Here is a 136,461-nt window from a genome sequence, read left to right on the forward strand (position 1 = left end):
TGGTGGTAAATCATTCGTGTGCACTTCCTGAAAAGAACAGTCCTGTTTGCTTATCTACTTAGATTGTGAAATCGGTGAGTTCACCATTTCGGATGAGAAATTCCTTGCAGCAGCGGATGGAAGTGGCTGGGTCAACACAGACATTTTCACCCCAGGTGCCTTACATCTGAGAACACTAGATTAGCTCTCCGCGCGTGGTCACAAGGGTTAGAATCCCGAGCGTGCGGTCCCCGGGCTAGGTCCCCGCGGGTTTCACAGGGTCTGGGAGACCCGGGATGGAGGAGGGTGTGCGGGGATGGGGGTGCGCTTTTGGTGACCACCTGACAGCTCCAGCCCGCGATCTGCGTATGCCACCGTCCACCCAGGCAAACTTGCGCGTGGCTGTCTGGGCCCTTCCCAGTCTGCCCTTCCACCCGTTTCCCCCACGTTCTTCCCCTCACCCCTGCCCACCCTGTAGTCACAGAACGGGATTCCTGGTCCCTCTCTTTGCAGGATGCGCCCTTTTGGCCTCTCGGCATCCTCTTTACGGCCAACGATGGGTCCTGGGCATCCTCTGGGACTGACCCTGGAAAGCATGTGGTCCCATTCTGCGCTGAGACCCACACCCCGCGGAAAGGCAGCCCCACCCAGCCCTGGACCAGCTGGCCAGACCCAGGGTCAGACAGCGCAGCCTTATTGTCCTGTCACCGGGGCGCAGGGAGGCTGGCCTCCGGGCGGGAGAGCGAAGGATGCCCGGGCTTCCGGCCCGCCTCGCCGCCGCTGCGCCAATCCCTGTCCGCTGCTGCCCGGGCGCGCCCGGGGACCAGGGAGATGCGCTCCGGCTGAGGGAATTCGGGCCTGGGCGGGAACGGAGAGCCGGCGGGGCTCCCTGGGACCCCCCAGGAGGGGCCACGAGCCCCCCACAGGGTCACGTGGCCCGCCGCTCGCCCGGGGGCGGGTCACGTGACGCCAGCGCGCCGTTGCCCGGGCAGCCGCTGCGGCGGCCGGCGGGGGCGGGACAGCCGGCGGGGCGCGGCGGGGCGGGGCGGGGCGGAGGGGACCCCGCGGGGCCGGCGGAAGGAGGCGGGGGCCGCGCTCTGCGCCCTGCCGGGCCACGGGGCCACAGGGCTGAGCCGGAGCCGCGCCGGAGCCGAGCCGGGCAGGACGGGCAGAGCAGCGCGGTGAGTGCGCGTCCTGGGGGTCTGGAGGAGGCAGCCGGGTCCTCGCCCGTCCGCGGGGCCGGATCGCACCAGCGGAGGGACGGGCTCTCCCCTGGGCGGGCTCGCCATGGGGTGGGTGGCGGCCAGGTGACCCTAACGCCGCGGGACCCCGGGCGGGTTGCGGCGCCGAAAGACAGGGAAGTCGGGGGCGCGGGCCGAGTCCGGTCTGGCGGCGTCTGGGGCCCTGGGGGCAGGACGGAGATGCAGATGCAAATGGACCTTCTGGGAGACCCTGTGGGCACTGCTGGGCCTCCGTCCCCCACAGGTATGACAAAGACAGAGAGAATGAGACACAGATGTGTCTGCGCTCGCTCATCATTGCTCACGCCCCAGGTGCTGAAAGGAAGTTAAGATGGGCAAACCCCAAACCCACCCCCTGGGTGTGTTTCAAACAGGCCTGCTAATGTAGAGAGAGACCCAGTTAAGGTACCAAACCTCCTTTTCTGACTTCCCTTATAAAGAAAGACCCTTCCAGGTTTCACCAGGAGAGCATCCTTTGGAGCCCCTGACACCTGACTGAAATGTCAGGCTCCAGCTTGCTCCTCCTTACCCCCTACCCCAGTTGAGTGTGAGGACCAAACTCTGTCTCTCCCCCCACCCCCCGCGGGGGGGGGGGCAGGGGACCCCTGGTGTAAGGAGGACAGTGGGGCTGGCAGAGATAGGGTGGATTTGAATCAGGTCTGGCTGCGCCTTTGCAGGAAGTGGCTTCTCTGTCTTCAGGTCCCAGGCTCCCAGCAGACAGCCCTTCCTTCCCACCCCTGCCTCTCGGAGGGTGGTCCCAGGGCTGCTGGGACTGACCGCTCCCAGGAGGCCACCACCTCCACTCTGGAACTTGAGCCCAGCCCCTGCCCACGGATGGCCCCAGAACTTCCCTCTTCTTCACCCCGTACTTACCTCTGTGTTTTTGGAGGTTGCCAGGCCCTCCTGCCATTTCATTTGGCACACAGATCAGGCTGATTCCAGATTGTTTCCCTTATTGGCTTCTTCCGTGAGCCATACTGTGTCCCGCCAGAGAAAGCCCAGCAGTCACACTGCCTGCGCTGCCCTGAGCTCCAGTACTCCTGCATCCTGCCCCTCCCCCATTTCCTTGACACACACCCCTGCCCCCACTCTGCAGCCATCTTCCTGCCATGTTCCCTGCCTCTCAGAGCCCTCCCATGTGGGTAGCATTTTGTCTTTGAGGGAGAGTCCCTCTTTGCCAACACTGCCTTCACTACCTATGTCCTCATCCCCTATCCTTGCTCCCTAGAAGGGACCTTCTCCCTGCCCAAAGCTGAGGCAGCCAGCACCTCCTCTGCTTCCTAGGCCCTCTCACCCCCTCCCCTAAAGCATTTAGCTTGCTGAAACTGGTTTGGCTCAGTGGTAGAGCATCGGTCTGTGGACTGAAAGGTCTCAGGTTCGATTCCGGTCAAGGGCATGTACGTTGGTTGCGGGCACATCCCCAGTAGAGGGTGTGCAAGAGGCAGCTGGTAGATGTTTCTCTCTCATCGACGTTTCTAGCTCTCTATCTCTCTCCCTTCCTCTCCGTAAAAAATCAATAAAATATATTAAAAAAAAAAAAAAAAAAAGCATTTAGCTCATCCACTGAGAATCACCCCTTATCTTGTTCCCATCTGGACACAGGAACTCACAGGGTTCTTGCCTTTTTCATCTCTGATGAAAATGTCAAGTGCTGTCTTACTTTAGGGCCCAGTAAACATCTCCGATGCAGGATGTTGGATGGAGAGACGGATACTCGGAGGGGGGCAAAGGTTGTGCCTTCTACACCTCCACATGCAGCACACTGTCTTTATCCCTTCTGTTACATGTAGAAAAATGGAAGGAAAAGTGCATTTCCAGATGATGCCATCCTAAATTATTTGGAGCTAGCCAAGGGATTGGTTCGTAAGCAGCGTCCTCTGGATTCTCCCCCGAGGGAAGGGACCTTCCAGTTACTAAAGGACTTGAAAGTAGTGCTGCTGGCTGCAGACGCGGGCAAGGGGGCCTCGATGCTTCCAGGAAGGCATTCCTAGTGTTGACATCTCTGGCAGGAATAGAAGAGCACAGAACCGTTCCCCAGGGTCCTATTGGCCAGTAAAAGGCGGTCTCCACAGCCGGGCAGTGAGCAAAGAGGAAGGCACCCCAAAACAGCTCTTCCAACTCCCTGGGCCTTCCCACGGAACCCTCTTAGAGATTGGCATGGGTCAGGTGTGGGGCATTTTCTCAGATGCTGACATTTGGTAAACAGCCCTGACTCCCCCACCCCCATCCCCAGCCATGCTCCCTGGGATCCAGAAACCCTTATCTGTTTCTAATCGCCTTACGAAGGCTTTTCATGAGGCCTATCAGGGCCTAAATGCCCAAGGTAATATCTGATGCTCACTGAGCTGTGAGGCGCCTGTGCCCTTGAAACTTTCCCTGCAGATTAATTAGACTGATCCCAACCTGCTGCCAAACGGCCAGCCCCTTGGACCACAGGAGACCACCAATCCCTATTTGGATTAGTGGAGATTTGGGTTTAAATTCACAAATCTTGACAGATCAGTCCTTCTGATCTTCATTTATGTAATTGTCACACCAGATTTCTTCCTGGGTTGACTCCAGGGGTCTGTCTCCATTTTCCATCCTATATAATAATAATATGCAAATTGTCCCCTCCACTGGGAGTTCAACAAGGAGTTCACCTGGGAGCTCCACCACCGGGCAGGGGCCCCACCTGTGCACCAGTTCGTGCACTGGACCTCTAGTGTCTTTATGAAACCCTGGAGGCCCAGTGCACGAATTCTTGCTCCGGTGGGTCTGGCCGCCTGGCCCCAATCAGGGTGGATTGGGCTGGACCTATCAGGAGGAGGAGATGGCGGGAGATTGGCCAGCCGGCCTGCCTTGATTGGGGCCAATCAGGGCCAGGCTGGGTGGGTAGAGGGGCCATCCCTGATTGGGATTGAGGGACCAATTAGGGGCGTGGCCAGCCATAGGGAGGGGCCATGGGTGGCTGGCTGGCAGGGCCCTGCCCCTGATCAGGTGAGGGGGCCTATCTGGGGTGGAGCCAGGCAAGGGGAGGGGCTGCATGAGGTTGACAGGGTGACCAACTCCCTATTGGGGAGGTGGTGATCAGGAGTGGGCCAGGCAGGGGGAGGGGCTGCAGGCTGATCAGGTGGTGGGGGCCTATCAGGGGCAGGGCCAACCAGGGGGAGGGGCTGCAGGGGGTTGGGTGGCCAGCCCTGCCCCCTGTTCAGGTGAGGGCTGCTATCAGGAGTGGGGCGGCCAGGGGGAAGTTGGTTGGGTGTTTGGCCTGCCAGCCCCACCCTGGGAGAGTCCGATAGTGGGCAGTACTTATTAAAGGACATTTTTGAGAACAGTAACTGGGAACAATGGGAAAAAGCAGGTTTGAGCAGAAGAATAAGTAAAGCTGCAATGCTGGCCAGGGATCAGCCTCAGCAAACCATATAGAGAGCACTTGGGTCAATGGGAAAAAAAGAGACATATGTATCTCATTGGCTGGTTCTCTGGCCACAGTGGGCGTCATAGCAACTGGTTGTTATGGCGTTACTGTTGCTGGCTTTTTATATATATACATTCAGTTGGGTTTAATTTTTTGTTTTGTTAAATGTTTCCATTGCAGCCTGGATGTGTCTGTACTTTAGATAAATAAACCAAGTATTTTGGGGCGAATTAACATTAAGTTGGAACTGCCAGTTTGGACATTTGGAGTATGGGCTTGGCGAAGGAGCCAGTGAGCCATCTGTGGGATTGACTAACCTCTCTGAATCCTGCCCAGGCAGAATGCTAGGCAGCTCCTCCAGCCTCCGTTGCCCTCCTACAGCTGGTCTCCCAGCAGCCACATGGGCAGCCAGCTGGCTGCTGTGGGACGGGGTCCTGTGGGGAGCGCCCCTCCTCGGGTGAAATGGGGCACAGCCAGAAAGGGGGCTGCCTTTTTGCCCAGCATGCAATGCACGTTTACATCATTCCTGACCTGCTCTGTATATAGCAGAGCAGCTCCTTCGCTTTGATCTATTGAAAGTCAGGCCCCCACAGGAGGGTTTATAAAAAAAGAAAAAGAAAATTTAAGTTGGATTTATAGCAGCTACTTGGAAAAGTGTAGTTCACGTTGACACCTGGACATTGAAAAGCAGTTGAGTCTACAGGTCCTGTATCTTGTCAAGAGCCCTGTAGGGTGGGGATGTCCTCATTTGAAGATGATGGTCAGCAAGGTCAGGTGTTATGTTCAACATCACACAGTTGGGTCAAATCCAGACTTGGTAACTTGAGGTCCTTGGATCTTTCTAAATGCTACAGCTCCTTACTCCCTAAAGATTGGTGCAACTTGGAGGATGTTGTTAGGTGCTCTTGGCCAACCTTGGAATTCCATTCACCCAGAGCCACACTCAACTGGAACCCTTCTGAGCTCGGGATGGCGGGAACAATGTTGAACACTGTCGTGGCTCTTGGAAATGCACTCCTGAGTCGCCTCTCCTACAAACGGTCCACCTGTGGGGACTGCATCAGAGACCAGGGCCCCCACTCACACGCCACTGGCCCCCATGGCGCCAGTGCCGGGCCCCCAGAGAAGACAAACTGGGGGTTCCAGGCCCCAGAAACCCTTTGGGATTCCTGAGTGTGTGCCTCTTTTGCCCCCAGCCTGGCTCCCATGATGAGTGCTGAGCTCAATGTGCCTGTGGACCCCTCCACCCCCGCCTGCCCTGAGCCTGGCCACAAGGGCATGGATTACCGGGACTGGGTCCGCCGCAGCTACCTGGAACTGGTCACCTCCAACCACCACTCCGTGCAGGCCCTCTCCTGGAGGAAGCTCTACCTGAGCAGGGCCAAGCTGAAAGCCTCCAGCCGCACCTCTGCTCTCCTCTCAGGCTTTGCCATGGTGAGTGCAAACACGTGGTGGGAACGTAGCTTGCAAAATGGGCTCTGGCACTCCCACTGGGCCCTACTGGCAGCCAGGGTGGACCGTTAGGAAGTTCCCCCACATCCCATCTCCTCCAAGGTGACTGACTGCTCTGTCAACCAGAGGGGCTGCTGGGGCACACAGGCGAGTTCCCAAGCCTCAGCCACGGAAAGAGCCACCCTCACATTCACATAGTATTTGCCTGGCAAGGAAGTTAGGGTGGTAATTAAAATAGCTTTAGAATACAGATTTCCTGGAGAAAAGTACCCACATCTGCCCATCTCAGGGGCCACCCAAGAGTTTGGAAATCTCCAGGACTCGAGCAGGAACTGTGGACTGGTTTGGGTTTATGCAGTGTAGCCCAATTGCGGTGCAGATGCCCCCAAATGTGGCCTCCTGGGTGACTAATCAGAGCCTCTGGCCTCACTCCCAGCTGCCCTCCTGTGGCTTTCCTTCTGAGTCATCCCCAAGACAATCCAGGACAAGAGTCCATCTCAGGCAAAACTGAGGGCACTGTTGACTCCAAAGCCTCAACCCAATCCCTTTAGGAACTGTCCTGAGGATGCAGGTGTAGGAGTCAGACTGCTGGGCTGTGGCAGCCTCTCTGGTGTATGTTCAGAGGTCCTAGTGGGCCGGAAGCAGGGGGTTTATTTTTTATGTAAAGACAGTTGTTTTTTCTCTGTAGTCCAGAAACTCAGTTGTCAAATTGGTAGTGCAGGAAATAAAAAGCTGTCAGAGTGAGCCACTGTGGTCATTGCTCTGACGAGGGCATGCTTGGGTTGGTCATCAGCAGGGCCACCTTTGGAAAAATGACACCCTACACAGTCAGGGCATGACTTCATACAGGGTGAGGCAGAGGTCACCAAACCGAGAGGCAGTCAATTTGGGTTTAGGTCTACTTTAAAGCAAAGCTTCTTTAGGTCTTGTGTTTTTGTTTTCTTTTCTTTTTTTTCTTTTTTTTAATATATTTTATTGTTTTTGTACAGAGAGGAAGGGAGAGAGATAGAGAGCTAGAAACATCGATGAGAGAGAGTCATCGATCAGCTGCCTCTTGCACACCCCCCACTGGGGACATGCCCGCAACCAAGGTACATGCCCTTGACCAGAATCGAACCCGGGTCCCTTCAGTCCCCAAGCCGACGCTCTATCCATTGAGCCAAACCGGTTTCGGCATGTTTTCTTAACCATAATTACAAAAGTGTGCAATTACATGGTGCACAACTTAGGCTCAGAGTGATTTTCTTTCTGTGGTTTCCATCACATTAAAAAGACCAGGTTTACGGCACTATCAGGTCAGGGCACGATCCCCAGTAGGGGCAGTGCAGGAGACAACCGATCATTGCTTCTCTCATTTTTTTTTAAATATATATTTTTTATTGATTTCAGAGAGGAAGGGAGAGGGGGAGAGAGATAGAAACATCAATGATGAGGGAGAATCACTGATCAACTGACTCCTGTATGTCCCCCACTGGGGACTGAGCCTGCAACCCAGGCATGTGCCCTTGACTGGAATCAAACCTTTCAGTCCACAGGTCGACACTCTAACCACTGAGCCAAACCAGGTAGGGCTCATTATTGATGTTTCTATCCCTCCCTCTTCCTTTCTCTGAATTCAATTTAAAATATATATATATAAAGATGGAATTTTCTCAAGCTTAATTTTAAAGAATGTGTGTGAGAAGTTTAAACATCACTATTAAAATTAGAACTTATTTTTTTTGTGGTGCCACAGAAGAAGTACAGTATTGCATTACATTTTGCTCACCTATACTTATTTAACTTTGCTAAATGAACTCCGGGAAGTATTGCACAACATAATGCAGAGAGTGAGTTTCCTTTCTGTGTGGGGCTTGGGTCTGGGAAATTACGTCCTGTCTGCAGCTGTCTTTTTAGACCCTGGCTTTCCAAACATTTGGATTTCCAAACTTAGGAAATCCTGTTTTCCAGCCAACAAAATGCTCATCCAAGTTAAACCACTCATTCAGAATTTGAAACTAGCCCTTGAATAAGTTATCAAACAGTGGCTTCTGGAGGAGGAGTTTGAGATGCACTGGCAGCCTTCAAAGGTATGAAGTGCTCTCAGGATGAGAATGGTGGGCCCAGAGTGCTCTCACTGCTTGGCAGCGGCGGTCAGGCTTCCCAGTAGTAATTCATTCTTCAGCGTTTATGGAGTATCTGCTGTGCACCAGCAAGTGCTTCATTAAGCAGCTTGGGGATGCATTTTAGAAGCCACACAGTGCCCTTGCCTTCTCTTTTAGAAAATCCTTCTCAGGGAGGCTGCCCCACCGAACATGCACTGAGATTCCGCCATAGCAGTGACACAGCAAGGAGCCAAGTCAAGAGCAGATTAAAGACCAGTAAATCAGATAGCTATTCAGACTGCGGTGCAGCTTGGGAGAAAGAAGTGACCAATACAGATCCTCAGATAGCATGCTGGCATGGCCAAATAAGGGCAGGGACATGGACAAATGAAAATAGGCAGTGTGCTAGGTGGAGTCCTCTCGTTATACTATGTATTCCCTAATTAGAATTGCAAAACAATAAGTACTTACACCCAACCTTAAGCTTATTTCTTCATGTTTGTTTTTTTTTAAATATATTTTATTGATTTTTGTACAGAGAGGAAGGGAGAGAGATAGAGAGTTAGAAACATCGATGAGAGAGAGTCATTGATCAGCTGCCTCCTGCACACCCCCCACCGGGGATATGCCCGCAACCAAGGTACATGCCCTTGACCGGAATCGAACCCGGGTCCCTTTAGTCCCCAAGCCGACGCTCTATCTATCCATTAAGCCAAACCGGTCTTGGCTATTTCTTAATGTTTATTCTAACACAGAGAACCCGTGATCTGAAACCTCTTTGCATAAACAAAATGAAAAATGGCCTTTTGGCTTTTTCTCCTCTTGAGGCAGAATGCAACTGCTTCCTTGTAGGCCTCTGTTTCTTATCTCGGTGCCCTCTGTGGTTTACATCCTTTTGTTGGGCCAGAGCCTACCCAGGCCACAGGGGCACTGAGAAAAGACACCCTTCAACTCCTGCCATGGGCTACTATCTTTTTGGAGCAGTATTTATTGCTGGGTTCCTGTTCAGGTACGGTCCACTGGGCCTGCTGTATCGTCTTTTTAACTACCAAATGTTCCATCTCCACTGCAAAGATGAAGTGCTCACTCTAAGAGGTGGTAGTTTCTAGAAGTTGTGACATCCTTCTTGTTAATTTAACATATATTTTATTTATTTCAGGGTGGGAGAGGGAAAGATAGAAACATCAAAGATGAGAATCATTGATCCGCTGCTGCTTGTACACCTACTGGGGATTGAGCCCATAACCCAGCCCAGTCAGGTATGGGTTCTGACTGAGAATTGAATTGTGACCCTCTGGTTCATAGGTCGATGCTCAACTGCTGAGCCATACCAGCTGGGCTCTTGTTAATTTTTAAAAACAGGGATGACTCAGATCTAGGAGGCAAACACAGTGGGTGGAAAAATCTCCCTCTGGCTTCTCTTATTGCCCCACCCCACCCCCTTTCTTGTTTGATATCTTACTGTCAGGCACCTGGGAGAAGGGCCTTGGTGAGTCCCAGAGCCCTTTTACTGACCTGGACTAAATCCTCCCCTGGGGAGGTCCCAGTGCTGAGTGCTGGGAGGGGGGTGTTAGGGTGCTGTGCCTCGGAGGGAGCTATTCTGAAAGGATGGGGTCTGACCTGGCAGAGGCAGAGGCAGAGGCAGGAGTGTTGCTCAGTCTGTAGTTTGAAAGCCACATAGGGCCTGGGGTGAGCATGTACTACCTCAGTGGTCGGCAAACTCATTAGTCAACAGAGCCAAACATCAACAGTACAAAGATTGAAATTTCTTTTTTGAGAGCCAAATTTTTTAAACTTAAACTTCTTTTGATGCCACTTCTTCAAAATAGACTCTTTCAGGCCGTGGTATTTTGTGGAAGAGCCACACTCAAGGGGCCAAAGAGCCACATGTGGCTCACAAGCCACAGTTTGCCGACCACTATACTACCTAAGTGGCTATAATCATTCTGTGCTACAGAGATAAGCTGGGCTTCTTCTGGTTCCCTCTGTGTCTGTTTTTCCCCCTTTCATTTAAAAAATAATTTTTATCATTTATTACATGTATAGAGTTTAGAAATTAAATACAGTTGACCCTTGAACATGGGTTTGAACGCACAAGTCCACTTACACATGGTGGGTGCGCCCAGCACTCCCATGCTGCTCAAGGGCAGCTGTACTGTCACAATCCCAGCAGACCCGCCGTATTCTCCGCTCCGAGGCCGCCTCCTGCAGCTTTCTGTCCGCACGGTTCCAAATGGCATTTGGAGACTGCTGTTCTTTATCCGTTTGGACGTTACCCATTGGCATCCTGTGACTAGATGATTCAGCTCACTCTCCCAGCCCACCCTCCTCCCCACAGCTGCCCCTCCTCGCATGGCCCTCATGTCCTGGCCGTTAGACATACATGCAGTTTCTCTCTGGCTTTTGGTGCCAGCTGAGAGATGCACCCTGTGGTCTGTGTGAGGCCGGCTGGGTTTGCAGCTCTGAGTCTGGGCACCATCAGGAACCTGTGTGTGTGTGGTTTTTTTTAACCCTTTAAAAGGTCCATTTTTATTTTTTAAAACAACAGGGTTTTGCCGAGACTGGTCTGGCTCAATGGATGGAGCGTCGGCTTGGGGACTGAAGGGTCCCGGGTTCGATTCCGGTCAAGGGCATGTGCCTTGGTTGCGGGCATATCCCCAGTGGGGGATGTGCAAGAGGCAGCTGATCGATGACTCTCTCTCATCGATGTTTCTAACTCTCTGTCTCTCTCCTTCCTCTCTGTACAAAATCAATAAAATATATTTAAAAAAAAAAAACAAAAAAAAACACACAAAAAAACAGGGTTTTGTTTTTTTTGCAGCTAAGCCACACTGCAGCCTGGCTCTGATAGCATAGCAAAGCCCATGGTCCCGGGGAAGGGTGGCCTCTGCCCTGGCTCACAGCTTGGCACCTCAAATACACCGGACATTCCATGTCTGGGAAGGCACCTGGGGGGTGACTTGCACCACATGGTGCTTCTTTAGTCTCTTCTGTACTTTCAGGTTTTCTCTCAGTGAGATCCTCTTTAGCTAATCAGAAAAAAAGGCAAATTCAAAATAGCTGAGCAGCGAAGAGGGTGTCCTGTGCTCTGCAAGGGCCTGGCAGGTGCCTGCCCAGCCCAGCAGCATCCGCTCTGCCTTGCAGGTGGCCATGGTGGAGGTGCAGCTGGAGACGCAGTACCAGTACCCGCCACCCCTGCTCATCGCCTTCAGCGCCTGCACCACGGTGCTGGTGGCCGTGCACCTCTTCGCCCTGCTCATCAGCACCTGCATCCTGCCCAACGTGGAGGCCGTGAGCAACATCCACAACCTCAACTCCATCAGCGAGTCGCCGCACGAGCGCATGCACCCCTACATCGAGCTGGCCTGGGGCTTCTCCACCGTGCTCGGCATCCTGCTCTTCCTGGCCGAGGTCGTGCTGCTCTGCTGGATCAAGTTCCTGCCCGTGGATGCACGCCACCAGCCGGGCCCCGCACCCGGCCCCGGAGGCCACACCGGCTGGCAGGCCGCCCTCGTGTCCACCATCATCATGGTGCCCGTGGGTCTCATCTTCGTGGTCTTCACCATCCACTTCTACCGCTCGCTGGTGCGCCACAAGACCGAGCGGCACAACCGCGAGATCGAGGAGCTGCACAAGCTCAAGGTGCAGCTGGATGGGCACGAGCGCGGCCTGCAGGTGGTGTGAGCGCGCCTCCCGGGGCCGGGAGCCAGCAGCGATGGCCTGCTTCTGAGGGAATTTTAAAGACGGAAATCGCCACGGGGCTGCCTAGACACTGCCAGATAGTTCAACACCAAAGTTTTACTCCTGTCTTAATGCCGTAAGACCTGGCTCATTTCCCCTCAGAAAATGGAAGTCCTTAAAGGAGAGACTGGTTTCTGTTGCTAAGCGCTTAGGGCAAAGGAAGGCTGAGCCTTGGCCCTGGGGCCTCAGGCAGGGCTCCAGCGCTGCGGTCATCCCAGAGATGTGGGAGGAGGGCCAGCAGGGCCGGGAGCCTGGCGGAGGCCTGGGAGAGTCAGGGTAGGTAGGGAATTGTGGCAATTAGATGGGCACAGGATTACTGCTGGGCCTGGTGCTTCCCTCCCCCGCTCTGCAGGGGGTTGGGTGGCCTGGCTTGAGGGTAAGGCAGCAGCCTGGGGCACATGTCAGCCCAGCAGGTATGGGTACTCCGGGAGGCGGCGGACTTGTCAGGGCCCGGGGGAGACTTCCATGAGTGGAGGCCTGGCAGAGTTGGGGAAGCATGTCTGGGGCAGCCTACTCGAGGAGGCCGTTAACTAAGGGGGACTCCAAAGCACACTGGGCTCACATTCTTTCTTCCCAGCCAGCCTAGAGCCCTGGCCGCATTGACCCAGCGAGGCTACCAGGGTGGAAGAGCCCGCAGAGCAGAGGCCTACATCTCTTGGCCACAGAATGCCCCCTGAGCCTGACCCTCCAGGCTCTGGACCCAGAAGGCCAGGGGCATTTGCTCAGGTGGCAGAACCTGCCCATCTCCCTGCTGCCCATGGTGCCTGGCAGCAGAGGGGTGCTTGGGGGACTTCCTGTCTAGACAAGGCTGTTGGCCTGGTCTGCTCGAGGGGTGGTAGCACCAAGGGCCAGCGTGGGTCCTACACTGCCCTGCAGGCCAAACATGGGTCTTGCTCAAGAGATGGAACAAATGCAGAGAATGCACAACCCCACATATGCTTCCTCTGGGCCCCCGGCCTCTGAGCCACGGCCGGCGCGTTTACTGCCGTGCGCAGCATGGGATCTGGTTGCCCTAGCGCGTGTTCTTTGGCTGTTCACGTACAGGCTGCAGCTCAGCTTACGTGTGAGCATGCTCTACCCCACGCTGCTTCTGAAAACCACCTTTACCACATTGGCTGGCAGCCACCTGGAGAAGCAGGCCATTTCCTCATTGGACTTCATGCTCTGATGGCATTTCTACCAACAGCCTAATATCTCTGTGGGATCTGGGTGGCCTGGTGAGAACATAAACCTCAACCTGTAACTCTGAAATGCTGACTGGTGACACTTACAGGGAGCCTGGACATGGCGTCCCTCCAGGCCAGAGAAGCGCCCTGGCGTCTTCTAAAGGGCCTGTCCCTCGTACCGTCTGCAGACATCCGTCATGACTTGCTTGCTCTCTAGTGCATGTTTCCTCTTTCCCATAGCCTTGTTGAAAAGGCTTAATTGGTTTAATGTGTTTGCTTTGCAAAAGAATGTCAGCATCACTGCAAGACAGCCACTTAGTGACCTGGCAGTGACAAAACTAGCGGGCTCTTCCTCACAGCTGGGAGCAGGCAGCAGCTTACTCTGGCCTGAGCCTTTCGCGGGGTGGTGCTGAGCTCACTCCTGCTGCCACTTTCCTGGGCTGTTTGGTCCACTGCCCCAAGTGTGCCAGGTGCACCGAGTCCCATGTTCCCCGGACTAGAAAGCACACCCCCAGTGCCAGGGGGGGCCCATTATGCCTGACCTATGGGCAGAGCTTTTGGCCTGACCACAAAGTCAGACATGAGGTGCGCAATGACAGTGCCACATGTATAGGAAAGGTGCCACGTACCACGTTACAACAGTGGGAGGGTGACGTTCCTATGACTTCCTGTTCGCATCCAGAGTGCTTTCCCAGCTCCAGCCTTTCTAGAGACTGAGGCAGAGTCTCTGTGGGAACGGAGATCACAGTGAGTCTGGGGACTGGTGATGGGCGGGGTGGGGAAGGACACCCTCAGGGGAGCTGCGGAGCTTGTCTGGAGATGGAGGATAAGCTGCTCATTGGAGCCGCAGGAACTGCTCTGCAGGGCAGTGTAGGGGAGGGGCTGGCAAATTACAGGCTAGAAATTGGGATTCCGGAGGTTTAAGGAGATTGAGGACTGTTCCAGCACAGGCCTCTCCGTGGTGAGGCGCCATGGGCCGCCCGGGGCCAGCGTGGGCTTGCCCCATTTCCCTCTGAGCAGAGCCTTCCTGGTGCTCATAAAACAAAGGCCTGCAAATACTTGAGGCCAGTTCCAAAGTGGAACACAGTCTCCATTTAGTACCTGACCAGAAGCATCAACGTGGAAGTGTTTCTATTTTAGAAACGGGGGGCAGAACACATTTTAGTGTCTTCTAGGAAGGTCTGTGGAGGATAAAGCCAGAAGCCGCGGCCGGGTTCATCTGTAGTCGTCCTCTGTCGTGTGCTCATTAGTTCATTATGCATGACACTGTGTGGGTCATGTACGGTGTACAAACCAAGTCCTGGATATGGATTTTTTAAAGTTTCCCTGGATTGAACTGAATAAACAAGCTATACACTGCTCACTGTTCTGTGTGGAATGCCATGATAGCTGCTGGTCCTTCCCTGGCGTCTGCTGCATCCTGGGTCCTTAAGCCCCTCCCGCCTCCTTTGGCGATCACCGGCCAGTGTCCTAATAGGCTTCCCAGGTCAGAGACTTCTCTGGAACAGACAGACAGGGGGCTTGGGTGTTTCTCCTCCCTTCCTTTCCAGAAACACTGCAAGGGCAGCCCCAAGTACAGCCGAGTGCCAGCAGAGCCATTGAGCCAGCACCAGCGCCAGCCAGTGAGCCACCTGTGCTATCCTGGGGGTTGAAGAGAACTTCCCCCTACTTTTTAGCATCATTACATGGGGCAGGGTGGGTTGGACTATGAGGAAAACCTGGGAACTTCCTTACGAGTGCCACCAGGCCGAGGGAGGGCTCTGCATCATTCTGTCCAGCGGACAGGGTCAGCCTGAAGTCCTTCAGAAGAGCCACTGCGGTGCTGGTCCCTCTGGCTTCCTCCCACCCCAGGAGCCTGTGGCTCTGGGCCGAGGCAGGTGTCCACTGGGCAGCAGTAACGCAGAGCCCTCCCTTGGCCTGGTGGCAGGTGGCACTCGCAAGGAAGCTCCCAGATTTTCTGTTTTGTAATAGTTGCCCAATGAGGTAGATGCTCTTCTAGGAAAGATTTTCTGTCTGCTATTAATTTTCTGGTAGTTTAAGCCAGACCTAGAAATTAGGTGTGCAAAGCAGATGACACGTTCTGCCAGTACAGGGGCCAGACTGTCTCTGCAGCCCCGAGGGAGGACCCCTTAGTCCCTGAGGCACCAAAGGCCTGGGCTCAGGACAGAGCTCAGGGCCAGCAAACTGACTGCAGACATTTCCCCAGCAAGCCTGGCAAGCCCGTGGCCAGGCCCACTTACCGTTCAGCTGATCTGCTGAGAGAAGACTCATTCTTGACTCAGATGCTTCCAAAAAGTTGAGGGGTAGCATCCACAGTGCTCTGGACAGAGCCCAGCAGGGTAAGGTGAGACAGGACTGAGCCTAGATTGCACTCGAGGCCCATTTAAAACTGCAGACTTGTACAGGCAGTTTCTGCACAAGTCTCAGCAGAATAACCGAGGGTCCTCGCTAGACTGAGCTCAGCCCCTTTAGGACCAGCCTGGGCCCCACTACCCAACCCTGCGAACAGGAACCAGCACCAAGTTTCCCCAACAGTGCAGGCTAAGGAATGTCAGTAGCCTCTCCCAACTTACTCTGGAAGAGGGCACTGTAGGAACCCCCCTTGGACTGGATGCTTCCATGCTAGAATTTTCCCACAGACTCTTACCTTCTAGTCTGAGACTGCAAGAGCGTTAGCACAGACAGGCATCTGGTGCTGAAGGAAAGCACGAACAGCTCCCTAAAATACGGGGGTGAAGCAGACGTGCCCCAGGCTGTGGCTGCTGGGCTCAGTCCTTCAGAAACACAGGGCAGCAGGTACAGTGGTGCCCAGGAGCGGTTCTGGAGGAAGCACCCCAGCCTGGCCAGACCCCAGCCCAACCCCATGGGCAGTGGGCGGCTTAGGTGAGACAGTGAGCACCTGGGGCCTGAAGGTCTTCACATGGCAGCTTCAAGGACAGACTTAACTCGAATCACCGACTTTACTACGTGATGAAGCATTCCCTAACATGCTCTGCGGGATTGGAGTGAGGGCCAAATGTTAAACACCTGACAAGCATTAGGAGGTTGCAGGAGAAACAGGCTTCTCCACTGAGTGACTCCCCAGCCTAAACAGATCTCTGCCTGACAGGCGTTGGAGTGCAACATTTCCCAAACATCCATTCCCACCCATATTGGCAGAGCACCTTGCGGACTCCATCCAGGGGTGGGATGCTCTAAGGCCCAGCCTCTCAGGGCAGAGGCTCCCCACTGGGCGCCATGGAGCAGCCCACCATGCTTGCAGGCCTGCTCAGATGCAGCAAGATCGGTTCCAGCTGGACTTGTATCTACTAGTAAGTGCTCTGTGTTAGGTCTGCAAGGGCTGGCATGGAGATTACAGACCTGGGAAGAAGCTGTCCTTCACCCGCCTACTGAGTGAGCTGACTCAGGAAGCAGCAGGTAAGCACCTAAGCTCACCGACCCCACTCAGTAGCCACTAGGAGCCCACACAGCCTGTCCACTGGGTCTTCACAGCATTCTCCAGTCCAAGCCAGCAGCTATGACACCACTTCATTGGCAGTGCAGTGGCCAGTGCCTCCCCCATCCTTCCTGCTCTCAAAAGCTCCTGAGTGACCATGAAGACCAGGGCCCACCATGAAACTTTCCAGGCTGTGAGGGGGCACTGGTCCTTCAAGGCGGGCTCCCAGCACGTGGCGGGTGAGCTGTGTCTATTTTGTCACATAAGCAACAGGGGAGAGGGCTGGCCATGCAGACTCAGGGAACACTGCCATCTCCCTCCACCTCCACAGCTGGCATGCCCAGCCACGGGGGCAGCCACCCATCCACGTGAGCACACAGCACAAGCACCAGCCAGAGAGCCACCTGTTCTATCCTGGGATTGAAGAAAACTTCCCCCTACTTTTTAACATCATTACATGGGGCGGAGGTGGGTTGGGCTGAGAAAAACCTGGGAGCTTCCTTGCAAGTGCCACCAGGCCGAGGGAGGGCTCTGCATTATTGCTGTCCAGTTGGACACCAGCCCACCCCTGTATTTAGGTAGCTGTTCCTGCTTTCCTATATGTGGGCTAAATCTCTCAGATTTCCCTGTCCTTGCTGCATCCTGCACCCCAAGTCTGGGTCAAGCAAACTATCACCAGCTCTGAAATCTGAATGTCAGTTGACATTCGGTTAATAGCCTCAGATCTTCTACCAATTCCACTCTGTGATCTGGCATGCCACCCAAACGGAGGGACTGCAGGGAGGGGCACCAGGAAACCTCGCTGAGACAAATGGATAAAGGAGAAAATGGTTTTAAGTGATTCCAAAGTTTTTAAAACTCAAATGATGCCTCTTCCCTCAAACTGTGACAACTGAACCCATACAAGTGGCCACAGTGCAGCTCAAAGGGGACTGACCTGAGACACATCCCCATCAAAACCAGGTCCCGGCAGGGCTTGCGCTGCCATGCGTCAGGGTGTCCGCAGTCTTCTCTGAAAACCTAACGAGCTGGGAAGGAAGACCCTTGTGCTGGGCTCCCCTCAGTCCTGGCAAAGGGTCAAGTCTGGAGCTGGAACCTGGGCCAGGCCATGCCAGCTCCTGTCCCCAGGAAGGCGGCTCACATGGGTCTCCCCCGAAAGGAGAGAGAGATGTGCAGGAGCTCCTGCCCAAGTTCTTGCTGCCTCCCACCAGGACGGAATTCGGCCGACAGCTCCCTGAAGGTGGCACACACGCGGCGGGCCTCGACGTGTCTGCGGTGGATGGCATGCTTCCACTGGTGCCGTGCGGCTCCGGTGAGCACAAGCAGAGAGCGGCGGGGCAAGGGGATGGCCACCTCCACCTCCTGGCACAGGACGGACCTACTAGGGGCCATCACACCTTCCAAAGCTTCTGGGAAGCCGGAGGGGGCCAGGCAGAGCAGCAGGCTGCCGGGCGCCTCCCGGGACATGGACAGCACGGTGGGGGACAGGAGGCTGAGGCTCACCAGCCGCTCCCCCCACAGCCAGGTGTCATCCACATGGGGGTCGATGGCTGAGCCCCGCTCTGGGCAGTAGTCCAGGTTGCACTGCTCCACGGGCCAGAAGTCCTCCAGGACGGGGTAGAGGCCCATTCTCTGCACTATCTCCCGGCTGAAGCTGGGGAGGCCTTGGAAGCCAGCGGTCTTGAGCTTTTGTTTCCGAAAGTTGACTTTGGGACCATAGTCCTAAAATATGAGGACAAAAAGGAAGTAGAGAAATGTCTGAGTTTACAGAAATGTGATCACACACTAGGTCTAAAGAATTCAATCACAGTGACCAAGAAAAGAAAATTTTCTGACTTCGTGGGTCTGACATCCCAGTAGGAAGAGGCCAACACCACAAAGGTATACATGAACTGGAAACATCAGATGGCTGTAAATGCTAAGGGAACTAATAATGCAAGGATACGAAGTGTTAGGGATGTCTTAGCCCAGATACCCGAGAAAGCAGAGCCAGAGACAAAAGGCCCCTGTGCAGGTAGTGCATCCAGGATGTGATACCGAGAAGTTGAGACTTGGGAGGAATGAGCAGCAGGGGAGGGATGGCTAATCAAGACACCATTATTAAGGTGGGAACTCCGGTGTTCAGAACCACAGGAAGAACAATGATCATGTGACATGGCAGTTCTACCTGGTCCACACAGAACCTAGCACAGCAGCACTATTCACAATGGCCAAAAGTAGAAACAACCCAAGTGTTTACCAGCAGATGAATGGACAGACTGATGGGAGTATATCCATACAATGGAAGAGTTTAGTCATAAGAAGCAGTAAAGCATGGGTATATGCTGCAAAATGATGAACCCTAAAAACATTAAGCTAAGTGAAGACACCAGACACTAAAGGTCACATATTGTATAATCCCATTTACTAGTACATGAAACATCCAGAATAGCCAAACCCACAGAGACAGAGAAAGTAGATTAGTGGTTGCCAGGGGACAGGGGAATGGGAGGGACTGCTAATGAGTATGGGCTTCCTTTGGGGAGATAAAAATATTCCAGAGCTAGTTAGTGGTAATGATTACACTACCTTGCCATTGTGACTATACTAAAAACAGATCCACTGAATTGTACATTTCAGTTTTTATGTATTTTTATTGATTTCAGAGAGGAAAGGAGAAGGGCAGAAAGAGAGAGAGAGAGAAACAGAAACATCAATGATGAGAATCATTGATCAGCTGCTCCTGCACAACCCAACAGGATTGAACCCACAGCCCGGCCATATGCCCTTGACCAGAACTGAACTCAGTAACCTTCAGTCCACAGGCCGACACTCTATCCACTGATCCAACCTGGCTAAAGCAGAACTGTACATTTTAAATGGGTGAATTTTATGGTATGTGGCTTCTATCTAAAAAAAGAAAGGAACGGTCTAGAATAGGGGTGTCGAACTCAATCAGAGAAGGGGCCAAAATCTAAAATCCAGCCGAGACCGGTTTAGCTCAATGGATAGAGCATCTGCTTGGGGACTGAAGGGACCCGGGTTCGATTCCGGTCAAGGGCATGTGCCTTGGTTGTGGGCATATCCCCAGTGGGGGGTGTGCAGGAGGCAGCTGATCGATGACTCTCTCTCATCGATGTTTCTAACTCTCTATCTCTCTATCTCTCTCCCTTCCTCTCTGTACAAAATCAATAAAATATATTTAAAAAATAAATAAATAAATAAATAAATAAATAAAAAAGGAAAGGAACGGTCTAGAATACGCCTCAGACTTTTGCTTGAGTATGAAAGAGGGGAATGTTTATTTGTCCACTCCTGCCCTCCTCGGTCCCCCTCCAGTGGAGGGTGGCTCCATCTGGTGGAACTGCTACTTCCAGGTTGGCATGTCTCAGAGTCCCCGGCGAGCAGCTCCGGTAGGGCATCGCCAGGAGCAGCAGGCAGAGCCTGGCATGGGAGTGCAGCGGCAGGGCTCGAGGGGATGGAGCCTCTGAGGAAGCTGGAGCGACTGCTATGCCTGACACCCCAGAGCAGCAGTGAAAACAAAGAGGCTGACTAACTTCCAGAGCATTGTGAGGACTTCTGTGTAAGATGGGGGGCCCAGAGGTTTGTATCAAGGTGGTGGCAGGATCTGATGAGGCATTACTGGAGTTACTTTCCTCTCTATTGAAAACTGACTGAAGAGGGGTCAGGGCTGCCCCAGGAACCCTCTGAAGAAATCCTGGGAAGGGAAGGGGGCTGGGATGTCTGTGTTGGCAGTGGTGGGGAGGGTGTTCTCAGATTCAGATAGGTTTTGAAGAAAGAATGAACTGACAGGAATTAATGAGAAAGAGAAACCTGGAGAGACCCACGATTCCAGCCTGCACAGGGGGAAGATGGAATGAGCCATGATGGGGACACTGCAGGGAGCCATGTGTGGGCAAACAGCCAAAGCTCAGGTTAGGGTCTGACAAACAGAAACTTGGGCTGGAGATATGAACGTGGAGTCCAAAACATAGCGGCGGTGTGTAGGGCCATGACTCATTAAGATCAGCAAGGGGATGTCGGGAACAGGAAGAAAAGAGGCCCAAGAACTGAGCCCTGAGAACCAGTTGCTGGGTTCAGAGCATGGAGGTGACGGATGGAAGCAGTTTTTGAGTGGGTTAAGCAGGAATGGGAGGAGAGGAATCAAAAACAGTGAGTACCAATGGATACAAAATCTGGGGAGGGTGGGTATGTATGGGAGGGGGGGCAATGGTAAAATATGTACACAGATAATAATTTAATTTAAAAAAAAACACAAAACAGTGAGAACAACAAATCTGTTGCAGAGAAGTGGAGCTTACTGGGAGCTGGGGGGAGCCAGTTGAGGCAAACTTCGTCTTGGGGAGAGAGGGGAGCAATGCTGAACAAGGACTTCGAGGAGGAAGGACCCCCACACAGCTGGAGGGGCCTTGGGGAAGCCCTGGGCACCGGTGAGAAGAGAACCGCACCGCGCTGGCAGGCGGGTGTGCAGACATGTCTGTTTCCTCGGAGAGGCAAGGCCATCAATGGGAGGGAAAGAGGTTTGGAAGGACAGCAGCAAAGTGAAGACCTGCGGGAGGTACGTATGACTGCAGGAGCAGGAAGGCCAGAGCCGGGGAGACCTGACAGCAGGCTGCACATGGGTATGAGGGAGAAGGAAGCTGGACTTGACTAGGGCTGTAGATGAGCAGAAAGAGTATGATGAAGCAAATACAAAAAGTTGAGGGACACCCAAGGAAGTAACTACCGTGTTTCCCAGAAAATAAGACATCCTCCGAAAATAAGACCTAGCGCATGGAAAGATAAGACATCTCCTGAAAATAAGACCTAGCGCAACTTTGGGAGAAAAAATTAATATAAGACACTGTCTTATTTTCCGGGAAACAGGGTATAACTGGCTGTAGTACAGAGTAAGGAGAGATGATGGGAGGAGAAAAGTGAAAAGGTTGTTGGATGCCTGCCTGATGTGGTTCAGTGGTTGAAATCAACCTGTGAAAAGGAGATCATAGTTCAATTCCTGGTCAGGGCACATGCCCAGATTGGGGGCTTGATCCCCAGTAGGTGAGCAGAAGGCAGCAATCGATGATTCTCTCATCATTGATGTTTCTCTCCCTCTCCCTTCCTCCCTGAAATCAATAAAAATATATTTTAAAAAACAAAACCAACAGGTGGCCGGATGGATGGTTCACAGGTTCTGGTGGGGGCAAGGATTACTGGAGATGAGGAACAGGAGTGACCCAGACAGAGAGGAGTGGGCCTGAAGAAGAGGGGGCTGAGGTCCCAAAGAGGAGGTCTGGGACCTGGAGGCCCAAAAATACATGAAACTGGCGGGAAGAGAACTTAGAGACAGGAAAGCACTGGCACCTTTCAAGGAACCCTCCCTGACAGCAGTGACCAGCACGAGGCCAGCTGGCGGAGAGCAGAAAGAGCTGGGGTCCATCTTCCTTATAGTCCTGGCTCACGGCATTCTCCTGGGAAGGCAGGCTGGCCAAGTAAGCTGGGTATATACCTGATATGGCTTATGAGGAGGGCCCTGAGCAGGAGGAGAGTCAAAGGGCCCAGCAAAGTGGCTATCCTCTCTGACAGGCCGACCCTCCTTCCTAGCTCTGGGGCCAACCTACCTGCTTCCTCCGTCCGGACTGTGAGAGTTTCCAGGGCTCACGGTCCATCAGCTGCACCATCTCAGCTTCTTCTTCTCGGGTCACGAAGTCCTCTATCAGTGTCACGCCAGGGAAGGGGAAGGCCCAGCCTTCAAAGTCAGACTCCTCAGCCCCCACAGCCCAGCCAGTGTCCGAATAGTAAACGAAACGATGTGTTTTCTACAAAAGAAAGACAGGGTCTTGGAGCCACTGGAGCTGTGCCCTCCCAAAGGGCCTCTGGGGAGCAGCCCCTGCCCAGTGAGTCATCCTCCCCTGAAGCCACTTTGGAAGGCAGCTAGAGTCTAGAGGGAGAGCAAACCCCTGCCTCAGGGTGCCTCCTGGGGAAGACCCTCTCTCTTTCCTCATCCATAAAAGGAAAGAGAATCTGCATAACCATTTGGTTGTTGTCGTTGTTCTCCATTTTACAGATGAGGTAACCAAGGTTCAACAAAGCTAAGGAACTAGCCAGAGGCTGGGGATCAGCCTGTGAGTCCAGTTTCTGGGTCATTGTAGGGTATCTTCTGTCCTCAGCCTTGTGGAGAATTAAAGGAGAAGATGGTGTGAAAAGACCAGGAGTTTGAAATATGCTATCCCTAATGCTGGGGTCCTGGGGCTGTCCAGGGGTGAGCAGCACATGCTGGAAGTCCAGAGGGGAGAAGCCCTCTATAGTCCAGGTGGGGATGTCTTTGGGCTCTGCCCTCTTTTGTGGCAGCCAGAGGCACTGCCAGAATTTCCCTTCAAAAAAGAACAGAACTGCCGGACCGGTTTGGCTCAGTGGATAGAGCATCGGCCTGCGGACTGAAGGGTCCCGGGTTCGATTCCGGTCTAGGGCATGTACCTTGGTTGCAGGCACACCAGTAGGGGCTGTGCAAGGGGCAGCTGATCGATGATTCTCTCTCATCGATGTTTCTAACTCTCTATCCCTCTCTCTTCCCTCTCTGTGAAAAATCAATTTATATATATATATATATATATATATATATATATATATATATATATATAATGTTTATAGTAAATGGAATTAACTTGTTATCCTCTATTGAATGGCTACAAAAAAAAAAAAAAAAAAAGGAACAGAACTTGCCAGCCATCGAGAGGACAGCTGGGCTGACAATCTCTTATGGTAGTACCTCCGGGACCTGCCTCGGTTTTGAGCAGAGGCCATCTTCATGCTGTGCAGCTTCCAGCCAGTGACCCAGCACGGACCTGGCCATTTCTGCCCAACATGGGCTTCCTCTAATGGACAGTCTTTGCTCTGGAGCTCCCCACAGGGTTGACTGTGCCACGCCAGCACAGCCAAGGATTCGGTGAGCCTGAGGGCCAGCGAAGGATGAGGAAAAGACAGACCAAAAGAATAAGCTGGGTTTAGGTGGATCTTCCTGTGCCTGGCTGAGGCCACAGAATAGATCCAGACTGCAAGCTGAGCCTTTATTTTATAGTCTGAGGTAAACAAGATAGTGGTCACCATAGTTACAATGTTCTTGTTTCACCTTGTTTTGGCAGCACTTGCTGCATCTCCCACAGCCCATTAGCTAACCAGGTAGGATCTAGGGCACATGTGTCAAACACAAGGCCCGCGGGCCAAATCCGTCCCGCCAGGCCTTGCAATGTGGCCCGCACCGCGCTGTCATCACTGCACTCCGCTGCGTTTCCATCACAATGACAGTTTATGACTGTTCAGTAAACCATTCGGCCAGCGATTTAGGCTGGATTTTAGATTTTGGCCCCTTCTCTGATTGAGTTCGACACCCCTAATCTAGGGAGTGTATAAGGTCAAGCTTAATTATGCTAAGAGATCTGTTCCCTCTAAACTGGGACTTGTTGGCGGCTTTGCCAGCGGGTCAGTCCGAGGCTTAATCCTATAACGGATCCCTACAGTTGACCATGATTTTATCAGATTTACATGGCAGTCTGAGGTCCTCCCTAACCAATCAATTCTGCCTCCTCCCCTTTTATGTTCCATAGGCATTGCTACCACACCATCTTTTATAAAATATATTTTATTGATTTTGTACAGAGAGGAAGGGAGAGAGATAGAGCTAGAAACATCGATGAGACAGTCATCAATCACCTGCCTCTTGCACACCCCCTACTGGGGATGTGCCCGCAACCAAGGTACATGCCCTTGACCGGAATCGAACCCGGGACCTTTCAGTCCCCAAGCCGATGCTCTATCCATTGAGCCAAACCGGTTTCGGCTACCACACCATCTTGAACCACCATGTCCTCTGTCTCTGGTGCCTCATATGGGACATGTTAAAAGTGGAAGCCATCAGCAGAAACCAGTTTGGCTCAGTGGATAGAGTGTCAGCCTGTGGACTGGAGGGTTCCAGGTTCGATTCCGTCGGGGGCACATCCCCAGAGGGGGGTGTGCAGGAGGCAGCTGATTGATGTTTCTCTCTCATCGATGTTTCTAACTCTCTGTCCCTCTCTCTTCTTCTCTGAGAAAAATCAATAATATATATATATATGTATATATATATATATATATATATATATATATATATATATATATATATATTTTTTTTTTTTTTTAAGTGGGAGCCATCCTAGACATCTTGCTCATCCCCCAGTCATCATGTTGGGAAGATGTTACCCCCAGAGTGTCAGTCCCAGACATAGTTCAGACCTATGGTGCTATTTAAAAAAAATTTTGTGGTAATCTTATCTAATAAAAGAGTAATATGCAAATTGGCCATACCTTTGCTACACCCACCAGCCATGCCCATCAGCCAATCAGAGCAAGTATGCAAATTAACCCCAACCAAGATGGCTGCGGCCACAGAGAGCAGGAAGGGGAGGCTTGGGTTTCCCCAGTGATGGAGGAAGCCAAGCTTTCTGCCTGCCCTAGCTGGCGTAGGCCTCCACTCAGGTCTACAAAGTTTCAGTTACAGAAGGTAAACAAATCCAAACTGAAATGGCGGCAGTCATGGAGCAAGCAGAAGGCTTGGTTCCACTTCAGGCTACAAAGTTTCAATTGTAGAGGTAAATAAATTCCAGATACCAGGGCCTCCTCTTGGATAGCCAGGGGACATGGCTGGCCTGCAAACCACCATAGGCCCCTTGCCCAGGCTGCCCATGCCCCAAGGGAACCCCCACCCTGATCCGGGACACCCTTCAGCGCAAACCAGCTGGCCACCACCCATGCACCAGGCCTCTATCCTATTTAATAAAAGAGTAATATGCAGATTGACCATCACTCCAACACAAGATCAAGATAGCTGTCCCCATGTGGTCAAAGATCCTGTCTCCATGTGGACACAGGATGGCCACCACAAGATGGCCAGCAGGGGAGGGAAGTTGGGAGGGACCAGGCCTGCAAGGGAGGGCAGTTAGGGGTGACCAGGCCTGCAGGGGAGGGCAGTTAGGGGTGACCAAGCCTGCAGAGGAGGGCAGTTAGGGGCAAACAAGCTGGCAGGGGAGCAGTTAGACATCAATCAAGCTGGCATAGGAGTGGTTAGGGGGTGATCAGGCTGGCAGGCAGCAGCAATTAGGGGCAATCATGAAGGCAGGCAGGTGAGCAGTTGGGAGCCAGCAGTCCTCAATTATGAGAAGGATGGGGCCTAAACGGGTAGTCGGACATCCCTCAAGGGGTCCCAGATTGGAGAGCGTGCAGGGTGGGCTGAGGGACACCCCCCCCCCCCTGCATGAATTTTGTGCACTGGGTCTCTAGTATATAAATAACAAAATTTACCATCTTTAATAATTTTTTCAGTGTACAATTCAGTGTGTTAAGTACATTCACTGTTGTGTGATCAATCTCCAGAACTTTTTCACCTTGCAAAACTAAAATCACGTAACAGCCAAAACCGGTTTGGCTCAATGGATAGAGTGTTGGTCTGCGGACTGAAAGGTCGCAGGTTCGATTCCGGTCAAGGGCATGTACCTTGGTTGCGGGCATATCCCCAGTAGGGGGTGTGCAAGAGGCAGCTGATCGATGACTCTCTCTCATCGATGTTTCTAACTCTGTCTCTCTCCCTTCCTCTCTGTAAAAAATCAATAAAATGTATTTTAAAAAATAAATAAAATCACGTAAACATTAAACAACTCCCCTTTTTCCTTTCCCCAGTCCCTGGCTACCACCATTTTAGTTTCTGTCTATGATTTTGGCTACTCTAACTAATGTACTAAGTGGAATCATATGGCATTTGTCCTTTTGTGACTGGCTTATTTCACTTAGCATAATGTTTTCACGGTTCATCCATATTGTAACATATATCAGCATCCTTTTTAAAGCTGAACAACATTCTATTGTATGTGTGTATTCTTCTTTGTTTATCCATTTATCCAGCAATGACACCAGTTGCTTCCACCACGGGCATCCAAATATTTCTTCGATACCCTGCTTTCAACTCTTGTGGGTATATCCCCAGAATTGTTGGGTCATATGGTAATTCAACTTTTAATTTTCTGAGAAACCTTCATACTGTTCTCTACAAGATCTTTCACCAGGGACACTGCAGCTTCTTCACTGGCTTCCCAGCCTCAATACTTTCCTATGAGGACCCAGTGAGAGAAATTAGCTTGAAATGCAGGCAGACGGGGCAGGGGTCCAATGGAAAACAAAGGCAGGTAAAACATCGGCAGGGGCAGGCACGGCAAGCCTAACCACAGGAACCAACCACGCTGAAATAACAGAATGCTTCTGGACACAGCGGAAGCATGGGAAACCAAGGGAGGGCCTGCAGCACCAAGGTATACTGTCACATAGAAACAGGGAAAGTTCAGGTCCGTTGCTGGGCAAGAACAATGAGGTGAGGACATGGGTAGTGATAGAGCAGGCTTGTAGCAAATATATACCCTGGACTACAAGGCTCTGGGGGCAGCCCATTATTGTCCCTACCCACGCCCCCAACCCCTCCGTGCAGGGAGTCTGAATCTGCTTGTAATAAATTTTCCACACTTCTGCTTACATCTTCTGGCCCCTGGAACTCATTCTTCTGTGTGGGGAGACACGACCCCAGGAAAAAACCCTCAGCTCACCCTTGTGGTCATCGCCAGGATTGTTCTACAATTCACATGTAACTTCCTTTAAAACCCTTCAGGGCTCTCCAAGACGCCCAGGACAAGTCCAGCCCGGCCAGCGGCCACACACGGGGCCCTCTGTGGTCAGGCCCCTCGGACCTCACCTTCCCCACCTGAAGCATCACCCACCTACCAAGCACACGCCTCTGCCCCAGGCCCATAGTCAATCAAGCAGTTTCCCCAGGTGGAAAGCCCTATCAACCAACTTAAATACCTCCAGGCCCAGTTCAAAAGCTGAGTCCTTTTTCGTTAATTAACTGGAATTAATTTCCTCCTTGCTCATTTCCATCCAAGGCCTTATGGGCACTTTTGCCCTGGTTTTCGGCAACCTCTACTCTTTCCATATCGTTTCCCCGCGGGCCCGTGAAACTCCCAGGCCCCGACGAGAGGGGTGGGGTGGGGAAGGGATAGGGGTTTGCGGTCAGACTCCCGCCAGGTCCCAGAGGTGAGCTGTGGTCGGACTGCACCCACGTCCCAATCCCTTCCCCGCTCCTCAAAGCCTGCGTCTCCTCGCCCCAACATCCCACTGCGAGGACCCCTAACAAGGTTTGATCCGGGACGGTCAGTCGGGGCCTCAGTTTCCCCCTATGAAGGATAAAGTTGTAGGCGTCTCCTCTCCCAGCCTTTTTACCTGTGGGGAGTGCTGCCAGGGTGGGTCCCCTCCCCGCTGCCGCTCGCAGATTAGACAGGTCCGGATACCCTTACAGCCGCATTCCCGAAGTACTTCGGGGGCCGCCACCACCGCAGCCGCCATTGTAGCGTCCCGGCGGCCAGGGCGCAGGCGCGGGGTTGCAGGGGCCGCTGGGACTTGTAGTCCATACTCGGGGCACGAGGCCCGCGGAGCCGCTTCCTTCCGGTCATCTCCGGTGAGGGGCTCGCGCGGCGCCACCTCCTGGGCTCCTCAGCTGCGGGCGCCAGCAGCCGCCTCCGGAGTCGCGGGCTCCGCCGAACGCAGCCGCCGCCTATACTGCCAGCGCCGACCGCGCCTCCTCGCCATGGGCCCCCTCAACCCGCGCCTCCTGATGGACCGGGGGCAACCCAAGAGCCGCCGACTGGGGAGGATCCGGAGCCTGGAGTAAGAGGCGGGCCGGGGGCGCCGGGGGGTTCGGAAGCGAGGCCCGGACCCTTACGGGCCCCGTTATCACCATGTCGGTTGGGCGGGGGCCAGCTGCCATCCTCTTGTGAGGAGATGGGCCGGGGGGCCCGAGGGGCCTCACCCCTGAAGAGGGTCCGGGTCGCTAAGAACAGTCTTGCAGAAAGGGAATTGAAAACCTGTTGAGATAATTACACAGGGCCTGGGGAACAGAGAGGAGTCCCTTACAGAGGCTCAGGAAAAGCATCCTGGAGGGGGCCAGCTGCCCCAAGTTTTAAAATATTTCAATAGTTAAAAGATTTTAAAAAATGGGTTGTTGGAGGGAGGCTGTGTGTACACGGCAAATGCCAGGTGACAAAGCCTTCAGAGGCTGCCATCGGTGCGGGGCTGGAGGCTTGCCTGCCCTGAGCACACACCGTCTGCTCTCCACCCCAGCCTGTCAGGACTGGAGCTGCACTCAGAGCACTTGGACCCCAAGCTCCTGAGCCGCCTGAAGCAGCTGCAGGAGCTGGACCTCTCCAACAACCAACTGGAGGTGCTGCCGGACAACCTGGGCCTGTCCCACCTGCGCGTCCTCCACTGCTGCAACAACCAGCTGGGGGATGTCACTGCCTTGTGCCAGTTCCCGCAGCTTGAGGAGCTCAGCCTGGAGGGCAACCCCTTCCTGACAGTGAGTGGCTTCGCCCAGAGGCCCCAAGCCTGGGCCAGCACCCTGTTGTTGGGCTTGGGTCAGCAGCCCTCAAGCCATTCTTCCCTCATTCCCCAGGTCAACGACAACCTGAAAGTCTCCTTTCTCCTGCCCAAGCTGCGCAAGGTCAATGGCAAAGATGCTTCCTCCACTTCCTCTCAGGTGGAGAACCTGAACCGGGAGCTGACCATCAGAGTAAGGGGACTGAGAGGTGTCTCGGGGCTTGGGGGCGGTTGGCAGCCTTGAGGATCGAGCGACAGGCTTGGACATTTGTAGGACACTGAGGGGGGTTACAGGGGCCCTTAGTCCCTAGCCTGACATACTCTGAACCTCGTTGTGGTGCTTGGCCTCTTGTCCTTGGGTGGTGTCTTGCCCTCTAGGTGGGCAGGGCCCGGCGGGGGCAGGGGGAAGGGGTTGGATGGGGGGAGGGGAAGCTGAGAGATTTCCCCAGTAACTTGCCCCTGGACAGACCACTTTCTCCCTCTGCAGCAGTGTGTGTTGCTTAGATTGTGTAACATGTAGCTAGTAAGCCTGTGGTTTACGGAGGCTTCCAGGAGGCAGTGAGGTTGAAATACCTGAGGCCCTGAGATTGGGGGTAGAGGGGTCATGGAGGGTCCGGGGATGAGCTGGGCCTGGATCTGGTCTCTCTTGTACCAGGTGACAGCTCACTGGGAGAAGTTCATGGCCTCACTGAGCCCTGAAGAGGAGGCTGAGAAGGTCCGGGCGGACTTCGTGAGGTCTGCTGTCAGGGATGTGCACTACGGGCCCGAGTCCCTCAGCGAGTTCACTCGGTGGCGGGTATGTCCTCACCCCCTTATTCAGAGTCTGTTCTCCCAGCTCCTTGCTGGCTCCCATGTCCTGGGCTGCCCTGGAGGCCTCTGACCATGAGGCACTGTGGGCAGCGGGGCAGGTCAGGAAAGGCACCGTTCTCAGCTAGAAAGGCTCTTTCCCAGCTCAGGAGGCACAGGCTCCCTCTGACTGGGTGTCTGAGGAAGGGCTGAGGGGCTGAGCCCAGCTTCTCGATGCCCTGGCTCCACCAGGTACGGATGATCTCTGAGGAGCTGGTGGCCTCTGGTGGGACCCAGGTCCATGAGGCAAACATCCCAGAGAAGTCCCCCAAAGCCACAGCTGTCCAGGAGCCCCGGGTGAGTATGGTTCTTTGTGGCTCCCGGGGCTATGAGGGCCTGCCGTGGCCTGCCTTCCCAGGGAGGCTCCAGGGAAGCAGGGAGTTCTGGAAATGAGCCAGGAGACAGCCTCCAATGCCCCAGCTAATTCCCTCTGACCCTGGGCCACTCCTTATCTCCTACACCCATGGGAGGGTGCGGCCCAGCCTGTGACAGAAAGACAGACCTGGGTAGATGGTCACCAGGCCCTGAGCCACCCTTCCCCCACACAGGCCAGGCCAGGGGCCTGCAAACGGCCAGGTGATGCCCCACTCAACCTTTCTCCCTACAAGCGGGTGTGCACCTCCCCATCGGCTCAGGTGGAGGGCCGCCCCATGGGCTCCGATGGCAGCCAGGTAAGTCAGAGCAAGGTGGCAGGGAGTGTGTGGCTGGGAGCAAGGACTGGGGCAGCTATAACCCCCTTCTGCCCCCACAGCCTGCCCTGAAGCTGGAGCCCCTGCACTTCCTGCAGTGCCACAGCAAGAACAACAGCCCCGAGGACCTGAAAACCCAGCTCTGGGCCTGCGCCTTCGAGCCGGCCTGCGAGGAGGGTACATCCTTGGTGGGCAGGCAGGGCAAGGGCCACAGGGAACAAACAAAACAAGCTTTCTGGGTGGGGGTGTGAGAATGCCACTCGGAGTGGGGCTGCCTGGGCCATGGGGGAATTAGGATAGACAGAGCTTCAAAAATGCCAAGGCCAGGAGGAGGGAACTGCAGGGGATAACTTCACAGATGTTTTTACTAGGCTGACCTGACCCCTCAAAACAGGGCATTCAGGGTCCACATCCCAGTCTGTGGCCACGTGTGGCGGAGAAGCTGTGTGTGTGATAGACTGCCAGACGGGCATCGTTCTACACAAGTACAAGGCACCTGGCGAGGTGAGTGCCAGGGCCCTGCTCCTGCAGGGCAGCGGGCAGAGCCCTGGGAGCAGAAGTGCCACCTATTCACCAGGTGACTTTTTCTTTGATGCTGGGCCTGTTTCCCAGATTTGATCCTGCATGCGTGTGCACACATGTAGCTCTGCCCCTTGGTGACTGCTCCACTCCCCCACCCCCCAGGAGTTCTTCTCCGTGGCCTGGACAGCCCTGACAGTGGTCACACAGGCAGGCCACAAGAAGCGCTGGAACGTGCTGGCGGCTGCAGGCCTCCGGGGCCAGGTCCGGCTGCTGCACGTGCGAGCTGGCTTCTGCTGTGGGGTCATCCGGGCCCATAAGAAGGCCATCGCCACCCTCTGCTTCAGCCCCACCCACGAGACCCACCTCTTCAGTAAGACCTCCCCATACCTCCAGGGCTCCCCCATCACCCCTGCCCTGCAGCCCAGTGCCTCAGTGCCCCCCGTGGCTGGCAGTCCCATTCCAGGCTGCCAAGGTTGGCTCCACTCATGATAGAAGCAATGGGGCTTTGTGGACAACTGAGTGGGCTTCAGGTCCTGGCTTTTCCCCCAACCTGTTCTGTGGCCTTTCAAGCTTTCTGACAACCTGGGCCACTCCGACCTGGGCTCAGTTGTGGTGAGAGTAATGTGTGAGCAGAGGCCTACAAAAGATGGCCGCCTGGTGTGGCCCACGTTAGGTTAGAGTAAGACAGGGCTTGTAGGCCATGGCCCGCCCTCCCTGCTTCAGAGGGGCAGGCCTTGGAACCACACTCAGCCTTGGAAGCAGCCTGCAGGAGGAAGCTGGGCCTCCTCAGAGCCACTTCTCCCTGTCCCCTCCTCAGCGGCCTCCTACGACAAGCGGATCATCCTCTGGGACATTGGGGTTCCCAATGAAGATTACACTTTCCAGGCCAGGTGATGACTGTGCAGAGCTGGTGTGAGGAGGGCTGGCTGCCAGGCTGGTGGACATCTGGACCAGTGGCCTGATGCTTTCCCTCTCGCCCACCGGCAGCCAGCTGCTCACACTGGATACCACCTCCACACCCCTGCGCCTCTGCCCCGTTGCCTCCTGCCCAGATGCCTATCTGCTGGCTGGCTGTGAGGGTGGCTGCTGTTGCTGGGATGTGCGACTGGACCAGCCTCAAAAGAGAAGGTGAGCTGGATGGGGTGCCTTGAAAGCCAAGCCTCAGAGCTGGGGCAGCTGCCAGTTCAGATGTCTGGCCCCAGGCACATCTGCCAGAGGCGATACCCAAACCATGCATGCTGCCCTGGGCAGCCAAAGGCTGTCTTCACAGAGCTGGCCTGTCCCCACCTTCTGCTGGTTTTCATGAGCAGCCACTTCACTTGAGTAAAGGTCTTTGTGACTCTTTCCTTCCCTGGTGTTTGGCTATGGGACTTGGTTGGGTTAGTTCCCTTTCTGAGCTGGGATCACTTCACCTGCAACCTCACTGCCACCCGTCCTGCCACTTCCCAGCAATGTGACCTTCCTGCCCTAGCATAATTTGCTCGTCTGTAAAGTTGGGACAGGAACTTGCATCCTAGGGTTATTGGGAGGACAAGGGAGACGGTGTCTGGGCAGAGATGAAGCCCTAGAAAGAAGGGCCAGGTTGAGGCTTGTGGCTCATCCGTGCCAACTGAAAGGCCCCAGACAGTGCTCAGCATGGAGTCCCAGCCCTCCTGGGGCCCATAAGCCTACTAGGAGATGCATTAAACAAAGGTGGCAAATTAAAAGCCTATGAAGTATGATGTCAACTATGAAGGAAAGAGAATCAGGTGCTTTGAGAGGGGAATAGGAAGGCCAAGGGGACTCTGAAGAGGTGACCAGTGGCAGATGGGTAAGTTTTCAGACTCATCCTCTCCACATGAGCCCTATGACTCAGATGGGAAGGAGGGGAAGTGCCTACACAAGAGGAATAATGTAAAGGGCCAGTTGTAGGGAGAGCTGGTTCATTAGGGAGGCCTGGTCACAGTAAAACCAGAGGAAATGGTGCGAGATAAGGTGGTACAGTTGCTGGGCCAGGCTACACTGGGTTTGTTGGCCATAAGATTTTGAATTTAATTTTAAGTGCAATGAATAGCCTGGAAAGAATTTTAGGATTAGGCGGCAGGCGTGAAGTAGGGGAAGCCTCAGTAGACTGAGGCAGTTGTTTAGCCAGTGTGGGTGGTGGCCCTGTGCCACATCTGGGAGTGAAGCCCCAGGCCAGCCTCTTCCCTCCTCCCCTGTCCATTCACATCTGCCTGGCCTTAGTACATGGCTGCCTTTCTTGCTTCCAGGTGTCCTCTTCAGGAACCTGCATCTGCTGGGTGGCCTTTCTAGGCAATGTGACCCTACACACTCTCAGCTTAGAATTATTCAGCCACTCCCCATCCTCTGGGTCACGGCAAACCCCTCCCCAGTCTCTCCCTTCCCAGAAGCACTGCCTCTCTCCAGAACTCTCCCTGGCCGTACCACCCCCCTCCTGGAAGAACCAGGCCCTCATGTCACCTGTGACTCAGTAGACTCACTTCCAGGGTGAAGCTTAACCTGTCCAGGACTCAGAACAGATAGTCCTGGTTGCATCTTCTGACCTCCATGCTGGGCAGGGTCCAGAGTAGGGGCCAATGGATGGTTCTCAGTGAATGCATGAGAAATTGTATATGCAAGGAAATTACCAGCATCTCCTCTGGTCCCACAGGGTGTGTGAAGTGGAGTTCATCTTCTCTGAGGGCTCCCAGGCATCTGGCCAGAGTGTGGACGGGCTGGCGTTTGTGAATGAAGATGTCGTGGGTGAGAGCCCTGCTTGGGAGTCTGGCCTCCTGGGACCCAGCGAGGCCTGATAAGGCCTTCATGGGTTGCTTCTCCCTGGGTTGGGGTTTGGGTCTGAGAACTTCTGAGGGGTCCCCACTGTGGAACAAGAAATGCCTGGAGAGGGCGCCTCGGCAGAGTTCTCCCTTATTCCTCACAGCCTCCAAGGGGAGCGGTGGCCTGGGCACCATCTGCCTGTGGAGCTGGAGCCAGACCTGGGTGAGCCGGGGCAGCCAGTCCACAGTGGCAGTGGTGGTCCTGGCTCGTCTGCAGTGGTCACCAACCGAGCTGGCCTACTTCTCACTCAGCACCTGTCCTGGTGAGCCCACCACACACTCCACCCTGCTTTCCACCCACGGAGCTCTGCCCCGCCTTAGTTCCCATTTCTGTGTCCTGGCAGACAAGGGCATTGTGCTCTGTGGGGATGAGGAGGGCAGCGTGTGGATCTACGATGTCAGGCACCTCCTGATGCAGCAGCCTCCACTGCCGGCAGCCCCGCAGGCCCCCACACAGGTATGCAGCTTGCTCCTCTCTCTCCCTGCTGGGATGGTGCGGCCTGTGGGCTGGCATCTAGGAGGAACCCAGCCCCTCTCTCTCCCCCTACCAGATCCTTAAGTGGCCCCAACCCCGGGCCCTCGGCCAGACAGTGACCAGGACCATGGTGAACACAGTGGTGGCCAACCCCACCTTTACCTACCTCACCGCCCTGACGGACTCCAACATTGTAGCCATCTGGGAGAGATCCTAGCTTCCAGCAGGAGCTCCTGCCTCTACTGCAAAGTATCAGGGATACAACTTAACTTATTTGACTTTTGGGGCTAAATGGGATGGAGATCTATTAATATTTTTATTATATTAAACTCTATTGTTTAAGAGAAGCCTGGGAGAAGTGTTTGTGGGCCCCTTCTGGCGTTGCTACTTTGAGTAAGACAGGCTGACCTGCAGCTGGGGCTTTTACAGTAGAGACTTACGGAAGTACATGGGTTTGAGCAGTTTCCTTCTACTCAAGACTGCCTCCCTACAGCACCCCAGGCTCCCAGGCGGCTCAGAACGCATTTGTTCCTCCACCTCAGACAGAAATACGGATCTCTGGGCCAGTCCACTCTGCAGTGGCCCGAGTAGCCTTGAGACAGGTCATCTACCTCCACTGAGCCCGACAATCTATTTGCTGTTAAGTCACCTCTGCTTCAGCTCACCCCGCGTTTTCTCCAACCACATTTATTAGGAAGATAAAACAGAATCTATGTACAGGACACAGCAATGTCAGGGGTGAGGGGATCTCTGGGCTATTTCCAAGGAGGCCACAGCTGGGAGAAGCTGCTCTCTTCCATTTAGTGCCTGGAAAGGGGCCCGGTGCAGGGCAGGAACTGGCCAAGCAAGACTGCTTCCAGTCCACTATTCAATTCCTTCTTGCTTGTCTTTGATGGCCACCTGAGGGAAAGGAAAGGCAGTCCACTTAGCTGGAATGGCAGGTCAGGGTGTTGGAAATTCAGCCCTAGCACCTCTAACCAAGGTCTGCCAGGAAACTGCTTGCATGGCTCCAGAGTGCAGCACAAACTGGGGAAAAAAGGCAGTAAGCCAGGCCCTGAACAGCTCCAGGGAACTGGGCAGCCAGTAACCCTAGGGACTCTCTGAGCCTGCCCACCAGCCCCTTCACTCATCCTGCTGCCTAGGATGGGAGTCAGGTGGAGCTGAGATGCTTTCTGGTATGTAAGCTGAATCTTTCCCGAAATTGTCTAGACTTTGAAATTCCCTGCCTGTACACAGCTGTGACCCCATCTTAGGATGAGCTGCCCTTTAGATAGACATGCCCTGGACACAGACAGGCCTTACCAACCACGGAGCAGCCAGCACAGAGAACAGACTTGGAGGAGCAGCACTAAGGGACAGTCGGCCCCTTGCTTCCGTAGAGTCCAGAATGCAGACAGCAGGCCCCAGGCAGGCCTCAACTCCATAACCTTTTCCACACTTCCTGGAGGCCATGCTCTGTCATCACCTCCACCCCTTCCCCCCAGATAAAAGGAAACAACTCAGGGGTCAATCCTGAGTCAAATGTGGGCATGAGAACCCACATTCCTGGTACATATAGGATAGCGTCCAGACCAAGCCACCCCACTCCTGACCGGCTGGCTCCTCACCCGGAATCGCTCTTCCAGCAGGGAGAGCTCACTGATGAGGTCTGTGATGGCATTGGTGAAGGCCTCCTGGGGGCTGTAGTCTGGTGTGGTCTGCACACGGATGATGATCTTGTGCTCCAAGGGGTGGGGAACTTTGTAGCCAGCAAACAGCACCTGTGGGTCCTTCAACAGCTGACTGAGAAACAGGGATGAAGAGTGAGGAGGCTGAGCCTAGTGCCCTTGGAGCGCTGGCCCCTTGGAGCTACCGGGCTTCTAGACGGGGTCTTCTCATTGGGCCGAGGCCCGTGAGCAAATGCAGCTGGCAGCTGACACCAGGTGTTCCTTGCCCTTAACTTTGTTGTATGTTTTTTTTCCCACCCAAAACAAAACAGATATTTTGGAGAAGATATACCATATGGAACTCCTCCCACACACACCATCTCCCATATCCATGAGGATCAGAACCTTAGCTGGTAAACAAGGTTTCCAATAACCTTCTCCCGGCTTAGGGGAAGTCAGACCCTGCAATGTGCAGAAAGAGACTAGCTTAGGCAGTAAAATTCCAGCCAATGGAAAAAAGCCCCATTCCCAGTTCAAAAGCATCTGACAGCAAATAAAGGCGCAGGGAGAGAAGGCCCCAGACTCTGAGCAGTTAGGGAAATGGATGTCCTTTAGGCAACAGGTTAGCAGCTGCTGTCCACCCCGCTGCGGTCTGTTCTGTGAGGTGGTGAGGTGAAGCGGGTGTTTTTGCTGGGCACACGGGGTTTTCTCCAGAGCAGCTCAGCCAAGTGTGGGCACCAGGGGGAGCCCTTGCACAGCTGAGGACAATCATACAGCGGAGGAGCAGCAGGCCCCCTCAGGAGCCTGGGTGCACCACTGGCTGGGTTCAGGGTGAGAGTCATCCAGAATATAGGCAACACCACCCTCTACTTCCCCCAGGAGGCCAGGCAGGCCCAGCCCCGTCTCAAACACACAAACCTGGGAAGGCCTCCTACACTGATGGTACTTTTCAGTGAAATGACAAGTCCCCGGGCCAGAACATCAATCACACTATTAACCACCTATCTGGCCAGGACTTCACTGGTGTAAACAAACACCCATCAACCAGGATAAAATGCTCACGAGGGGTACAGGGTAACCACTGGTCCCGTCTCTTACCTCTTCCCCTTATTTTACTGTTACAATCTTAGGATGCAGCTGTCACTGAGGTCATTGTCACAAATGGGCAGGGAGGGTAGGAGCTAACCTCCACTACTTCTCAGTGGTCATTAGCACAAAACCACAAGGAGACCTAGTTTTCTGTGGCTCCCTGCATATTCACTTACTTTAGTCAGTAAATGAGCCAATGCAGAGAAATGTGGCTTTGTGAACAGGTATCAGTCAGTGTCATTTTGAAGAAAAGGCACTGGAATGAGTAAACTAGCAGAGCAAGCAACCGAGACTCATGCAGCTCAGAGAGACAGAAAATCTTTTGGCCCTGGCAGTTGTGTGCAGTGGTTAGAGTATTGGCCCGTGCACTGAAAGGTCAAGGGTTGGATTCCCAGTCAAGGGCGCATATCTCAGTTGCAGGTTCCATCCCCAGCCACGTCTGGGCATGTGTAGAAGGCAACCAATCAATGTGTCTCTCTCCCTCTCTCTTACTCCCTCCGCCCACCCCCCTTCCATTCTATTTAAAATAAAGGAAAAAATACCAGGTGAGGATTAACAAAAGAAAAGAAAAAAAGGAAAAAAAATCTTCTGGAACTTGTACTTTGCCTCAAAGAACATTAAACATAGGGCGGGAGGGGGAGACATAGCCCCTGAGAGCCCTTGACTTGGAACTTACGATTTAATAATGTTTCCTAGTGTGTGATCTTCTTTGTTGATGGTGAACAAACAGGCATTGGGTACTTTGGTGTCCTTGTTAATGGTGATCCTAGGAAGAGACAGAGGCTGGACATTTTAGGATATTAGTAGTATTCCTGGCCTCTACCCACTAAATGCCGGTAGTACCCCTTTGTGACAACAAAAATGTTTGCAGACATTGCCAAAGTCCCCTGGGGGGCAAAATGATCCCAGATGAGAACCTGCTCTGAAGGAAGAATGAAGTGGCTGGCAAGGGCTAGTTCATAAAGCCCTGCACACCAGGTGAAGAGAAATTTGAAAAGCCAAGTTTCTCTTAGCCTGAACTAAGCACTTTATATAAATTACTTCATTTACTCTCCCCCCCCCCCCCCCCCCCCCCCCCCCCCCCCCGGATTTACTTCCTGTGATTTAATACCGTAATAAGCCCAATTTCCAGAAAAGGAAAGCAGGCTTCAGGCCGATTAAGTTACTTGAGTCACTTGCTCAAAGACACACCACACAGGCCTTAAGTGGGGGGTGCAGGAGCCAAGCCCAAGCTCTGTGACCACTACCCTACGTTTCCCTTCGCCCCGCAAGCAATGGGGAGCCTGAAGGTTTTCCACGGGCGGATGGAGATCGGATAGGAGGCTAGGAAACATGACTCTGGATGCAGCAAGGCGAATAATGGTGGCGACTCAGGAGACGCGGGAGAAGGCTGCCAGAGCAGGCACTCTGGGTCCAAAACAGACCCGCCACTCCCCGAGTGCCCCGCAGCTGCTTTCCTCTGAGCCTCGGTGCGCTCATCTGCGCAGGGGAGACTCGCCGCCTCGAAGGGCTATCTGGCGTTTGGTAGACACAGGAGCGAGATGCTTGGAGAGCGGACGCCCAAGCAAAAGCTGCTTTCCAACCCCGCCCCCCGCCCCCATCTCTCCCCTAAGAGGAGGGCAGAGGAAGCCCCGGGATCTGCAGAAGCTGGCCACAGGCAGCTGAGCGCCCGATCCCGGCCCTCCACGCCCCGGCTGGCCCCGTCTCCCTCCCTCACTCACTTCTTCTCGCCTTCGAACAACAAAAACGACTCGAAGGCAGGAGGGGCGTTCATCCTAGCGCCGCAGCCGCCTCCAAAGCCTCCGCGGCCCCACCACAGCCTCCAGAGCACTTGAACGAAACCTCTTCCGGGTCAGCGGCTGTACCTCTTCCGGAGTTGGCCGACGGTGCCGAGCCCGTGTGAAGACCGGCTCACTGCCCCCTGGCGGACCGGAGGACCTTGCGCAGGCGCCGGAACCCAAGGGCCGAATGGCGGGAGGCTAGTGGCTCTGCGCCCGCCTGGGTTTGCTTCTTCGCGCGTCCGGAGAGCTGGGAGCTACTCTGCGTATGGCGATGTCCTTGTCTAGCCTGAGGGGCAACCCTGAGCCCGACCTCTCTGCTCCCCACACCCCTTGATCCGTCTTTGGAAATGTGCCCTCAGACTACACAGCAAGAGGCCTCTGGATGAATGGAGCTCTGGGTTATGGGTGGGTGTGGCCGGAGGGGGCGGAAGAAGCCTCAGGGGCTCGCGAGCGTCCATCCCTGGAACCTGACGGCTGTGTATGGATTAGCCCCCTGCCAGCGCTGCCTCGGCAGATTGCTACAAGACCCGTGGCTATGTTGTAACTGGTTTGCCAAGTGGCCTTGTGACCGAGTGAGCTTGTTGTTAGGGGTACAGTTGGTGAGGGCTGAGCAGGCGGCAGGTATGTATGTAGGTGTGGGAGGCTCTGGGAGGGATAAGTGCATCTGTCCCTGTTTTGATTGGTTGATATTCTGTAGACTACAGCTTAGTATAAAGGCCTGCCTGCGCTGTTTGAAGCAACAGAGACTGGAGTCTATGTTAGCTACTAGAGCCCTAACAGCTTCCCAGCTGTTTCTCTAGGTCTGGGCAGCAGCCAAGAAGCCCCAGAGGAAATCTGAGCTTCCACAGCCATTTTTTTGTGAAGGGCCATTTCCTACTTGAGCCTCGAGCCCTGGGGCGAGGCCCCACCAGCACCCTGACTCTCCAATTCAAGCTGGTGGGCACCTTTGTACCTGCTGAGAAATAGAAAGCAGTTAAGGTAATGGTGCCCTGAGGTTGTAACCCTCTCCTCTGAGTCATCCTGGCAAAGTTTGGGCCAAGGATGCTACCTTTGTCAGGGCTGCAGGGGCCTGGATGTATCAAGACTGGCTGCCCTTAACTGAGCTAGGGTGGGGAGAGGAGTGCCAGCCAGCAGGGGCTTCACCCTCCTTGCCCTGTGGAAGTATGCCCTGTGTTGGGGAGTTCTGCTCACACTTGCCCTTTGATTCCCAAATCAGCACGAGACCCCCGGCTCCAAAAGCTGAGACTCAATTTTGGTGTGACCCAAGAGGAGGCTAGCGACCATCCCCATCTTCTGATAAGACAGGCCTGCTCGGCACAATTCTGAAAGAGGCTGCTGGGACTAGGGGTGTAAGAAACGTTATCCAACCTCAGAAATAGGCAAAGGGAGCGTGTTCGGTCAATGTCGTACTGCAGCATCATTGAACAGGCCTGGCCAAGGGTTATTTAATGTCTAGGGCACAGAGCCTATGAGGGCTTGCAGATCAGATCAGGCCTGTCACCTGTTTTTATAAGTCAAGTTTAATTGGACTAAGCTAAGCCCCTTTGTTTACTCATTGTCTGTGGCTACTTTTGTGCTCTGAGAATAATTGTGACCAAAACTTGCACGCCTGGGTCTTCTCAGGAAGTTGGCCAATCCCTAATCTTGGGGAACGGACTTGGGTTTGACTTTGGTATCATTCTATTAGAACCCAGACACTGAAGTTATATATAAACTTGTACGTTTCTGACCCACAGAGAACATCATCTTTTCTCAGAATGCTTACTAATACGTACCTAGCTTCTCAAACTGCTCTATGAGCTATCTTTGCCGAACACTCATTTCCTCGTGTAATAAATCTTTGATACATGTTCGTTCTGTATTTGTGTGAGTCACTTTTTAAAAATATACTTGAAAACTATACTTTGACAGGGATTTCCAAAAGGAAGTTGGTGAGAATTTGCCCAGATTTTCCACAGGCAAGGCTCCGAACTTGGTTGGATGAGAGTTTGAGAGAAAGTATTGGAAGCTCCTGCCCCTTCCCCATCTTGCTAATGAGGTTGGAGGTTACTGACTACCTAGAGGTGGGTTGGGACGAGGGCAGGGAGGTGACGGCCCGAGGGAGCCTTGCTTTGAAGAAAGCGTTGGCTGAAGGAACGCTGGCAGGGCCAGGCCATGTGTGTTGGCATTACGAGTCTTCAGGGCCCTTGGAGCCGGTTGGGGCCGCAGGGAGAGGACAGCGGGCGGCCAGGGCAGGCTACGGGCATGTGGGGGATGGAGGTGTGGAACCCAGGGGCTGGTGAGGACAGCAGCGGGAGAACAAAGGAGCCCCCTGGGAGGGAGGGAAGCAAAAAAGAAGGGGTGGGGCGGCAGAGGCCATTGGGGCTCCAGTCCTTGGCCACCTCCCCCCACCCGTCCAGCACCCCATCAGCTGTTTGGGTCCCCAAGCCCCATCCTTCCTCTGGCCCCCACAGGAGACCCCAGAGCCACAGTTACAGCAGGTTTATTGTTGGCGGCAGAGCTCTGCGCGGCTCTCCCAGGGGCGCGGCCGGCGGCTGTGAGGAGAGCAGGTGGAGTGGTGGCCCAGAGCCAAGTGGGTGCGGAGGTCAAGGCCGGCCCTCCTGGACTCTGTGTTCCCTCCCATCTCTCTGCGTAAGGAAGTGCCAGTCCACGTGGTGTGGACCATCTCCGGAGTAGCTCCTGGCAGGGTCTGCCCTGGGCAGGGGTGGAGGCCCCCGGAGAGTCGGGGCTAGTGGTGGCGACAGCTGCAGGGACCACGGGAAGCAGCCAGGCCTCTCCGAGGAGCGGGGGCCCCGGTCCCCCTAGAGACTTCCTGTGGGTGGTGATGGGCCAACGCCGCCAGCTTCGGACTTCTGGATCCCCTGGTCCCTGGCTACCAAGCTCACCCAGCCCAGGAGAGACCCAGGGCCTGCCCCCCAGGAGAGTGCACCAGGGGCGTCCGGCACCGGCCGGGCTCGGTGAGGGAATGCAGGCCGGGCCTCACGTCTGCAGCTCCAGGAGGCAGCTGGGCTCCGAGGGCGGGGAGCTGGCGGGGCTGTGGCGGTGTGCCTCCCGGAGGTCCCGCAGCACCTGCAGCAGCTGGGCCAGGGCGTCCTCTGGTGCTGAGGGCAGGCGCAGTCTGAGGGCCGAGCAGGCGGAGCCTGGCTTCCCAGGGCTTGTCTCAAGGACATGGGCCTCAGGAGCCCCACTTACAGCATCCCCGCATGGGGCTCACACCACCGAGGGAGTCCCGATGGGAAGGACCTACCTTCACCGGGGCCCGTGAGCGTGAAGCCTGCCCCTGTGCCTGCACGCAGCTCCCGGTGCTTCTCCCTGTGGGAGGACAGGGGGCTCTTGTTGGCCACGCTGGGAAGGCTGGGTGACCCAGGGCGGGCCTCCTAAGCCATAGGGGCCGGCTCTTTCAATCTAAGGGAAGGAACCTGGGCCCAGGTCTTGGCCCCTGGTCACCTCCTGCCTCCCCTCTTCCAGCCTCCTCCTCTGGTCCCCACCCTCCCCCCTGCGCCTCCGCAGAAGGCACTTTGGAAACCTAGTTCCACCACGTCGCTCCTGATTGGGAGGGCCCGTGGGAAAAGAGCCAGTTGGCGCCTGAAATCCCTCCAGTATTCACTGGCCATGGAACGAGTTAACTGACACGGAGACCGTGACATGTAAGCATCGGTCCTAACCGGTTGTCCCCAGTCCCGTCAAGTGTGTTCCTCTGTGTGCCTACGCGGAGGGGGGGGGGGGGGGGCGAGCGGCCGCATGGACCCCATACTTAGAAGTTCCTTACTTAGGAATTCTCTGGCCCGGCCCTCATGGCGGCTCCCCGGTCTATTTTGGGAGAGATGTTTCCCTCTGCCAAGTTCTAACAGGCTTCCTCCTCCTCAGGCACCTGCTCTCCTGCTCCTCTCAGGGCATCGCCTTGGCCTTGGCCCACGCTGCCCCCACTGCCCAGAATGCCCTTCCCTGCTTCACTCCCTACGAGACCCTCCAAGCCTCACAGACCAGCTCAGCCGTCATTCCCTCGCTCCTCCCCTCGTGTTCTTATTCACATGTATGGTGGGGCTGAAACGCAAAAGGCTCTGTTCTCAGTACTGGCACTAGAGCGATGAATACCACAGGCTGCCCTCAACAAGCTCAGTGTAACTGCGACGGGCAGGACATGAGTAAACATCAGGACAGGAACGTGCTGATGAGTTCCATTATGTTCTAGTAGAATAACGGTGGTCAGGGAAGGCATCTCTGACAGGTGGCATTTGAGCAGAGGCCCCAATCAGGTGAGGGAATAAGCCATGTGAATTAGCTGGGGAAGAGCCTTCAGGCAAAGACACAGCATGTGCAAAGGTCCTGTGGTGGAGAGGCCCAGAGCCAGCAAGATGGCAAGGACAGCGTCAGCAAGCTTAGCCCAGAGGGCCTGATGGTGGATGAGGCTTAGAAGCAGATCAGCCAGGGCACTTGGGCACTGCAGCCAGGACAAACCCTGGATTGTAAGGATGTAGAAAGCCAGTGGGGGTGTGAAGCGGGGGAGTGGTGTGACCTGTTTTATGTTTGAGAAGATCACTCTGGGGGCCATGTGGAGAAGAGATCCTAGCCAGGCAGGAGCAAAGGCAGAATGGCCAAGTAGGAGGCTCCTATGTCCTCCCTAGGATGGAAGATGTGCGAAGCTCGGACAGGGAGAGCCACAGCATAGATGCAAGGAGGGGCCGGTCAGGCCTTATTCTGACAGTAAAGACAAGGGGCTGGGTTGGCAGAAGGGCTGGGTGTGGGGCTGGGAAAAGTGAGGAAAATGGGCCCACTGTAATCAGAGGGAGGAAGAAGGTCAGAGGAGGGAGGTGACGATGTGTTGATGGAAGCAGAGTCTGGAAGGATGCACTTTGATGATGGAGGAAGGGGCCAGAGGCCCTTTGGCTGTTAGCCATTGAGACTGAGTTCTGACTTATGATCTCTAGAACTGTGAGAGACTAAATCTGAGTTATTTTAAGCCACCAAAGGTGTGGTAATTTGTTACAGCAGCCACAGGAGACTAATATGGCAGGCGGTTGGGTCGGTGGGTCGGAGGTCCTGGTGGGCGGAAGGACACCAGAGAAGGTGAGTTGGAATGAGGGGAGGGGTGGCTGAGTGGTCCCGGAGGTGGGGAGGCCCCTAAGGCAGAGGGTGGTGGTTAGAACTATGGGTGCTGGTCCTATGGTGGGACCCACCTGAACCCAAGGCCCGTCTTGGGTTCAAATCTTAGCTCCACTGCTTCCTGGCTTAAATGGGCATAATAATAAGAGTGCCTGCTTGGTCCAGTGGTTGTGAATATTGCATGTGTTTAGACATAAAGTGAAATCCAAGTGGAGCCTAGATGAAGATGATGTGATGCGAAGGAGGAGGAGGAGGAGGCAGGAGAGGCGGGAGGAGGTAGTCACAGGAGTGAGGGTCCAGGTGAAAGAGTTAGGTCTCTGGAGTGTGAAGCTTGGGATCAGAGTGAGAAGGTGGTGGCTGTGTCCTTGGGTGGAGGATGAAATTGGGAAGCAAGGGGGCCAGAACGGTGGAGAGAAAGCGGGCCAGAAAGGAGTGACCTGCAGCTCACAGGGAGGTGAGGGGGTCTAGTCTGGCAGCGTGGGCTTTGAAGGATGTTGAAGAGGTAAATCCTGGAAGAGCAGATGAGGAAAGGACAGCCACCCCTTCCAGGCCCAGGGTAGGGGTGCCCGGGGAAGCAGTGATACCAGGAAGCACTGCGCCCCTTTAAAACGGCCCCACGCTGGACCCCCAGAGAGTCTGCGTCACGGGCAGGGTCAGGGCATCCTGTTTTCAAGTTGTTTCTGAACAGCATCCTGTTTTTCCAACACCGAAGCCAGGGTGGAGAACCACTGAATGAACCGAGATGGCCATGGAACGTGGGGAGCTGGCGGAGGGCAATGCTGTGCTCGGAGGGCGCCACGAGAAGGCTGGAGGAGTCTGGTCAGCCTGCCCTGGGGGCCCTCCTCCTAACGTGAGCTGGCCTCAGGTTGTGGGGGCCCCTCCCCAGGTGTGGCTGCCAAAGCCAAAAGGTGCTAGCATGATTAGAAGGGAGGTGACCAGCTCTGCCCCCTCTCTGGCACGTTTCGGGGTGGCCCGAGCTCTCCCATTTGGGGCTCACTGCCCCTGCACAGGCTGCCTCACCGCAGTGCCGCCTCCATGCCCAGCAGGTGCCGGTAGATGAGTTGGGCCTCCAGGTCATGGTCCAGAGGGTCATTCCATTCCTGCAGGGTCACCCGTGACCGGGTCTTATCACAGCCCAGACCTGGGGGCGGGGAGAAGGCAGTTTCAGGCAGGCATTGTGAGTGCTCCTGTCCAACTTCCTGGGGGTCCAGAAGGGAGAACTAGGCCTTGGGAGAAAAGGGGATGGACCCAGGGGGCCCCGTGCAGGCCGGGCTGGGAGCACAGTCTGGCCCAGGCCTCCTCATGGCTCTCCACACTCCCAGTGTGGTAGCTCTTTCTTGGGTTTGCTCCTGAGCCACGGGGTGCCTGACTGCAGAGCGCGGGAGTGGCCCAGGACACCTCTCAGGGAGCTGGACCACTTTCCAGAAGCGCCTGCCTGGAAGCAGGCAGAGAGCATCTGGAGGTAATGTCATGGTGAGGGAACCAGCAGGGGTTTGTGCCTTGGAATGAGCTGCCGACCTTGGTAGAGGCACCTGCCCTCACTGTACCTTAGTTTCCTCCTCAATTAAATGGGGCTTCCGGGCTCCGCCTCATAGTGCCCTGGGGAGCCCCACTTCCCAACGACCAGGGTTCTCACGGGGATGGGTATAGTCAGAGGCTGCAGGCAAGGCCAACCAGCAAGGGACACCCTTGCAAAGAGCTGCCAGTTTCCACCTCCTGTTCAACCTCAGATCCAGGGCTGGTGGGTCAGGCTGCAATGGCCTCTAGCCACACTAAAGTAAAGGCTGTTTGAATTTAATTAAAATTAAATAGCCAGAACCAGTTTGACTCAGTGGATAGAGCGTCGGCCTGCGGACTGAAAGGTCCCAGATTCGATTCCGGTCAAGGGCATGTACGTTGGTTGCGGGCACATCCCCAGTGGGGTGTGTGTGCAAGAGGCAGCTGATTGATGTCTCTCTCTCATCAGTGTTTCTAATTCTCTATCCCTCTCTCTTCCTCTCTGTAGAAAAATCAATAAAATAATCAATAAAATTTAAATAAAATAAAATTTAAAAGTACTTAAAATTCAGTTCGTTGGCTTCACTAACCACAGTTCAAGTGCTCACCAGCCGCTTGTGCTTGAGGCTCAGATACACACCGTTTCCGTCATCACAGACTGTTCTAGTAGCAGCTCCTCCGTGCCCCCTTCTGGTGCCCAAGGCCCCGGGTCCCTCCACCAGCTCCAGGGCCAGGCCGCCCGCCGTGGACAGACGCGGCCGGCGGGCCCGGCCTCACCCCACCTGTCCTGTCCTTCTGGTGGCAGCAGCTCCACTTGTCCCCGCGGAAGACGCCAGGGTGATAGGAGCCCAGCAGGCCCGTGTTGTTGATGCTCACCTTCCGCAGGGCCGACAGCCACTGGTTCAGCTCGTTCACACACTGCGGGACCAGAGGTGGGGGGATGGGGCTGATCAGAGGCTGCCCCCTCCAGGAAGCCCTCCGCGCTGCAGCTCCTGTGCCCGCCAGCACACTCCGCAGCTTCGAGTGCATGAGGAAAGACTGCCCTCTCCAAGTGGGCCCAGCCGCGCCCGAGCATGGGCTGGGTTTCAGCTGCCACTGCCCCATGGCCATGCACTTGGGTAGTCAGTCCACAACCTGCCAACCACGCGCGGTGGCCCTGTTGTCACCACGTTTTCCCTGTGGCTCTGCCTCTGACCCACCGGGGAGCCCGTAGAGGGCAGGGCCCTGTGAGACAGGTCTATGACCACCTAACACCTGCAGGATTGTCACTCCCTGGGAAAGCCAGGCCCCTCCAGCTTCCTGCTGTGTTCTTCCTCCATGTGTTCTGCCCTTAACACTCCATCCTTCACCCGTCCCTTCCCCAATGCCAATCAGAGGCCCTCCTGACTACACCCCTCTCTGCGGCACCCCACTTGATCCTTCCCTATCTTAGTCTCCGTTGGTTCCCTTCAAGGCACTGTTTGCCATTGTAAATGTTTATGATTTATCAGCCCATCTTCTTCCCTGGAGTATAAGGTCCATTAGGGCAAGGGCCCTGTTTTGTCTGCTGCCCTGTGCCCACCACCTGGAACAGTGCCTGGAACCTAGCAGGTACTCAATAAGTATTTTTAAAATGAATGAATGAATGAATGAGTTAATCCACGAACAGAAAACACATGGACAGAGAAGGAGATGTGAGAGCATGCACCCAGAGCCACACACATGCATAAACATGATGGTTATGTGTTGATATGCACAAACAGAGAAACACAGAGGCACCAACCAACTCAGACACTTGGAAGCACAGTTTCCCACAGATGTGTGCCATGTGCAGCCGGGCCTACAGGGGGGTGCCCAGGCAGGCCCACAAAGAGGCACACACGGCACTCACATCACCTCTCACATACCTTGCTGTGCCCGATGTGGCTGGGAGACTCATTCATTCCAGCCCACCCAGGGCCACCCACAGCACCCCTCCCCCAGGGCGCCCCACCCCGGGGCCACACCTTGCATTGCAGGTAGGCGGTCTGAGGCCTGCCTGTGTCGTCCGTGTAGATGACCTGCATGACGTGTGAGCTGCCAAAGCTCTTCTCCTCCACCTTTTCTGCCGCCCGGAGGTTGGCCAGCTTGATCAGGGCACTTTTCTGGGAAGGGGAGAGGAAGGGGGGCTCAGGGTCTTGGTTGAGGCCATTCCAGTTCCTATCCTGGGGCCTCAGTTTCCCCTTCTGCAGTGTGGGGAATCAGAGTGCCCATCTCTCCAGGAGCCTGCTCTGTGAGTGGCCTCGGCCAGGACAGAAGGCAGACAGATGGGGCCCAAGTGCCCAGCCTCTCGGAGGCTCCCTGCCGTCCCGGGAGGTGTGAATTTTGGAAACGTTTCTAGACACCCAGCATTCCCCGGGGCTGGAAGGTAATGCCTGCCATGGACCGGGCCCTGTGCCTTTGCAGTCACTAATTTCCCAGCTTACCTTTAGTTTCCCAAGCTCTAAGAGTCACATTTCACCTCCTAACACCCCTCCTGCCATCACAGACACAAATGTGACAGAGAAAAGCTCTGGATGCAGAATGTCCACTCCCTGAGACAGCTCCAGTCTGCTCAAGCTGAGTCTCTGCCACTAGGCCCAGACCCTGCTCTCCTTGCCTCTGGACACCCTCCCATCAGAAATCACCAGGCCCCACACCACCCAAATGACCAGTTCCCATTACCTTGGGGTAATGCCCACACTCCCATCCTGGTGTCTAAGCCCCCCACCCCCACCCCACTGGCTTTGGTGACAAACAGAGGGAGGCAGTGCCATCCCTTGGAGGAGTGGGAAGCCGTGGTGGGGAGCCCTGGGGACACATGTCTGAGCCGTCTCCGGTTGGGGCCACCGAAAGGACAGAAGGGACAGCCCAGAGGATGTGGTGCCAGGCCTGCTGCAGAGGCGGCGGGAGGGAGGTGGTGGAGGGCGGCACGGCACAGGGGACACACAGGATTCGCCATAGAAAGGCAGCTCCAGGGAACAGAAAGGGGCCCAGGGCAGGATGAGGAGGGCCCTGCCAGGGAGCCAGGCTTTGCTGAGGCTACAGAAAATGTTGAGGGGAGCCAGGGCTGGGCAGTTGCCCAGAGAAAAAAAAAAAAAAAGCTGGAAAGTGGGAGGCCCAAGCTGAGGGGCCACCCCAGGGAGCTCAATATTCCCTGGCTTCTCAGGGCTGGGTTAGGCACCCCTGGCTGGCCATCCCGAGCCTGGCTGAACAGGGGTCAGGTTGGCCCAGCAGCGGTCAACAGGGCCACCCAGAAAGTGTACACCAAGCCCTTCTTGGGAGAAAAGTGTGCAAAGGAGGCCAGCCCAGGGTCACAGTGCCCTTAGCAATTCCACTGATCTAGGTCCTGCTCTGAGCCAGATCCTGGCTCTGCATCTGGACAAAGATTATTTCAGCTGATCCTTAAACACCTGTTAAGTAGGGACCACTATCTCCAATTACAGCCAAGACACCAAGGCCCCGAGAGGCTGACACTTTCCCTAGGTACACAGGGCTGAAACCCAGGACTCCCCAGCCCCCCTCTGCTTCCCTGCTCTCCCACTGATGCTCCTCTCAGCCTCCTACCCCACGGATGCTCCTGACCTAGAAGCCAGAACTGGATACCATATCAGCTACCGTCCCCTTCCCCCTTCACTGAGGAGCTTCTTTCTCATGGGTCTCTCCACCCCACCCCCCAAAATATGCTTTTATTGATTTTAGAGAGAGGGGAAGGGAGAAGGAGAGATAGTAACATCTTCGCCATTGATCAGCTGCCTCCTGCACGCCCCCTGCTAGGGATCAAGCCCACAACCAGGGCCTGTGCCCTGACTGGGAATCAAACCAGCAACCTCTTGGTTCATGGGATGATGCCACACCGGCTGGGTTCTTCTCACAGGCCTTTTTTTTTTTTTTTTTTTTTTAAATATGTTTTATTGATTTTTTACAGAAAGGAAAGAAGAGGAATAGAGAGCCAGAAACATCGATGAGAGAGAAACATTGGTCAGTTGCCTCCTGCACACTCCCAACTGGGGATGTGCCCGTAACCAAAGTACATGCCCCGGTCTGGAATCGAACCCGGGACCCTTGCGTCTGCAGGCCGACACTCTATCCACTGAGCTAAACCGGCCAAGGCTCTCACAGGTCTTAACTGATTTTGCACCTACCATCAGAAGGCTAGTCCTGCCTGGCTTTCTTCTCTGATCCTAGGGGACCCTGGGACAGGCTCTGAGGAAGGAGCAGGTGCCTCCAGGGTGATACCTCTCAGAGCCCCACCTGCCTGCCTCTCTCCTCACCCACCTTGGAGCCGGGTGTCTTGGCAAAGCTGAGGGCCTCCGTGGTGAGCGAGAAGTGGAGCTTCTTGAAGGAGGAGGACATGAGGGGGCCCTTGCCCTTGGTCCTGTGGATGAAGAGCGGCCCCTCCTTCACTGGCGGCATCTGCAGACTTAGCGCCCTCTGCAGGTCCAGTTCTGCCGGGCAGGGAACGTAGGGCAAAAAGTGAGCTCAGTGGGGCCCCTAGCAACAACAGCAGGCTGCGGGTGGAGCTTCCAGAAGCACAGGCAGGGGCAGAGCCACAGGGGCAGAGCAAACGTGATTAGCAGCTGTGGGTGCAGCCAGAGGCCCAGAGGTAGACGGGGCCACAGGAGTGGTGGCGGGTCAAATGCAAACAGGGTCCTGTGGGTGGGGCCTCACCTTCCTTCTCCTGGATGTCCACCAGCTTGGTGATGAAGTCCTTCAGCTGGGCCACGCCCTGGCGCACAGTGGGCTGCAGCGGCTCCATCCAAGCCTCCTTGGCCCTGGAAGCCGGCGTGTCCATGTTGCCCACATTCTGGATGGCCTGGAGATGACAGCAGCTTCAGGGGCCCAAACCGACACACACACACACCCTCCCCTCCCCCCCCTCCCCCCCAGTCTGTGCTACTCCCACAATAGATACTCCCACAATAGAAACGAGGCAGAGTCAGCATAGGCTCTGCTCACAGGCCCACTCCTACCCCACGGGGACCAAGGGTAAACAGATCACTAAGTCTGAGACTTTTAGGGCCTGATCGTTAATGCTACCTAGGCCCCAACCTATTACCCTTCCTTTGCATGTCTTACTTATATCAGACTCTGCCCCACGGGGTATGCCAGCCCCCGCCCAGTGCTGGACACACAGCCTGGGAGTAAGCAGACATGGGGCTGACAGGCCCAGGATTCACCACCAACAGGCCTTGAGGAGGTGGGAGGGAGGTGGTAGAGGGCGGCACACCACAGGTGGATACACAGAAGTCCCTCACAGGCCTGTTTCCTTATCCGTGAGATTGGGTGACAGTGGAAAAGCTTTGTAAGGTGGGCAGTGCCACATGAGAATCTCAGTAGCGTGGTCACAAGGACTCCCCGGAGCCAGGTGGGAACAAGTGGAGGCGAGGACCGCTGTGCAGCACCAGCTGGGCATCCTCTGCAGCCTCACCTTGGCCAGCAGCAGCAGCGTGCGGCTGGTGCGGGCGTCTGCGTGCCGCTCCCGCAGGTGGAAGAGCTTGGGTGCCATGATGGCGGGAGAGACGAAGCGCAGGCACAGGAAGCTGGTGACAGCGATGAATGGCACGTTCTGGAGGGGTGCGGAAGGGCCGTGGGCTGGACTCCCCCAAGCCTGAGCTCCTCATAGCCCCTTTCCCTTCCGTGCTGTCTCTGTCTCTCCCCAGAACCCTGCCCCTCTTCCTGCCCTTGGCTACGAACTCCACCACCGCTTCCGCTGGGCCTTGGGGTCCCACTGCTCCCGGGTCCCTACCGCTTTCTTCCCTCTCCCATCCCTGCCTGCAGGGGGCGCACCTCGTGCTGGGCGCCGGGGAATCGCTCCCGCACACGCAGGAAGAGCTGGCGGAAGGTGGCACGGACCACGGCGGGGCAGGCTTGGACGGAGCGACAGAGCGCGCTCAGCAGCGCCCCCAGGTGGGCGCGCAGCGTCTGTGCGCTCTGCTGTAGCACCTCAGCCTCAGTCTGTGGGCGGTGCAGCCCCGAGCACCTGCGTGGGCCCAATGCGGACAGTCAGCGTCTGCACACATAACAGGCAGGGACTCCCAGAGATACAGGTGCAAAAAGGCCATCAACTGAGTTAGGGACCCAGAGACAACACACGGGTGAGCAGGTAGACAAAAGGTAGATCCAGGCAAAAAGAGTCATAAACATATACTTGCAGACATAGCTGACCCCCATCTCCAACCCCTTGCCCCCCCTCCCCGCCCCCCATCTCACCCTACATCCTTGACCTCCACTTTACTGGGGTCCAGCTCCACGTACTTCTTCTCCTCAAATACCCTGTCGATGATGGGGCCCAGGATGCTGTGCAGATACCGCATCCCAGCCACCTGGGGGCCACCAAGAGCAGCATTAGTCTGTCTCATGGTTATCACCCGCCTCTGGCCTCCCAGCCACCCTGTGCACCATCTGCCTGCTGTCTCCACTCAGGACTGGCCAGGCACATAAGGAATGCAGCTCAAACTGTTGCTACATGAATGAATGAATGAATGAATGGAGTGAATCAATGAATGAATGAATCAATGAAGGAACAACTAACAGAAGCCTTGAATTTAAGCTATGTCTCTTGGCCTCTCTGAACCTCCGTCTCCTCGTCTACAAAACTCCCAAGCAAGATACCATGCAGCCTCACCTTCAGAAAAGACTCCATGGACTTGGTGGCCAGAGAGTTGCTCCGGAACAGGGTGTTGGCCTCAGCTACAATGAGAAATTCCAGTGGGCGGAGGGCTGGGAGAGGGACACGCTTTGGGGAAGAGGGCCCTGGGTGTTCTAAGAGGGCCCTTCAGGAAAGAGCCTCCTTGCCTGTGTCTCAACCCATCGCCTCACCTCTGCCTTCTGCTTTTCCCCTTGCTTCCGAACCTGACCCTTTCCCCCTACTGGAATCCATCTACCTCCTACAGGGGGACCTCCTAGATTTCTCCCATCCCAGCATCTCCAGAGTCCTTGGCTCCACCCTCCCCCACAGCCTCAGACAGGCCGCTCCCTCCCGGGCCTCACTGGTGCGGCTCAGCTCCAGCTGGAAGAGCAGGTCCAGAAAGCCTTTGGCGAGGCCCTGCCCCAGGAAGAGCTTGAGCAGGTTGGTGGCTACTTCCTGGCGGCACTCGGTGCTGGTCATCTCCTCGATGAGCGGGATCAGCTGTGCTGGGCCCTGCGGGAGGCAGCAAGGAGAGGTGGGGCTGCAGGTGCACAGGAACCCAAACCCTTCCTCTGAGGCCCTCACAGGGCCACAGGGAGGCGAGGGAGTTTTCTCAGGAGATGGCAAGGGCCCCTGGACACCAGCTAGTTCCCTACCATCCTGAGAACTGGTTCTGGCTCCTCAGAGGGGGGTTAGATGGACAGGAGGGCCAGGCCTACCATCCCTGGACCCTCCTTCCTTCCCTGGGGGCCCCCTCACCTGGGTGCCCAGCGTCACCTCTCGGCACAGCAGCTGCACCAGGGGCTGGTAGCAGCTAGAGGGCAGCACCGTCTCGTCTCGAAGCCGCACCTCCAGCTGTAAGGAGCCCAGGTTGGCCCTGGAATGGGCAGCGTGTGACCTCTCCACCAGGGACCCTGAGCCGTGCCCCCTCCCCAATGCCTCCATCCCCCCTGCTTGGGGCCAGCCTCCAGTCTCCCCACGGACCCCTCCACCTTTGTTCCTTGCCCTGCCCCACCTCCCACTCTTTGCCGAAGTGGTTTGCTCCGTTTGGAAAGCCCTTCCTGCCTCTATACTCATGGGAACTCCATCTGTCCTCAAGGCCTGGCTTCCTGGCCCCTCTAGACTCCTGTGGACTCTGGCTTGACCCTCAGGACTTGTTGGGCTCCCTGTTGTAAACTCCTGGGGAACAGTTGCTTCGTGTATACACTTTACACCGGAAGCAAGTCCCCAACCTGCATCACAGCCTGCCAAGGGCCCTGCGGCTCCAGCTGGCCAGCAACCTGCCCCATGAGATCCAGGTCCCAAGCTCCTCTCCCCCTGGGGGCACAAGCAGAGCTTAAGTCTCTGAGGCCCCACTGCGCGCAGCACAGCTCGGTCCGCAGTGATGCTGCCCGTGTGGCCTCGCCTGCCGCAGGCGCCGGGAGACAAAGGTGCCTGGGCGCTGGGGTCGGCCGCCCTGCTGAGGGTAAGAATGGGGGTCCGGGGCCTTCAACAGAGAGACAAGGCTGAACCATCCAAGGTGGGGGCACTGCTGAGCTCCCGTTTCTGGGCTGAGGGGTGGGCAGGGCTGCCAGATTTAGCAAAATAAAAGTACAAGGCACTCAGTTAAATCTTTCATGGCCATACCTAACCTAAGAAATTATTCACCGCTTATCTGAAGTTTGGTTCTAACTGGACATCTTGTATTTTATCTGGCAGCCTTATGGCCAGAGAATCTGGGGGCAAGTCAGAGCTCTGGTTCTGAGGACTTGAACTCTAGTCTGAGGTCTGCAGAGAAACTCTCAAAGGGAAAGGGTCTGAAGGCTTGTTCCTAAAACTTTCGGATGGCAGGAGGCCTGTGCTGCCTCGGAGCTCAGAGGACTGAGCGGAGTGCAGGACTGAGGGAGGGGTTGGGTGGGCAGGAGCTGGAAGAAGCCTGGGGCTGCATCACCCACCCCTGCCCGGCCCGCCCGCCCGCCTGCCCGCCCGCCCGCCCTCCTGCCCGCCCGCCGCCCTCCTGCCCGCCTGCCCGCCTGCCCGCCCGCCTGCCCGCCTGCCTGCCTGCCCGCCTGCCCGCCTGCCTGCCCGCCTGCCTGCCCGCCTGCCCGCCTGCCTGCCTGCCCGCCTGCCCGCCTGCCCGCCTGCCCGCCCGCCCGCCCGCCTGCCCGCCCGCCTGCCCGCCAGTCCGCCTGCCCGCCCGCCCGCCCGCCTGCCCGCCTGCCCGCCTGCCCGCCTGCCCGCCCGCCTGCCCGCCCGCCTGCCCGCCTGCCCGCCCGCCCGCCCGCCTGCCCGCCTGCCCGCCCGCCTGCCCGCCCGCCCGCCTGCCCGCCTGCCTGCCTGCCTGCCCGCCTGCCCGCCTGCCTGCCCGCCTGCCCGCCTGCCTGCCAGAGCCCACGCTCAGCCTCCCCCAGGCCCGGAGCCCACCACCCCAGCCACCAAGTTCCAGAAACTCACGCTTCCCTCTGCCTCTTGGACAGGTCGGGCTGCAGCTGGAACCAGCCCTCCTCCTGCTGGGCCGCCCGCAGGCTCTGGACGTTGACCACCACCTGGGGGCGGGGCAGAGACAGGGCGGGGCCACACTATACCATACTTTCAGAGGGTCCCTGAGCACCGGGGATAGTTGGGGACAGGTAGTTGCTGGTTCTGGGGAGCCCGGGGTCTCCTGAGTGCCCTCTGTGGGGAGGCTGAGGGATGGGTGGCAGGTGCAGCCTGGAGGGGCGGGTGCAGCCCGGAGGGGCGGGCGCTCACCTTGCCCAGGAAGTCATTGCGGCTGACCAGGTCCCAGTCCCAGGCCTCCACGCACAGTGCCTCTGGCGCCCCCTCCTCCAGCTCGAACTCGAATGTCTCGTTCCAGCGTGGGTAGCACGATTTCTTCACAACCTGCCCGGAAAGCAGGGGGCTGGCTCCGTGGGCTTCCCACACCCAGCCCAGGGCAGACCCACCCCAACAGCCTCCTTGGGTTCCCTGCAGGGACCCCTTCCCAGCAGGGGCCGGCGGAGGCCCTGCCATAGCGGACGTAAACACTTCCTGCCCAAGTCCCCACCCGTTCGTTCGGAGGCCCGGAATCAGGCACTTGCCCAAGGCCACTCAACTAAGAAGCACCAGACTGCGGGAAGAGCCAGGTCGTCACGCCCTTCCCCCAGGACTGAGCCCACCCCCTGGCAGTCCCGGAGGTGAGGAGGGCACTGGGGGCAGCTGTTGGCTTTGCCGCTTCTCTGGGTCCGGCCCGGCCAGGAGTGAGACGCGGCAAAGGCCACAGGGGTTGGTGCCAGAAGGGCCGGGCCTGCTCTGTGTCCGCAGAGGTCACCCTGCTTTTCCGAACCTCCTCTGAAAGAGGGCAGCCCAGCCTCAGCGCCCAGGTGAGGGCGAGGAGGTGGTGAGGCCGTGAGGGGCATGGGTGGGGCCCTCAGCCTCCCTGCCCCCTCCCCAGCCCCAGGCCCCCCCACCCCCCTCACCGAGGTCTCCTGTGTCCGGCCATTGTAGCGCACACGGACAAAGGGGTCAGACGCGCCATTCCGGTCCTTGGGGGCCAGGTCCCTGGGGAAGGGGGAGTGAAGCGTCCCCGGTCACTCAGCTGCCCCCGCTCAGGGGTAACCGCCCTAGGCTGGGGAGGCCTGAGCTCACCCCGCCCCTGGCCACTGGGTGACTGTGAGCAGCATCCCTCCCTTTTCTGGACCCTAATTCTCACAGCGACCATCACAGGGGCCCCCACACCAGGCACAGGACGCCCCAAGCTGGAGCCACAGCTCCTGAACAGGCAGCTGCACCTCCTGGGGCGGAGGAGGAGGGGGTGCAGTGAGGCAGCCGGGCCGTGGTCCCTGCGCCTGTGTTCCCCGGGCAGCCCTGAGCAGGCTCTGCCTCTCCGAGCTACCGAGCTGCCGATTCCTCATCAGTAAAAAGACGAGGACAAACCCCGTGGCTGAGGAACTGAGCTTTCAGAAGGCTTGTCCTGACACCCCCCACGTGAGGGGGTCTTGGTAAGCAGCTCAACCGACTGTCCTCTCTCCACAGATGGCCCCTTCCAAAGCCCAAATCCGGCCCGGCACCCCGCATGGCGACTTGTGGGAGAACAGAGCCCACCCCCTTCCTTTTGCTGAAATACTATTTCCTGCTCTTCCCAGAGTTGGAGTTTGAGGCCTCTCATGCCTGCTTTTCTTTCTACATCAGAATCACCTACTGGCATTCCAGAGGTTGGTCTTGAGAATCTTCCCAGAAAGAGGAGGGGAAAATGATCTTTCTGCCTCTCCAGCAAAGGCAGCTGCTGGTGCTGTCTCCAAACGCCAGCAGGGCCTGAGCCGAGGACAAGGGGGACCAGTCCCCACACTCCAAGGAGAGACCCGACAGACCGCTCCCCCACAGGGGGACTTGCTAAGAGGAGCCAGGCTGGCCCAGCCACCGTGTCCCCAGCCGTCGAGGCAGCGCCCGAGTGTGTGTGTGTGTGTGTGTGTACGCACACTTGTGCCACAGAGAGCCTGGTGCCCGTGAGGCTGAGGAAGAAGGAAGTGGGTGTCTTGTGAGAGAATGACTGAGCATGAGGGGCGGGACTGTGCCTGTCCATCACCATCACTTTCCGTCTGGCTGAGCCTCTTCCACATTCCAGCCCAGAAAATAAAGCCAGGGAAGAAGCCACAGCTCTCATTCTCAGGAGAGAGACCTTCTCCCAGAGAGGCCACCGCTCCGCAGAGTGTGTCTGTGTGTGTGTGTGTGTGTGTCTGTGTCTGTGTGTGTGTGTGTCTGTGTCTGTCTCTGTGTGTGTCTGTGTGTGTGTCTGTGTGTGTGTCTGTGTGTGTGTCTGTGTGTGTATCTGTGTGTGTATCTGTGTGTGTGTGTGTCTGTGTGTGTGTGTCTGTGTGTGTGTGTCTTTGTGTGTGTCTGTGTGTGTGTGTGTGTGTGTGTGTGTCTGTGTCTGTGTGTGTGTGCGCTGCCCTCCCGCCCAGAGGCAGGCAGGGACCCGGTGGAGGTGGGCTGGAGCCAGAAAGGAAGGCGATTCCCACGGAGTGTGACTCACACTCAGGCTGCAGCTAAAAATACGCAGGGTGGGGGTTCCCTGTCACAGGTGACTCAGGCCCACCTCCCCCCAGGCACGGTCCCTCCGAGGACAATCCCCCGCTTCCCCTGGAGATTTTCAGCAAACCCTCCCCCCCCCCTCACACACACACACACACACACACACACACACACACACACGCTACCCACCACACCTAGCACCCTCCCATCACCACATAGCAGGTTAAGTGCATATCAGTGTTAAATCCAGGGCAAGGCCGGTCTTGGCACTGGGGCTGTATGATCATGGTTCAGGGTACCCCCTCCCCCCCAGATGGTCTATGATGCCTGAAGTCCCACCATTAGAACATCACCTCTTCCCCTGAGAGTCATACCCTCCTGAGTGTGTCATCCCGGAACCTCTCCCGCCAGCCTGAGGGCAGGCTTTGACGGGAGGGGGCCCGGGGCGGGAGGCGGATGGGGGAGCGGAGGCCCAGCACCCACAGTGCGTTTCTCTAGTTTCTTGGGGCCCACGCCCTGCTCCCCACCCGCCACCTCTCACCTGGCCTCCAGCACGGAGCAGCGCAGCCGGCCGGCGCGGGCCCCCGGCACCAGCTCCAGCCGCAGGTGGATCTCGCCCTGCACCTCCTCGTCAGGGTCGACCTCCGTCAGGTGGGCCCATCCACTGAAACCTGTGAGGCCACAGGTGAGCCGGGGCCTGGCTCTCCCCCCCCCCCCCCCCCCGCCCTTCCCCCGCCAGGCACTGCCTGGCCCCTCCTCAATCCTCTCAGAATCTTCTCCAGCTCCCGTGAGGCAGGCGCTGGTGTCCCCAGTGATAGATGGGGAAACTGAGGCTCAGGCTTCTGACCCCTGTATCCTCACTATTGTGTTAGGGTGGCCCTGGCCCAAAGTCTTCATGGCACTGCCCTCTGACCTCAGTTTCCCCATCTTTTTTTTTTTTTTTTAATATATCTTATTGATTTTTTTTATAGAGAGGAAGGGAGAGGTATAGAGAGCTAGAAACATTGATCAGCAGCTTCCTGCACACCCCTTACTGGGGATGTGCCCACAACCAATGCACATGCCCTTGACCGGAATCAAACCTGGGACCCAGACCAACGCTCTATTCACTGAGCAAAACCAGTGCCGGCAGTTTCCCCATCTTAAAACAGGGGAGAATGGCTCTGGCCTACGGATGCTGGCAGGAGGGCCCAGAAGGGGAATCGACAAGAGAATCACATCATTGGGGCCTCTGAGCTCGGAAGGGCTGGCTGGGGCCTCCGGCAGGAGAGGCCTCTGGCCTGGCAGGGGCCGAGAGGCTCCATGAGTCAGCAGGTCCCCCCCACCTCCCCATGCCGGCCCCGGCCACACAGACAGGAGCAGGTGTGAGCCGGGGAGGCCCCTGAGAGTTCGTTGTGGGGGCTCAGGCTGGCGGAGCAGGAGCACCTAAGAGCTTCCGGTCTGAACCCTCGAGGGCAGATGGGGGCTCAGCTCAGAGAAGCAACACCTGCTGCAGGGCAAACAGCGAGGCTGCGGCAGGGCTGGCCCCCAAAGCAGTGTCTGCATCCTAGGAACCATCCAGGGGTCTCCAGCCCAGCCCGAGGCCAACGGCTCAGACTTAGGCAGAGGCCCCGGGCGGGCTGAGAGGACCTCGGCGGGTGCAGAGGAGCCAGCTGCGCTGGGTGGGCCCCTGCAGCTCAGCAGTGGAGCTTAAGGAGGCCCCTTGCACTGGGGGCAGAGGTCTCAGGTCCCCTTTTGCTCTGGGGGGTGCGGTCCCACCTGAAGGCAGCACGGGGCCCAGGGCACAGAGGTGGGTGTACGGCCCTTCTGGGGAGGGTACAAGTGGCTTTCCCTGAGCTCGGGCCTGAGGGAGCCTAGAGCAAGGAGGGTCTCTGAGCAGGGGGAAGGCTGGGACTGGGGAGACCAGTGAGGAGAGAGGAGGAAGGCCAGAGGAGGGGAGCCGGAGGGGGCTCCCTCCTGGGGATCTTACCTTTCGGGTGGGCAGCCAGGGCGTCCTTGGTGAGGCAGACCTTCCCGATAACGTCATCCCGACTGGAGGAGGGAGAGGGAGCAGAGCTGGGCAGTGCTCTGCGGAGAGCCCAGGACCGCCCTCCTACCCAGCTTAGGGCCCCTGTGAGGAGCAGGGAGGTTGACACCGGTCACTTCAGGGGCCTCTCTGAGTGGGACCCATGACCTTTCTGCACATGGACCAACCCTTGTGCCCACATACATGCCAAGATGCTCCCTGGGTGCCATTTCCTACCTCACATCCCGACCCTCACTCACCCAGCGCACCTGTGCCTGTGTTCCCACACGTGCACATGTATGACATGGTGCAAGCACGGTGAATCCATGCAGCACACACCTCACACCCTTCCAGCTCCTCTGGGCTCCCCCGCCCTCCAGGCTATGAAGAGGATGCAGAGTGACCAGCAGTCCCTGCAGTGAGACGGGCCAGGGAGGGGCCGGGGGTGGGGTCCAGGCCCCACTGAAGAGCGAGGCCCACCTTACCTGAGGGCATCCTCGTCCATGACATAGAAGGCCACCGCATGGAAGGTGGGCGGCAGGTGCACCTGATACTCCTCGCCCCAGAAGGGGCACAGGGTTTTCCACACGGTGGCTGTCCTGAAGGAGAGGGCCCTCAGACCTGCCCTGCCACCTGCGGGCCCCCGGATGACGCAAGGTGGGGTGTGTGACTGGAGCCTACCTCTCCCCACAGCCCCTTCCGCTCCCCCAAACCACTGCCCTGCTGTGTGATGGCATCCCAGACCCCCTGCCCACCATCAGCCCCTCCCTCCGGGTCTCCCTCTCTGCCTGGGTGGGCACAGGGCTGCCGCTGCCAGGCCACGTGACACTTGGGGAAACCGAGAACACAGGTCACACAGCAGGACGCCCTGGCTCCTGATGCTGAGCGGACTTGCTGGCTGGAGGCAGGGTGATGGCCAAGCTGGCTCTGGAGCCAGACCGTCCTCCTGGGGGGCCTGGGAGCCAAGGTCCCAGGGCCTCACCCAGCTCTGGCCACCCCCCACCTCCCCATCAAAGCCTTCAACCCGTGGGACTCGGCAGGGATTGCATGGGGGAAGCCGAAGCCACAAGGACCCAGATTGAGGCTCAGGAGACCACCTTCACCCAACCACTTCTCAGAGAGGGTCCTGACTCGGGGACCTCGCCCCTGTCTGTCACTGAGACCATCAGAGCCATCAGGCCCTCTCTCCACTTGCTGTCTGCGGTTGGGAGAGAGTCTGGAGAAAAGAGGATCCCTGCTCGCTGGGCGATGAACCCAGACTCACAAGTCAGGCACCTTGGCCAGCCATCAGCCACGGGCACTCAGCCGGGCAGAACCGCGGAGCAGCTCTGGCCATGAGGCTGGAGGCAGAGGCTGGGGGGAGGGAGGGGACTGGACAGCCAAGGCCCTGCCCCGAATCGTGAAGCCCCTGGGGAAAGGGAGGTCCAGGAGGACTGGGCCTTTTGGGTGCAGACTGGGGACCCTCAGCCTGGAGAGGCATAACCACTGTGGGGCTCTCCAGGGGAGAGGGGTCCCCAAGTCAGAGCAAGGGCCAGGGAGGGGACAAGGAGCTCAGGCTTTGGGGCGAGCCAGACTTGGGTTCCAGTCTGGCTTTATCACTAAGTATGAAATTTTAGGCAAGTCACTTAGTCTCTCAGAGCCTCAGTTTTTTAATCCATAAATGGGGTCTAATGATATCATATGTCGCTCATCGTAAGTATTAAATGGGCTAAACTCGGTTAGTATGGCCGAGACAGCACTCCCATAAGTGACAATGTTGTTACAGATCATCTTCATGTCACTCCTGGGAGCTGTAAAGGCTACAGAACCATCCCTGAGAGGGGGTCTCTGGCAGATGCTGGTGTTAAGGTGTAATTAGCAAGAGGAGAGGATCTTTCCCACCTCCTAGTAGGTGTGTCAGGGTGTGGTGGGACCCACCTCCACACAAGTCCACACCATTCGGAGGTACGTGTGCTGAAATGGGCTGGGGCTGGGGGCGGTACCTGATGATGGGCTCATTGTCCACCTTCACGATGCAATAGGGGTCACTGCTGCCGTTGCTGCAAGACAAACAGGCGAGTGGAGGGGCTGGCAGGTGATGCTGCAGGTGGCGTCAAGGACAGGGCCTCTCAGGCAGCTCCCATACCTCTGCCAGGGGCCCTCAGTGACCCCGAAAAAGACAGTCAAGGCTGAGGCCCTGGGTGCTGGGCTGGGGCCAAAACCTGTGTCCTCAGCCTCAGTCTGGGACGGGGCTGGTTGGGGAAGGCAGGAATCTGCACCAGGGCTCCCGGCCCCACCCTGCGCCACCTCAGGGAAGACAGAAGCACCAGGCCAGTGCCGTCCTGTGCACTGAAGGGTAAGGGTTATTGGTTCCACAGTCACAAGTCACAACAGCCCCAGGCAGCTCCCTGACACCCCTCCCCTCAACACCACAGGCAGCCCTGTCGTCTGTCTCTCCTGCCTGCCTGCCCTCCCATCCTCCCAGCCTCAGCCCCTCCTCTAAGAGCCCTCTCCGTCCCAGGGGCAGGGAGTGAGGTCTCCCCTGTGACCCCACTGCCCGCCCCTCCTCAGTAGGTTTCCCGCCATCCCAGGAAGCTAGTGATGTCCCAGCAGTTGCTTCCCCCGCCTGACTGAGTGGCCTGAGATCAGGGACCATTCTGTGTCCCCAGAGCCCAGGAGAAGGCTTGCCATAGACAGAGCTGTGAGTGTTTGCGGAATGAACGAACAAATAGAACCATCTGTCCTTGCCGAGACCGGTTTGGCTCAATGGATAGAGCGTTGGCTTGGGGACTGAAGGGCCCCGGGTTCGATTCCGGTCAAGGACATGTACCTTGGTTGCGGGCATATCCCCAGTAGGGGGTGTGCAGGAGGCAGCTGATCGATGACTCTCTCTCATCGATATTTCTAACTCTCTGTCTCTCTCCCTTCCTCTCTGTACAAAATCAATAAAATATATTAAAAAAAAAAAAAAAAAAGAACCATCTGTCCTTAAGCTCCCAGCCATCTGGGAACAAAGGGCCAGGAAGGCAAACATGGGCCTACCCAGTCCCACCTGACTCATTGGTGGGGGACTCATGGGGTGGGCTGGTACTGGGTGAGAAGGGGGTGAAGATGTCTCCAGAAATGCCCTTCAGGCCTGGCATCCATAAAACGAAATGCAGCCCTGGCTGGTGTGACTCAGTTGGCTGGAGGGTCGTCCTGTGCACAGAAGGGTCATTGGCTCAGGTCCCAGCCAGAGCACGTAACCCAGGCTGGGGGTTAGATCCCTGGTCAGTATGTGAGGCAGCTGATCGATACTTCTCTCTCACATCGATGTTTCTTCTCTCCCCCTCTCCCTTCCTCTCTCTCTGAAGTCAATAAAAACAAACCCTCAGGTGAGGATTAAAAAAAATAATAATAATTTTTTAAAAAGGAAAAGAGGAAAAGAAACTCGAAACTGGTTTGGCTCAGCGCATAGAGCGTCAGCCTGCGGACTGAAGGGTCCCAGGTTCGATTCCGATCAAGGGCATGTACCTTGGTTGTGGGCACATCCCCAAAAGGGGGTGTGCAGGAGGCGGCTGATCGATGTTCCTATCTCTCTCCTCTTTCCCTTCCACTCTGTAAAAAATCAATAAAATATATATATTTTTTTTAAAAAGGAAGGAAGTGTATTTTCCACTTGGAGGTTGGGGAATTCCAAGTCCTGCTTTCCTTCTCCAAAGAGGTTCTTCTTTTGAGGACACCACTCGGCACAAACATATCCAAAAGCTCTCAGACGCCAACAGAAAATGTCTGCCAAGACTCAGCTTCCCCCCAGCTCCCTGGGAGTTGCCCCGGTCCCCGACACAGGTAAAGGCATGGCCATGGGAGGTGTTGAGTCAAAGTTAGCCCCGCCCTCAACTCCTTGCTCCTCTACCCAAAACCTCTATCATTTAAGAGCCCACTCCTCCAGCCCCTTAGGAACACCCAGGTTGCATCCACCCACATCAAGACAAGGGGACCCCAGGCCTTACATAAGGTCCCTCTCTCCCTGCTTCTGCCTCCTGCCCTGGGGGTTCTGGGGATGGGGAACCTGTTGTGTACCCCCCCTGTGAGCCCAGCACTACTACCCTCTGCTCAGCTCTCGCTCAATGGATGAACTGTGAGCACACAGTGAGGTCTGGGGCTCATGTTACATAGTCAGGGCCATGGAGGTGGGCAGAGAGACCCAGAGGCAGGAACAGACCCCGTGTGCAGGGACAGCGATGCTCTAGGTGCCTGGGTCAAAGGGTCTGAGGCCAGACGAAAGGACCTGGACGGAATCGTGGTTCCTGGCCAGTTGTAGGGACCTGTGCCCTGCCCTGCGGCCGCTGCCCGTGAGGCCCCTGGGTGATCCCCTCCTCTACTTCTCCTTCCTCAAGCCACTTGCCGGCTCTGGCCCAGCCTGGCTACTTGCAGGGCCTCTATATTTAGGGCCTTGGCAGTTTCCAGGCGGTGGAAGAGGAAGGATCAGGGCAAACCCTGAAATAGCCCCAGGCCTGTCCCCAGGGTCACTGGGCGTGGGAGCCAGTGGGTCACCGGTCACCAGGAGACTCAGCTCCTGTCTGTCTGACCCGGGCACCCAAGGATGGGAGACGGCGGGAGGGGACATGGCAGAAACAGGCAGGCTCTGAGAGGAACCTTACGAGAACAAAAAACCCATGCGTGAAGTGGCAGGGAGGCAGGTAGCAGCTCTGTCTGAAGGTGTCAGTCCTGGCTGGGAGGGATGCTGCTCAGGAGACAGGCTGGAGGCGGGTGAGGCACAGTGAGGTGGGCTCGCCACCACACCTGCCTCCAGCATTCAGGGAGGGCTTCCTGTGATTGCCAATCTCCTGCCACCCTGGAGCATGGCATTTGGCGGGGGGGCTCTCCCCACTGCGCCCCACAGCAAGCTTACAGCATTCGTCCTGCTAGGACTCAGCCTGTCAGCAGCAGAGTGGACTCAGCTTGTCAGCAGCCGAGTGGGCTTGAATCTTGGCTTCTCTACCTACCGATGTGGAATTGGCAAATGACTTCCACATTCTGAGCCTCAGTTTCCCTGTCTTCAAACTCAGCATATTATAGGGTTAATGAGAAGGTCCTCGACACCTCTTATTGCCCTCCACGGTGGACCAGGTGTCCCTCAGGCCACCCAGAATGTCAGGTCAAATGAGTCATGGTCCCTCGCCTCACAGTCACGTGACATGCGGCCCAGGAAAGAGCAATTGCTAGCAAGGGCTCTGCCTTAACTCCAGATGACACCAAGTCCCAAAGGGTGCGGAACAGGGACCAGGAAGCCTGCACAGGGGCACCAGGAAAAGCCTGGCGAGAGAGCTGGGCGGTGTCCTGCAGGATGAACAGGAGTCTTCCGGAGGACTCTGAAGGGGAGTGCTTGAAAGCAGAAGGCCCCCAATACCTGCAGAAGCAGGGCGTGAAGGGCAGTAGCCCAAAGGGGAGTGGCTGGGGGAGGGGTCGCAGCTGGATTTAAAGGAGAGTTGACAGGTTGCAATTGGGTCCACCAGCCACTCTAGGAAAGGCTGAGGGAAGGAGGTGAGTCGGGCAGGATGGAGGGGAAGGCAAGGAAAAAGGATTTCAAAGGCAGAACCGACAGGGTTTGGTGGCCCCACCCCTGGGAATGAAGGCACCTTGCCCGGAGTCCCTCAGCTGGGCAGAGGCAGGGCCGGGCAGGAAACCGGCACCGTGGCTCCCCGCGCTGGTGAGAGCCTGGAGCCAGGCACAAGGCAGGCGCTTCGGGGATAGGGAGGGAGGCAACAGACAGAGGGGCCGCTCCTCCCAGCTGCTCCTCCCAGCTGCCACCAGCCAGAGGAGGCCAAGCTGACCTAGTTACTGGTGCCAGTGTGTGTGTGTGTGGGGGGTGCTCAGTGGCTGGGTCTGGAGGCGGAGACCCTTCTCAGAGATCATCTGCCTTCTCACCCCAGAAACCACAATCCCAGCTCCCCCCGCAAACAGAAACCCACTTTGAGATGGTCCCCCACTACCCTCCCTCAGCCATTGCCATGGCAACTGCTGAGCCTGGGGCCTCATCAGGCCCAAGAGGCCTTGAACTGGAACTGCTCCTGGTGCTGAGTGTCCTGGGAAACTCTGATGGGCCACTGTCCCTGTAAGAGAGATGCCGGCCCCTTCCCCCTGTACTGCCCTCCTGCCCCTCCCCATCTAGCCACCTGGCTGCATCCAGGAGCCAGGCGAAGAGCCTGGTGTGGGCGGCTCCAGCCCAGCAGACTTTGGACCCTATGCTGCGTCCGTCTGGCGGGGCTCCCTTTCCTCTGCCCCCTCCTCCGGGGCCCCCGGAGCTTTGTGCTTCCCTCAGCTCCTAGCTGAGAGATTTCTTTGTGCTTTCCACAGCTCCTGTCTCTGAGGCTTGGGGACAGAAAGCAGCCCAAGGCTGCATACAAAGGAGCCAGGGATCAAATGGGGCAGCTCAACTCTGGAACCTGCAGAGAAAGATAGGACAAGGGGCTCCTGGAATCTCCTCAGATCCGGCCAGGGACCGGGGAAAGCCCTAGGTGTCCGCGCCTGTTAGGGGCCCGAGACCCAAGACCTCGCTCTGCACTTGGAGGCAGCGGTTCCTGCCTCTGAGCCTCCTTTCCTCGTCTGTAAATATTATGATGAGAACTGCCTTGCGGTGCTTGTGGGGATTAGGAGTGATGGCTCACGGAAAGCATAGGGCACAAGCAACAGCTACTTCGCAGCCACTCCATCTTCCAAGGGTTCTGGCCTCCTTCAAGCCCAAGCGCACAGCGGGGAGCCCCAGGACAGCCCCTGGGCCCCAGCCGTGTTTCGGATGCACACTCCCAGGTACTCAGTGTTCAGGAACTACCAAGGAAAACTCTTTTCTAAGGGGGGCACTTTCATCCCCTCCGGCCACACCCCTGTCCGTTGACCGAGACCTTGTCAGCCCACGGAAATGTCTCCCCTGGGATATCGCCCCACGCCCAGCGCCTGTCCTGTCAAAGCCTCTTCCCCTCTATAGCCGCCGTTCGCCCCGGGTTCACGGAGATCCCTGACGGACCCCGCCCCCTCCCCAACCCACGGCCCTCCCTTGCCACCCCGAAGACTGCTCGCAGCAAACCTCACTGTCCCCATTTCCCCGCCAGCCTCCCGCCGCCACACCCTCTCCTCTGCTCTACTGGTGGGCGGGCCGTGCAGACCCCGGAAAGGTCAGGCATCCAGGGGCAACGCCCCTCCCCGGAAAGTTGGGGTTCCGCGCTCACATGTCCTTGGCGGGCAGGTTCTTCCCTTCCACGATGCGGATGGACAGCGAGCTGCGCTTGGCCATCGCGGGTCCGCGACTCGGGGTCCCGGCCGTGGGGAGCGAGACGCCAGGGTCCGGTGCAGCGCGCAGCCGGCGGGCGGGCGGCAGGAGCAGGACTGGGCGCCCAGGGGGCGGGCCGCGCCGGGCCGAGGGGGACAAGGGGGGGCCGTTAACGCGGGGGCGGAGGAACCGCTTCCACTTCATTCACCCCCGCCCCCGCCCCACGTGCAGGGGACACTGCGCGCAGGCGAGCCAATCAGCGGCCGGGGCTGGCTAGGGCTGGGGCGCTCATTGGCCGCCTGGGGCGGGGTGGGGCGGGGCCTCGGCGAGGCATTGACGCCTGGCGGGCGCGGCGGGGCCACGGGTGCCCCTCCGGGCCGGCGGTGGGGATCCGCGCCCCGGGCCGCGCCGCGGATCTGTGTGGGCGGCGGGCGTGGCCCGAGGGCCGGGCCGGGGCGCGAGGGGGCTGCGGCGTCCAGTGTGTGCACGGAGGTGGGGGTCTGCGTGGGGGCACCCGGGACGGTGGCGGGGAGACCGCCCTGGCCACCCGAGGCTGGCGCGTGGGAGGCCCCGCATAGGTGCCAGGTCAATGAGCAGCCGGGCGAATTTAGAAAACAATGTGCGTGTTTGTGTTAGAGCCTCCTGGACCCAAAAGGAGGCTGCAAGAGCCAGGGAAGCCCAGAGGCTTGGGGACCAAGCCTCTGGGGCATGTGAGCCTGAAAGACCTAGGATATTATTATTTTTTAAAATATATTTTATTGATTTTTTACAGAGAGGAAAGGAGAGGGACAGAGAGAAACATCGAAGAGAGAGAATCATCAATCAGTTGCCTCTTGCACACCTCCTACTGGGGATGTGCCTGCAATCCAGGTACATGCCCTTGACCAAAATTGAACCCGGGACCTTTCAGTCCGCAGGCTGACGCTCTATCCACTGAGCCAAACCGGTTTTGGTGACCTGGGTTATTTTTGGGAGCTGCCTTCTGAGGTGGGGGCTTTCTCACTTACCATCTCATTTGCACCTCCTGCACCCCACGCAAGGAGAACCTGGAGGAGGTGCTCAGGGACAAAGGGAAAATTACCTGCTGGGGGTCACAGAGCTGGCCCAAGACGGGCCAGGCGTGGCTTCCGCAGTGGTCCATGACCTCGACCTCAGTCTTTTCACTGGGGCACGACCCTGCTCCCAGACTGTGATCAGAGCTGAGTTTCTGGAATTGTCCCCCTTCGCTGTTCCCTCCTACACTTACAGATCACAGTCCTAAGGCTGGCACAAGGGTAACTGGCGCTGGGCACACTTGGGTCCCAGACCCAGCTCTCCACTCCCTTGCTGAGTGATGCTGGAAGCTTCCTGGAGGTCAGTGAGCCAGTTCCATCCCCTCCCCTGCAAAGAGGAGCACCGACACCTGTGAAGACAGATACCAGGGGTCACCGAGGTGGGGTGCTGACGGCTGGCACTGTTCTGTTTGCTGTCACATTCAATTTTTCTCTTCCTATTTTGTTACTTATACTCTACATGCACACTTCACCACATTCAAGATATTGATGGCTTACAATGAAAAATGAAGTCAAGTTTCTCTTCTCTTCCAGCCACACAGATTCCCTTTCCTGTGGCACCCACTATTCCTGGTCCCTGTGCCTCCTGGAGACAGACTGTCTACAGAGGCCTCCGTAGACATATATTTTTTTCTTTTATACACAAACTAGAGACGTGGTGCATAAAATTTGTGCACTCCGGGAGAGTTCCTCAGCCCGACTGCACCCTCTCACAGTCCGAGAGCCCTAAGGGGATGTCTGCCACTGCTGCTGGGCTTGCCAGCTTCTGGCTGAGCGGCTGCCCCCTGGTGGTCAGTGTGTGTCACAGGGACCGGTTGTTCCTCTGTTCAGTTGATTTCACGTTAGCCTTTTATGATATAGGACTAAAGATCTGGTGCATGAAAATTTGTGCACTTGGGTGGGGGGGCATCCCTCATCCCAGTCTGTGCCCTCTAGCAGTCTGGGACCCTTCAGGGGATGCCCACCTGCTAACTTAGGCCTGCTCCCAGATGGATCAAGCCTAAGCTGGCAGACAGACATCTCTTTGGCAGCTTAGGAGCCTCGGGGGATGTCTGACTGATGACTTACGCTGCAGTCAGACATCCTTAGCTCTGCCAAGGAGGCAGGAGAGGCTCCCGCCGCCTGCTGCTGCGCTTGCAGCCCTCAGCCCAGCTGTGGCTGGGTGGAGCTCCCCCTGTGGAAGCGCACTGTCCACCAGGGGGCAGCTCCTGCATTGAGTGCCTGCCCCCTGGAGGTCAGTACATGTCATAGTGACCGGTCATTCCTCCATTAGGGCCAATTTTCATATTACTATTTTCTTATATAGGATAGTAGCTTACTGGTTGCACTTATGGTTTCGCTTATTTTATCTTGGAGAGCGGTGCATGTCTATATGTAAAAAGTACCCTCACCCACCCAGTGTGGCTCAGTGGTTGAGCATTGACCCATGGACCTAGAAGTCACTGGCTCACTTCCCAGTCAAGGCACATGCCCAGGTTGTGGGCTCAGTCCCCAGCAGGGAGTGTGCAGAAGGCAGCTGATCAATGTTGAGGTTTCTCCCTCATCAGTGTTTCTATCTTTCTCTCCTTCTCCCTTCTTCTCTCTCTAAAAATAAATTTAAACACACACACACACACACACACACACACACACACACACGTTTTAAGTAATTCCCTCATGCTCTTTGCCACTTGCCAAGTTTTCCATCATGTGGACGTACCATCATCTTTCTTTTTAAAAAGATTTTTACACTGATTTTTAGGGACAGAGAGAGAGAGAAAAACGTTGATGTGAGAGAAACATTGATGTGAGAGTGAAACATTGATCATCTGCCTCCTGCACAACCCCTCCCAGGGATCATGGCAGTCTGGGCATGTGTCCTGCCTGGGAATTCAACCAGTAACCTTTCAGGGCATGAGACTACATCCAACCAACTGAGCCACACCAGCCAGGCAGTACCATCATCTCTTGATGGGTCCCCAGTTAGTGGATGGGTTGGTTGTTGTCATCGTTTGCTTTCACCAAACAGCACAGCTCACACATCATTTTGCACGTAAGTGAGGGCAGGCAAAGGATAAATTCCAGGAAATGGAATCCTGGGCCAGAAGACGTGTGTGGGGGACTTCTGTAGGATCTGCCAAATTTCCTGCGGCAATGATTGTACACTGCCATGGATATACAGGAGTGTGCCAGCACCCCCTCCCCCCATGTCCTCACCAATCTCTGATCATCATCTAAGCAATGGGAAAATAAAGGTTGTCCAGGGCACTTAGGGCAATTGTTTAGGTGTTTTTATCAGAGCCATTATCAGTTATTCTTGGTTACTGAGATTTGCCCCTCTGCCTCGTTGTCCTTCAGGTATGTTCTTCTCTCACCCCAACTCCCACCTTTGGGTTTGGGCCAGGCCACCAGGGGTCTAAAAAACGTTTTAGCTTCTGTAGATTGAGAGCTCACTCTGCACACTGTGGACTAAAAATGAGCGGACAGTGGGCAGGGAGGGCTAGTGTGTTCAGGTGCAGGCTTGAACAGCTGCCGGACTGCTGCCTGCCCTCACCTCGGGGAGGCTGGGACAGCATTGCCGTTCTGAGGGAGGGTCTCCCTCAGAGGTCAGGTGGAGGGATGGGAGGAGATCTGGGAGAGACTAGTGTGTTCAGGTGCAGGCTTATCCCTTCACCTGGCCTGGAGAACCCCCCTCCCCCACGACACACACACACACACACACACACACACACACACACACACACACACACGGCCAAGCCAGGGAAGCCCAGACTGGGTTTCTTTTGTCTGCGTCAGGATGCAGGTCTTGCTTATCTCCAGTGCTGGGAGCTTATCTCCTCCCAAGGCAACTCTGTCTGTCTTCTAACTGTCCCAGCTGAGAGCAAGGCCTGGACTCCCACATCATTGCACATAAATCTGCTCTCCCGCTGAACTTCCAGAGTGGCTCTTGGAGCCTTCACCCAGGAACCGTGGCTGTTCTTCCAAAGCCTTCAGCCTACTCAGCTCCAAGCTCCATGTCCCTTTCCCCCGCCCTGCCGTGAGTCTGGACCCCACGCTGGCCGGGTCCTCGTCCGCTAGGGAGCCTCCACTCTGTCATGTCCCTTCGGGAGTGCAGTAGCTTCCAGAGTGAGGCTGGGGGCTGGGCCTCCCTGCTGTGCTTGGGCTGTACAGAGCAGATCCGAACAGACCAAACCCTGTCTTCTTCTGCGCACCAGATTTTCAGTGACACCCACAATCCCCTTAGCTTTGTTGGATCACACTTCCCTGTTCCCGGTTCTAAAAAACAGAAACTAGCTCCAACTGATTTAAACAGGAAGAGGTTCCTTGGAAGACTATGGAGATTCTCTGGTAGGGCAAAGAACCAGCCCCAAGGCCACACCGGCCACAGACAATGCCCAAGTCATATGCCAGAGAGCTTGGTGCCAGCCCTGGCCACAGACCCCCTCACCTTGCCCCAGCACTGGACACCAGGACTGCCTACAACTGCCGGACTGCTGCCTGCCCTCACCTCGGGGAGGCTGGGACAGCATTGCTGTTCTGTGGGAGGGTCTCCCTCAGAGATCAGGTGGAGGGATGGGAGGAGATCTGGGCGGAGAGAAGGGGTTCAGGTCCAGAGGGACAGTATTCACGGCAGGGTCTTGAATTTCACCCCGTTGCACCCCAGATGACATTTGCTTAGCACCCGCTCGATGCCACCTGGACTCCAGGCACCCACATAGTTTTCTTAGTTGGTTTTCATGACAACCTGTGAGGTAGGAGCTGTCCCCCAGTTCCCTGAGGTTCCTGTGGGTGCCCAGCATCCTGCACCGAACTCCACTTTGGAAGGAAGGAAGGCTGCCGGTGGGTCTCAGGCTCCTGCCTCCACCTCATCCCCGTGGCACCTGAGGTCCTTACCTCTGCATTGCTCACCCCTGGCCCTGTGGCCTGGAAGCACAGCTTCTAAACATGGGGACTTCTGGGGAAGAGCATAGTCAGCACCGAGGATTCAGCCAAGAGGCAAGCCAAGCATCCAGCACGTTCCCAGAAACCAGCCTCTGGGGAGGGAGTGAGTCAGAGGGCAGATCTGGAGGGGAGCTCAGCCCTGGCTCCACCATCAGCCTAGACCCTCTGTTTGCTCAACAGACAGCTGCCCTCCTTTTCTACCCCCTCATTCATTAATTCAGTCATCTGCTTATGTATTCTGCATCCATTGAGTACTGCTGTGTGCCAGGCCCTGTGCTAGGCACTGGGGATCCAGAGAAAACTCACTCTGGTTCCTGCCCTCAAGGTGATCGTAGATGAAGGGAAGAGATGGCGGCAGCAGGGTGTTGAAGTGCTAGAGCAGAGACATGAGTGAGGAATGTAGAGGAGAGAGAGCCGGTGACATCTGAGCATGATGTGGCACCTACGCTTGAGGTGGTCAAGGTGGGAGCACCCTGGGCAGGTGTGATGAAGGCTGGGTGTTCTGAAACATCCAAGAGGGAGGCGTCAAAAGCCTGTGACACATGAGGCTGTGAAAGCAGATAGGAACCAGCGACGAAGGACCTTGACTGCCAGGAAAGAGCTTGGATGTTTTCCTGCCCAGGGTTCGGACAGAGGAGCTACGTGGATGGACTTGGGCTCTGGGAATTCAGTGACTTGGCGTTCTGAAGCGCTAGCATATGGGTCTCCTTCCCGCCCTGGACACACTGTGCCCCTCACCCATGTGGTCAATGGAATGGAATATCTCTTCTTGTATATTATTTTTGGGGACCCACAAATATGTTTTCATTTCTTGTAGAATCAGAAAGGAATGAGTATAATAATAATGAATATGTAACAATGAACCCATCCTGGGTTGTAGTCATCTTTATATCAAAGTAGTTGTAAAATGTAAGTTTAATAGCTTGATTCACACTAATCAAAAGTGCCTGGGGCTCGTGAAAATCATCATGCTCCGGGCACAGGGCAGGAGCGCTCTTGAGTTCCAGCACGTGCTGAACTTCACAGCAGATTAGTAACGCAGAAAGAAACTGTGTTTGAGTTGGGTCTGGGTCTCGGAGACTGGAGGAGCTTGGGAAGGACCAGTTACCTACCACTCCAGTCTCCACCGGGGGCAGGGAAGAGCCTTAGATAAGAGGGAGTCCCCTGGGTACTACTCCAGAAGGGGGTCAGATGCCATGTTGCCTGAGATGAGAAAGGAAGATTCAATCAAGATTACATTGGATGTTTCCACGTTTTGGACACCATGAATAATGCTTCAACAAACATAGGGGTGCATATATCTTTGGGAATACATGATTTCTAGTTTTTCTGATATATACTCATGAGAGGAGTTATTGGGTCATATGGTAGCTCTATTTAAAAAAAATTTTTTAATTGATTTCAGAGAGGAAGGGAGAGGGAGAGAGAGGTAGAAACATCAATGATGAGAGAGAATCATTGATTGGTTGCCTCCTGCATGCCCCACACTGGGGATTGAGCCCTCAACTCGGGCTTATGCCCTGACCGAGAATTGAATTGAGACCTCCTGGTTCATAGGTCAACGCTCAATCACTGAGCCACTTCGGCAGGACCTATGCGTTCTTCATATATTTTGGAAATTAAACCTTTGTCAGAACTACTGTTTGCAAATATTACCTCTAATCTGGTGGGCTGCCTCTTTGTTTTGCCACCAGCTTCTTTTGCTGTGCAGGAAACAATCCAAGTGTCCGAGATAGAGGACTGGACAAAGAAGATGTGGTACATATACACAATGGAATACTACTCAGCCATAAGAAAGGATGAAATAGCGCCATTTGCAAAAATGTGGATGGACCTTAAGAACATTATGCTAAGTGAAATAAGTCAGTCCGGAAAAGCTAAGAATCATATGATTTCACTCACATGCGGATTGTAAAACTGAAACTCCTGAACACAAATAGCAGTGGTGGTTGCCAGAGGGAAGTGAGTGGAGGGAGAAGGGAGTCCCAATATATGGTGACAGAATATTTGACTTTCGGTGGTGGGCACATGGTGCAATATACAGATCTTGTAACATAGGACCCCACACCTGAAACCTGTATGTTCATGCTGACCAATGTCACCCCAATAACTTTAATGAAATAACTAACTAAATAAATAAGACTACATTGAATGATAGAAAAATAAAGTTTTACTCTGGGAACTCCTGATCTTGTACATGGTAGGCCTTGCCCATCAGCGAATTCCACTCCACACCCCAATAAATATTTAAAAATGCACCACTGCTGGGGAGAAGAGGTGAAATGGATGACAGGAGTCAAAAGTTACAAGCTTCCAGCCCTGCCGGCATGGCTCAGTGGTTGAGCGTCGACCTATGAACCAGGAGGTCACAGTTTGAGTCCCAGATGGAACATATGCCTGGGTTGCAGGCTCCATCCCCAGTGTGGGGCATGCAGGAGGCCAGTCAATGATTCCCTGTCATCATTGATATTTCCATCTCTCTCTCCCTCTCCCTACCTCTCTGAAATAAAAAAAATAAAAAATTTTAAAGGTTTAAAAGTTATAAACTTTCAGCCCTAACTGGTTTGGCTCAGTGGATAGAGTGTTGGCCTGCAGACTCTAGGGTCCCAGGTTCGATTCCAGTCAAGGGCATTCGATTCCAGCATGTACCTTGGTTACAGGCACATCCCCAGTAAGGGGTGTGCAATAGGAAGTTGATCAATGTTTCTTTCTCATCGATGTTTCTAATTCTCTCTCCCTTTCTCTCTGTAAAAAATCACTATAATATATATTTTTAAAAAGTTATAATCTTTCAGCTAAAAGATAAGTAAGTCCTGGAATGTGATGTAAAATGGTGACTATAGTTAACAATACTGTAATGTATATTTGAAAGTTGCTAAGAGAGTCGATCTTAAAAGTTCTCATCACAAGAAAAAAAAAAGTGACTGTATGAGGTCATGGACATTACCTAAACTTGTGGTATTCATTTCAAATATACACACATACTAAATTATGTTGTGCACCTGAAACTAATACAATGTTATGCATTAATTAAATCTCAATAAAAGTTGTATAAATAAACATGCACTCATATTAGGTTTCTCAAAATATTGAAAGTAGAATTATAAATCCCGCTTCTGAGTATATATGCAAAACAGGATCTCAAAGAGATATTTGCACACTCGTGTTCATTGCAGCATTTTTTACAGTTGCTAAAAGGTAGAATGGGTAAAGAAGATGTGGGATATACACACACATATATAAGAGACTACTACTGCGCTTTAAAAAAGAAGGAAATCCTGGTTCACGCTACGACATGAATTAACCTTGAGGACAACATGCTAAGTGAAATAAGCTGTCCACAAAAAGACAAATGCTGCCCCATTCCACTACCTGTGACCCCTGGAATAATAAAACTCACAGAAATAGGAGGCAGAGTGGTGGTTGCCAGGTTCTCGCCTGAGGGAGGGAGGATGGAGAATTGTTATTTAAAGGGATAGGGTTTCGGTTTGCAAGATGAGGAAGTTCTGGAGATCTGTTGTGCAACAATGTGCATATGGATGACACTGCTGACCTGTACACTTGAAAATGGTTAGGATGGTACATTTTATACTATGTATTTTTACCCCTCCCCTCCAAAAAAACAACAACCCACAAATATATCCCAACTTTATATGTTTTTTTTTGCTGTAAAAGTATTTGAAGAGATTTTTATAACGTAGCTTTTGAAGCTGGTTGAGTACAAGCAGCTAGCTTGATTTACGGCCGGCCTTGACTTCTCTGCAAACATCACGCCTCCTTGGGAATTTGGGGATTCTTACCGAGTGAGAAAACGTGACTTACAAATTGTTTTCATGCGCAGGGACACGCTTTCAAACACTCAGCTTCGCCGTGGATGGAGCTGACGTGGTGCTACATTTAGCAGATAAGTAAACATGGACTATTTTTAGACTTTTTGTGGTTTTAATATTTTGGATCCAATGCTTCCCTTCCCAAGGATCTCTCTGAGCTGGAAGCCCATGGCCCTGGGAGACACGGGGAAACTGTCCCCGCCCAGAAGGAAGGCCTCCTCAGCCCTCCTTCCACCCTTCCCCATCCTCCGGCGGCTGCCCGTGCCTGTCCGGCCGGTGCCAAGCCTCGATGGCAGCCCCCACACCAAGGCCAGAGGGCCCAGCTATGGGCCTGCAGATGCTGGGCACAGGGGTCTGCACTAAACTCGGAGCCCTGGCAGGTCCGGGCTGAGCGGCAGCAGTGAGCCAACCATTCTGGACCCAGCAATTGTGAGAAGCCCGGAGCAGGCAGCCTGAGGGGCAATCTGGGCCCAGCGGCCCTAGCCCTGCCAATCTTGACACCCCTCCCTGTCCCACTTAGACCGACAGGATTAAATACAACGTTCAAACTGAGGCCCACAGTGAAGCGTGGTAGCCCTGGAACCAGCCCCCTGCGTTTAAATCCTGGCTCCTCGGTTACAATAGAGCCTGCCGTGTGGCTGCAGGCAGGTCACCCCGGCTCTCTGCGCCTCATCTGCTTCCTCTGTGAAGGGGGGCGATGGCGGCTGCCTCACCCACTGCCCGAGGGGCCGTGAACAGAGCACGTTGATGTCACCAGACCTCAGAGGGCGCCTCACATGCTGAGCCTCTCCGGCTGAGGGGAGAGGATGCCTTTGTGCCAGGCAGGGGGCTTGGCCGGGGGCCAGCGCAGCTGCAGCTGGAACATAAACCTGCTGTGGCTTCTGGCGCCGCAGCCTCCCTGCTCCAGCTCCAGACAGGACCCGGCCGGTGACAGGAACCAGAGCCTTGGGGTGAAAGTTGGAGCCACAGGAGGGGGGAGGGGGTTCAGGAGGTGGAAGTGGCTCCTGGTCCCCAACCTGACTTCTGCTCAGACAGCTCTTGTACCCCCTTCACATCCAGCAGTCCCTCTGGAGTGACTGCCATCCCAGCTGCCATCCCCTTCTCCACCCCCACAGCTCCCGGTGCGAAAAGATGCCAACCATCATCCGAGCCTGTGGGGAGAGGTGCTGGGGACTTGCCTGGCGCAGGGTTGCCAGAAACCTTCAAGTTGTAAAAAACGCAGTATCGGCCCTAACCTGTTTGGTTCAGTGGATAGAGCGTCGGCCTGCGGACTGAAAGGTCCCGGGTTCGATTCCAGTCAAGGGCATGTGCCTTGGTTGCGGGCACATCCCCAGTAGGAGACGTGCAGGAGGCAGCCGATCGATGTTTCTATCTCTCTCTCCCTCTCGCTTCCTCTCTGTAAAAACTCAATAAAATATATATTAAAAAACAAAACAAAACAAAAAGCAGTATCGGTGAGGTGCGAGTTGGGCCTGTGTGTTCCTCTGTGCCAAGCTTCTCCTCCTCAGCGTAAGAATGACCAGGACATCCCCACGTGACTGTAGGTAGCATCAGTCCATTCGTCCTTATTGCTGGATGCGTTCTACAGTGTGGAGGCGGCTCCCTCCCTGGTTGCTGGTCCCTTCGTCCTGAATGGACATCTGCCCTGTGTCCAGTTTGGGGCTGCGAGGAAGAAGGCTGCTAACACTCTGGAGTGTGAGGCCTCCAGGGGACAGGAGTTCCTTCCTCTCAGGGGAACATGCGAGCAGAGATGCTGGGTCCTTGGCTGAGTCCTAAGCAGGCCAGTTCTCATCACCAGCCCCCAGCGTTTCACACCTACCCCCCCGCCCCCCAACTCACCAGTGGGCCCACCTGGTCTCCTCCCTCCCTCTCCAGGAGCCGAGGAGCGGAAACTCCAGATTCCTCAGCCAAACAGCCGTCCTGACCTTGCTCTTGCCGCTCCCGTGGGCCAGACCCCCTCTCCCAACTGAAGGGCCAACTGGCTTGGTCAACAAGGAGACACAGAACTTTCTTCCTGGAGGCTGAGGTCTGCTCATGGCCCTTCAGGATGGTCACCTGGGCGTGTCCTGGTGTCCTAGCCACCGTCCCCTCATAGGCAGGGACAGCTCAAAGCCCAAGAGACAACAGGCAGCTAGGACTCACAGAAAGGAGAGCGCAGGGAGGGGGAGGACAAGGACACAGGGTAGGAGTGGGGTGGAATAGCCAGTAGACAAGTGCCCCCCGTTGGGGACTGAGCCAGGAGATGTTGGCTCAAGGTCGTCTCCCTGAGCACAGGGGCAGCTTTTGAGTTCTTAGGGCACATGTGTCAAACACAAGGCCCGCGGGCCAAATCCGTCCCGCCAGGCCTTGCAATGTGGCCCGCACCGCGCTGTCATCACTGCACTCCGCTGCGTTTCCATCACAAGGACAGTTTATGACTGTTCAGTAAACCATTCGGCCCGCGATTTAGGCTGGATTTTAGATTTTGGCCCCTTCTCTGATTGAGTTCGACACCCCTATCTTAGGGCCTTAGCTCTGGCCTGGTGTCCCTTCAGGGTCCGTGTGAGACTCAGAACCTGTTCTTCCCCTCACCCTGGCCCACTTAGCCTTACACTCAAAGCAGGCCACAGCGGCACACCTCCCCCAACAGCCCAGGCTGGGGCAGGTCCACAGTGGGAGGGAAGGGCTCTCCTGCCCTGTCCAGACAGAGAAGGCCTCCCTCGCTCCATGTCTGGGACAGTCTCAGACCCCTGGGCTGGGGGCTGGTCTGAGAGGCCAGGCTGTGGCCCCGGGACCGTGGGCCGTCAGCTCCGGGACCATCGGTGCTCTCGCCCTCCGCGCCCTTGGCCCTCAGCCCAGACCCAGGTTCCTCTCTTCCCAGAAGTTCATCCCCCTGAGTGGAGTTTCGTGCTTTGCCCTTGTTAACCTTCTGTGAACCTTCCAGAAAGGAGTGGAAACGCCCTGCCTCGTCCTCCCGCAGAGGAAACTGGGGGTGGGAGTGGGGACGGGAAGGGGGCCACCCTGGGCTTGTGCCCAGATCCGGGGAGGGGTCAGAGGGCTGGGCACCCCTGCAGCCCCCTCTCCTCCAGCCCTGCCCCTCCAGCCAAGCTCTGAGAGCCCTCCGTGACCCCCAGCTGGGTCCCCATCCCCTGCGTTTTCTGCCCTGGTGGCTCGTATCAAGCCTCTATTTTTTTTTTTTTTTTTAATCTGCACATGAGGCGAATCATGGGATTGCCCCAAGGATTTGGGGGCTCACACATGTGAATTGTTCAGGCCAGTGCCTGGTGTCCAGTAAGTGCTGTACGGGGGTCAGCCCCTCTTCTGAGTCACCACGTCCTTCTGTGTGTGGCCTCCTCTGGGTTGGGTTGAGAGTGACCAGGGAGAGCCAGCTTTGTGGACAGATAGGAGATGGTCCTTGAGATGCCCAGGGGACAAATAACTTGCGGTGCAAGGGGTCACAGGGGGCCACAAGGCGGTGACATATGAGCTGGGCGTGAAGGACCAGGAGGATTTGGGCCCCCGGAAAGGGATGGAATAGGGGGGCAAAAAGAACAAGTGTGGGCCCTTGGGCCATCACCCCGATAACACAGGGCCTGGCTCTGAGCAGCTCAAACCGCCCAGCGAGCAGGAATTCCAGGCGCTGTAACACCATGTCCCCGGCATCCTGCAGGTCCCGAGGGGGACCCCAGAAATATCCTGCATCTTGGCCTGAAATGTTCCCCGGGGGAGGTGCCTCCAGCGGGGTGGCTTTCTTGGGTCAGGCCCTTTGCATCGTGGTGCCCTGAGGTAGCCGCATCCCCAGGGAGCCGATGGAGTCAGCCCCAGAAGCAGCCTGCCCCCCGACGGCAGGACCAGCTGACTCCTTCCTCTCTGGGGCCTCAGAGCCCCCCTGCCCGCCTGGCTCCCAGCGCCACCGGGACCTTCGGGCCCCTCTGTGTGAGCCAGCCTTCCCAGGAGAGCCCTGGGCCCCGGCCAGAGAACGGGTGCACACCCATGTGTGGGAGCAAAGCTGCCTGATTTCCTACAACAGTCCCCTCGGCCACCTAGGCTCCTGCTGCAGGGGCGCAGGGGTGTCTGGGAAGGGGCCAGGGCAAGGAGACAGCACAGGAGGACTAGCGGCTGCAAAGCGCATTGGGGGCCGGGCCAGCAGGAGAGGGGCATGGGTGACCCCCTCTGGATCACCAGTTTGGGGTGATGGGTTGTGGATGGTCCCGTCCCTGACATACATTCTCTTTCTTTCATCCTCTTTCTGCTCTATTTTTGCCCCTTTCCCTACGGAGCCCAAACCTGGAACCAGCCTTCTGATTTCATTTTGCGTTTATTGGGGAAGGGCTGTGCCCAGCTCTGGGCCAGTTCAGGCTGCTTCCCCCGCAGGAAGTGAGTTCTCATGGCTCTCTTGTCCGAGTTAAAAATAGAGGCAGGAGAGAGTGAGAAACAGGCAAAGAAACACAGGAGAAGGGGACACAGAGAGACAGACGGCCAGGAAGACAGAGGGGCAGCAGGAGGCGGCGAGGGTGGTCGCAGGCCCCGCCCCCTGCATGTGTCCCTGTATCAGGCGGATGTCAGGTGATACGGGGCCCCCTGGACGTCACTTCACGACTCAAGACCATTGTCACTGAGCCCGTGTCCCCAGGTCTGAGCCCCTGAGGGCCGGAGGGCCGAGCGGGCTATTGCAGCCACACCTCATGGTCAGTGTCACTCCACCAGCTCACGTTCCAGGCCCCCGGCAGGGCCTAGAGAAACAAGCCCAGGCGTGGCCGAGTCCCCGTGGGAATTTGGGGGTGGGGGGATCCCTCCCAAACCCTGCTGGCCTCCCCCAGCCCCTGAGGGTGGGTTCTGGACTCAGCACGGACAGGTCCCAAGAAAGTGGTTTAAGTCTTTGTGGCCAGGCTGTGCCTATCACGTGTCCCCGGTGTATGTGTGTGTGGGGGGGGGGGGGGGGGGGGAGCCTGTGGTCAGGGAGAGAGGTTTATGGGGTCTTCTCCAGCATTCGGCTTGGGGGCTGGAGGACCACAGAACCAGGAGGTGCGGGCCGGGGCTGCTCTGGGTTTGGCTGTGGGGAGGCATGGTCGCCAGAGGGGCCTCTGGGATATCCAGTCCAAGGCAGCCAGGATTCCCGTCCTCTGACACGCTGGGACCAGCTCCTGCAGAGTCCCCTCCCCGGCCTCAGGCAGCCCTCTGCCCGAGACAGGACTGTGTGATCATCTGTCTACCCCACTCCAGTCTGGAGACCACAGGGAAGAGTCTGATGCCACAGGACCGGCACAAAGACAGCCCATGTCCCTGTGATACCGTGAGAAACACTACTGTAGTCCCCCGATTCATAGGCTCAGTTACCCGCAGTCAACGGTGGCCCAAATATAGGGCATGGAAAATTCCAGAAATCAACAGCTTCCGAGTTTTACAGTGTGCCTCGCTCTGAGTGGCGTTATTAAGTCCTGCTCTGTCCTGCGTGGGACATGACTCATCCTTTGTCCAGCGTGTCCTCCCTGCTTCTGCTCCTCACTCCCTCCCCACTTAGGAGCCATCTCACTTATCAGAGCGACTGTCCTATTTGATTATTAGTCATCACTGCTCATCTTTTCCTGTGCCTAGTTATAAATTAAATTTTATCGTAAGTAAATATGTATGGGGAAAACATAGTGTATATAGGATCCGATGCCATCTGAGTTTTCAGGCATCCGGGAGGAGCCTTGGAGCACATTCCCTGTGGATGGGGGCGGGGGGGGGGGTGAAGAGGCTACCCGTGTATTTGGTCTTTGTCCCTGGCTCCTGGCTCCTGGCTCCTGACACCCTGGGAATGTTGAATGATGGGGGTGGTTCACAATGAGCCCTGCCTGAGGTTGTGCTTCATGGGGTGAGCCCTAGACAGCTTCAGGGTGCAGGCTGGTCACCAGAGGGACCAGCCATGGAATTAGGAGACCGGAACTTTCAGCCCCACCCCCACCCCAATAATGTCCGGGAGGGGAGAGGGGCTGGAGAATGAGTGCAGTCACCGATGGCCAAGCTTTCACTGATCATGCCTGGTAGTGGAACCTCCATTAAAAAAAGGAAAAACAGACAATGGGGTTCAGAGCGCTTCTAGGCCGGAGAACACAGAGGCGTGGGAAGTGGCACCTTCCAAGAGGGCACGAAGCTCTGCTCACGCCCTTCAGACCCAGCCCCGTGCCCCTCTCCCGATGCTATTCCAAGCCTCAGCCTTTGTCACAAACCGGTAACACTCAGTAAATTGTTCTTCCTGAGTTCTGCGAGCCTTCCAGCAAGTTATCAGAACTGGGGGGGTGGTCACGGGAATCCCGTTTATAAACAAGCTGGACAGAGTGAGTACCCCGGGCACCCACTGCTCGCAACTACCCTGAAGGGGGGGGGGCGGTCTCGGGGGACTGAGGCCTTTCACGGTGGGGTCTGCACTGACTCCAGGCAGCGGGTGTCAGAGCGGGTGTGATCATAGACGCCCCGGTGGAGTGCGGAGAGCTGGAGAACTGCTTGGTGTGGAAACCCCCACACACCTGGTGTCTGAAGTGCTGTGAGCAAAAGCAGATGGCAGTGCCCTCTGAGTTCCTTGTTGGCCCTTCTCTGTCCTCTGTGGACCATGGGCCACACCGTCCAGCCCCTCTGCCCTCTTGCTTCTGGGCAGGTGCGATCCGTGGAGGCACCGGTATGTGATCAGCAGGCAGGAGAGAGGCAGGGTTATTTACTCACCAGCTCCCTCCAGAGGCTGTGCCCCTCACCCTGCAGCCCCCGCTTCTGCCAGGTGGACCCTGCCCATGGCTCCTGTTCACCGGCTCTGAGACACCACTCCCTCCCCTCACAGCAGTGTCAGATCAGGTGTGCTTATGGCCCCATCAGTGCCTGAGGCCACCCTCTCCTGCTGGTTCCCTGACGCTGCCCACACCTTGGTAAACTCTCTCAATTGCCCTGCTAGAGGCATGCCATCTGTTTCCTGCCAGGGCCAGCCCACACAAGGCGTAGGTCTGTGGAGTGCCAGGCCTTAGTTCAACTTAGTTCACCTTAGGTCACCTAGTTCAACCATAGCTTTTAACAGCAAGGGATGCTGAGGCCAGAGAGGGTGGGTGATCTGTCCAGGGTTCCCAGCCCCAGGGGTGGGGCTCACGTAGCTCTGGAAAGGCTGTGGAAAGACCACGACACGTTGGAAGTCTGTGTGCTTCCTCCCCTGCCTGGCTCCCCCAGGGCCAAGCAAGCGTTTCCTGCAGCAGCAGGAGCAGGATGTGTCTGCCCGGCTAATAAAGCAATCAGGGCCACGTGCACCTCTCAGAGACAGGCAGCTGCAAAGCCAGCCAGGCCCTCCTTCCGATCCTCTGCCCCAGTGGGTGAGGCCCTCCACCCGGCATGGGGTGCCTCCTGGTGTTCCCCACCCCACCCCACCCTCCAACTGCCCCCAAACTGCCCACCCAGCAGTCCCCAACTGCTCCCAGGCCTTTGCACATGCTGCTGCTCTCCCCTGAGCACCCTTCTCGTGCCCATTGGGACAGCACTGCCCCTTCTCCAAGGCCAGACTGCTCAGGAAGCCTCCTCCGGGCCTCCGAGCCCGTCTCCCTCCATCACTGTGCGTGGTAATAACCCTCTCCTCCTTCCCAAGGAGGCGGAACCTTGCTGAGTCACCTCCAGCCCTCGGGGCCCACCCGGAGTGGAGCTGACCATGGGAGGAGGTTGAAGGATAGATGGTGCCTGGATTAGGTTCAGGGCTGGGATTTGCTGGGGGCTGAACCCAGGCTTCTCTAGGAGCTGAGTTTCACAGGTACTTCTGGTCCCCGGGCCCAGAGCAAGCACGGGGTTGGGTGAAGCTTAGACACTGAGCCTCTTTTCTTTAAAAAAAAAAAAAAAAAAAAAATATATATATATATATATATATATTATTGACTTTTTACAGAGAGGAAGAGAGAGGGATAGAAAGCTAGAAACATCGATGAGAGAGAAGCATCGATCAACTGCCTCCTGCACACCCCCCAATGGGGATGTGCCCGCAACCAAGGTACATGCCCTTCACCGAATCGAACCTGGGACCCTTCAGTCCACAGGCTGAAGCTCTATCCACTGAGCCAAACCGGTTCCGGCGACGCTGCACCTCTTGTACAGGAAGTGGAGAAAGGGGAGGTGAAGGGCCCTCAGTCCTCCAGCCAGGAGGCGAGGCCAGCAGGAAAGAGGGGCCACAAGAGGCCGCTGGGGGTGAGGGGAGCAAGTGTCAAACATGCAGAGCCGAGGCAGCCCATTCACCTCCTTGGTTTGGACTCACCTAGGCCCAGCGGGCAGTGTGATCGATCATCCCCATTTTACTGGTCCCCATCGGGACACTGAGGCCGGAAGAGGGGCTTGCTCTGCCCTAGATGGGTTAGCTGGCCTGGGACCCTAGGCCCAACCCCTGATACTACATCCTCCTAAGACCCTCACCCCCAAGGATCTGGGGGCAGCGGGCTGGGAAACATCCAGGTACGAGGATACAATGACACAGATGTGCAGGGCAGTGCCAGGGACATTTATTTCTGAGGTCCAGAAGCGGCAAGACGTGCTCCCAACCCGGGCTCCACAGCCCGGACCAGGGAGGAGGTTGAGGGATAGATGGGGGCCCCTGGGAGGCACTCAGGAGCCCCCCGAAGCTGGACGGCTGAACACGTGGTGGGGGTTATATCTTCTCATGAACGCCAACTCTCCTGGTCCCGAAATGGGGGTGCTCCCACAGGTGTCATAGCTTGGGTGGGGGCAGGGAGGAGAGCAGGAGAGAGGATGAGGAACATAGGGCCTGAGGTCCCCTGATGTTGCCTAGACTGGAGCTCAGAGTTCTAGGCAAAGGAGCCGGAGAGACTGAGGCTCCCCTGACCAAGCTGGACTAGCCAAAGGAAACCAGACTATTCCTCTGCATTTCACACAGCCAGCTCTCCGCTCCCCTGGCACTACACCCAGCCCCATGCCCTCCTCTCCCACTCCCCACACCCCAGGGTGCCTGTCTCCCCTAATAAAAACCCACCACTGGCTTCCTCCATACAGCCATTCCCTGGCTGGCTACCCGCAACCCTCCAGCCCCAGCACTCCCTCCACCTCCCCCCTTCCCCCCCACCTCTCCAAATCCTCCCCAGGGATATTCTTCCCCTTTCCAGGGCCATTTGGACACCCCTTCATCCCCAGGCCCCCATCTGAGCTCAGAATGAAAAGCTTGAGGCAACGATTAACACTTGGCCTAAAAGCAATTCACGGCTGGAGTCTGCTGCCTACCCCCATGCACAATTCCAGTTATGGCCACCAGGGGGCAGTGGCGCCCACTTGGAAATGGTGAACCCCGGGGCAGGTAGGGGAAGAGACAAGGGAGGGAGAGGTTGAGGTTCTGGAACCTTGGGGATTCCTTGCTCAATAATTGTTACCCATGTCTGGCCTTCAGGGAAAGCCACTCCAGCAAGCCTAGCGAGGGGGAGCTGGGCCGGGGGCCTGGGCCGGGGAAGAATGAGGGAGGGTGAAGGGGATCAAGGGGGTCCAGGTCAGGGCCCCTGTCCACTCACCAGGTGTAGATGAGCAGGCCTAGGAGGGCCATGAGGAGGACAGCCAGCAGGACTGACAAGATGGCAACGATGACCACTGTGCCTGCGCTCTGGAGCCCTGGGGTAGCCTGGAGTGCCTCCGCTGCGGGCAGGCAGGGAGGAAGGAGATGCGGTCTGACCTGAGAAGGGGGCCTGGAACACCCAGACTCGGGGAGGGGCACCCGCCGACAGCATAATGGCCACGGTGGCTCTGACCGACCGGGGCCGGCCCACCCCCAGTCCTCAGGACAGGCTCTCCCGTGGGTGTGACCTGCGCTCCTGGCCCCATACCTTGCTGCAGACGGGTGTCACTGGACCACTCTGTCTCAGCCACAGGGCCTCTGCCACTCATCACCAGGAACTTCACTCTGAACAGAAGACCCAGCACTGGGGGTGACGGTCCCTGGGTCCTGGTGCCTATCAGTCTGCCCCCGTGACGCCCAGGTCCCGGTGGGTGGGGGACGGGGACTAAGGCTTAAAGCACAGCCTTGGGCTCCCAGGACAGCGATGACATTGCCCAGCTGTGTGGCCTTGCGTGCACCCCGCACCCTCTCAGGCCTCGGGGTCCTCACAAGGGAAATGTGTTGGGGCAGACTAGACCCCCCAGCACTGAACATCAGTGAGCACGCCCTGAGGGAGGGGAGATGGTGTGAGGGGCCATCCTGCCTGGATGGGGAGAGTCCACCTGTGGGATCCCAATTGCCCATAGGGGCAGGGGCTCATGGCAGGGTCCCTGTGCTCCAGGAAGACAGGAGAGCTCACCCCGGCCTCCTCCCACTTGCGGCACGAGGGCAGGGGACCCAGGCCCCGGCTGGGAGCTGCCCCGGGCTCAGGTTGGGCACAGGCAGAGCTGCTCACCGGTAGGGACCTGGGCCTGGCAGGGGGTGGTTGCAGCCCCTGGTGGTTGGGGAGCAGCCGGTGTCATTGCCCACACGGAGGACCCGGATCTGGTTGCCAGGCTGGCTCCCCGGATAGAGCGCCCGGCTGGCCATCAGCGTGAGGTAGTAGCCCTTCTGGGGGAGGTCGGCAGGGACTGGGGTGTCCTCCGCCCTCCGCGGGGCGATGAAGTTCTGGGAGGCTGAGGGGGGCATTCAGGTCAGACGGTGGGGAACAATGGCTCTGACAACAGGGGCTGGCTCACCCCCGTCCTCAGGAGCCTGTGGGTCCCCGGACCTAGTGTTCGACCTGCTCGCCTGGCCCCATACGGCAGGGGGGCCACAGGGGCAGGGCTCCAGCACAACCCACCAGGCCATGCAGCCCCCGGCCACATCCCAGCAGCACCTCCTCCGCTCCCTCCGCCCCTGCGGCTCCTCCAACGCCCTGTCCCTCTCACACGGGGAGGACCAGGCCTGCCCGCGGCCCCGGCACCCACCGTTGCTGAGGGCCACCACCAGCCAGATGGGGTCGACGTCGGAGATGTTGAGGCGGCTGAACTGGCCTCGCGGCTGCTCCAGCGTGAAGGTGGACTGCGTGAGGGTCCCTGCCAGCATGGCCCTGGCGAGCTGGGGCACATAGTCGATGCGCTCTGGGGCGGGCGGGTCAGAGAGCAGGCTCAGCCAGAAAACCAACTCCCGCAGCCCAGACGGAGGGGAGGACGGAGCACCGGAGCCCAGTCTCAGGGAGAGGCACGCCCTGCCCTGGGGGCCCGAGGCTGAGGGAGCCGAGGGCTTCTCCTGGGAGCTGTGTGCAGGCGTCCTGGCAGCTCTGTGTCCTCGAGTCCGGCCCTGGCGCTGCCCTGGGAGCCCTGGGCTCTGGGCCGTCAGGGAGGCCCCTCTGGCCCTGCCCTGCATCGGGCCTCTGTGTGACGGACAGAGTCCGGGGAAGGGGACAGGATCATGGGCTTTTTCAGGGTTACATGAAGTTCTTCTGGGGAAGGGATCATGGGCTTTTTCAGGGTCACACTCAGATCTGAGGGAGCCTGGACCCTCTGGTGCCCAGTGACCTCGAGTTCCCTCCAGCTCCACGCACATGGTCCAGATTGCTTTGCTTGATGAGAGAAATGAATGGCTGGGGTGGGAGTGGGGGTGCGGGAGGGGGGCCACAGTGACAGAGGAAATTCCATTCCAAGACCTCTGCCTGGATGTGGGCCACCAAGAAGGGGGCTATGTCCTGGCTCAGAGCCCAGGACACCTTCTCTCCCCCCTCTCGCCCAGTGAGTGCTCTGCCACCACCCATCCCGCCTCAGTCACTTTCCCTCTGGAACTTGACCCCCTTCGGCCCCTCAGAGGCTCATCTGGGAAAAGCAGGGGTGGCTGAGAAGGACAAGAAGCCTGGGCTCCATGCCCTTGTCCAGCCCCGCTGCCGAGGGAGCTCAGAACCCCTAACTCCTCCCTGGGCCCCAAATACCGGAGAGCCACAGAGAAATGAGGTGAGCTCCTATGCAAGTCTCCAGGACCCTCTCCCCCACTTTTGGTTCAATTCGGTTCAATTAAATTTATCTCCATTTAATTCCAGTTCACTCCCCAGGTTCAGAGCTAGCACCCTCCTTTCTCTGAGCTCCCAGTTCTGCCTCAGGCCTGTGCCCAGTGCCCAGTGCACACAGCAAGGACTTCGTGCTTACTGAGGGGGAAGGCGGGGAGGCTGGGATCTCAGCCCTCTGGTTTGAGAGCTCACAGACCAATGCCTTCGCCCCCTCTGAGAGCTTCCTTGAGGCTGTCCCTGTAGACTTCTTTAAGGGAGGCAAGGAGAGGCGAAGGAGGACCATTTGGTGAGAAATGGGGTGCGGGCTCAGTGCACAGAGGTGAAACCCAGAGAGAGAGGAGGCATCGCTCACTCCCCTCTCTTGGCATAGGGCAGTGTTTCCCAAACTTCTCTCGTGATGAGAATCACCTGGTGGAGCTGTTAAAATACAGATTCCTGAATCCCAACTAAGGAGTGCTAAACTAGAATTTTTGGGAACATATAGGTAAAATTGTAGACTTAACTAGTGCTCTAAGCTTAGAAGACTTATAGACTTAACTAGTGCTCTCAACTTAGAGCACTAGTTAAGTCTACAATTTTACCTATATGTTCCCAAAAATTCTAGTTTAGCACTCCTTAGTTGGGATTCAGGAGTCTGTAGTTTAACAACCCCACCAGGTGATTCTCATCATGAGAGAAGTTTTGGAAACACTGGCGTAGGGGATAGGGTCTGCCTTGTGACCTCTTTGGTGGGTTGTCTCTCCTGACCCACCCAAGACCCAGTCCCCAGCCGTGAGGCATGGAGGTCAGGTCTGTCCTGAAGCCTGAGGCACAAGGGGCACCCCCACCCTCTGTCCCTTCTCACTCACCCAGGCCTGTCCCCAGCTGCAGACACATCAGCAGCAGCAACGGTGGCATCAGCAGCCCAGACTGTCCCCCACTGAGCCCCATGGCCCGGCCAAGTCCAACTGTTTGCCAGTAGGTCTGTCTGCAGCGTCCAGAGCTCTGAGCTCCTGGCCTGGACTGGTCTGGGCTGGGGGAGGCTGCTGCCGGCACCTCCTGCTCCCCTTCCGGCACCCCCTCCTCCCAAACAACTGGTTGGACAGGTTTTGGGGCAGAATCCGCTGGCCCCATGGACTTGGCATTGCTAGGGAGGGGCCTGAAGAGAACAATCAGTTGCTGCTGCCAAGACAAGCCTGAACATCCTCATCCCAAATCTGGGAGGGCCGGGTAGGGGCCGGGAGAGAGGAGGCAGCCCCGTGACAGTCCGGCCACACCCTATGCAATCTTCTCATCCAAACAGCCCCCAGCCTGGCAGCGAGAGCTCTCCACAGCCCTCCTGTGCAGAGAGGGGTCCCCCCGCCCCCCCATTTCCAGGATGAAGCTAAGAGAGGGGAAGGAGCTGTGTCCAAGATCATCCAGTCAGCCAGGCAGAGCTCGAATTAGAGGACCCCACTCAGAGGCAAGCTCACAGGGGGCTCCCTGAGGTCACCCTCCCTCCTCTCCTCATCCAGGGAGATGACCTGCCCGATCTCCATCCAGGCGGGACAACACAGATTACTGAATAGGGCCCAGGCGGGTGGGAAGAGCATGGATGGACCCCATCTCACTGGACAGGAGCGGCCACAACGAGCAATCACCTGAAGGCTGTGTGCCTGCCTCGGGCACCAGCCCCTCTCAGCCAGGTGTCTGCTCTGGCCAGAGGTACCCTCCCCAAACTCAACCTCCTTTTAGGAATAGTAAAAATAAAAAATATATTTAACCACTATAAATATTTCCTAGCTATTGTAATGCATTTGCACTCCTTTAATTCTATTTTTATTGTTTTCAGAGAGAAAGGGAGAGGGAGGGAGAGATAAAAACATCAATAATGAGAATCATTGATCAGCTGCCTCCTGCATGTCCCCCATGGGGGATGGAGCCCACAACGCAGGCAAGTGCCCTGACTGGGAATTGAACCATGACCTCCTGGTTCAGAGATCGATGCTCAACCACTGAGCCAGGCGGGCTGGCTCCCCTTCCTAATCACTGTAACTGAGTATTGTTACATCTGGCGCACCTGAGCCTCCTGCGGAGAGCTCCCTGGAGGCAGAGCCTGGGAGGAGGAGGGCAGCGGAGTGGGCGGGCTCCCAGGGTCTTGCACGGGCCCTCCACAGAGCAGCCAGCTCAGCACAATGGCGGCTGCACTGCTGGGTTTCAGATGACGATCTTCCTGAGAGGGCACGGAGGTGGGACAGGCAGAACTATAAGCAAATATGTTGGCTTTGGAGAGAGAGCATGACCAGAGCTGCTCTGTCCAGACGCAGCGAGAGGGGGACACAAGTGGGTCCGACTGGGGCCCAGCCAGCAAGCCCAGTCAGACCCAGCCCTGGAAGGCTTTCTTTACCTCCCCAGCTTTTCACTATGGAAACTAGAGGCCCGGTGCATGAAATTCAGGCACCGGTGGGGAGGGTCCCCTCAGCCTGGCCTGTGCCCTCTGACAGTGCGGAGGCCCACAATCACCCCAAAGAGCTATGCCCCGCCCACCCATCCTGAGCTCCTTGATGGATCGCCCCAAAGAGGCAGGCCGAAGCTGTGGGACCCCCAGGCCTTGTGCACAGAGCTTCGGAACCTGCCTCCATGCCACGCACCCAGCATCAAGCTCCCGCCCACGCACACGCACCCGCTACACACACAGCCTTTTGGTGATCACTTTTTATGGTGTGAGGGTGTGACAACCACACAGGCTTTTATTAATAGGATGGCTACATCTCTAAAATATAAAAGTACATAGTACAATGAATGCCTGAATAAATAACCTGTACCCAGATCCAACAATTGTTAACATTTTACTATATTTGCTGGATCCCTCCCTCATATATATATATATGGGCTTTGTTACTCTATACATCTGTAGGAGGCAGTTAGACAGGCGTGAGCAGAGTAGGAACCATAAGCCAGGTTCAGAAGGTCACCAGGGAGAAAGCCCCAGGTGACCTTTCCTCCCCCGGCGTGTTGCTGGTCATGGGGTAGACCCCTCAGAGCGGGAACAGCCTCCATGGTCCCTTGGTGGCCAGGCCCTTAAGCATTAAGCCCTCAGGACAATGAGGTTCTGACCCCCATCTAAAGATTTTGGAAGCAGAGCCTGGGGTCTGCTGACCACAGACAGAGTTTTGGTCGAACTAGAGATAACATGTGGACCTCAGTGGTGTTTCAGCTCCAGGCCCAGAAAAGCAGCCAAACCTGGGCTGACATAGGGACTAGCTGCAATGACTAATGACCCCGGGCACTGGTGCCGCCAATCAGTGAGATGATAAACAGTCTATTGTGATGCTCCCCTGAGACCTCCAGATAAGAACCCTCAAGATAAGGACTCAACCCCTACCCCCACCCCCACCCCACCCCGTCCCTCCTTCCCCCGGGTGTGTTTTCATTGCCTTTCTTTCTCCTAAGTTCTAAGAGCCCTTCTCTGGCCTCTGTAACTTGCTTCCGGAGCTCACAGCCTACCTCTCACTGCTTTCATGGTTCGCTCTTTCTGCCTGCGTGGCTTTCTTTTCTTTTTTAAATATGTTTTTATTGATTTCAGAGAGAGGCAGGCAGAGGGAGAGATAGAAACATCAATGATGAGAGAGAATCATTGATCAGCCGCCCCCTGCACGCCCTCTACTGGGGATCAAGCAGGAAAACTGGGCATGCGCCCTGACCAGGAATCAAACCAAGAGCTCCTGGTTTATGGTTGATGCTCAACCACTGAGCTACACCAGCTGGCGGTACCTCTGTGACTTTCTAAATAAACTTTCACTTTCACTTGTATTTGTGACCTCAATGGCACCATGTTGCAATTAAGTCTTGGCTCTGAATTCTCAAGGACAGAGGCAACACCTGTGTTTTGCTGCTAACGTCTGTGTATACACACATGTATATATTGTGGACGTAAAGAGGCCACATGCTAACCTAACTCAGGAAAGGTTTGCATAGCGGTCTTGCAAACTCAGAGGCCTAAAGTAACCACAAAGGATGATCTGAAATCAAAACTTTAACTAAAAGCAGTTATGGTGGGTAGTCATGTCTTAGGCCAGTATCTTCCCTGACAAAGGTTATTTCAGAGAGGAAGGGAGAGGGAGAGAAAGATAGAAACATCAATGTTAAGAGAGAATCATTGATTGGCTGCTGCCTGCATGCCCCCAGCTGGAAACTGAACTGGCAACCAGAGCATGTGCCCTTGACCAGAATTGAACCCAGGACCTTTCAGTCTGCAGGCCAACGCTCTACCCACTGAGCAATCCAGCTAGGGCAAAGGTCAATCTTTACCTTAACAAAGCCTACTGTCTTTTTGCATCTACCATATCAATATTGTTGGTGAAAGGGTGAATCAAGATACAGGGCTCTGCGTTAGGAGGGGCTAATAAAACAAAGCCCATTCTGCTAGCCCAGTGGTCGGCAAACTCATTAGTCCACAGAGCCAGATATCAACAGGACAACGATTGAAATTTCTTTGGAGAGCCAAATTTTTTAAACTTAAACTTCTTCTAACGCCACTTCTTCAAAATAGACTCGCCCAGGCCGTGGTATTTTGTGGAAGAGCCACACTCAAGGGGCCAAAGAGCCGCAGATGGCTTGCGAGCTGCAGTTTGCCGTCCACGGTGCTAGACTAAGCCTTGCACAAACATGCTCCCTTTAATGGTTATTTTACAGAACCCCCTGAAGACCATACCCCCTGCCGCCCCCGAGAAAGGCCATCTGGCGCCAGCAGAGGGACAAAGGGCAACTACGGTCCTGAGACGTGTGTCAGGCCGAAGCCCGCTGCAGCTCTCCCTGAGCCCATGAAGCCTGTTTCCTCCCCAGTCCGGCTCTTTCTCAGTCAGACCACCTGCACCAGGTGACAGGAATAAATGCCATTTGATCACACGGAGCCTTGAGTCCGTTCTGTGTGACTCCGGCCCAACCCCGATCCTTTCCATTGGAATTTCAAAGTAATTTTCCTTTTCCCGGACCCCTCCAAGCACAGGCTCCGCTCTGCAGAGACCGCAGATCCTCTCGTTGTTACTGAGTTCATTGTTGACTGTTAACGATCCTGCACCCACCTGAGTAACAGAAGTACACGTGGGGCATTTTACTTTCCCTCCAATCCCAGGGGCTTCTCCACTCGGCTTTCTCCCGCCTCCCGAATTTACCGCCAATGGAGTTCGTGTAACCCACCGCGTCTCCTCCTCTGACTGTAATGTGTAAAACAAGCTGAAAAGCCACTGTTCTCCGGGGCATTATCTTCATTTGTTGAGACTTTGTTTCCTGGAAATTGTCGACAGTTTGGCTCAAATAAACTCACAAAAATTCTTTACAGGGTTGAATGTCTCTTATGTTAACATTACATGTAGTATGTATACTTATGTAGTGTGTTTTCTTGCTTATTTATTTTTTTAAAGAAAAAACACAGGATTTTATTATTCTCCTGACAAAGGCAGGTCTTTTCAGGAGAGGGGAGTGAGTTTTGACAGCAGGGAGCAAACCCCTACTTGCCAGCGATGAGCAGGGACTGAACTCCCCCAGGACATCCTGGAGATGCAGCGGTCCTTGGTGACCGGCTCAGACTTCTTGCCCTGGCCACCTTTGGGGACCTGGTCCACATCTCTGTCACATCCCCGGCACCAGGCTGCAGTGCAAAAGCCTTCACCCGGCCAGGAGCTTCTCGTTGCAATGGTTGATAAGCACCTGGGTGCTGTTCTTGACTGACTGCGTGAGCGCGGAGCGTGGGCCTGTGTTAAACTCTTCCTCATCTTGCTCTTGGGCTTGTCCTCCGCATTGCGTTGGCCTCTGGAGAGCTATAATAGGTTTTTATATATTACCTTTAAAAAAATCCTCAGCCTCGGAGTGAGGATATTTTTTCCATTAATTTTTAGAGTGGAAGGGAGCGGGGAGCAGGAAAGAGAGAGAGAGAGAGAGAGGAACATTGATGCGACGTGAGAGAGACACATCATTTGGTTGCCTGGGATTGAACCTGCAACCAAGATATGTGCCCTTGACCAGAAATTGAACCTGTGATCCTTTGGCCCGCAGGCTGGCACTCTAACCGCTGAGAAAACCAGCCTGAGCTATAGTACCTATTCTTATATAATATTAACATATATTCCCTGCTGTGTCCTCCTTCCTGCTCCCGCTGTGCCCACCCTGGTGAGTCCCTGTGCGCGGGGCGTGGGCCCAAGATGCCCAAAGAAGCCAAGGAGGCGGGGAGCGTGCCAAGCCCCGGGAATGTAGTCTAGTCCTAAGGACCTTCCTTGCTGTGTAACTTTAGGGTGACTCAGGGGACAGGGTGGGGCTCCCGCTCACCCCCTCACATGCAGCAGCCAGCAAAAGACTCCCAAAGGCCCACCCAGCCCGGTGTCACCAAACAAGGCCCAGACTCCTGACAGCCGTCACACCCTGTCTTCGGAGGTGCACAGGCAGGCAGCGCAGGGCTCTTCCTCACCCTTCCCCAGCAGGGAGAAGCCCCAGATCTGTGGCCTCGGACTTTGTCTGGGCAGAGAGGGGAACTGCGGGTGACCCAGTCCCTTCCTCCTCCACTAGGTTGGCCGTGGGGCCACTCACCAGACCCTGACAGAGAACCATTAGTGCTAATATGAAGGGGGGAAGGCCTCACAGTTCAGCGACCCTGCCCTGGGCCTGACTCTTTCTCCTGCCTGGTGGTCTGTCCCCCTGGCACTGTATTCATTTATTCCTCCAGCAGGCCACCATAGAGCCCCTCCTCTGTGCCAGGCTCTGCAATACCTCCGGGAAAATAAACCAAGTCTGACATCCTGGTGGGGAGGGACAGGCAGGAAGTAAACAAATACAGCAATAACAGAAAGTCTGGGAGTGACACAGCTGCCAGGAAACAAAAGGTAGGAGGTTAAGTTATAGAAGAGGAGGCTAATTTAGGCAGGGAGATCATGGAACCCTCACAGGGTGACAGAGAAACATAACCTGGATGGTCCAGAAGAGGGTGAACCATGAGACCCCTTGAGAGAGTACTCTACTGGCGGAGGGATCATGAGGTGCAAAGGCCTGGAGGTCAGTTGTCTATTGCTGTGTAACAGATGCCTCCAAAGCTCGGAGGATTTAAACACTAATAAAGGAGGAACATGCAAACTGACTGTACCTATGTGACACCCATAAGCCAATCAGGATTGAGTATGTAAATTAACCCAACAAAGATGGCAGATTAATTTGCATATGCAGGCCCAGATTGGCTGAGTGGGGAGAGAGGCCAGCTATGAGGGGGAAATGCCAGTGTCATCCTTGGAACAATCCATCATGGGCCCGAGTGGAGAGCGTCTCAGTGGTGGTGGATTTGCTGGGATCGGTGCGGCTAGAAGATTAATTAGGGAGTGAGAGAAGGGGTAGGAGAATGGCTTGTGAAGCCACGAGGCAGCACAAATGGTATGGAGCCATGCACGTTGCTGTCAGTACTTTGGCTTTGACCCTGAGAGAGATGAGAGCTGGTGTGGGGTTACAGTGGAGAAGGATGTGGCCAGGATCCCTTGGGCTGCTGTAGGGAGAACAGATTTGGGCGGGAGGTGTATCATCTCCTGGCTGCTGGAACAGAGAACCACAGACAGAGAGGCTTTACAAAGAGAAATTTATTCTCTCACCATTCTGGAGGCCAGAAGTCCAAAGCCCAGGTGGCCTGGGGCTGCTGCTCCTGAGGGCGGTGGGGAAGCCTCCTCCCTTTCCTCTTTTTCCGGTGGCTGAGCCATCCTTAGGGCTCCTCGGCATCACCCTCATCTCTGGCTCCATCTTCACATGCTGTTCGCCTTTCTGTGTGTCTCTCTGGGGTCCAATTCCCCTCTCCTTTAAAAAAATATTCTTATTGGTTTCTGAAAGGAAAGGAGAGAGACAAATAGAAACATCAATGATGAGAATCCTTGATTGGCTGCCTCTTGCACACCCCCTACTGGGGATCAAGCTCGAAACCCAGGCATGTGTCTTTGACCAAACTGAACCCTGGACCCTTCAGTCCACAGGCCGACCCTCTATCCACTGTGCCAAACCAGCTAGGGGCAAATCTTCCTTCTCTTACAGGGACTCCAGTCACATTGGCTTCCAGATAGACATGAATTTTGGGGGACACTACTCAACCCAATACAGGGGGCAGGAGGGGAGACTGCTACAGTGGTCCAGGGGAGACACAACTTGGCAGTAAGGAGCCTCTCTAAGTTCATTTTCCATCCCACGCTGCCAGGAGGCCCCGAGAGGGCTTTGTGCCTCAGTTTTCCCGAAGCTCAGAAGTCTGTGCACTGCAGTCCAGGTGGCTGGGGCCCCCAGGGCTGGACACTGCCTGCTGCCTTCAGAGGTCCTGTCTGGGGCAGACGGTGGAACCCACTCTTACCAGGCACCCTTAAGCACCCCCGTGCTCACCCTGCAAGAAACTGGGGGTGTTCACGGGAGACCCTGTCCCCCGAGGCCTGACTCAGGCCACCTCCTTACTCTGCTCATCTCTCCCTGCCGCTCACTCCACCGAGGCCTTCCTAAAACCCGCCTGCCCACCTCACGGGGGCATCTCGCATCGCTCAGCTCCTCCACTGGTATTCAGGGCCTTCCATGCTTTGCCCCGGGCCACATCTCCCCACTTTTGACATTCCCAGCTCCACACCTCACTCTTCCCACCCATCTGAGCCCCTTGACACACCTGTTGTGCTCAGACACCACCTCCTTCAGGAAGTCCCCTCTGTGCCCCTACTCCATGTTTGATGCCTCCCCCAGCCCTAACCCTAATCCTAATTTTAACCCCAACCCTAAACCTGTCTTGTTGCCCCCATCACAGGTCCCCTCCCCCTGTGCTGTACTTCCTGCGCCCAGTTTTATCTGCACCCCAGCTGTGGCCAGCAGAGGACCCCATGTGGAGGAGGTGCCCAATAGATGTCTGATGACCTGAGCCCACTCAGTTTCCCACCCTTCCTGCCCATCCCCCCACCCTTAGCCCCCATGTCTATCCCTTCTACCCTAGGAAATCCCACTGCCCGGGTCTCATGGAGTTCGGGTTTAGACAAGGACAGGGCCCCATGCACGGGGCTGAGAAAGCAAAGCTGAGCCTGGAGTTCTCATGAATTACTCTGGGGGCTCTGGGCCTCCTCCACACGGAGCAGGGAGGGGTCTGGAGGTGGGGAGGGAGAGGCCCTGATGACTAATGGGACGTTCTTCTCTGTCCCTTAGAAGGAGAAGTCAAGGAGAAGAATGGTTGTCAAGGGCAACACATTCTTTCCCGTGGCTGTGGATAACTCTGGCCTGCGTCACCCACCCACAGGGAGTGGGGTTTCGGGGAGCTGGGACTGGAGTGTCTGGGCCCAAGGAGCCTTGATATCTTCCCTCATTTTACAGAGGGAAAGCTGAGGCTGGGGAGGTGGGCAGGGCTCATAGCAAGTGAGGTAATGAGGTGTAAAGGGGAACCCCGGGCTCCTGTTTCAGTCCTGAGGCCGATTCCAGGGGCCAGGGGCATCGAGGCTGTAGCCTGTGTGAGATAGCAGAGGTGGGCGAGGATGGCTGCAGTGGCTTCTGACATCTCTAGCTGCAGGGGAGAGAGAGAGCAGCCCAAAAAGCTGGGCCAAGGGTCCGGTGTGAGCAGGGTCAGGGCCAGGGTCAGAGAGCAGGCAGGCTCCAGCCTACACTCGTCCAGGTCCATTCTGAAGACCTTAACCTGCCAAGGACCTTTCTTACCTCCGAGCCTCTGTACAAGCTGTTCCTGCTGCCTGCAAAGCCCTGGCCCTCTGCTTGCCTGTGGGCTCTCAGTCAAACATCTCACCGCTGACCACCTGCTCTGTGCATGCCACCCTCGTTACCATTCATGCCCATGACACCACAATGGCGGGTGGATTGCTCTGATTGGGCTGCCACAGAAAAATGCTGCAGACCGGGCGGCTTATACCACAGACATTTATCTCTCATAGTTCTGGAGGCTGGAAGTCCAAGTTCAAGGTGTCAGCAGGGTTGGTTTCTCCTGAGGCCTCTTTCCTTGGCTTGTAGACAGCTATCTTCTTGCCTGCTCTTCACATGGCCTCTGTGCTTGGCCCCTTGTGTCTCTGTGTCCCAGTCCCTTCTTATAAGAGACTAGAGGCCCAATGCACGAAGATGTGTGAAAGAATAGGGCTTCCTTCCCCTGGCTGCTGGCTCCACCTTCGCTCTGGCCAGAGCCGCCTTTCTGCCTTCCCACACTGCCCAGGAGCCTGGAGCAGCTGGAGTGGTACCAAACGCCTGCATCCCGCTCCACCCCTGGCCACTTGGTGCCTGCATATACAAATTAACCAGCCATATTTGTTGAGCTAATTTGCATACTCACTCCTGATTGGCTGGTGGGTGTCATGAAGGTATGGTCAATAAACATGTTACTCTTTTATTAGGTAGATTGGGTTATTGTATTAGGGCCCGCCCTAAAGGTCTAAATTTACTTACTTACCTCTTTAAAGGCCCTATCTTAAACAGTCACATTCTGAGAGAAAATCATGGCTTCAGCATATGAATTTTGAGGAACACGATTTGGTCTATAACAGTGGGTGTACCTTCCTAGTGATTGGGGCACTTTCTGAGAACGAGGACTGGACCTGAGCCTCTGCATGGCCTGTGGGGTCTCTGGGCCAGGTCTCTGGGTCTGTTGTCCTGCCTAGAATGGGTGTCCAGCAACTGCCTCCTCCCCCTGACTACACCTCATTCTTCTCCTTCCCCTCACCTCCAGGCCGGGGAGGGGTGGACAGGCTGAAGAGTGCGCAGTGAGGTGTAGCTGTGTCCCTTTGCTCCTGTGTCATGCAGGTCCCTCCTGAGAAGGTGGAGCCTGCCCTCCACCACAGGCTTGGCATGGACAGGAGGGGCTCCAAGTCCCTGCCCTCCTGAAGTTCACAGTTTACAGGGAAGATGGAAAAGCTCCCTCTTTTAGACGTCTGATTCGGCACAGGTGGAAAACGTACTGAGAAGGAAAGGAACAGTGTTGGAGAGCTGAGGGGTCAGGAAGGGCGTCCCTGAAGAAGGGATTGGGCCAGAGGAAAGGGAGTGACGTGGAGGAGTGTTCTACGTGGTGAGAAAAGCACGTGCAAAGGCCCTGTGGCCTGGTGGCTGGACTCTAGGGGATAAGGGATGGGTCATGGGCCCCCACGACTGAACTGTTGAATCCAGAGACTGTGCTTACAGTAGGAGGTCTCTGAGAATTGTGAGCAATGGTGTGACACCTTCAGGTTTATCATCTGGTCCCTCAGGATGCTGGGAGGAGGACGGAAGTGGGGAGCAGCAACACTGGTGTTGGGAGACCAGCAAAGAGACAGGCTGACATCCCAGCAAGAGACAGGCTGCCCCTGCGTTTCCACCTGCTGTCATTCCGATTCCTTTGATTTCAGGCCTGATGAGTCACCTGTGAGTCATCACACCCACATTGATCGCTGTGTTTTCCTTTTTAACAATGAGCTTGTTTTTAACCACTGAGCCATTATGTGACGGGCCAATGGATTTCCCCAAATACAGCCCTGGAGAAAACCTTCAATGCCATGTAACAAAAGCGTCTCCAAACTCCATTTAACAAAAGATTGTGCACAGCACGGCTGTCACGGTGTACGCTGCTCAGGGCTGTCATGAGCTGGCCCAGGAGAGGCTGGGTTTGGGATGACCATCTCGAGCGTGACTCAGGGCAGAGTGGATGGCCCAGGGCTCAGCGTGACAGTGACAGTGTGGCCAGTGCGACCCACCCCTCGCTGTGCACAGCCCTGGGGCAGAACCCCCACATTATGCGGGCTCACAGGGTGGCCTCCTGCTGACCAGGGTAGGCTTCCATCTCTGTAACATGTTAACCATTTGTTGACGTGCTGTAGACTCGCCCACCTGGCCCCAGGACTCCCTTTGCTAAGGATCTGCTGAGGGGAGTTAGGTGGTACTACCACATACAGGGCTTCCGTTTTGTGTGCACACCCATCCTCATGGCAGAAACCAGGCACAGCCTTCTCCTCCTGCCTCATCTCCCCCACCTAAGTCCCCAGTTCCTCCCCCAACTCCTGAACATTCACCTCTTTCTCTCCAACCCCCTTTGTCTGCCCTGGTTCAGGGCCCCAGGACCTGCTGTCTGTCCCCCCTAACCCCCAACTCCCTGCCCATCCCCAGCACTATCTATACCACCTAAGGGCAACATGGTCTCCTTTCTCCTTTCCTGTCTACTTCACTAACTTACACTTACCTCTCAAGACTCAGCTCAAGGACACATGCCCAGATTGTGGCTCGATTCCCAGTGCGGGGTGTGCAGGAGGCAGCCGATCAGGGATTCTCTCTCATCATTGATGTTTCTATCTTTCTATCCCCTCCCTTCCTCTCTGAAGTCAATAAAAAATAAATTTAAAAAAGTCTCAGCTCAGAAATCACCACTAGGAAGCCCCATGACCCTTGGGTGCGGTCAACTGCCTCACCTGGGCTCTCGCCTCATCAGTCTTCACCCGAGTGTTGCAATGTTTGTTTGGAGCGCATCTCTCTGTTCAAGCCCCGGGCAGCCAGACGGGGTGAGAGCAGCTCCTCGGGGGGCTGGGTAGGGCTGCTCAGGAAGGAGGGCAGTCCTAGGCGGCTCAGCATGTCACTGGCTGCCAGGGGTCAGCGCAGACGCTGGCGTGGAAATGAGCCACAGAGACCCTGGGGCATGGAAGAGCCTGGGGTACGTCCTGCTCCCTCCTGCCCGGAGGGTTTGCTCATGGTTTCACAGCGAACACCAGCAGGCCCTGCCCCTTCCCACCACACCCTCCTGGCAGGCCACGCTGGGCATCTGGGGCCTCGAGGGCCCCCTCGTCTGGAGTTGGAACCAGGTCTGGACAGGACAGTGTGAGAGACTCTGCCAGGGGCCGCCGGTGAGGGTGAGATGGGGGCATTTTGAACCCTCTTCCAATTCCAGGTCAGGAGGGACCTGGGCTTCAAAGTAGTAGGATTTCAAAGGTGGCGGCCCAAAGGGGCTGGCTCCCATGAGCAGATGCTACCCAGGACACCAGGGCCTGAGCTCCTGGCTGCATCGGACTGCTCTGTCTGTGCCTGGAAGGGGATAATGTGCCTGGTGGGGTGCAGGCAGGAGAGGGGAAAGACCACCCGGAGCCAGGAGTGCATGGGTTTGGAAAGTGTCTGCCCTTTCCAAAGTGCTCTCTGAAGTGTCTGCCAGGGAGGGAGCACTATTAAATCCACAGAAATGGCTTAGTAGCTGGTTCCTGGCCCTGCAACACATGGGTTTTCCTAGGGCCTGTTAGGAGATGGGAGCACCCCAAGGAACAGCTAGGTCTAGCAATCATGGGGACAGGCTCAGGGCAGCCCTGGGCTGGTGGCGGTGGGGCTGGACAGAGCATGGCCCGCTGGACCCCATGCGTATATGCTCCTTTTTTAAATCAGCACAGCACCATGCAGATGGGAAAGCCAGACAGCGTTTATTCACCTCGAAAGAGAGGGCGCCTGTGCCCTCAGGCCCCACAGAGCGCCATAGGCAGTCTAGTGTGGCCAGGGTATATGGGGCCAGGTGGCCGTGGATAGAGCACAACAGGCAAGTCACTGAGCCTCCGTTTCTGCGTCTAGAAAACGGTGGGGGCTGTGGTTCGGAAAGCACGCAGTGGGCCCTCAAGTGGGAGGTGGCTGCTCATCCCTCTGGCTTGGTCAAGATGGGGCCTGGAGCCCTGACCACCAGAGAGACCCTACTGAGCCACCAGGCGGGAGCCCTCCGCCCAGTCCGCCCAGTCCGTGAAGAGCAGCGAGCCTGCGGGGCTGTGCGGCAACAGCTGCGGTGCACTGGCGCCCTCGTGTGGCCATGGCGGGTACCACAAAGTTTGTGGGCCAATGGAGGCAGGGGAATAAAGCCTGTCCTCCAGTGAGGGCTGGTCATGGTACCCAAAGACCCATTAGAGTAGCTGTCTAGGGGAGTGTGAGCCCCAGGGTATGTGACAGGTTACATCTGGGCATGTGGTCATCTGAGGCCCAGAGCAATGAGTGAGCTCCCCAAGACGTGCCTGAGGCCCCCTGTCTAACACTGTGCACGGCATGCAGCAGGCACTCAATGCACTTTTGTGGAATGAAAGTGAGTAGATCTGTCTGTGTGTGCAAGGGGGTTGGAAGCGGCGGCCCTAATCAGTGGCCAGCTGGTCATTCATGCATCTACGCTCCATCTGACCTTCTAGCCACCCTCAGGAAGGGCCTGTGCCCAGGGACCACGAAGGGGCCTTTGGAGACTTCACTGCAGCCCCAGACACTGGCAGGTGGGACGGAGGGGCCGGGAGGCGCAGGCCTCACAGCCTCAGTGATGGGCCCAGTTCTGCTCCCTGCACAGGGCAGAGCACGGCCTGCTCCTGGGGCCTGGCAGTTCCCGGTCAGGGTGGCCTTTCCACGTTACCTCCAGCCTCAGCTCGCAAGGGGTAGGCATGGAGGTGGGGGCTGGGTACCCAGCCTGACCATAGCCTTTGCCCAAACTCCCCTCATACAACTTCAGTTGCCTGAGGGGGCGGGGGGGGGGGCAGGTGGGGGCAGGGGCAGAATGGGAATGTATTCTGGTGGCTAGGGGTGGGGTTTCAGGGAAGGCGGGGTGGGGGGAGTGTGATGGGGTGGGCCATGTGGGTGAGAAGGAGCACTGTACCCTGTCTCCCCCTCGCCCCCGCTCAGCGCCCCAGCCCCAGGCACGCAGGCCAGGCTAGGGACTGAGGCTGGGGAGGGGGTCCAGGCCAGGCTCGCAGCCCACGGGCAGGGTGGCCACTTCGCTGGGCGGGATGTGGTGGGTCACGTAGCGCCTGCCCCTGAAGGAGCCGATCCGAAGCTGCTCAGGGACCTCCTCGGGCCACCACAGGCTGGAGCTGGACAGGGAGAGGAGGGGCAGCGGTGTCAATGCTGGGCCTCCTCCCCACCCCACGTCTCTCCCCCTGCAGCCTCTGGTCTCCCTGTCCTCTCTTCTATTGTAGAACAAGCCAAAGGCCTGCCTCCTCCAGGTGGCCACCCTGATTTCCCCAGTGTCCATCCACACAGGTGGGTTCACTGGAGAGAAACCGAGGCCCCGGAGGACAAGGGCCAAAGCAAAGGATGTGCTGAGGAATGGGGCAGAGCCGGGAGGCCCCTTCTCTGAACCTGTGGCCAAAAGAGCCGCTGGAGCCCTCTCCGACCTCCCAGGGGAGAGGCTCAGGTGGGAATTCTCTGCTCAGCCCCAGGGACCCGTCCCAGCTCCAAACCACAGGGTCAGGGAGGCTTTCCAGGCGCAGGGGGCGGGGAGAGGGGAGGGGCCCCAGGAGGGCCACCACTCACAAGCGCACAGTGGAGGCCGCCAGGAAGGCCAGGAGCAGGAGGCCGGCCAGAGAGGAGAGGATGGAGGTGATAACGATCATGCCACCACTCCGCCGCCCCGGCCACGTGTCGATGGCGCCTGGAGACTTCCCTGCACACACAGCGATGCTCAGAGGCCGCCCTTGGACCCCGGGGCCGCCGCCCTCACCGTGCTCATACCCAAGGCTGGGCTCTCTCATCCAAACACGTCTGTCCATCTCAGAGGGGCATCTGTGCCCTGTAGCCTGGACCACCCATCGCTCCAGCCTCCGCCCTTGTCTCACCTTCTAGGCTGTTCCCACCAAAGGGCCCACCCTGGCGCACCCAGCAGCGGCAGACCTGAAACCTGACCATGTGGCTGCTTGCTCCCTGGAGCCTGGCATACAAGCGCCCGCCCCCTCCCCGCTCCTGCAGCCCGTCTCCCAGGCATCACCCACACGAACACACAGCAGTGTCCTCGGCCTGGTGCCTCCTGCTGGGGCCCCGGTGAGGAGGCCTCCTGGAACCTGGGCCTGCCGGACTGCCCTCCTTGCTTTGGCCCTTCTCCCCCCGCAATGGGCCCGGCTGGCTCCCCAAAGGAAGGGAAGGCTGCTTCTGCCCATGACTGAGCTGGGCCTGGGCCGCCAAGAGTGGCAAACGTGGGGTTGGGCAGAGCGAGTGCCCAGCCCCAGCACCGGCGTCTGTGTGGAGGCTTTGCCGGATCTGAATGCTGCCAGCCAGCAGGCACCCAGTCCCTCAGCAGCGGGGGGGACAGAGGGTGGAGAGGGCAGCTGAGCACGACCATTTCCCAGAACATAAGGGACAGGCTGGAGCCAGGACACCCCTCCCCAGCGCTACCTTGGTGGAGAGTGATGGGGTCAGACCATCTGGTCTCGGCCTGGGGTGAGCCCCCAGCGTCCATCAGGAGGAACTTCACCCTGGGGAGAGGAGGAGGGGTGAGGCTCAGAGCCTCAGCTGCCCTGGACAGGGCGCCCAGCACAGCCAGACTCCAGGCAGCCCCTCTGGGCCGCTGTGAGCCGTGGCCCTGTGGGCAGTACGAGCTGGGGCTCTCGGCCCCCCCGGGGAGAGCTGCTGGCCCCATGGGATCTCTGAAGCCATGGAAGACTCCCCCCACCCAACAGGGCAAGCACCCCAGATAAAGGCCTAGAGAGGGAGGGATGTGTTGAGGGTGCATGCAGAGTCCAGGATCACAGAGAAGGGCAGGCTGACACAGAGGGCACCGAGGGCCATGCAGAGGGGTCGTGTTTTGAGGGGCCTGGGGAGCTTTGGGAGGTTTCTAAGCATCAAGAGGCTCGGGCAGCCCAGCCAGTGTAGCTCAGTGGTTGAGTGTCGGCCTATGAATCAGAAGGTCATGGTTCGATTCCCAGTCAGGGCACATGTCCAGGTTTCATGTTCGATCCCCAGTAGAGGGTATGAAGGAGGCAGCCTATCAATGATTCTCATCATTAATATTTCCATCCTTCTCTCCCTCTCGCTTCTTCTCTCTGAAATCAATAAAAACATGGTTTTGAAAAGAGACTCAGACAGGCTGGCTCTGAGGGAAGCTGGCTCTGGTGGCTGCTGGGGATGGAGGCCAAGCCAGGGAGCGGGCCTGGGTGGGAGGGGGCCCTGGCAGGGCTGGGTGAGAGGGCAGAGGGAGGCGGATGGAGATGCTGGCCCGGCCCACACCACACACCTTCCCTGCACCCTGGCGGTTCTCCCAGTTGGACCCGGCCTCCCCGAGTGCCTGCCCCCATCCTGTGGCCCGGGCGGCCCGGCTCTGGACACCTGCTCTGCTCCCCCGCCTCTAACCTGACCTCAGCAAGCCACTGGCGCTGTGGGGCCTCTCTTCCTTTGCTTCCCCGCCTCATACCCACTGACCGGGTCTGAACTCAGCCCTGTGCTTACTTTCCCACCGGATCTACCCGTGGGAGAAACAGTGGGCCCATGAGTGCAACCCTGCCAACTCCCCTCCCTCCTGCCCCCAACCAGCTCTGGTGCCACCTCTTCCCCCTGGGCCCGCCGGAAGCTGGAATTCTGCCTGCCCCACTGCTGTGATGAGTGCTGCTCTCCCCCAGCCCTCCCACCCCACCCCAGAGGAAGAAGCCCAGGTCTGTGAATGGAGAGGGCCTGCAGCCAGGATGGGGCCTGGGGAAAGGCTAGGGAGGGCAGCCCTGGTCCCTGACACCCCTCCTCTGCCAGGACCCCTCCCGGGCTCCGGGCAGAGAGACCCACCTGTAAGGCCCCGGGTCCGGGAGGGGGGTGTTGCAGTAGGCGGGCTGGCCGAGGTCCGCCAGGCAGTCAGGGTCATTGCCCACCCGCAGCACGGCGATGCGGCTGTCGCCCACGGGATCCTCGCAGGGCAGCTGGTCCCGGGACAGGGGCAGCGTCATGTAGTGGCCGTCCGTCAGCAGCTGTGGGGAAGCTGGGATCTCAGCCAGTGTCTTCGGGTTCTGGAAGTCCCTAGAGGCTGTGGAAGGGAGGGACCGACCGACCCATGTGGCCGCTAAGCGAGCACAGCAAGGCCTTCCTTACCACAATCCCCGGCTGGGTCCATGGCCTCCAGCCCCCAGAGGGCCCCTGAGACGCAAAGCAGGGTGTGTTGCCCCCTCAGAGCCCCTCTCCATGAAGCCCAACTCCCAATCCACACCCACTCGTGGAACATCAGGGAGGGGCTCCCCAGACCCTGCAGCCCCACCCCTCACCCAGGCCCCACACCTGCACTAGGACGCACCGTTGCTAAAGGCCACCACCAGCCAGACGGTGTCGGCCGCCCCGGCGTGACCGTCCAGCGCGCAGCGCGGCTGCTCCAAGGAGAACGTGGAGGCCGTCACCTTCCCTTCCAGGTCCCCGGCTGTGATCTGCGGCGTGTAGGGGATCAGCTCTGCGCCATGGAGATAGGTGTGAGGGTCCTGGGGCCCCCTGCCCTGGGGCCGCCTCTCCCAGTTAGAGGACGTGGGCTCCCAGGGTCCAAACGCACCAACCAGCAGGTGCCCCAGCCCCTTGGGTCTGGCCAGGTGCATCCAATCCCCGGACCCCCTGCTCACCTAGGCTCGTGCAGGGCTGGGGCCAGACCAGCGCCACCAAGAGGAGCAGCAGCAGTGAGTGAGGCCGCCTCTGGGCGAGCCCCATGGCAGCCACCTTCCGCCACATCCACAGCCTGGGGCTGGTCTGGCAGCCTCCTGCTGCGCCCCTCCCCCAACACCGAGGCCGGAGAAGCTGGTTCGTCAGGCTGCCAGGCTGGCCAAGGGCTGGAAAGACCTGAAAATGTGAATGCACCCCGCCCCTCCCCTCAGCCCAGTCCCCCACAGGGAGGGGCCTGGGCAGGGCACGAGTGAGGGGCTGGCCTGGGCTGAGAGAGAGGCCACTGGAGCTCAGAGCCCCACGTCTGCATTTAGGCCCCACCCAGCCTCCCAGACCCCGGGAGGAGGACCAGCCTCTGGAACCTTGGGCTCAGGGCCACATGCCTGAGATTCCTGCACCCCGAGGTGCCAGGAGACAACCTCTGGCCTACCATCCCCACCCAGGAGCAAGCCTGGGGCAGCTCCAGCCTGTCCAGCTCCAGCCCCATCACAGCCGCCCGGCCCTGCAACCACCGTGCGCCCCGGCCTCTCTGCTGGGGCCACAGCCTCCCAGGTTCTTCAGCTCCCTGTCATCCAAGAACTCAGAGGAAGCTGTGCAGAGCCCTTGACTGCTGACAAGCCCCCCAACTTGCATTACTCCCTTTGGTTCTCGCTGTATACATGGGCGAGGCAAAAGCAGGTTTACAATGTTCATCAATAGTTAATACAAGAATAAACTGTTTTGCTCACTCACACTGTAAATATATAAACCACATATATTTTTTTTACTAAGATATAATTAATCCATATATTATAAAGTCCATCCTTTTCAAGTGTACAGTTAAGTCGTTTTTAGTATATTAACAAAGTTTGTGCAATCAACATTAATTCCAGAAATTTTTCATTTCAAGAAGAAACACAGTCCCCATGGAACACAGTCCCCCTCCCTCCCTCTGGGAACCACTCCCGCTTTCTGCCCAGATCTGCCTATTCCGGACATTTCACATAATGAAATCACAGTTGCGGCCTCTCATGTCTGGCTCTTTCACTTGGTTTCATGTTTTCAGGGTTCATCCATGCTGCCGTAGGTCAGTACTTGGTTTTTACGGCTAAGTAACATCCCACTGGTATGGACAGTCCACAGTTAGCTCAGCCATTCATCAGCTGGAAAGCTGCGTTTTCCCCACCTTTTGGCTATTATGAATAATGCAGCTAGGAACACTCACGAACAAGCTTTGGTTTGGACATGTCTTCAGTGCTTGGATGGGAACCTAGGAGTGAGGTGGCTTAGTCATATGGCGACCACTTTTTGAGGAACTGCCCAATCGATCTCCAAAGCAGCTGCATTTTACATCCACCAGCAGCAAAGGGCTCCGATTTCTCCACATTCTCACCAACATTTGCTGTTTTCCTTTCTCTTTATAATAACCACTCTCCTTGAGCATGACATGGTATCACTTTGTGGTTTTGCTTCCCTGATGACACTGAACATTTTTCATGTGCCTGTCAGCCATCTGCATATCTTCTTTGGAGAAAAGTCCTTTGCTTTTTTTTTTTTTTTAATTGGGTATTTTTATCCTTACTGTTGAGTTCCTTATACAGTCTGGGTACTAGACCCTTATTAGGTAGATGATTTGCAAACATTTCTCCCATTCAGATTCTCATTATACTTTACTGGTAGGAGTCAAGAGGGCAGCGGCACGCAGGAGCCCATCCCAAACAGGCTGGGGGGCAGCCAGGCCTCTCTGCCCTCCCTAAGACCAGCTCCCCATCAGGCTCAGTGGGCAGTGCCCAGGGCCCACAATACATTCAGGGGCCCAGGAAAAGTCCTCGTTTCTTTTAAATCAGAAGGAAAAAAATAAACTTCTAAATGGAAAAAAATGCTCTAACAGATTTTCATCTTTATATCAACACATCATAAAACAGAATTTGACTTTTTTCCTTTTTAAAAAAACACATTTTTATTGATTTCAGAGAGAGAAAGAAACATCAATGATGACAGAGAATCATTGATCGGCTGCCTCCTGCATGCCCTATACTGGGGATCAAGCCCACAATCCAGGCATGTGCTCTGACTTGAAATAGGTTCAAGGTTGATGCTCAACCACTGAGCCACGGCAATCAGGCATACCTTTTTTTTAATCCCTCCCCAAGGATACAGTTTTATTGATTTTAGAGGGAGAAACCCACAACCTAGGTATTTCCCCTGACTGGGAATCGAACCCACAAGATTTTGGTGTATAGGACGACACTCCACTGGGCCAAGGATAACATTTTTCTTATAGAGGAAGGATCCCACAAAGGCAAGAACGTCTCTGGCCCAAAATGCGGCTGTGTGTCCCTCCAGGCTCAGGCCACAAGCACTCCACCCCACCCCCAGCAGACAGCAAGTCTGAGAGTATTTGATCCTCTTTCTGAGAGGGTTCAGAAGGATTATCACTTTGAGGCTAACAGACCAATCCTGTCCCAGATTCCAGCTCTGGCTCTACCACTAGCTGGGACCTTGGGCCAGTCACTATATCCTTGAACCTCAGTTTTCCCATCTGTAAAATGGAGACGGCAGCACGGTGCTGCCCCAGAACTTGGGGTAGTAATGAGATGTGGGCTCGGAGTTGCTGGACTCTCCAGTGCAAGGACTGGAGTGGGGGGTGGGGAAGCAGCACGGTCAGTGCCATGGGCTCTCTGGCTCCCACTGCAGCCTGTTTCTTCATGTAGAAAATGGGAGGTGAATGGGCAGCCTGTAAGGTCCTTTCCAGCAGGACATGTGTGTGCAGGCCTTCACACATCTCGTACGCACGTGCACACGTGCGCACATACACACACATCCTCTCCACTGACAAATACACTAGGGCCTGCTGACTTTGGCTATTGGGTATTTATTGCAAACAGAACATCTGAGGTATGAGAAGCTGACCCAGACCCATGGCTGCCCCTGGCTAGGGGTGGGGCAGTCTCTCCTCAGCCCATGCCAGGTCCCCAGCACTGAGGTAGCTGCATCTTAAGCCCCCACAAGTACATTCCCCAGGCTTGCGGGTTCCATGCAAATCCAGGCCTGGAGGGGAAGAGGAAGGAGGAAAGGCAAACAGGAGAGGCCCCAGCTTCGATGGAAAATGCCCATGCCCCCAATAAACACGTCAGCTTCTGCGGAAAGCACCTTCCTGCCTGTCCATCTCAAGAGCAGCCCAGCCGGCAGTGGGGATGGGCGGCCGGCTGCCAGGCTGCTGGTCACTGCTGCCCCAGGCAGTCCTCAGTCACTCCCTGGGCAGCCAGCTCAGCAAGCACGTTCTGCAGGTAGTTGGGGTCCGGGTAGCCGTGGCCTGTCACATTGCGGTCCATCTCTGTCTTGTGGTGGATCTCGTTCCACACCACCGTGTCAGTCTCGCCCGTGGTGCTGGACGTCCCCACGGTGAAGATGAGCCGCCTCTTCCAGGCCACCTTCAGCAGCTCCAGGACCTGCCCGGGAGGAGGAGGAAGAAAAGGAAGAGGAAGTGAGGGAGGGAGGGAGGAAGGAAGGGTGGGTAAGCGCTGGCCTTCACAGGTTTTTCCACCCTGGGGAAGAGTTGGCCAGGTGACAAGGTGGGGCAGCCACTGCGCTCCCCTAGTTTGCCCCCGTGATAAGGACAAGGTCAGCAGCATCAGCCACCCACCAAGGTCAGCTGTGGGTTGTGTTGGTGCTGCAAGCTAGGACCTTGGTTCATTCAGCATGTGCCACTAACCACCAGCAGGGTCCCTGGGAGCTGGGCCCTTTCTCCTCTCCATTCTGTTCTGTTGCCACCTTAAGTGGTATCATCCACTGTCCCAGATGGAATCCCATCTGTGGGGGTCCCCAGCTTTTAGCTCTAACCCTGACCCCCGTGGAATGCCAACTGCTGTTCTGACAGTCCAATGACCTCACACTGAGCACTTGCATAACTCAAGTCTTGGCCCTCCCACCTCAGACAGTGCTGCCATCTACTCAGCCCCTGACGCCTGATTAGTCCCCATTTCCAAGTACATCTTGGATGAGCTTCCTTCTGTCCCTCCGCATCGAATCCAGGCCTCCCTGCTCTCTCCTATTCCTGCTGCTCTCCACACTCAGTCACAGCAGCAGAGAGAGCTTTACCAAAACTAAAATCTGCAGCTCCTACAACTCCACTGACACACCCTCGCCTCGTGGCATCGCACAGTGCTTAGACGAAAGCCCTTGTGCAGCTCACTCCCCCTCACCCATTTGGTTCTCCTCAGGCTCCTCACATCGTCCCAGCCTGTTCCCATCTCAAAGCTGTCGCACCAGTTGCTCTGTCTCCCACGGACAAGGCAAGTCCTGCCTCGGGTATCGGTGCAGAGGCACAAGCTGGCCCATGAGGCTGCTCAGAGACAGCGGCTCCTCCCCACGCTCCAGTGAAGTGTGGACCTGGTGCTCCCAGCTCCTGAGGATGCCAGCCCACAGCAGGTTCCTGGGAAGAGTGGCCTTGCGCTGGAATCAGCACTTGGGCACAGGCCTGCCAGCGGGGGGCCCTTCCCAAGGGTGGCACGGGGCCTTACCTTGCGGCCCTGGGCATTGTCAGGAAGGTAGCACTGGCGGGGAAACCCTCTGGCAGTAAACGGCTTCCCGGGGTTGGGGTGCTCAGGGCCCTGCAGGAGGAACACAGACAAGGGAGTGGGGGTGCTCTGAGAGAGGCTCCCCCACTAGAGCTGCACCAAACACGCAAGGCCCAGCCTCGCCCCTTTACCCTCCTGGCTGGGGCTATTCCTAAGCTCAAGTGGCCAAATAAATGGCTGCCTCTCTCAAATCCTGCCCCTAAAGACCCAGCGTGAACATGGCTGCACTCCCTGAATGCATGCTACTCCTCCTGGCACCAGACACTCCTCACTTCTCCTATTTCCCTGATGAGAACAGAACCCCTCAAAGGCTGGACGGAGGCTCCTACTTCCTTCGGCAATCCTCCAGGCATGGGGCTCTCTGGACTGGACAGCAGGTCTGCCAGCCTTCAGGACACCCTCATTCCAGCTCACAGACCCCTCCAGTCTTCACTCTAGAAGTGGCTGGAGCAGGGCCCTGGACGGTGGCCGTGGTCTGCACAGGAGTGTGGGGCTGGCACGGCAGACAGCCCTTTTCCTGTCCTCTGCTACACAGTGACACGTCACCTACAGCAACAAGTATCCCTCCGGCCCAAAGGTCCCATCTGGGACCACTGGGATCCTGCAGCCTTCTGCAGGATCTCCGTCTTGTTTCTGACATCCAGACCCAGCCCTGCCACTCCCGACCCAGCCTCCTCTGGCTACGGAGCCATCTCTCCATCCGTCTTCACTGCCAGCACCTCCCGGCCGTGTCCTGTGGCCCCAAGAGGATTCTGCCGCCCAACACAAGTGCTCTTCCTGTTTATACACTTGACCTTCTGCCAAGTACAGATCCAGCTAAGACGTCTCTGCCTCCAGGAAGCCTTCCCTAACTCAGGAGAGAGCCGAGGGCCACCTTTGCTTCCTAAGAGCTTGCCTCCTGTTCCTGACGTCCTCACAAGGACCAGGGAGAGGGCTGATTCCAGGTGGGTCCCAGGAGGCTCCTCTTTGCCGGGCCCTCACCTGGACGCCGGGAGGGATGTTGTAAACTATGAGTATTGTCCCGCAGTCCTCGTGGCCAGGGAGGGACACCGGGTAGCTGAACACCTCCATCTTCCCCCGAGGCTGGGTCCCAGTCTTCTCTCCGTAGATGGTTTTGCAGGAAGGACACTGTAAGCTTCCATCCTGAGACAAGGCAGAACGCCACACACTGAGCCGGAGGCCCCGAGGGAGCACCCAGGCACCGCCACCCCCGTCTGGAGGGGAAGGAGGCCTGGGGGGACAGGTCGGCTGACATCACACGTCGGGTCTGGGCATGTGGCCCAACGCCCAGACGGCTCCTCACACAGAAACTTGATTCCAACAGCTTCCTTAGAAAGACAAGTTTTGTACCAGAAACTTGTTATGTAATTTTCATTAAAGGAGACTGGCATCAGGTAGAAAAATCAGGTTTATGAACAAAAGACCCCACAGTCTAATCACATTTCAAGTCAAACAAGAAACCCTGTGACTGATCAACTGTTGGTGCTGGCCCCCTGCTGGCCAGGATCCACAGGGACACTGTGGAGAAAGGCCAACCACGCCCGAGGGTCTGCCACATCTCAGTTCTCTCCGTCCTCCCAGGCTCTGTCCACTCCGGCCGAACGCCACCGAGGGAAGAGCAGCCAGACGTCACCCGCCCCCCCAACCCCGACCCCACCCTGTTGCAGGGAAGGGGCTGCCTCTGAGCACACCCCGGGTCCTGCTCAAGGCAGCTCGTCACCTGCTCAGACGCAGCGTGACCGGGCAGGCCACCCCGGCTCCCTCCCTGGGCCAGCATGTAGGCACCTTGTTCCCATTGCAGTACATGGCCAGCAGGCAGAGCAGGTGGAAGGCATGGCTGCACTTGGTGAGGCGGCCCACAGCCCCTGGTCCGATGGTCATGCTGTTGGTCACGTCACTGTACCCAGACGCCACGGACAGTTTCTCCATGCAGATGATGCAGTCCTGGAGGGGGACCAAGCAGGGGGAACGTTCACCAAGAGACACTGCACCCAGAGGCGAGACTTGTAGGAAAAGGCCTTCATGTGCTGACCCGCCATACAGTCACAGTCAATTCAACAGTCATTTGTTCCAGGGGCTGGGAACAGATGAGTCACTGGGATCTGTGCCCTCAGGGGCTTACCCTAGCAGGAGAAAGGACAGGCAGCACTGAGCCCGGGGCCAGTGCAGGAACAGAAGCAGAGGCCAACACTGCAGTAGAAATAGCCGGATAGAGAGGAAGAAAACAGGAGAGGCCCTCCACGCTGGGTTTTCAAGAAAAAGGGGAAGTTGTCGGATGGGTAAGAGCGGGAATGGACGTTGGGCTACAGGGAAGAGAATGATCTGAAGCATGAACCAGCATGTGGTCCGGGAGGGGCGGCAGCACCTGTAGAGGAAGGGTGTAGATGAGATAAGACGGGCGAGGATCAGATCCCAAAAGCTTCTGATCATGCTCAGGAGTTAGGGCTTTGTCTTATAAATCAGGCCTCATGGAGGAGTTTGTTTTTTATTTATTTTTATTTTTTATTTTATTGATTTTTCACAGAGAGGAAGAGAGAGGGATAGAGAGCTAGAAACGTTGATGAGAGAGAAACATCAACTGGCTGCCTCCTGCACACCTCCTACTGTGGATGTGCCCGCAATCAATGTACATGCCCTTGACCGGAATCGAACCCGGGACCCGTCAGTCCGCAGACCGACGCTCTATTCCCTGAGCCAAACCGGTTTCGGCATGGAGGAGTTTTGAGCAGGTTTGTAGCATGAGGGTAAAGAGAAAAATCAGTGCTGTGAAGTGGGAACAGAGAGGTCTGGAGGGAGGATGGGAGACACAGGATGGCTTTCAGGCTTCTGTCTAAACCTTTACCAACCTCACGTTTCCCACATACTCGACCGTCAGGAGAAACAGGCCAGTGAGGAGCCCTCGGTTCTGTTCTGGAAGGACTGACATTTAGCCCCCCTCCTCCAGATGCTCAGGACTCTCCATTCAAATCAGAGAAAAGCGGCCCCTCCATGTGGCTCAGCAGAGAGAGGTCTGGCCGGCCCTGTTAATTACAGGAGCCCTGACCAGCTCTCCCCCAGCTAAGGGGCAGGACTGCTATCTGGACAGGCCACTTCCCTTCCACACCAGCGTCAACAAGGCAGGCTCCCCCATTCCTTGTCTCCAGGACCCCCAGCCCCGGGATGGCACAGGGCTACACAGAGGCCTGTACAGCCAGCGAGGGGCTCTGCTCAGGATCACACTTGTTTGTGACAAAGCTAAGATTGAAATCTAAGTTTCAAAAGCTACAGCCACCTCATCTTGGTAAGGCCTGCCTCACAGGGAGGCTGGGAGATTAAACCCAAGTGCTGAGGGCCTGGTGCAGGCCAGATTGGTGGCCTTCTCGTCTGGAGCTGCCTCTTGTTTCTTTTCTTTTCAAATATATTTTATTGGTTTTTTTACAGAGAGGAAGAGAGAGGGATAGAGAGTTAGAAACATCGATGAGAGAGAATCATCGATCAGCTGCCTCTTGCATACCCCCCACTGGGGATGTGCCCGCAACCAATGTACATGCCCTTGACTGGAATCGAACCTGGGACCTTTCAGTCTTCAGGCCGACGCTCTATCTACTGAGCCAAACTGGTTTCAGCTGCCCCTTGTTTCTAAAAACTACAAGCTGCCTGGCTCCTGGGCACCTACCTCATCTGGGGCAGTCTTCAGCTCTTCGGTGTATTTTCTTATCACCTGCTCGGGCTCCGGCTTTGGAGTCCCTCCTACAAGAGAAGAACATCAGCAGTGTCCCAAGGAGTATAAACTGGAGATGCTGAAACCACAGAGAAAGGAGGGCAAGGGAGAAGTCCAAGCTGCCAGGAGGGATGGTAGAGGCTGAGACAGGAACGTTAGCATGCAAGAGGAGAAACCTGGAGTCAGGCGCACAACACTCTGCTTGGCTGAGCCCTATCCAGGCCCGCACACCGGGAGCCGAGCCCCAGGAGCCCCGGAGGCAGAGGAAGAGGAGCAGAGACAGCAGCTGGTCACAGCCCTCAGGTCCCCGCACACATTCGGTCAGGAAACCAGACCAGGCTCCTTGGAGGACATGCAGAAAAGTCAAACAGCAGTTTTTAGAACAAACTACTCTGGAGCCTGTGCTGGAGGTGTTATTTCACTCCAGTTGCGTTATTCTTATAATAAAGTCTCGGAAGAGAAGTGTAAGAGGCGAGTGTGTAGCGGGTGCCTGCCCATGTGAGCGTCTTGTGTGCACGCTGACAGCAGACAACAGCCACACTGACATCGTCACAACAAGCTGCCCAATCTTCTGAGTCCGCCCCAGACTGTGGGATCTTAGTGACCCACCTACTCGGTTCCTAAGGCGAGTGATCTGGGAAGCAGCCAAGACAGGCAGCAGGAAGGGTGCCCTGGCCGCCCGCTCCTCTCCAAACCTCCCACTCCTCTGTGCACATGTTCAGAGGCTGGGAGGGGAGCCCTGCACCCACACGAACACTGACCCTGTGCCAACAGGCCTCACCAAGGACAAGAGGGAATCCGTACGGAGGGGGGCTTGTCCGGACAGACAGCGGCAGAACCAGAGAGAATGGTGGTAGCAAAGCCTGTGCGAGAGCAGAGAGGAGGGGCCAGGGAGACTGGGGCAACGTGGGAACACAGTCCTGCAGGGCTCCTCATCCTGCCTCAAGGGCACTGGGGAGCTCCTAGCCTCCAACACCAAAGGCCTGTGGCTTGAACCCAAGCTCATGGCCATCAGCTTATGGCTGCAAAGACTTACAGGCCTGAGGTTTCATAATCTGAGCTCCCTCTAGACTAGGGGTGTCGAACTCAATCAGAGAAGGGGCCAAAATCTAAAATCCAGCCTAAATCGCGGGCCGAATGGTTTACTGAACAGTCATAAACTGTCATTGTGATGGAAACGCAATGCAGTGATGACAGCGCGGTGCGGAGTGCAGTGATGACAGCGCGGTGTGGGCCACATTGCAAGGCCTGGCGGGACGGATTTGGCCCGCGGGCCTTGTGTTTGACACATGTGCTCTAGACCACAGGCCCAGTGATAGTTGTGAGGGGAGTAGACAGGCTGGGGTCAGGCAATGTCTGGCTCTTATGCTGGGACCAAATCATGTTCCCCGAGTCTCAGTTACCTCGTCTAAAAAGTGGAGACCTAATACCAACCAAAGCAGATAGCTGTAAAGGCACTAACTGTTATTACCTGAAAGGCAGCTGCAGGCAAAGAATACCAGACTCTACACGCCCCCTCCCCATACACACACACACACACACACACACACACACACACACACACACCAATAAGCCCCCTCTCCGCCCACACATACACAGACACTCAGAAACTTTGAGGATCTGCCTCTGATAAGAAAGCCAGGCCAAAGCACAATGACCACCAACACTTGGTGGCTGTCCTGGTATCAGAGACTCTACTCAGATTTGTGGAGGAGACTCTCGGAAAAACCTGGTGGCTACAGACCCGTCTCCAGAGGAGCTTAGGACCCCATCCACCAGGACTAGTCACTGGCCCACTTCTGGTGAGGCGCAGCTCAGCATCCCATTCCCCACCTACCCGCCCTGGCCCGGGCAGCCTCTCAGAACTGAAGGTAGCGTTCCACGAGCCATATTTCTCCAAGGGAGCCAGCCAACCCCATGAAAGGGACATCTGAGCCCAAGAAGGCCAGGTCTGCCAAGAGCCTAAGTGTTCTTTCAAGACAAACCCAAGTGCCTCGGAAGGCTGCTGGCCTGCCCTGCCCACAGACCTGTCTGTCTCCATCTCCACGGAGAGTAAGAACTGGACTGGAGTCAGGACCTGAGCCTGCCAGGACTGCTGGGGTGAGGGTGGGATTGGGTGGGGCTGGGTAGGCAAAGCCCTGCCCCCTCCCTGGGCCTTTCATCTGCCCGGTGGGGTGCCGGTTAGACAGGCGGTGGGCATGATCAGAGCAGGTGCTTCCTGTGTTGACCTTCTACTCCTCCCACAACCAATCTGCTAAGTAGGAGGCACTGGCTCATGAATGGAGGAGACACTTGTGTGAGTTCACAAAGCTGGTGAGTTCTGGAACCAAGACAAAAACCCAGGATGGCTGAGCCCAGATGTGCTCCCTGCTCACATCATCCTGCTCTCAGCAGTCCATGCTTCCCTGGCTCCATGATGGAGCTGGAGCCACAAACGGCTTTAGAAATGACAGGTTTAGAACTTCTCACCCGTCTTGTTAAAACTCACATGGTTCTGAAACCACTTCTCCAGCAGGGTGATGGGCAAGGCAGTGGTCTGGGGGCCTTTCCTGAGACACACACTGGTCCCAGTGATCTCTCATCCTGAACTGGGCCTCACCCCACACCTATGTTACAAAGTCACAGTCTGTAAAAACAGGCCGCTTGCCATCTGTGCCAGGGAGACAGGACCTGAACTTGGGGACTGCAGGAGAAAGAAGATTCCCAAGGGGCCACCTCTGCACTGAGGGCAGGGAGAAGGGCTCGGAGCCCACGTGCCAGCAGGTGAAGGAAGCAGAGAAGGGCCATGGGAGTCAGAGAAGAGCAACTGATGGGGAAGTCAGAGGCAGCAAGACTTGGAGGCGGCTGAGCAGAGGCCAGAGAGTATTTGTGAGCAGAAACTACCTTTCATGGACATTTTCCTCAATCTCTTAACTGAGCTGTGACTTTTAGAGGCCAGACAGGAGGCGGGAGGACTGGCAGGCTGGGGTGCGCGGCTAAGACACACAGGGAGTCCGATGGCTGACATCAGAACACTCGTCATGCCTGCACGGGGTGCGAGATCAGACATGCAGAGGGGAGAAACATTAGGAGGAGTCGATTGGTGCGTGTCGTCCATAAACCCCAGCTGAGTCCAGGTGGCACTGTGAACGGCCATCAGGACCCACTGGTCTCCCTGGAGAATCTGGCGGCTTGAGGCTGGCAGGGCAAAGCTCCAGGCAAGCCAGTGAGATGCCTGGCTCATTGGAGTCCTGGCCCCAAGTTCCACAGGTGTCTATCCAAGCAACTAATCAGCTTGCACCCAGAACATGCAGGAGGGCGAGGCCATTTGCTTCCGGAGGACAAAGGGCAGAATGCCACCCCAGGAAGCCTCCTGAGCAGTTCCGGGTGGCGTCTCCCCATGCCAGGCACGGAGAAAGAGCAGAAGGGCAACATGGAAGGGTGTGGCCAAGCTATGGAAACATGGAGGGGCTTTCAAGCTCACAATCCTCCCCGTGTTCTCCCTGCACACCCCCTCAGCTCCCAGTCACTGCCTCCAGGGGGCACTGTATGTTTTCTGTGCCCTATTGGAACTGTCTAGGTCAGCAGTCGCCAACTGGTGGTCCAAAAGGTTGGCAACTGCTGGTCTAGGTGGCTTCAGTGCCATTGCTCGGGTGGGCAAGCAGGAGAGCGGACCCTGAGCCTACTCCCCAACAAAGGTGTCCCCACGGCCCAGGGGACTGCTCCTCTAGGGCAGCACAAGTCCCAAGCCATGGCTTCCTCCTCTGTAACCTCAGCCGAGGCTTCAACAGCCCTTCGGCCCTGGGTGGGCATGTCCACATGGGGAGGGAGCTGAAAAGGAAGCCCAGCTGAGATGGATGTCCATTCTTGTCATACTGCCTGATGCCTGCAGGGGGAGGCCTCACTCCTCAGCCAGGTGCTCCACCTGTCCTACCATCTCCTAACTGACCCTCATCCCACACTGCTCCCTTAGCACTCCCTGAGGGTCTGACACTTCCTGGAACACAGCATGACCTCCTATTGGAGTGGCTACTCCTGCCACCCTCTCAGCCTATTCCGCCGTCCACAGCACCACTTCCCCAAACCCTCTGGTCCTCAGTCTAGCTCAAAAGCACCTCCTCCTGAGGGGAGCTCTGGGCTTCTCCTTGAGTACCTCCCTGAGTGTGGCATTCTGGGCGCTCAGAATCTGGCTAGGGAGCTGGACACAGCCTGGGGAAGGAGTGGAGAATCTGAACCTGCTGGGCCCCATTTCCCCACCTAGCAAGGCCAACAGAGCTGCCCACTCCAGAGGCGATTCAGAGCAGTGAGATGACACCTGGCCTTGGGATCCATCATGCCAGCCACTGTGGCATCTACCCCTGGGCCACCAGTCCCCAAGAGGCCAAGCATGATCAACGCTCCTGTCCTCTTCAAGGCAGGACCCATTCTCCTGAATTCAAGTTGCAGACACAGGTCTCCACTTAGAAGCCTGCAGAGTTTGCCTTCTTGTGAAAAAGTGGGAAAGCAGCACGTAGTGAACAGAATGGCCAGGGGACACCAAGATGGACCATCACATCTTCCCCAACAGCAAGGGCTCAGGGCAGCCACCCAAAGTCCTAACACCGCTCAGACAGCCACAGCTTTCCTCCGCTCCTCTGATCTGTCAGAGCCCCGAGACTGCAGGCCTTTACACAGGCAGATGTGTGAACACCCCTTTCTGGCACCAAAGATCTGCCTTCGTCCAGTGACCAGCTCAGGTCTGAGCTTATCCTCCTCTGGCTCTGGTCTTACCAATCAGGGTTCAAGCCCAGCACCCCTCCTCCCTAGATGACTTGGGCAGGTTGCAGCAGCATAAAATGTAGATACTCTCCTCCCTCACAGGGTGGGAACCTAGCCCCAGCATCCCCCACTCCCCAAAAGAGGGGTCCAGGCCATGCCACAGCCAGTGAAGCTGTCACCTGAGGCACTCCTGGCCTGACCTGGAGGGGGCTCCTCTGTGGACCTCCTCCGCCAGTGCAGAGGGGCACACAGTCCAACAGCCTGGCCACTTGTTTGTAAACCTACCTGCACAGCCTGTGTCTAAGTGCTCAGCTCCCTGCGGCCGTGCCTGAATCCATACTCCCAAGCCCATACACATAGTCCAGGCTGAAAGAACACTCTCCAGACCTTGTTTCTTGGGGGCTGGCCTGGGATCTCTTGTTCCTTGGCGCCCCAAACAATAGTCCCAACAACAGGTAGAAGCCAGAGGCTTGCATTCAGGGAAGGTGGCATCTGACCATGGACTCCAATTCAGTCTCTACTCTTTTCTAGCTGGGACCAAGTTCCTGAACCTTTGGGGTCTGTTTCCCCAATAAGTGAAGGTTAAAATACCTGCTTACTTCCAGGATTGCTCTGAGAGTCAAGGCAAGAGGGGACAGTGAGAACAGTTTCAGATACTTTTGCTGTAGCATTTTTGCCATAAACATTTCACTGCATAACTAATTGGACATTAGGCAATTCTTCCATTTAAAAAAACACACACAGCCAAAACCGGTTTGGTTCAGTGGATAGAGCGATGGCCTGAGGACTGAAAGGTCCCGGGTTCGATTCCGGTCAGGGGCATGTACCTTGGTTGTGGGCATATCCCCGGTGGGGGGTGTGCAGGAGGCAGCTGGTCGATGTATCTCTCTCATCGATGTTTCTAGCTTTCTATCCCTCTCCTCTCCCTTCCTCTCTGTGAAAAATCAATTTTCAAAAAACAAACACACACACACACACACACACACACACACACACAAAATCATGACAAAAGAGGGACATTAAAAAGGAATAAAATTAAAAATATATATTGTGAAATATAAAATATTTGACTACCTTTGTGTGTGTGTGTGTGTGTGTGTGTGTGTATTAATCCTCATCTGAGGTCATTCTTTCAAAAAGAGAGGGAGGGAGGGAGGGAGGAGAGAGAGAGAAACATTGATGTGAGACACACATGGACTGATTGCCTCCCACATGTGCCCCATCCTGGAACTTCTTATAAACGTGTGTGCTAAAGCCTCAGTGATTGCAGAGAGGACAGGAGCCATGTAACGTGCAGACCAAGACTGTCCACCCACAACTTTCTCCAACAAGACTGCCACCAACACATGCACTCATGCACATGCGTGCATACACACAGAGGGCAGGGAGGAAACCTGCAACTCAGGTACGCGCCCTTCACTGGAAATTGAACCCGTGACACTTTGGTGTGTGGGCCAGTGCTTTAAACCACTAAACGCACCAGCCAAGGCCATTTGACTACACCTTTAAAATGTGTGCAGGTTCATCAGGTGCAAGCCACAGAATAAAATCAGATACTGCACCAATACCTGATTTTATTCTGTGGCTTGTACCTGAGCACTTGTCTTTGTCCTATGGGAAATGTGGGTTCAACTCTCTTTCTCTACCCAATGTTGTGTGTTCCAAAATAAGAAACCAACTATCTCTCGGGGAAAATCGTCGTCATCTGGAAGAAATGCTATTTTAACCACCACTATATTTAAGTTCTTTGTCTATGGAGAAATAAACCAACTAAACAAAAAAGAAACCAAACCAACCAAAAGCAAAATAAAAAATGTCAACCAGTTATTTTACTTTTTTTTTTTTTTTTTTTTTTTTTTAATGGCAAAACTGCCTTATGGCCAAATAGTTAGGTGGCAAAAACGTCTGTAGTAGAGATGCTATGGTTCTCGACACAAGAGTAGAAGAAAGGGAGCTACAGCTACTCAATACCTAGAGCACTTCTGGAGATTCTTCTAAACATGTGTGCTAAAGCCTCAGTGATTACAGAGAGGACTGGAGCCATGTAACGTACAGGCCAAGACTGTTCACCCACAACTTTCTCCAACAAGACTGCCACCAACACATGCACTCACGCACATGCAGGCGCACACGCACCCACACAAGTCTGACTCATCTATGGCAGCAGATGCCACAAAAAGATCTAAACTGGACAGGAACTTTCTAGTCACCATCTTTGCTCACTGCCCTCTGTTCTAGCAGAGGGTTAATGGCTGAGCAGCTGAAGCTGGTGCCAGAGGGCCTGCAGGGCAAGGCCTCCCCTCCTGGGCGTTCCCAGCCCCACTCTCCCATCTCCTATTACCTTCCTGACTGGTCCTTCTATTTCCTTCAAGGCTCTTCTTCCCAGTGCCCCACCCATGGTCCCTGTAAGCTCACACTCTTCCATGGAGGGAAGAGGCCATCCTGAACTGCTTGTCTGAGCTGCACATCCAAACTCCCACTGCCTCTAGGCTAGTTCCATCCATCTATACCAGCCATGGCCCCCTCCCCCCCGCAGCGTTCCCACCAGACTCAGGAGCAGCACAGTGTAACAGCTGAACGGCTAGATTCTGAGGACAGAATGCTTGAAGCTGCATCCCAGCTCTCCAAGGAGAGGCTGGCTGATCTAGAGAAGTTTTGGAATTCTCTGAGCCTGTTTCCTCAAGTGTAAATGGGAATAAAATTCCCACCTCACAGAGCTGTGATTGGGATGAAGTGAATCAACACACATACAAAGCTCCTAGTGAACCCTCACTAATAATTTCTTACAGCACTGCCGTCAGCAGCTGTACACCAGGCCTCGTTCTAGCCCTTCTCTCTCACAATCAGGCCCACCACCAAGTCAGAGCTCTTACCTCCATCCCACTGTCATGGCACTACAGGGGCGCTCGCTGGCTTACCTGAGGCACGAAGTCAGGCTCCACAAGGGTCTCCCTGCCTCCAGGACTGTCTTCCCCATATTATCACAGCCACTCACCTAACACATTCTCTCCACTGATCTTATTCCTCTGTTTTGGTCTTTACATGACGAAGGTTCACTACATTGAATCTACCTTTCTAGAGCACTTTCTATTTCTCATAAGGTAAAAAATAACTTTCACTACCTCCATAACACCTGTAAAAAGAACTTAAAAAACAGTTCCAAGAGGTATGGTTAACAAAAGATCTAGCAAGACACAAAAGCCACTTATTCATAATGTCACTCTAGCCAAAATAGTTCTGGAACTTTCCCAGAGGCCCCTTTTAGGAAATGCCTAACGCATTTCAGAATAGGAATGTGATTCCTGAAACATAATTCAAGATGATGTGAAAATTTAAAAGATGGCACCTGGCCCAGGAGCTTAGTTGGTTAGAGCATCATCCTTCGTCAGGACACATACAAGAATCCTATATAATAATCCTATATAATAAAAGGCTAATATGCAAATCGACAGAATGACAAAATGACCAGTTGCTATGATGCGCACTGACCACCAGGGGGCAGACGCTCAATGCAAGAGCCGGCCCCTGGAGGTCAGTGCACTCCCATAGGGAGAGTGCCACTCAGCCAGAAGCCGGGACCACAGCTGGTGAAAGCAGCAGTGGTGGCAGAAGCCTCTCCCGCCTCCATGGCAGCGCTAAGGTTGTCTGACTGCCAGGCCTAAGCCATCAATCAGACATCCCTCAAGAGGGCGCAGATCGGGTTGAGGGACCCGATGAGTGCACATCCCCCATGAGTACACAAATTTTATGTACCAGGCCTCCAGTCAACCAATAAAGACAAATGGGTGGAGCAACAAACTAATGTTTCTCTCTCTCTCTGTCCCCCACCCCTCTAAAAATTAACAAATTAATAAGGTTTTTTAAATTTTATTTTAAAGATAGGGGAAGGTCCACACCAGGGCATCCACCCCTGAAGAGAGAAAGGAAGGGTACCCCAGGCTCGCTCACCATCACTGACAAGAGGCACTGCCCCCTCAAAGGAGCCCTTTTGGGTTTCCATGAGAACACAGAGGATAACAACCCTCACCCCACAATCTCCTCCCACTGCCCCCAAGTCTTGCCAGACACAGCCTGTTCCAGACCCCAGAGCCCGAGAGCAGCAGGCCTACCTGCAAGGGCTTGCTGGACCCTGCTGGGCTTCGGCATCTGCACGGGCACAGTGGTGGGGATGCTCCCAGGACCGCTGGGCATGGAGGCACTTGGGGAGAAGAGAGCAGAGTTTAGTGTGTGGAGCCGACTTAGCAGAAAGGAGAGTCAGAGAAACACCAGAGAGACACACTGGTGCTGCCGAGGCCCCTTTTTACAGCTGCTTCTGTGTGAGTGAGGGCTTCTGCTTTTTCTTTTTTTTAATTAAAGATCTGATGAAGAATATCTGAAAAGAGGAGCAAAGAAATCTGAATTTCACCACTCTCAGACCCAAACTAACCTATAGAATCTGAGTACTTCAAAATGTTAAGCCCAGAGCCTGGTCCACCATCACTTGCTCTGCAAAAATCACTTGACAGAAATAAAACTTCAGGTCAGGCAGGGACTGCTGGGGTATGAGGTCTCAACATTTTTTTAAAAAGCTTTAACTGTCAAAAAATGTTTTCCTGGCAAACCCAGACTGTGAAGACAAAAAAATTGAGCTTGCTAGCTTCATAAAAAGGAGAGCTCTATGATTGCTGTAGAAGAAAAATTCACTAGAAGCCACTTTAACAAGTGATCAAAACCAACATTGTCAGTAATATGACCAATCAGTATCAGGAACTCCAAGGAACAACGCTCCAAGGACACACCACCATTTTTGCAGTTTCTGCCAAGATTGCAAAAAAACAGTCCAAATCACTAGAAAACATCTGACCAACCCAAATTAAGAGACATTTGACAAATTATGAAAGTGTCAGGGTTATAGGAAGCTGAAGACAGACCAAGGAACAGTCACGATGGTAGAAAGAGAAGAATTGACAACTGGATGCAAAGAATGAGACACAGAATGAAAAGAATGGTTGAAAACTGGTTAATGAATAGTACTGCACCAATAGTAATTATTTGGTTCTGAAAACTGCACTATGGTTATGAAAGATGTTAACATGAAAAGTCTAGTAAAGGAGATATGGAAACTCACTATACTATCTTTTAAGTTTTTCTGTAAATATAAAATTGTTCAAAATTAAGGGATTAAAAAAAGAGGGTCTTGCTTCTTACAGTGACTATGTTCAAGTCACTAATTTGGCTTCAGGCCATTATATATAAATTTTTTTTTTTAAATACACTTTTGATTTCAGAGAGAGGGAGATGGAGAGAGAGAAACATCAATGATGACAAAGAATCATTGATTGGCTACCTCCTGCACATCCCTTATAGGAATCAAACCCACAACCCAGACATGTGCCCTGACTGGGAATCAAACCCTGACCTCCTGGTTCATGGGTCGATGCTCAACCACTGAGCCACATAGAGCAGGCTAGGCCGTTGTATAAAGCATTTAATTTGTTAGTCTTTGGGGCGAATCTGATGCATCACCAGGTGCATTAAAACAGAACCATTAATCTTATAGCTTCGTCAACATTCACTGGTCTGTTTTCCTGACTCTGCTAAAGAGCCAGCTGTTTCTGCAGAGGTTCGAGGGAAAGGCCTTGAGAGAAGTGAGCTAGCTCCTTCTCTATGTCCACAAAAGCTTCATTCATTCTTTTAACTTTTTCAGCGTTCACCATGTTTATCTCCTTAAGATTCGTAGTTTTGCTTTACTTTTACCCTTTAAGTTTTTTTGTGTGTTTTTTTGCTGGCTATGTGAAACACATTCCTGGGCTCCTGCCCTTTCCATTTGTTCTTGGCCATTGTCAGGGTGACCTCTCACAACCACTCGTGCTAGGTATTTTTAAATATAAATCTATGCCATTACGGCTGAGGAGAGCCCTGCACTGGAGAACAATTGGTGTAGATGGCCCAAGGTGACAGCCAACACCCCCAATCCTAGTTTCTGTGTCCTCCCATCCAACCTTGCCCATGTTAAATAGTTATAAAATCCTTCCACCTAATCCTTACACTGGAACTTGTCAAATATAGGGCCTGTTTCTTTTCTCCTGGGGGTACTAGGAAATGATGGACAGCTTCAGCCTACTGTGCTACCCTTACATCTGCCAGTAAACCAACAAAATGCTTCCAGAAGCTGCCCCTGATCCTTCCCGACCACTAGCTGGTGGAAACTACAGGGAGCTGACTGGTTTTTATCCACACCAGAAGAACCTCCTACCGAGCTAGTGCTGAAGCTGCTAGCGCCTCGCCAGGGTCTGTAGCGCAGCAGGTGCTGTGGTATATCTGAGTGAAGAAAGGGGTGGTTTTGTTTTCATTCCTGGATTGTTCTCCCGATCAGAATATCCTGTGTGGCCATGCTACCTGCCCTCCCCATCTACTCTCCTCCCCAAAAGAATGACGGAACTGGACCTTGGACCCAGAGTGTTCAGATAATGCAATGGCGAGCTGGGTGTTCAGGACACCAAGGGCTAAGGTTTTGGCCCACTAAACTCTGTTTAATTTGGAACAAGCTCCACCCCAACTCCCTCCCCTAATTTCTGAGCCTCTTCCCCATTAGTTTTCTTATTTTTGTTTTTGGTGTTTGTATTTTGTTGTTGTTGTTGTTAATCCTCACCCAAGGATATTTTTCCATTGATATTTAGGGAGAATGGAAGAGAGGGGGAAAGACAGAAACATTGAAGTGAGAGAAACATATCAATTATTTGCCTCCTGCACAAGCCCTGACCAGGGCCCAGGCCATGGAGAAGCCTGCAAGGTATGTGCCCTTGACTAGAGTCGAACCTTCGGTCTGCAGGCCAATGCTCTGTCCACTAAGCCAAACCCATTTGTTTTTGTTTTTTTTAAAGGGATGTAATTCTTTTTGCAATTCTCAGGTTCTGTAAATGAAGGAATTCAAGAAGATATAGCCCTTCCAGTCATCTTTCACCTCCCAAGCCAACTTTCCGGGGAGCTGAGCTTGAGCCCTCAACCAGGAAGCCAGAAAGCTACAACAGCACAAAATTAATGGGCTACTCAGTGGGCTCAGCACTACCGGCCCATAGGGGCTCCAGGAAGTGAGGTCTTCCTTCACCACAGAGAGGCACATATCTAAGGGAGAAGGCCTAATTTTATGTTTCATCCCCTCAAAAACTAGAGCACAAAACAGATAGGCAATGAGGCTTCCAGTAGGCAACTCACCAGGGAACAGGGACCAAGAACCAAGAATCATGACTAAGTTTTATTTGCTTAAGGGTCTTCCAATGTGGCCACTTCCCCTATGAATTATCCTAGCTCCTCTCCCCATTTCCCTGCTCGGATCAGAGAAAATGAAGCAGAAAAAGGATCCAGTGGTTCCCACGATGAGAACTTCCAAGAGTGGACAGAACCTCGGTGGCCATCGATCCATCCCATCATCCCCAAAAGGCTCAGACTAACAGCAGCCTCCCTGTGGGGCATCATGTGCAGTGCCCTCCTCCGAGAATTCCTCAGTCACTGCCTCAAGCCTCCCTCTCGGCCTCTCACCTTTCTGGGTCTACCTACTAAGCCTCCCTGGCCTTCCGGTCTGAGACCATCGCCTGGAGCTTCCCAATGGAGATGAGAACATGACACATGCGGACACACAGAATGTGACAGCCCCAGGTAAGGGGCAGCTAGGCGGCTGAAGAGTAAGAAAATGCAAGGCCTCCCTCCACCTCCCAAAGACCAGGAAGCCAGCACCAACCATGTACAGGACAAGGAGGTCAGATGTGGAACCTGACACCCCATCTCCAGGGCCTGCTCCTGCTTAAAGCTGTGTGCCTTTACGCATGTCGAATCCCCTTCCTGAGCTTCAATTTCTCTATCTGTAAGATGAAAATAATTCCAAAAGGCCCCCAGGGCAGTTGCGAGGCTTGATCAGCACCCCAATACAAACATCCATTGTTCTCCAGGTCTCAGAGGAGCAAAGGGGGTACAGCAAAGCTGAAGGGCTGCCGAACACCTTTCTGCAGAGGCCTCACTAAACCCTAAAACCAACAGCAATATTAGAGCAAAAGGAAACTTCAGAAACTGGCCAACCCACCTCCTTAATTTTAGGAAGTGAAAAGAGAGACCTGGAAAGGGAACAGAGCTGGCCCAGACACCTGCAGTGAGTCAGGAGGAAAGTCCTCCCTGGAAGGCAGGATTTCAAATCACACACACCTAAAGAGCCTGGCCAACAGCAGGAGGGGGTAGGGTGTCCTTAGAGGAAGGGAGGACGGCAGTAAGAACAGAACAAATGAAAGCAAACTGCAAGAGCCATTTCCTAGGGCTGCTTAATGCAGAGACAAAGCGTGCCGAGGCTTAGTCACACCAGAGCTGCAATAGACTGCTGGTCATAATCACCACCTCAAGTCATTAAAATGGGCAAGCCGGGACACCCTCTCTTAAAGAGGACAAGACTATACACATGACACATTTTGGAAAGTTTTCCATCCAACACCATTAAAACACAAGTTTTGTGCTTAAAGGGATAAACTTCTACAACCAGGAGATTTACTTAACTCCAGCAGCTCAGTGACAAATCATGTACCTTCTCAACGTACTGCTGCCTACTCAGCCTCTCAGGGCACAAGGAAATCAGTCAGTCTAGGCTTTCCCCAGATTGAGCAAGAAGCTATGTGAAACCACATGGGTTCCACAAATTTTACTCACATGTTCTTTCCAGTGGCTACCACTAACTGCAGCTGGTTCTCAGGCTTACCCAGAGCATGGCACTGCCTGCCCTGCTGCCCTCTCCCCTCCTCCACAAACATGGTAACTTTCACCTAATGCTGTTGACATTCATTTGGCTTCAAGAACTATACCACAGACTCCAGGGAGACCAAGTTGCCAAGTGTTTTCAATCCTGTCACCCTCAGTGGGCTGAGAAGTCAGCCATTTATTAAACCCCCTCTGGCTCTACAACACCCACCAGAGAAGGGTTAACTGAAGAGGGCCCCACTACAAATTAGATACAGGAAAACCTAGTTTCTCAAAGTGGGGATAGGCCCATGCAAGTAAAGATCACCCCTCCCAGTTCCCAAGAAGCTGGAGGAGATAAAGATGAACATCCACCTTAGGAGGCAGGTCCCTTTGAGGCTGTTTCAATGAACAGAGCCAGCTGGCCTGGTTCCCTCCTGGCTTACAATACAGGACAAGCACCAACACGCATGGCCCATCAATCAAGGTAAGACCGACTGGCCCAGACACTTTCCCTTCAGTAACTTGCTTGGCCTGTACCAGTTGGGCCCACATCAACAGTCTCTCAGGCCTCAGGCTGGGGAGGTGAAAGCAATGGAAGCCCTGTACCGGGAAAGAGCAACCAAGCTTATAAATTGCCTGGCTCAGTCCTAGAATCCCACCTCTAGAATCATCCATAAGTTTCTTTTAAAATAATTTGTAAGAACTTAAGAAGCCCAGGAGGCTAGGCAAAGCTGAGCTAGTAGAAGCTCTAGCCCTACTGATAATCATTCTGGGCTGGCAGATATAACACACTTTTCTCTAAAAGAGTCTGACCCACATATTGGAGGGGGCTTCAAAAGGGCACTGGGTGAAACTGGGCTCGCAGGGTCCTGCTTGCTAAGGTCTATGTAAAAGTCCACAGAGAAGGCTAAAGTAAAACCTCCCAGTGCTCCCAATTCCCATAAAAATCTTAGCTCCACATGCCCCAACTCTCAGGAGAAAATGCCCAGGAAGATGCCTGACCCATCCAGGACTCATTCCTCTCCTGTCTGTTGGATTCCTCCACACTCATCCGTCCAGATATCTTCTATCCTCCTCTCCTTCTGCCTTTAAGAGAGCTTCGGAAGTCCGTGTGTGCCACATGGCCCACTCTGGGGCCTCTGTTTAATCCCAGCTCTGCCACTTGCTAGCTGGGCTGCCAACCCTGTCATCCTCAATGTCCTCACCTGTAAGCGGAAGACACACTCACCGCATGGCTGTTATGAGCATGAATGAACTCACTCACGAGCCTGCTCAATGGGATTGGCTTAACGTACTCAGTGAATGGCAGTTGTCACTGTGTCTGCTAAAAGTTGGCAGGGTCCTCTGAAAGCCAGCTTTAAAAAATGCTCAAGGCCCAAGTACCAAGGCCTTGGCCACACTAGAAAGCTTTAGCCCTTACCGTGGTCAAATGGGCAGGGATGGAGCTGGGTGAGTGAGGCAGCAACCAGATGCTGACTGGCTGACAGCAGTGCAAATCAACAAGATGCTGACTCCCTGGGAAATAGGGCAGACACAGGCCCACATGTCCAATCACTACCTGCCCAGGTTACCTTCTCTCAGAAATCAGCCCCCATCACAACCACCACTGTGAATTCTCAAAAACGTTCTCCAAACCCAACACTCTCAGTAATGACCAATGAGGCCCTTGTCACTGACAGGTGTCTGAGCACCCCAGGGGCACAGCCCAACTGGCCACTCCAGGAACTTTTCTCTCTTTAAAGTGACAACTGGTCTGGATGGGCCTGTTTCATCATCTTTCTCAAGGTGCAGAGAGCTCTCACAGACAGCGGGTTAGAATGCATCAGCACAGAGGGGTGTCCTATGTCACCTATTGCCACCTCCTAAGTGCCCCTCCCCACCATTTTGCTCTCCCCTCAACCAAAGCTGAACTCAAAACTTTCTCCTGGACAGGACTGTGGACTTAGGGAGGGGACTGAACCTTCCATGTCTATGAGGTGAAATGTCAGTGAAATGTTCTCAGGCACATGGTACCAGCTACATGGCACACAGGCACAGACAAAAGTGGTTAGCTGCTCTATACAGAGTGCGACTCTCCTGAGCGAATGGAGGGATTGCTGGTTTTAACCTGTGCGGCAACTATCAACACTCAAGTCCCAGAGGTCAAGGCTTTGTGGGATGCAAGGCTGTGGACAGCTGTGGCACCACAGGGCACATGCAAAGGAGATGACATGGCAGAAACAACGAAAGAAGCAGGTGCTAAGTCTGCAGGTATTTGGGTGAGTCTTCCCAACTGAGGAAAAGCAAAACTCAAGCCTGCTGACAAGGTGCACAGGCGGACAAAACGACCCTCAATAACACAAGATACCTGGCTCCACTGGCAGTGGATGATCCTGGGGGCTGGTGCTGAGGTCCCAGGTGGGAGAGGCTGGAGCAGTAAAAGGGCTGGTTCCCCAAGGAGGGCAGCACCCCGCCCCAGGGGTTGGTGGTGTTCAGCCTGGGTGCAGACCTAGCTCCAGAGAGCGAGGGCTTATTGTATGGGGCAAAGGCCTGGTGGGCCCCAAAGATAGCAGCAGTCCTTTGGGGGGTCTGAGGGGCAGGGTATGCAGGGAGGCTGGTCATGGAGTGGCGGTAGCGAACTGACACGGGGCCAGTTCCGCCATTGTTGAGGCACTGGTGGCAAGAGCAGGCGAGGCCCATGTGGCCTGGCGGAGCGATGATGGTGGTCACTGGGTAAGGGGGCCCAGCTTGGCGCCGCACACTACGGCAATAGTTCGAAGCCTTATTGGTCTGTGTGTGGGTGGCATAGTTGACGACGTAGTTGTACCCCAAAGGTGCCAAGTCCACAAGCTGGTTGCCCCTGGCCACCTGCTGCTCCAGATAGTCACAAATGCTGGCTTCATAGGCTGTCCAGGAGCCATCGTCGTTCAGCCACTCCCAGACAATGCCCCGGCCCGGGGCTGAGAGCTGGGAAAACAGGTGCCTCCGCACAGCCCTCATGGTGCCTGTTTTGCAAGGAATATTACATATAAATGGTTAATCTGCTAGCACCCCAAACAAATGAAGTTTTATTTTTCCCCACAACCAAATTAAATTAATATGATCACGGTATATGTAGGGTCATGGTGCCATCTGACCTAAAGTCTGGCATTGGTTGTTCTTCCCAAATTTTGGGTGAAGGATAGAGATCACTCTTTAAACAAAAAAAAACAAAACCTGCGGCCCAAAAGGATCAAGTAGCAGCAGGGGATCCATCTCCTGGGCAGGAATGGGGGATGCTGAAAGTTTAGGTCTGAAGCTTTAAAAATGATTTTTAGCCATGGCCAGCACTGCTCATGGTTAGAGCATCAGCCTACACACCGAAGGGTATTGGGTTTGATTCTCGGTCAAGAGCATGTACCTGGGTTGCAGGTCAGGGTGTGTGGGAGGCAACCAACGGATGTGAGAACGTGGGTGTTTCTCTCTCTCTCTCTCTCCCATGTCCTCCCTTCCACTCTCTCTAAAAATCAATGGGGGAGCCAAAACCGGTTTGGCTCAATGGATAGAGCGTCGGCTTGGGGACTGAAGGGACCCGGGTTCAATTCCGGTCAAGGGCGTGTACCTTGGTTGCGGGTATATCCCCAGTGAAGGGTGTGCAAGAGGCAGCTGATCGATGACTCTCTCTCATAGATGTTTCTAACTCTCTACCTCTCTCCCTTCCTCTTTGTACAAAATCAATAAAATATATTTAAAAAAATAAAAATAAAAAATCAATGGGGGAGGGAGGAAATATCCTCTGGAGAGGATTTTAAAATTAATTAATTAATTAATTAATTAATTTCTAATGATGAAATCTATGCAGCTTCACTTAAAAACTAAAACAAAAAAATAAAGAAAATGAAATCATCCATTATCTAACCACCAAAAGAAAAGCACATCATTTATACTGCAATACATTTCTTCCCATCTAGACACATACATCCAGGTAGCTGAGAATCACACTGAAAAATGTTTCCTGCTATTTTTACATATTATGCCGTGTTTTGTGTGCCTCTAAACTTCGTGAAACTCATTATTGTTACATAATTCTCTTACATGGATGTACCATTTCCTTTGAGTTCTTAAGTAGCATATATTGGGTAACACCCTGTGCTTAGCTTAGCTTATATACTTAATAAAATCAAACCTGAAGATTATGGAGAAAAAGAAAAAGATAAATTTAGGCCATGCTTCCAAGCACTTGCCAAAAGATGATCACTGCAATTACCTTGCACCTGGTCTCTCGACTGCAGCAGCCCTTACGCCATCCACAGCAGCCAGAGGGATGCTCTTTACCCCAAATTAGATTACATCACTCCTCTGCCCTAATCCGTCCTTGGCTCCCTCTTTCAGAATAAAAGCAATCCCTCTGAGTGACAGAAAAGCACTGCAGACCTTGCCCCTCCCCTGCCCTTCCTTCAGGTCTATCTCTGTCCCCTGCCAATGCCACTGAAGCTCCAACTTCAAATCAACCTTTCCCAACCTCACTTCCACTCCGATTAACACTTACTGCTTTTATCTAACATAAAACATAATGCACATATTATTTCTTTTGTGTGCCACCTTTCTCAGTTTCCTGCAAACATCGTGAAGGCAGGGACTCTCACAGGCATCCAACCGATTAGAAGCCTTAGTCTCACTAGCCTGAGGATGCTGCTCCAGGGCTCAGAGCAGGGTTTCTTGAAACAAGTGATACTCTGGGTAATAACTGTTAGTCACAGCGCCAGTCCTGCACACTACGGGATGTTTAGCAGCATCCCTGGCTTCTACCCAACAGATGCCAGAAGTGCCCTGCCCCACAGTCATGACAATCAGAACTGTCTCCAGACATTACCAAATGTCCTGGGGGACAAAATCACCCCCAGCTGAGAACCACTGGCCTAGAGAAACAAGGCAAACTCTGGGAGGACGTTGTTGGCCCCATTCTCAGTAATACCAATCAAAACCTATAATAAAATCAAACACAAGCCGAAGCCCGTGTGGCTCAGTGGTAGAGTGTCGGTCTGCGGACTGAAAGATCCCAGGTTCGATTCTAGTCAAGTGCATGTACATTGGTTGTGGGCACATCACCGGAAAGGGGTGTGCAAGAGGCAGCTGGTCGATGTTTCTCTCTCATCGACGTTCCTAGCTCTCTCTCTCTCTCCTCCTTCCTCTCTGTAAAAAATCAATAAAAATATAAAATCAAACACAAGCCCTAGCCAGCTTGGCTCAGTGGACAGAGCATCAGCCAAGGGGACATGCCTGGATTGTGGGCTCGATCCCCAGTTGGGGTGTGCAGGAGGTAGCCTATCAGTGATTCTCTCTCATCATTGATGTTTCTATCTCTCTCTCCTTCTCCCTTCCTCTCTGAAATCAATCAAAATATATATATATATATATATATATATATATATATATATATATATATATTATATATTTTAAAAACACACAAAAACAAACACGAGTGCACAGGAGAGTGAGGAAACCTGCCCAGGTGCACTGGAGCCAGAACTAGCATGGCGCACCACCTCCTTGCTAGCTGCCTGACAACGAGACTATCAAATCTCTGCAGGTAGAAACAGGCATTTTTTGTTTGGGAAACGAGGAAAGGGGCTCTGAGGGCCTCTGCACTGTGCTCCCAAGGTGCCCTCTACTACTAGCAGGGACTCAAATAGCATTATCTCATCAGAATGTTGATGAGATGCCACAGAAACTTAACTCTTGTTTATATCAATTAGCCTGTGGTAAAACTGGTTTCGTTAGCGTCCATCATTTCACTTAAAGTCATAGAACCTACTAACGATGTTAAATAAAGACCTACTGTACATCGCACATTGTATGGTACCTGCTGTCACTCACAGTACCCACCTCCCAACTGTATGCATATCAGGGACAGGGCTAAGCTCTGAGAGTTAACCCTGTAACTTCAACATCTAGTGTGGCACCCGACCCAAAGCAGGTGCTTGGATACATACTATTATATATAGAAGCAGAACGTGTCTTACCAGTGTCCTGGCGGAACTGGGTCCAGCTGGGGAGGTCGATGATGTAAGGGGCCAGCGAGGGGTCAGCTTGGCCTAAGGGGATGCTATGGCCCATCCCATAGCGCTGGCCCTTCTGCTGGGCAAACTGCTGCTCGATGTAGTTACAGACAGTGGCACTGTAGGGGTGCCAGGTGCCCATCTCATCCTGCCACTCCCACACGACCACTGCCACAGGGCTGGTGTACACCTGAGACAAGGAAGAGCTTGGGGCCATGGCCATCTTCCCCAGGCTCTCTCTGCTTTCCCAAATGGCTTCAGACCACTCTGCGCTGGCGTCTCCGGCTCATTGCCAGTGTTTCCAGCAGACCTGTAAACAGGACAAACAAGCAGTTACCAATACACACAATGCCAGAGACAGCCTCAATGCAGAGAGAGAAAAAACATCTTTTCCACAGTCACTTTTCCCCCTAATTTCTTAAGGCATCTTGAATCAAGTACCCAACCCTGTCCTTTGCTCAGGCAGCCAGGAAGAATTCAGTCAATCTAGCAGCCTACCTACCTCTGCATTGTCAGGGAGATACAGTGAAGAGAATTTTAGGTGCTGATCATCAGCCCAGCTTCACCAACAATTTCTCTCTGACCCAGTACTAAATGTATCCTTTTATACTGTATGTGTTTTCATGAATCACTCCAAACCCCCAATGGGCTCAGGTTATCATGACCCCTTATACCTGTGTGAGGATGCTGTGGTTTCCAAAGCAGGTTGGTTGTTTTCCATGCTACAGATGGGAAAAGAAACTGTCTCAAAAGAAAAACCAGGGCTCTAGGACACCAGGAGCTCAATGGCCGAGCTGAGACGCACAGCATGGGTCCTAGCTCCACTGAGTCTGCAGGCTGCTCCAAGGAGGCATCATTAACCATGAAGGATGTCCTGGATAAACATTAAAATCTCCTGGCTGCTGAAGCCTGGTCTCTGCACTCCACTCCCTGTGCCCGGCCTCACTGACCAGTGGGTGAGGTCCAGAGAGTTTACACCCATCTTCTAAGACATTCTTTCCCAAGTCCCTCCAGCCCACCTTCTTCCCTTGTACACTCTATTCGTCCTTCGGGCCCAGCCTGCACTCAGGGAGTCTTTCCCAAGCCACCCAGCACATGAACTTCTTCACAGCACCGGCCAGGGTCCTGTGCCCATATACATGTATGGCTATGATGTTGTTCTGTGTCTTTCTATCTCCTTTCTCCCCACCAAAAGCAATGTGGTGAGTCTGTCCTGTCCACAGCCATATCACCAGCCCCAGCAAAGGCCTTGTCACACAGTGTTATATACATGTTAATTCAAAATACAGCTGAATGGAAGGGGATGATGGTGCTATGCACCTGCAGCTGTTTGAAGGAGAAAAATCGGTGAATGCACTATGGCGGTCCCTCCCCCCCATCCCCGAGTGTGTGAGGAACAGGACCAACATTTAGTAGCAAACGTGAAATGTGCTTGTGGCATTTAAGCCTAACAGACCAACAAGGTGCTTTTTCTTCTACTTTATGGACAGGAACCCAAAGCTCAAAGAGGTCAAGGTCTTATTGAGGGTCACACACATACTGCTAAGTGTCAGCTCTGACACCCATTTTCTTAGAGAAGAAAGATTAGCCTGAACTCTACTTTGGGCTCCACTTATAGGCCCCATTTAGAGACAGAAAAGGAGGAAGAGAGAGAGGAACCCGCATCTCAAGTCTGTTATAGTATGCTCATGCAGGCCTGATGCCAGCAGGGTTCCCAGTTATACCATCTACTCTGATTCCCATACAATTCACTTAAGTATAGACATTGAAATTTGTCCCCATTTTGCAGATGAGAAAACTGAGGCCCAGTCAGTTGCAGTGACTTGCTTATATGGTAGTAATAAGGTTGGGACCCTGGGCTTTTGCTGACGTCCCTAATATTGCACTACACCAGCAAGGTTTCAGTAACAAGGCCAAGACCACCACCCCACAAGGAAGGTAGATCTGGAGCAACACATGAAAAGCAATAGGCATGGGCTCTGGTGTCAACATGCTGCTGACCAACTCTATTCAGGTATCATCCTCAATTCTTCTAGCTTGCTTTATTTTTCTTTCATTTGGAAATGAAGATACCAACATCTATTCTAAGTGCTTTTCATGGGGATTAAAGCATAGATGTGTATAGAGGACGCAGCAAAGCACCAAGAACACAGCAGGTATCAGCAAATATTGGCCTCCCTCCCATTCCCTGCTCCCCTCAACCCCAGTACCTCCCCAACCCTCAAGTCTGGGTGAGGAGTGGCAGCCTGCGGCAGCACTGAGCCACAAAGCAGGAGAACACAGGTGATGAGTCAGACCTGCAATAACTGAGCACACCTGGGAGTGCCAAGGCTGCCACTGAGCTGCCAACTGCTCCAACGGAAGGACACATCCCGCACTGGAGCACTGGGCCTGGGATGCCCTTGGGATAGCAGGCTGGCTTATTAGCTCAGTGCCTGTAATTAGAAGTCTCTGGAACCACATCCAGTACAAATCCCAGGACCACTTTCAGAGGCAATTACTCCTAAATCCAGACTTCCCTGGCAACTCCTGGCAGGCATCATTCACCTCTCAGGCAGCAGAAGCCTCCTATAGAACAGCACACATATTAATAGTATGTCCACAGATTCCAGATGAACCAACTCGAAGGACTTTGCCAAACAGCCTGAGAAATACAGTTGAGAACTTCATCTAAATCTTTTCATAAAAGTGTTGTCTCCACAGACCGGAACCCACCACAGTCCAGGCCCTGTGTAGGTACTGGAGACCCTGTGTAGGAACTGGTACCAGAGATGAAACAGTCATGGCACACAGCCCTCTGTGCCCAGCTGCTGTCCCCACTCATTTCAAGGCCTCCACCTTATATCTAGTCATATTAAATTCTAGCAAATGCCAGAACATTCAGAGCCATTTCCACCTCCCAGGCATTGATCCTGCTGGTGCATGTGTCTAGACTTCTGTCCTCTTTCTACCTAAGAATCAAGCAAATTTGTCCATCTTTCTAACTCAGCCACAGCACCCTCCTCCTGAGCCCTCTGACCTCCACCTTCATCAGGGTCTTCACACACATTCCACTTATGCTTGGCCTCAGTGTCTATCTCCCACAGTGTCTATCTCCTCAGTGTCTATCAGAACAGGAACTCCAAGGCAGACCTAGCACTGACCCAACGCTGCGACTGCAGCTCTTTGATGTCCAATATCCCAGAGGGTCTGATACACCCTTTACTGCAGGGGCCAGGCAGTAAAGGCACTGACCAGAAATGCCCACGGGCGTTCAACTTGAGCACAGCAATTATGCGCATACAGCAGTCCTATCAATGCACCCATTCTGTACAACTACCTCAGCCATTGGGGAGCTAATTTCAAAAAACCCAATTTGTTTCAGCTCCTAATGACAGGGCCATTTAGTGTTCTTAATTATGAAAATTATTATTATTATTATTACTGGCCACGAAAGAAATCCTCAATCTAGAAGCAATCTAAACCCCTTAAAATATTGAAATTCCTAAATAAATTATGGTACA

General features: G+C 55.2%; 8 protein-coding genes and 1 pseudogene across 26 annotated transcripts in view; 2 read left to right on the forward strand and 7 right to left on the reverse strand.

Moving 5' to 3' along the window:
* Positions 1-299: 299 nt before the first annotated feature.
* Positions 300-14,422, forward strand: ORAI2 (ORAI calcium release-activated calcium modulator 2). 3 transcript variants are annotated; one of them, XM_036408981.1, is made up of 3 exons: positions 1,041-1,160; positions 5,817-6,054; positions 11,301-14,422. In XM_036408981.1, the coding sequence occupies exons 2-3, from the start codon at positions 5,827-5,829 to the stop codon at positions 11,838-11,840; spliced, it is 768 nt and encodes a 255-aa protein (XP_036264874.1). In that variant the 5' UTR covers positions 1,041-1,160; positions 5,817-5,826; the 3' UTR covers positions 11,841-14,422. The 3 variants fall into 3 exon arrangements, with proteins under 3 accessions (XP_036264873.2, XP_036264874.1, XP_036264876.1); XM_036408983.2 differs by lacking the exon at positions 1,041-1,160 and adding an exon at positions 8,023-8,141 and having other exon boundaries at positions 5,924-6,054; XM_036408980.2 differs by lacking the exon at positions 5,817-6,054 and having other exon boundaries at positions 300-1,160.
* A 2,893-nt stretch (positions 14,423-17,315) lies between these two features.
* Positions 17,316-27,942, reverse strand: ALKBH4 (alkB homolog 4, lysine demethylase). Its single transcript, XM_036408979.2, has 3 exons — positions 27,774-27,942; positions 22,100-22,297; positions 17,316-18,221 (listed from the first exon to the last, which is right to left on the reverse strand). The coding sequence occupies exons 1-3, from the start codon at positions 27,894-27,896 to the stop codon at positions 17,637-17,639; spliced, it is 906 nt and encodes a 301-aa protein (XP_036264872.1). The 5' UTR covers positions 27,897-27,942; the 3' UTR covers positions 17,316-17,636.
* A 47-nt stretch (positions 27,943-27,989) lies between these two features.
* On the forward strand, positions 27,990-34,628 carry LRWD1 (leucine rich repeats and WD repeat domain containing 1). 3 transcript variants are annotated; one of them, XM_036408972.2, is made up of 15 exons: positions 27,990-28,217; positions 28,671-28,905; positions 29,002-29,118; positions 29,581-29,721; positions 29,964-30,068; positions 30,320-30,442; positions 30,523-30,637; positions 30,855-30,964; positions 31,145-31,352; positions 31,800-31,872; positions 31,970-32,110; positions 33,633-33,724; positions 33,903-34,061; positions 34,143-34,255; positions 34,350-34,628. In XM_036408972.2, exons 1-15 carry the CDS (start codon positions 28,138-28,140, stop codon positions 34,488-34,490), a joined length of 1,953 nt encoding a protein of 650 aa, XP_036264865.1. In that variant the 5' UTR covers positions 27,990-28,137; the 3' UTR covers positions 34,491-34,628. The 3 variants fall into 3 exon arrangements, 2 of the variants coding, with proteins under 2 accessions (XP_036264865.1, XP_036264867.1); XR_004982830.2 differs by lacking the exon at positions 33,633-33,724 and having other exon boundaries at positions 34,350-34,378; XM_036408974.2 differs by lacking the exon at positions 29,581-29,721.
* Positions 34,629-34,944: 316 nt separating this feature from the next.
* Positions 34,945-38,887, reverse strand: POLR2J (RNA polymerase II subunit J). The gene is made up of 4 exons (XM_036408990.2): positions 38,730-38,887; positions 37,685-37,774; positions 35,881-36,055; positions 34,945-35,173 (listed from the first exon to the last, which is right to left on the reverse strand). Exons 1-4 carry the CDS (start codon positions 38,780-38,782, stop codon positions 35,138-35,140), a joined length of 354 nt encoding a protein of 117 aa, XP_036264883.1. The 5' UTR covers positions 38,783-38,887; the 3' UTR covers positions 34,945-35,137.
* A 2,368-nt stretch (positions 38,888-41,255) lies between these two features.
* RASA4B (RAS p21 protein activator 4B) lies at positions 41,256-66,372 on the reverse strand. Of its 4 annotated transcripts, none has more exons than XM_036408968.2 (21): positions 66,196-66,371; positions 60,991-61,047; positions 59,494-59,607; positions 58,973-59,034; positions 57,545-57,674; positions 55,452-55,533; positions 54,745-54,876; positions 54,451-54,542; positions 52,777-52,894; positions 52,380-52,530; positions 52,015-52,079; positions 51,600-51,712; positions 51,177-51,369; positions 50,818-50,955; positions 50,058-50,202; positions 49,665-49,834; positions 47,375-47,512; positions 46,172-46,307; positions 44,913-45,033; positions 42,037-42,101; positions 41,256-41,890 (listed from the first exon to the last, which is right to left on the reverse strand). In XM_036408968.2, exons 1-21 carry the CDS (start codon positions 66,258-66,260, stop codon positions 41,769-41,771), a joined length of 2,409 nt encoding a protein of 802 aa, XP_036264861.1. In that variant the 5' UTR covers positions 66,261-66,371; the 3' UTR covers positions 41,256-41,768. The 4 variants fall into 4 exon arrangements, with proteins under 4 accessions (XP_036264861.1, XP_036264863.1, XP_036264864.1 ...); XM_036408970.2 differs by having other exon boundaries at positions 59,494-59,602; positions 66,196-66,351; XM_036408971.2 differs by lacking the exon at positions 47,375-47,512 and having other exon boundaries at positions 66,196-66,372.
* Positions 66,373-83,493: 17,121 nt separating this feature from the next.
* Positions 83,494-88,224, reverse strand: UPK3BL2 (uroplakin 3B like 2). 2 transcript variants are annotated; one of them, XM_036409330.2, is made up of 6 exons: positions 87,815-88,212; positions 85,918-86,070; positions 85,404-85,623; positions 84,837-84,913; positions 84,528-84,648; positions 83,494-83,725 (listed from the first exon to the last, which is right to left on the reverse strand). In XM_036409330.2, exons 1-6 carry the CDS (start codon positions 88,077-88,079, stop codon positions 83,617-83,619), a joined length of 945 nt encoding a protein of 314 aa, XP_036265223.2. In that variant the 5' UTR covers positions 88,080-88,212; the 3' UTR covers positions 83,494-83,616. The 2 variants fall into 2 exon arrangements, with proteins under 2 accessions (XP_036265223.2, XP_045427670.1); XM_045571714.1 differs by lacking the exon at positions 85,918-86,070 and having other exon boundaries at positions 87,815-88,224.
* Positions 88,225-100,299: 12,075 nt separating this feature from the next.
* UPK3B (uroplakin 3B) lies at positions 100,300-105,534 on the reverse strand. Of its 2 annotated transcripts, XM_036409328.2 has the most exons (6): positions 105,212-105,528; positions 104,899-105,048; positions 104,400-104,634; positions 103,023-103,102; positions 102,168-102,297; positions 100,300-101,725 (listed from the first exon to the last, which is right to left on the reverse strand). In XM_036409328.2, the coding sequence occupies exons 1-6, from the start codon at positions 105,315-105,317 to the stop codon at positions 101,566-101,568; spliced, it is 861 nt and encodes a 286-aa protein (XP_036265221.1). In that variant the 5' UTR covers positions 105,318-105,528; the 3' UTR covers positions 100,300-101,565. The 2 variants fall into 2 exon arrangements, with proteins under 2 accessions (XP_036265221.1, XP_036265222.1); XM_036409329.2 differs by lacking the exon at positions 104,899-105,048 and having other exon boundaries at positions 105,212-105,534.
* A 2,552-nt stretch (positions 105,535-108,086) lies between these two features.
* DTX2 (deltex E3 ubiquitin ligase 2) overlaps positions 108,087-136,461 on the reverse strand; it is a 39,044-nt gene continuing 10,669 nt past the window's right edge. For 2 of the 10 annotated variants that reach the window (XM_036409318.2, XM_036409317.2), the window contains 9 exons: positions 132,923-133,268; positions 129,289-129,925; positions 122,354-122,442; positions 116,391-116,531; positions 113,463-113,536; positions 111,593-111,751; positions 110,789-110,950; positions 109,751-109,840; positions 108,087-108,679 (listed from right to left, as the gene is read on the reverse strand). In XM_036409318.2, coding sequence (XP_036265211.1) covers positions 108,452-108,679; positions 109,751-109,840; positions 110,789-110,950; positions 111,593-111,751; positions 113,463-113,536; positions 116,391-116,531; positions 122,354-122,442; positions 129,289-129,925; positions 132,923-133,181 — 1,839 coding nt within the window. In that variant the 5' untranslated portion in view covers positions 133,182-133,268 and the 3' untranslated portion in view covers positions 108,087-108,451. Of the gene's footprint in view, positions 108,680-109,750; positions 109,841-110,788; positions 111,136-111,592; positions 111,752-113,462; positions 113,537-116,390; positions 116,532-122,353; positions 122,443-129,288; positions 129,926-132,922; positions 133,269-136,461 lie in introns of all 10 variants that reach the window. The other 8 variants (XM_036409316.2, XM_045571161.1, XR_004982860.2 and 5 more) reach the window with 8 other exon arrangements.
* On the reverse strand, positions 123,699-124,275 carry LOC118702850 (annotated as a pseudogene).

Source organism: Pipistrellus kuhlii, unplaced genomic scaffold (genome assembly GCF_014108245.1).
Source record: "Pipistrellus kuhlii isolate mPipKuh1 unplaced genomic scaffold, mPipKuh1.p scaffold_m20_p_4, whole genome shotgun sequence".
Taxonomy (NCBI): Eukaryota; Metazoa; Chordata; class Mammalia; order Chiroptera; family Vespertilionidae; genus Pipistrellus; species Pipistrellus kuhlii.

Excerpts from the sequence above, each read along its gene's own strand:
- ORAI2 (XM_036408980.2), top strand. The coding sequence starts at position 729 with ATGCCCGGGCTTCCGGCCCGCCTCGCCGCCGCTGCGCCAATCCCTGTC. Across the intron at positions 1,161-11,300 it reads AGGACGGGCAGAGCAGCGCG|GTGGCCATGGTGGAGGTGCA; the intron begins GTGAGTGCGCGT and ends TCTGCCTTGCAG.
- ALKBH4 (XM_036408979.2), bottom strand. The coding sequence starts at position 27,896 with ATGGCGGCTGCGGTGGTGGCGGCCCCCGAAGTACTTCGGGAATGCGGC. Across the intron at positions 22,298-27,773 it reads CCTGGCAGCACTCCCCACAG|AAAACACATCGTTTCGTTTA; the intron begins GTAAAAAGGCTG and ends TTTCTTTTGTAG. Across the intron at positions 18,222-22,099 it reads AGTCCGGACGGAGGAAGCAG|GACTATGGTCCCAAAGTCAA; the intron begins GTAGGTTGGCCC and ends CTCATATTTTAG.
- LRWD1 (XM_036408972.2), top strand. The coding sequence starts at position 28,138 with ATGGGCCCCCTCAACCCGCGCCTCCTGATGGACCGGGGGCAACCCAAG. Across the intron at positions 30,069-30,319 it reads CAGCTGTCCAGGAGCCCCGG|GCCAGGCCAGGGGCCTGCAA; the intron begins GTGAGTATGGTT and ends TCCCCCACACAG. Across the intron at positions 30,638-30,854 it reads CGAGCCGGCCTGCGAGGAGG|GGCATTCAGGGTCCACATCC; the intron begins GTACATCCTTGG and ends CCCTCAAAACAG.
- POLR2J (XM_036408990.2), bottom strand. The coding sequence starts at position 38,782 with ATGAACGCCCCTCCTGCCTTCGAGTCGTTTTTGTTGTTCGAAGGCGAG. Across the intron at positions 36,056-37,684 it reads CTAGGAAACATTATTAAATC|TCAGCTGTTGAAGGACCCAC; the intron begins GTAAGTTCCAAG and ends CCTGTTTCTCAG. Across the intron at positions 35,174-35,880 it reads TGCTGGAAGAGCGATTCCGG|GTGGCCATCAAAGACAAGCA; the intron begins GTGAGGAGCCAG and ends CCTTTCCCTCAG.
- RASA4B (XM_036408968.2), bottom strand. The coding sequence starts at position 66,260 with ATGGCCAAGCGCAGCTCGCTGTCCATCCGCATCGTGGAAGGGAAGAAC. Across the intron at positions 59,608-60,990 it reads GACAATGAGCCCATCATCAG|GACAGCCACCGTGTGGAAAA; the intron begins GTACCGCCCCCA and ends CCTCTCCTTCAG. Across the intron at positions 42,102-44,912 it reads GGCATGGAGGCGGCACTGCG|GGAGAAGCACCGGGAGCTGC; the intron begins GTGAGGCAGCCT and ends GTCCTCCCACAG.
- UPK3BL2 (XM_036409330.2), bottom strand. The coding sequence starts at position 88,079 with ATGGGGCCAGCGGATTCTGCCCCAAAACCTGTCCAACCAGTTGTTTGG. Across the intron at positions 85,624-85,917 it reads GGTGGTGGCCCTCAGCAACG|CCTCCCAGAACTTCATCGCC; the intron begins GTGGGTGCCGGG and ends TGCCCCCCTCAG. Across the intron at positions 83,726-84,527 it reads GGCCTGCTCATCTACACCTG|CTATGACACCTGTGGGAGCA; the intron begins GTGAGTGGACAG and ends CCCCCACCCAAG.
- UPK3B (XM_036409328.2), bottom strand. The coding sequence starts at position 105,317 with ATGTGGCGGAAGGTGGCTGCCATGGGGCTCGCCCAGAGGCGGCCTCAC. Across the intron at positions 103,103-104,399 it reads CCGGACCCGGGGCCTTACAG|GGTGAAGTTCCTCCTGATGG; the intron begins GTGGGTCTCTCT and ends TCCTCTCCCCAG. Across the intron at positions 101,726-102,167 it reads GCGGCCTCCACTGTGCGCTT|CTCCAGCCTGTGGTGGCCCG; the intron begins GTGAGTGGTGGC and ends CTCCCTGTCCAG.